The 144,179-nt window shown below is 45.4% G+C and overlaps 2 long non-coding RNA genes across 4 annotated transcripts; one reads left to right on the plus strand and one right to left on the minus strand.

Moving 5' to 3' along the window:
* Positions 1 to 6,903: 6,903 nt before the first annotated feature.
* LOC143786037 (uncharacterized) lies at positions 6,904 to 16,684 on the minus strand. The gene is made up of 2 exons (XR_013218218.1): positions 16,356 to 16,684; positions 6,904 to 7,138 (listed from the first exon to the last, which is right to left on the minus strand). It is a non-coding gene; the product is annotated as an uncharacterized LOC143786037 (long non-coding RNA).
* Positions 16,685 to 19,840: 3,156 nt separating this feature from the next.
* LOC143786035 (uncharacterized) lies at positions 19,841 to 118,080 on the plus strand. Of its 3 annotated transcripts, XR_013218216.1 has the most exons (5): positions 19,862 to 19,983; positions 51,564 to 51,659; positions 113,973 to 114,086; positions 116,055 to 116,288; positions 117,569 to 118,080. It is a non-coding gene; the product is annotated as an uncharacterized LOC143786035 (long non-coding RNA). The 3 variants fall into 3 exon arrangements; XR_013218217.1 differs by lacking the exon at positions 113,973 to 114,086 and having other exon boundaries at positions 19,841 to 19,881; XR_013218215.1 differs by lacking the exon at positions 113,973 to 114,086.
* Positions 118,081 to 144,179: the final 26,099 nt, after the last annotated feature.

Below are 144,179 nucleotides of genomic sequence, written 5' to 3' on the forward strand. Positions count from 1 at the left end.
GTGCTCGCCACTACTCGTTACTCGCCCGAGTATCGGGGTACTCGGCGAGCAGCGAGCATTTCCGGTACTATTCGGCGGTAACTGCAGTCTCCACCCAGAAGTTTTAGCGGACTTTAGAGACCCAATCATGGTGCAGAGATTGTCTGCCAGGCCATGAAACGCGGCAGCCATCTTTGTTGTGTCGTGCAGTGATTGGCTGGGCCGCACAGCATCATCCCGAGTATAAGAGACCTGGTGCCGCCCTGCTCGCCGCGTTCTGTTCCTGTTTCAGCGAGAATAGGGAGAGCTGCTGCCGAGATAGGGTCAGAATCGTGGTTTTAGAGTGTAGGTCTGCAACTCTTACATCCACAACTCCTCAGAAACCAAAAGTCCTTTTTAGGGCTAATTTGTGGGTCCCGATATTGCAGCACTAGGTAGGCAGGGCATAGCATATCCACATCAGTGCAAGGCCAGCAGGCACTGTATGTGCGTCCATTGCTCCCACTGCATCCCTCCCAAAGCTCCATAACTGCCTGCAGCTGCAGCTTATTTACTGTCTATATATTTATTTTTCCTTCATTTTTTTCAAAAATCCCCCCCCCCCCAAAAAAAAAAATACAGTCTGTTCTGTCATACTGAGGCCTGTTGAAAAGTTATAGTTTGTCAGGCATACGTAGCATAGTTGTCTGTGCGACCCTTGTGCTCCCTTTTTTTTGGTGTTTTAAATTCACTGAAAAAGGCCTCATATATCTGCGTGCTCCATGTTTGGTCATTGGAGGCCGGTGTACTTATTTTTTGACTGTGTGATAGTCAAATTCTATACAGCACTATTTCGTATCAAAAAAATTCAAAGGCTACAGATTTGCCAGTGTGGTGTTTCCGTTACAGCCGTCATATATCTCTGTGCTCCAAGTTTGGGCATTGGAGGCTGGTGTACTTATTTTTTGGCTGTGTGATACTCAAATTCAATACAGCACTATTTTGCATAAATTAACTTAAAAAAAACATGAATACAGTCTGTTAGGTCAGGCTGAGGCCTGCCTGGTGTTTGGGTTTGAAAAATCATAGATTTGCAGGCATACTGATCACATATTATTTCGCTACTAATAAAGACATTTGTGTTGAGCATTTGAAATAGTGCAGTAGTCCATTTAAAATGGTTAAGGCAAGAGGCAAAGGACGGGGAAGTGGACGTGATGGTGCATCCATAGGATGAGGCCGTGGGCAAGGTGAAAGTGGGCAACAACAAAGACCCACATCTTCTCGCTCGACATTCCTGTCCCAGTTTCTAGGGTACCGCAGCACACAACTATTGAAGCCAGAGCAGTGTGTAACGGTTGTTGGTTGGATAGCGGATAATGCTTCCAGTCACTTAGCCATCACCACCACTACCTTGTCTTTCACACGGTCAAGTCTGAGTAGCCGTGAGTGAGGCCAGGATATTCCTCACCCTGATCCTCCTTCCTCCCACCATGCCGAGTACCCTGAGACAACTGATCCCACACTTGGACACTCTGAAGAGCTGTTCAGTTTTCCATTTCAAGATTCAGAAATCTCTGCAGGTCAACTTGAAGTGGGGAAAGATGAGATCGCATGTAGAGCTGCCCAAAGCTTTGACCAGCCCCAGTCACACGAAGGCAATGGTGGGAAAGTGTCACAAGAGGTGGACCATGATGAGACCTAATTTCTAGAAAGTCAGGAGGAGGAGCAAGGTGCACATGTGGAAGACGAGGTGGTGGATGTCATAGTAAATGACCCAAGCTGGCAGGAGGACATGCGTAGCGAGGACAGCAGCACAAATGGGGAAGGAGGCATATCCCCCAACAGGCAGGAAGAAGCAGTGTGGTGGCCACAGACAGAAGGCGTGCATCCGTTCCCTGTAACACCAACATGAGTGAAGTTGCCATTCCACCTGTGAGATCTTCCCGAGTCTGGCTATTTTTTAAAGACTCTGCCGATAACCCTAAACAGGCCATTTGCAGCACCTGCCATGCCTGCTTCAGCAGGGGTAGCAAAACAACCAGCCTGACCACCAGCATGATCAGGCACATGCAAGCAAAGCACCTGACTTTGTGGGCCGAACCCCAGGCTCGAGGACCACTGCATGCTGGTCACACCACTGCTTCTTCCACTGTTTTGCATAGAAGCCAATCCCTAGTACACCGTGCATGTGAAGATGCCTCTAGCCCTGCACCTCTTGTGGCCCACAGTCAAGCAGCACCATCAGCAAGCCCGTCCACGTCCTTGACCCAGCACAGCATTCAGTTGTCTATAACCCAGTCTTTGGAACACAAGCAGAAATACCCAGCCAACACCCCACAGGCCACAGTCCTCAATTCTATTATTTCTCTTCTGCTTGTGCTAGAAATGCTGCCTTTTAGGCTTGTTGAGACGGAAGCATTCCGCAACCTGATGGGGGCGGTCATCCCAAGGTACTCGGTCCCCAGTCGCCACTATTTCTCTCGGTGTGCCGTACCGGCATTACACCAGCATGTGTCCCACAACATTACCCGTGCCCTCAACAATGCTGTTACCGGGAAAGTCCACCTAACCACGGACACGTGGACAAGTGCTTGTGGGCAGGGACGGTACATCTCAATGACGGCACACTGGGTTAACATAGTGGAAGCCGGACCCAGTTGGACCTTGAGATGGAACACATCCTCCCCACGCTGAGGATTGCTGGCCCTATGTCAATCAGGGTTGCCCCCACAGTCTACAGCTCCTGCACCTCCTCCTCCTATTCATCCTCCATCTCTGAAATCAACACATCAGTCAGAAGCTGGAAGCACTGCAGCACTGCCTCAGCCAAGCGGCAACAGGCTGTGCTGAAGATAATCTGCATAGGTGACAAACCGCACAATGCAGAAGAGTTGTGGACAGCGCTGAAAGAGCAGTCAGATGTTTGGATGACACCGCTGAACCTACAGCCAGGCATGGTCATGTGTGACAATGGCCGAAACCTGGTGGTGGCTCTGAGGCAAGGTGAGCTCACACACGTACCTTGCTTGGCCCATGTGCTTAATCTCTTGGTTCAATGTTTTCTGAAAAGCTACCCGGAGCTGCCGGATCTGCTAGTGAAAGTGCGCTGTCTGTCTGACCATTTTAGAAAGTCAGCTACAGCTTCAGCCGCCCTTGCCGTGCTTCAGCAGAGTTTTCAGATTCCAGCTCACTGACTATTGTGTGATGTCCCCCATCCCCACGCGCTGGAACTCTACGCTGCATATCTTGGAAAGGAGCAGAAGAGGGCCGTTGTTGACTACCAACATTAACAAGGCCGTCGAATTTCAGGTCAGACTCCACACATAAGACCTCAGGAGTGGACATGGATGTCAGACATATATAACATCCTCCAAAACTTTGAGGACTGCACTAAGATGGTGAGTGGCGATGATGCCATAATTAGCATCACTATCCCGCTTCTCAGCATTCTGAAAAACTCTCTGCTCACAATCAAAGAGGATGCATTGCAGGCGGAGCACGAGGACATGGAGCAAGGAAACATACAGGGGGATTACACTCAGCCCAGCCTCATGTCTTCTCAACGTGGATTGGTAGGCAATCAGGAGGAGGAGGAAGAACAGGAGCTACTTTCATGTGCTATAGATGGTACTACAAACACACCTGTATTAGCTTCTGTTCAGTGGGGATGACCTGAGGACAGGGAGGAGGAGGAGGAGGACAGCATCGTCAGTCGTCCTGTTGATGAGGACACGGAAGTCTTGCCTGTTAGCAGTCTGGCAGGCATGGCTGACTTTAAGTTGCACTGCATTTCACGTGACCCTCGGATTATCAAAATTTTGGGTGACACTCATTACTGGTTGGTGACACTTCTAGACCCACGCTACAATTAGAACTTTCAATCTCTTCTGCCTGAGGCAGAGAGGTGTACTAAAATTTTGCAGTACCACAGGGCCCTTGTAGCGGAATTACTTAGAAAATTCCCATGTGAGAACGCTGGCAGCAGACTTCAAGAGTTTGTTGTACAACCAAGGACTCCAAGCAAGAGAGAGACAGAAGTACAATCCAGCTCAGGCAGGGGAACAATGGCCAAGTTCTGGGACAGTTTTCTCAGACACTCCCATCGTGGCGGCACAGAGGCAAGGGGTACTGTCACAAGAAGTGCAATGTTTGGGAAGATGGTGAGGGAGTACCTTGCAGATCGTGCAAACATCCTCCGGGATTCCTATGTGCCTTTGAATTATTGGGTATCCAAGCTGGACACGTGACATGAACTGGCTGTCTACACCTTGGAGGTCCTGGCCTGCCCTGCTGCTAGCGTTCTGTCAGAGAGGGTTTTTAGTGCCGCTGGTGGAATTATAACAGAAAAGCGCATCCGCCTGTCAACTGAAAATGCTGACAGGCTGACTCTTATAAAAATGAACAAGGCCTGGATTGGGAAAGACTTCTGTACACCACCAAGTGAAAACAGCAAAACATAACCTCAAATACATTCTCTCTTTTGGGGAGGCGTATTCTTATGCACCTCTTCACAACCCAACATGGGTATACGCTTACAGATTTGGTCTGTTTGTTCTTATCCTCCTCCTTATCCTAATCCTCCTCCTCCAGAACCAATATATCACCAGCGTGAACGTGGTCTGTACGGTGCATTTTGGCCAAGGATGCTCTGATGGCACTCTTTTATTTTTTTTTAAAAAGGACAACACATTGGGGAACTGGGCATGACATTACATTGGGCCTACTTCTTAACTCGGTCTCCTGCAAACTGTCCTGTACCTGCCAGTAGATCACCAGGGTGAACGTGCTCTGTACTGTTATAGGCCAGTGAATTTTGGGCAAAGGGGCTGTGCTGGCAATATTTTTTTAAGTCCAAAAAGGACAACACATTGGGAAATTGGGCATGACATTACATTGGGCCTACTTCTTAACTCAGTCGCCTGTTGTGGATTCTTTTTTTGGGCTCCCTCTGGTGGTTACAAGTGGTACTGGGTGACTTTGGTGGGTTGCGGTCTCTGGTTTCCACCTGTCCATCATAGGCTGGGTGTTTCCTATTTAACCTAGCTTTCCTGTCATTCCCTTGCCGGCTATCAATGTAATCAGAGTGTCTCTGTTTGCCTCTGCTACCTGCTCCTATAATCTGCTGGACAAGCTAAGTTCTGATTTTCTTGTTTTTTGTGTTCTGCCTTATCATGTTTTTAGTCCAGCTTGCATACATATGAGTCTTTGCTGCTGGTTGCTCTAGTGGGCTGAAATTACTCCCCATGTACCATGAGTTGGCACATGGGTCCCAGTAATTTCAGGATGGTTTTTTGAAGAAAGGGTTTTTCGCTGACCGCCTAGATCTCTTTTGTATCCTTCTGCTATCTAGCTTTAGCGGGCCTCATTTTGCTAAAACTGTTTTCATACCTGCGCATGTGCCTTCCTCTTAATTCACCGTCATTATATGTGGGGGGCTGCTATCCCTTTGGGGTATTTCTCTAGGAGGCAAGAGAGGTCTGCTTTTCATCTTCTAGGGGAAGTTAGTTCTCCGGCTGGCGCGAGACGTCTAGAGTCCCCGTAGGTACGTTCCCCGGCTGCTGATAGTGTTTGTGTTAAGTTCAGGATCGCGGTCAGCTCAGGTTCCATCACCCTAGAGCTTGTCCTATTTTTGTGCTTGCCCTTTTGGTGATTCCCTGCCATTGGAATCATGACAGTCGCCTGCAATCTGTCCTGTATCTGCCAATAGATCACCAGGGTGAACGTGCTCTGTACGGTGCATTTTGGCCAAGGGGCAGGGCCGGACTGGGACTAAAATTCAGCCCTGGCATTTGAAGTCACACAGGCCCACTTGTCGCCTGGTGACTGTATAATATCTTTGTACAATTGTAGGTTACAAGAAGTGAGGGGAGTGTAACACGACTATATAACATATAATTACAGCTGTATCCAGCATTACAGCTCAGTCCCCATAGAATGTAATGCAGCACAGCCCCCATAGAATGTAATGCAGCACAGCCCCATAGAATCCTGTAATGCAGCACTGCCCCATAGAATTTAATGCAGCCCAGCCCCATAGAATCATGTAATGCAGCACTGCCCCATAGAATCATGTAATGCAGCCCAGCCCCATAGAATCATGTAATGCAGCACTGCCCCATAGAATCATGTAATGCAGCCCAGCCCCATAAAATCATGTAATGCAGCACTGCCCCATAGAATGTAATGCAGCCAGCCCCCCCCTACAATCCAGTTATCACCCATTGATATGTAATAATAAAAAAACAAAGTCTACTCACCTTTCCTCTTGCCCCGCGCTGCTGCTCCTGGCTCCGGTCTCAGCAGCTGCAGTCTGCCCGCCCGGTCACACAGCAGGTGCGCGATGATATGACGTCATCGCGCACCCACAGTGTCAGCGGCAGGCAGAGCGGGGAATGATGGGAGAGGGAGCGTCAGCAGACGCTCTCTCCTCCATCATTGCATTCAACTGTACCGGTGTCTATGACGCCGGTATAGTTGAATGCGGGGCCGGGAGTGTGCTGACAACGGGGGGAGTGTGCCGACAACGGGGGGAGTGTGCTGACAGCGGCACACTCGAGTGGCCCACTACTGCCACCGACCCTTCTGGCATTTGCCAGAACTGCCCGATGGCCAGTCCGGCCCTGCCAAGGGGGCTGTGATGGCACTCTTAGTTTTTTTAAAAAGATCCCACATTGTGGAATTGGGCATGACATTCCATTGGGCTGACTTCTTAACTTGCTCTCCTGCAATCTAAAATGTTCCTGCCACTAGATCACCAGGGTAAACATGCTCAGTACTGTTATAGGCCGTTAATATTTGGGCTAGGGGCATGCGATGGCACTAATGTACTTTTAAAAAAGGTACTGTCGGGGTCGTCACGACAATAACCCTCATTCACCAGTCATCCCAAATTAAAGTATGAGCAGAGCATTTGGTACCGGGTAAGAATGAGTCAGACAAATAGCTGGTTCAATCTCAGTTGATGCTCGTGCGTCTACCAGTATCGGCCACGATCACAGCAACTGCGTTTATTTCCGGATACACAGTACTATATTGTGTGTTAGGAGAAGGAATGCATTGGGCGGGGTTTAAGCAGTATATGTCTAGTATTCAGTCTTTCTGATTTGTCCTGATGTCTCCTGGCGAATCCTCCTTTCTTCACATTCCTCAAGTTTCAATTTAAGAAGAAATGATACTTCTTTCCTCAGAGACAAAAAGTAGGGCAAAGGTGAATACTGGCAGCCATTTTAAATACAATTACATCTATATTAGCTAGCAGATGGGAAAAACTTATTGTTTCACAGTATAAGAATACAACAGTACAAAAAGTGTATGAAGATATATCTTTTCACCTTGACAGTACCCCCTTTGGGGAATTGTTTGGCAGATCATGCACTTCATTACAAGTCTCAGAGACCCACACCACTACATTGGCCCTAATTCTTAACTGTCTCCTGCAATGTCTCTTCCTTATCTCCGACAACATGACCTGGGTGAACATGCTTTGTATTGTTATAGGCCCGTGAAGTTTGGGCATGGGTGGCTGTGATGGCAATAGTATATTTTTAAAAAAGGTACCCCCCATTGGTGAAACCACATCCTTGATAGCAAACACTTCACATTTGTGTACCTTAAAGAGCTCACTGGAAAAGCTCCTTTTTGTGTTGCCTGGTTGCGTAAATTGGACACAATACACTTCATATAAATTTGATAATGCAATGATGTTAGTTTGGCTCAGTAGTTTATTACAAATATTTCTTTGTCCACTATATTAGTTTCTCTCCTTGAGAGCGATAACTTTGGCTGCCTCAAATGTACAAATGGCGAATATACAAATGGCGATTTGTAAACAAGATTGAAATACTGTACACCGAATGCATTCAGACAATCACATAGCTGCATGTCTTGTAAAACATTTACAAATGTGACAGACAATGCTCATAATGCACCATGTTGATAAATGTTTGTTTTCTCACTTCAGAAACAGTTTGAAGCCTCTATGTTTGCTGTTTGTCGTTGTAAAACATTAAGGTTTACTGAAACTCTGCCTGTGGTGGTTTGATCTAAATCCTTGTGGTTTTTATTTTCTAGTGGTTTATGGCCACTCGTCTCATGACTCCATGATATCTCAGTTTAATACACCCGTGAAAGCTGGTCACTTGAAGGTCTGGGTGAAACTAGAGTTACTACATAGTGTAAATCACTATATAAGACCAGAGAAACATGACTAAGACAGATACCAAAACTGGGGTACCTGTACATGTACAGTGTGCTGATACCTGCATAATTGGGGACGCCCATGCAGTGTAGGTAATCTAAAAGGGGTTCTCTGTCTTGGTGTTGCTTCTCGGATATTCCAGACGGATGATATTTAAAAGCCTCTTGGTGATGATCTAAGTAGACTGTATGAAGTTAATCTTCATATATACACGTAATCAGTATATCTATGTAATCCTTATATGTAATCATTAACTTTTGTATGTTATTGGTAACATATACAAAAATGTACGCACTCACACTATTCAATCTTAATATTCCTTGATTTTTGTAGTTTGCAATGAAATTGCTTTGTATTGCTAGGATTAGACTTTTTTAAAGCCGTATCTGAACCTTAGTGTTAAAAACATGGCAAACACAATTGCCAAATTTCCTGTAAATAATTCTGCAAAGAGGGAACCATCATACCATAAAAAATACGAGTGGATTTTCATGGGCACATCCAGTATGTGTGTTCCAAGGCCTAATGGGGTGCATATGACTATGCAGCAGGGCTGGCCTTGCCGCCAATGTGTAAAACAAAGGAGTACGGAGTACAAAATGCATATTGTGAAGTGGATTTTCATGGGCCCATCCACTATGTGGGTTCAAAGGCTTATTGGGGTGCATATGAATTGGTAGCAGGGCAGGCCTTGAATTCAATGCAACACTTTTTCAGGAGTCCCCCCTGGACATCTTATGACAGGGGTACTGTGGTGCGTCGTAATTCTTGGCAGCCCATCCACTCACAGCATAGGCTACAACAGCTTAGGAGACCCACTGTTTCATATTGGCCCTTTAAGAAGATTAATGCCGCCTGATGCCAGTAAAAATAGGCTCTGTGACTTTAAGAGTCCCTCCTTTATAAATGAAACAAGATGGGTCTGCTTATGTGTCACACACCACATGGCCAGTTAAATGTTACAATGACATTTCCCAGTGAATGCATTTGTAGTGGTTGAAAGCAATGTTAAAGTTGAAAAACGCTTCAAAAACGCTGCGTCTGAACTAAGCCTAAGGCTGCCGTCACACTAGCAGTATTTGGTCAGTATTTTACATCAGTATTTGTAGCCAAAACCAGGAGTGGAACAAATAGAGGAAAAGTATCATAGAAACACGTCACCACTTCTGCATTTATCACCCACTCCTGGTTTTGGCTACAAATACTGATGTAAAATACTGACCAAATACTCCTTGTGTGACGGCAGCCTAAGAGGGAGAGGAAATTTTCGGCCTGGGGTTAAATATTTGGCCTTAGAGGCCAGCAAAACCCATTTTGGTTTCGTTTTAATGTGTTTTTTGTGGCACCAGGAAAAATGGCATGAATCTCGGAAAAAAATTATTAAGGCTGTGAACTAGGAGTCAGGAATTTTTTCAGGGGCGATCCCCATGATGTTCCTGTGTCTTTTGAGCAGTGTTTCCATCATTTTTAGACCTTAAAAGGACCCCCGGGGGAGATCGTAGTAAAAGTACTTGGGTCTCCCATAGACTTATATTGGGTTCGCTGTTCTGGCTGAGTACCCGAGTATTCCAATTTGCTCGACCCCATCACTATTCAGAAATTAATATTTTGTGTACTAACCATAATTTTTAATCACAGCTTTCATGCATCTTGGCATGCTTTCCAGCAGTGTTTCACACTGCTTCTGGCGCAAAAATGTAAGCAGTTCTTTGTTTGATGGCTTGTGACTATCCATCATCCTCTTGATTACATTCCAGAGGTTTCCAGTGGGGTTCAGGTCTGGAGAATGGGCTGCCCATGGCAGGGTTTTGATGTGGTGGTTTCTTAATTTTGGCCAGAGCTGTATATATTACCCCAGTTGCCACTGCACACATGCAATCAGGAAGAGCTGAGTCGATGCTCAAGAATTAGCGCTTCTTAGGGTATGTTTCCACGGTCAGGAAACGCTGCTTGTTTGACACTGCGCAGAGCTGCAGCGTCAAACAAGCAGCGTCCAGATGTTCCAGCATAGTGGAGGGGATTTTATGAAATCCCGTCTCCACTATGCGTGGAAACCCGCACGCGGCGGCCCTGCGACTCCGGACATGCTGCGCGTCTTTTCAGATCGCAGCATGTCTGTACACCTTGCAGGGACGCAGCGTCCCCGCAAGGCATATCACAGGGCCCTATGGGAGCGAGCGATCATCCCGGATGTGAAGAGTTAACACATCCGGCATGATCGCGTCGCAGAAAGGGGGCGGGGCTTCGCCGCTGCGGCGATACCGCCGGCCATCCTGACAGTGGAAATATACCCTAATAGATGCTCCATTTCTCGTGCGGCTGAGGACTAGTCTCATTAGTGTTGGTAGGGGCCAATATCCATGGACCTTCACAGCTTTTTAATATCAGCCCTTAGCTGTCTGTTTTGCCGTAGCTGGTTATTAAAAATAGAGGGGGCCCCAATTAATTTTTTGGATGAGTCCACCCATTTTTTAATAACCAGCAAAGAAAAAGCAGACAGCTGTTCACTGATTAATAAGCTGAAAAGTTAAATCTTTATTGGGCCCTTCCCAGCATAATGAGACCAGCTCACAGTTAATGTGGTCTCGTACTTTCGCGTGGTAAAATGGGGGTAGTAAGCGGTAAAGGTGAAAAATAGAACAAAAAGGGGGTAAGCAGGACAATAGCCCTGAAAACAAATGTGGATAGTAAGATCACTTAAAATAACAGAGAATAAAAAGTAATAATAATCTTGAAAAAAGAGGCATAGGTCCAAATGTAGGAGGAGGTGTAGTAGGTGGATGAGCTTGAGGCGAATGTGGCGATGAAGGTGGAAGAGGCAGGGGATGAGGTATCCAACAGTTTTTTGGAGGATTTTTTTTTTTTTTTTAGGGACAGCATTTAAAAGAACATAGTATAAAATAAAAAAGAACAATGTAGATACAGTAGTCGGATGTCCTAGTGGAGGAGGAGATGTAGGTGGACATTGCAGTGTAGGTGGAAGAGGCAGGCCATTATTTTGGTGGATTTTATTTCTCTTCCTTTTTGGTAAGGCCCCAAAATAAAACAAATGGCAAATAAAATATAACAATGTCTGGGTGCAGATGGTACCTTTGTCTGGTTTGCCAAAGGCAAAGACAAGTCCTGTGGACTCCACTCCTGGTTTCTTTTAATGAAGGCGAGAGTGGCCACGTTGGCTTTGGACAGGTGGATGCGCCTATGTGTGATATCCCCTGCTCTGATAAACAAATGTTCCAACATTACACTTGCCACGGGGCATGCCGGCACTTCCAAGCCTAGGCCATGTGTCCAGTTTGGAAACCAAGAAGTTAAATGGGCAGACCCAACTTAGTATATGCAGACGTGTGGACATAGACATGTACTCTTCCACCATGTTGTTATAACACTGGCACCTGGTTGTATAGACCGTATCAGATGGTGGTGCTGGATGCATGCTGTGTCATGCTGATGAATTTTTTTTCACATTTTAGCCATGTTAACCCTCCCTTCTGAGGTGGTGCCACAGCTGCGTTGGCGACTTCCTCCTCCTCTGCGTTGTGTTTCTTCTGTCAGGTGGGAATGCCGTCAGTAGTGCCTCTACCAGCATGTGCTTGTATTCACACATTTTGGCATCCCGCTCCAGTGACGGAACAAATAATGGTACTTTGTCTTTGCAGCAGGGATCCAGCAGGGTGGCCACCCAGTAATCAGTAAGGAAGATCTGGGCAACTCTGCGGTCGTTGCGCAGGCACAGCAGACTGTATTGGCTCATTCCGCCCTCTCTCTGTTGGAGTCCCTCAAGGCTCTGGCCTGGGGCCCCTACTTTTTTCCATCTATACCCTTGGCCTAGGATAACTCATAAAGTCCCATGGCTTCCAGTATCACCTGTATGCTGATGACACTCAGATCTACCTCTCTGGCCCAGATGTCACCTCTCTGCTGTCCAGAATCCCGAAGTGTCTAGCAGCCATATCCTCCTTCTTCACCTCTCGCTTCCTAAAACTCAATGTAGACAATACCGAACTCATCTTTCCTCCATCTCGCGTATCCCCCCTACCTGATCTATCTATTATGGTAAGCGGCATCACGCTCTCTCCCACACCTGAAATACGCTGCCTCGCGGTAACTCTCGACTCTGCCCTGTCCATCAAACCGCACGTCCAAACTCTTGCCACCTCCTGTCGCCTCCAACTCAAACATATTGCCATAATCCGTCCCTTCCTCTGCCCTTAATCTACTAAAATGCTTGTGCATGCCCTCATCATCTCTCGCCTCGACTACTGCAACATCCTCCTCTGTGGCCTCCCCGCTAACTCTCTTGCACCACTCCAGTCTGTCCTCAACTCTGCTGCCCGGCTAATCCACCTCTCTCCTCGCTACTCCTGTTTCTCCCCTCTGCAAATCCCTCCACTGGCTCCCAATTCCACAACGAATCCAGTTCAAACTACTAACACTGATCTACAAAGCCATCCACAACCTGTCCCCTCCCTATATCTCTGAACTAATCTCCCACTATCTTCCCTCACGTAATCTCCGATCCTCCCAAGACCTCCTACTCTCCTCCACACTTATTCCTCACACAACCGCCTCCAAGATTTCTCCCCAATATCCTTCATCCTCTCGAATTCCACGCCTCAACACGTCCGATTATCCGCCACCCTTGGATCCCTCAGATGGAACCTGAAAACTCATCTCTTCAGGAAAGCCTACAGCCTGCAATAACCATTCTGCCGCCTCACCACCACCAGAGCTACTGCACCCCCGACCTTTTGTCTCTTCCCCATTATCCCATAGAACGTAAATCCGCAAGGAAATGAAATTTCAACTCATAGCTGTCAAACAAGTTTATTACAAGATGAATAGTTAGAAATAAAAAAGAGAAATATATAAGTATGCATACATACAAATCAATAATAAAGAGTTTTAGAAATCAAAACAATGAATTAAACATTAAAGACAGATTAATAACAAAAGAAAAACACATTTTTTTACCAAAGTCCACTGTGCTTTAGCTGCAAAAATTGTATTGTGGTGCTTAAAGGCAACCTGTCACCCCCAAAATCGAGGGCGAGCTAAGCCCACCAGCATCAGGGGCTTATCTACAGCATTCTGTAATGCATTCTGTAATGCTGTAGATAAGCCCCCGATGTATCCTAAAAAATGAGAAAGAGGTTATATTATACTCACCCAGGGACAGTCCCAGTCCTGTCCGATGGGCATCGCAGTCCGGAGCCTCCTATCTTCATCAGATGACGTCCTCTTCGTGTCTCAATTCAGTAGACAGCGGGATGCCATACAGAAATAAAAACGATCACAATTGTGGGTATCCCCAACGTTTCGGCATCAAATAGCCTTTCTCAAGGGGTATCAGTTTATTTGTGATGCGACCAACAAGGTGAAAGGCTCCCGCTTAATCTTTTCAACGTCCGGAACAAGGCTCCAAGTAAGGACAAAATGACAAGGACAAAACCTGACCGCAGCATTTTGTCCTTACTTGGAGCCTTGTTCCGGACGTTGAAAAGATTAAGCGGGAGCCTTTCACCTTGTTGGTCGCATCACAAATAAACTGATACCCCTTGAGAAAGGCTATTTGATGCCGAAACGTTGGGGATACCCACAATTGTGATCGTTTTTCTTTTCTGTATGGCATCCCGCTGTCTACTGAATTGAGATAATAAATATACATTTACTGCTGAAGATTTATGGTGTGCCGGAGTTATCTATAATACAGGTCCTTCTCAAAAAATTAGCATATAGTGTTAAATTTCATTATTTACCATAATGTAATGATTACAATTAAACTTTCATATATTATAGATTCATTATCCACCAACTGAAATTTGTCAGGTCTTTTATTGTTTTAATACTGATGATTTTGGCCTACAACTCCTGATAACCCAAAAAACCTGTCTCAATAAATTAGCATATTTCAACCGGCCAATCAAATAAAAGTGTTTTTTAATAACAAACAAAAAAAACATCAAATAATAATGTTCAGTTATGCACTCAATACTTGGTCGGGAATCCTTTGGCAGAAATGACTGCTTCAATGCGGCGTGGCATGGAGGCAATCAGCCTGTGACACTGCTGAGATGTTATGGAGGCCCAGGATGCTTCAATAGCGGCCTTAAGCTCATCCAGAGTGTTGGGTCTTGCGTCTCTCAACTTTCTCTTCACAATATCCCACAGATTCTCTATGGGGTTCAGGTCAGGAGAGTTGGCAGGCCAATTGAGCACAGTAATACCATGGTCAGTAAACCATTTACCAGTGGTTTTGGCACTGTGAGCAGGTGCCAGGTCGTGCTGAAAAATGAAATCTTCATCTCCATAAAGCATTTCAGCCGATGGAAGCATGAAGTGCTCCAAAATCTCCTGATAGCTAGCTGCATTGACCCTGCCCTTGATGAAACACAGTGGACCAACACCAGCAGCTGACATGGCACCCCACACCATCACTGACTGTGGGTACTTGACACTGGACTTCAGGCATTTTGGCATTTCCTTCTCCCCAGTCTTCCTCCAGACTCTGGCACCGTGATTTCCGAATGACATGCAAAATTTGCTTTCATCAGAAAAAAGTACTTGGGACCACTTAGTAACAGTCCAGTGCTGCTTCTCTGTAGCCCAGGTCAGGCGCTTCTGCCGCTGTTTATGGTTCAAAAGTGGCTTTACCTGGGGAATGCGGCACCTGTAGCCCATTTCCTGCACACGCCTGTGCACGGTGGCTCTGGATGTTTCCACACCAGACTCAGTCCACTGCTTCCTCAGGTTCCCCAAGGTCTGGAATCGGTCCTTCTCCACAATCTTCCTCAGGGTCCGGTCACCTCTTCTCGTTGTACAGCGTTTTCTGCCACATTGTTTCCTTTCAACAGACTTACCATTGAGGTGCCTTGATACAGCACTCTGGGAACAGCCTATTTGTTGAGAAATTTCTTTCTGGGTCTTACCCTCTTGCTTGAGGGTGTCAATGATGGCCTTCTTGACATCTGTCAGGTCGCTAGTCTTACCCATGATGGGGGTTTTGAGTAATGAACCAGGCAGGGAGTTTATAAAAGCCTCAGGTATCTTTTGCATGTGTTTAGAGTTAATTAGTTGATTCAGAAGATTAGGGTAATAGGTCGTTTAGAGAACCTTTTCTTGATATGCTAATTTATTGAGACAGGTTTTTTGGGTTTTCAGGAGTTGTATGCCAAAATCATCAGTATTAAAACAATAAAAGACCTGACAAATTTCAGTTGGTGGATAATGAATCTATAATATATGAAAGTTTAATTGTAATCATTACATTATGGTAAATAATGAAATTTAACACTATATGCTAATTTTTTGAGAAGGACCTGTATATTGGACTCTTTTTCTCCAGAGCACCCCTGCCTAAGTATAGTGAGCACCCTTGACTTTTGTTTTGGTCCTCTTCGTGTCTTCACGCTGCGGCTCCAGCACAAAGTACTGCAGTGTGCAGGCCCCTCTGACCTTTCCCGGCGCCTGCGCACCACAGCGTGAAGACAAGAAGAGGAAGTCATCCTATTAAGATGGGAGGCCCAGGACCGGACCGCGACTTGGATCGGACCGCGACTTGGATCGGACCGCCAGCGTGAGTATAATATAACCTCTTTTTCTCATCTTTTAAGATACATTGGAGGCTTAACTACAGCATTACAGAATGCTGTAGGATAAGCCCCTGACGCTGGTGGGCTTAGCTTACCATCGATTTTGGGGGTGACAGGTTCCCTTTAACAGACGGAGCCGGGGCGGGGGAGACGGAGCCGGGGCGGGGGAGACGGAGCCGGGGCGGGGGAGACGGAGCCGGGGCGGGGGAGACGGAGCCGGGGCGGGGGAGACGGAGCCGGGGCGGGGGAGACGGAGCCGGGGCGGGGGAGACGGAGCCGGGGCGGGGGAGACGGAGCCGGGGCGGGGGAGACGGAGCCGGGGCGGGGGAGACGGAGCCGGGGCGGGGGAGACGGAGCCGGGGCGGGGGAGACGGAGCCGGGGCGGGGGAGACGGAGCCGGGGCGGGGGAGACGGAGCCGGGGCGGGGGAGACGGAGCCGGGGCGGGGGAGACGGAGCCGGGGCGGGGGAGACGGAGCCGGGGCGGGGGAGACGGAGCCGGGGCGGGGGAGACGGAGCCGGGGCGGGGGAGACGGAGACAAATTTAGTAATTATACTCATCAATCTGACATTATCAGACGCCCACAGTGTCATCCCTTTGGGTCCTCACATGGATTGTGGGGGCACCGCCATTCCACTTGGTGAAAAGAAGTCCAGTGATGAAATGACATCTGCAGGGAGGTCACTGCTCTGGGGGGCACAGGATGGGGAAAAGTCACAATACCTAGAATAAAACAGAAAAAAAATCATGCAGAAAACTGGATACAAGTAGTGGCTGACACCAGTGGCCACCGGGCTAATACTGACCAGCACAGAGTGCGAGGGGAGAATAAAGTCAGGGATCTGGAGACATTGTTGTAAAGCTGCTTCGCTCCCAGAGGTCATAGCTCAGTCATCAACCTGACAGCATGTGTCCCCAATAATATTAATGAGAACACATTTTATGTATATTAAAAAAAACAAAACAAAAAAAAAACAAACAAAAAAAACAAACAGGACCGACCCCTCACCACCAGGCAGAGATTCTCATGCTAAGTAATATCAATCCCTCAGATCTCCATCATCATTCATCCCCTCCCCTGTTCGCCCCCACACACGTAGCACTATACTTTCCTGCACCCCCCCACCGCAAGTGACATCACACACACTGACCTGCACACCACACAGACCCATGCGAGTAACATCAGCCCCATTCTCCCCAGGCAGCCCCATGCAAGCATCACCCCATTCTCCCCAAGCAGCCCCATGCAAGCAACATCACCCCATTCTCCCCAAGCAGCCCCATGCAAGCAACATCACCCCATTCTCCCCAGGCAGCCCCATGCAAGCAACACCCCCCATTCTCCCCAGGCAGCCCCATGCAAGCAACACCCCCCATTCTCCCCAGGCAGCCCCATGCAAGCAACACCCCCCCATTCTCCCCAGGCAGCCCCATGCAAGCAACACCCCCCCCATTCTCCCCAGGCAGCCCCATGCAAGCATCACCACCCCATTCTCCCCAGCAGCCCCATGCAAGCATCACCACCCCATTCTCCCCAGCTGCCCAATGCAAGCAACACCACCCCATTCTCCCCAGGCAGCCCCATGCAAGCAACATCACCCCATTCTCTCCAGGCAGCCCCATGCAAGCAACACCACCCCATTCTCCCCAGGCAGCCCAATGCAAGCATCACCACCCCATTCTCCCCAGGCAAGCAACACCACCCCATTCTCCCCAGGCAGCCCCATGCAAGCAACATCACCCCATTCTCCCCAGGCAGCCCCATGCAAGCAACATCACCCCATTCTCCCCAGGCAGCCCCATGCAAGCAACATCACCCCATTCTCCCCAGGCAGCCCCATGCAAGCAACATCACCCCATTCTCCCCAGGCAGCCCCATGCAAGCAACACCACCCCATTCTCCCCAGGCAGCCCCATGCAAGCAACACCACCCCATTCTCCCCAGGCAGCCCCATGCAAGCAACACCACCCCATTCTCCCCAGGCAGCCCCATGCAAGCAACACCACCCCATTCTCCCCAGGCAGCCCCATGCAAGCAACACCCCCCATTCTCCCCAGGCAGCCCCATGCAAGCAACACCCCCCATTCTCCCCAGGCAGCCCCATGCAAGCAACACCCCCCATTCTCCCCAGGCAGCCCCATGCAAGCAACACCCCCCCATTCTCCCCAGGCAGCCCCATGCAAGCAACACCCCCCATTCTCCCCAGCAGCCCCATGCAAGCATCACCCCATTCTCCCCAAGCAAGCATCACCCCATTCTCCCCAAGCAGCCCCATGCAAGCAACATCACCCCATTCTCCCCAAGCAGCCCCATGCAAGCAACATCACCCCATTCTCCCCAGGCAGCCCCATGCAAGCAACACCCCCCATTCTCCCCAGGCAGCCCCATGCAAGCAACACCCCCCATTCTCCCCAGCAGCCCCATGCAAGCATCACCACCCCATTCTCCCCAGCTGCCCCATGCAAGCAACACCCCATTCTCCCCAGGCAGCCCCATGCAAGCAACATCACCCCATTCTCTCCAGGCAGCCCCATGCAAGCAACACCACCCCATTCTCCCCAGGCAGCCCCATGCAAGCATCACCACCCCATTCTCCCCAGGCAAGCAACATCATCCCATTCTCCCCAGGCAGCCCCATGCAAGCAACATCACCCCATTCTCCCCAGGCAGCCCCATGCAAGCATCACCACCCCATTCTCCCCAGGCAGCCCCATGCAAGCAACATCACCCCATTCTCCCCAGGCAGCCCCATGCAAGCAACATCACCCCATTCTCCCCAGGCAGCCCCATGCAAGCAACATCACCCCATTCTCCCCAGGCAGCCCCATGCAAGCAACATCACCCCATTCTCCCCAGGCAGCCCCATGCAAGCAACATCACCCCATTCTCCCCAGGCAGCCCCATGCAAGCAACATCACCCCATTCTCCCCAGGCAGCCCCATGCAAGCAACATCACCCCATTCTCCCCAGGCAGCCCCATGCAAGCAACATCACCCCATTCTCCCCAGGCAGCCCCATGCAAGCAACATCACCCCATTCTCTCCAGGCAGCCCCATGCAAGCAACACCACCCCATTCTCCCCAGGCAGCCCCATGCAAGCATCACCACCCCATTCTCCCCAGGCAGCCCCATGCAAGCATCACCACCCCATTCTCCCCAGGCAGCCCCATGAAAGCAACATCACCCCATTCTCCCCAGGCAGCCCCATGCAAGCAACATCACCCCATTCTCCCCAGGCAGCCCCATGCAAGCATCACCACCCCATTCTCCCCAGGCAGCCCCATGCAAGCATCACCACCCCATTCTCCCCAGGCAGCCCCATGCAAGCATCACCACCCCATTCTCCCCAGGCAGCCCCATGCAAGCAACATCCCATTCTCCCCAGGCAGCCCCATGCAAGCATCACCACCCCATTCTCCCCAGCAGCCCCATGCAAGCAACACCACCCCATTCTCCCCAGGCAGCCCCATGCAAGCATCACCACCCCATTCTCCCCAGGCAGCCCCATGCAAGCAACATCCCATTCTCCCCAGGCAGCCCCATGCAAGCATCACCACCCCATTCTCCCCAGCAGCCCCATGCAAGCAACACCACCCCATTCTCCCCAGCAGCCCCATGCAAGCAACACCACCCCATTCTCCCCAGCAGCCCCATGCAAGCAACACCACCCCATTCTCCCCAGGCAGCCCCATGCAAGCATCACCACCCCATTCTCCCCAGGCAGCCCCATGCAAGCAACACCACCCCATTCTCCCCAGCAGCCCCATGCAAGCAACACCACCCCATTCTCCCCAGGCAGACTCCCACTTACCTGATCTATGACTTTGGAGAATGACCCCTATAATACCCCAAATCTTGCACAAAAATCCTCGAAATCCAGCCATGACATCCACAGCCTCCTCCTGTCTGCTCTGCTCTATGGAGGAAGAGGCAAATCCTGCACAAAACACTCCAAATCCAAATCCTGCACGAAATCCCGCCATGACATCCACAGCTTCCTCGTGTCTGCTCTGTCTGTTCTATGGAGGAAGAGGCACCGCCCCTTCCGGTCACATGGGCAGAGGTCCTTTAGCCGACTTGGATTTAGCCTCTACCATGGAGGGACGGGGCAGCAGGCGGGGGAGCGCACGTGTTGTGAGTAATGGACGTTGTGGTGTCTGTGGCCCCTTCTCATTTTGCTTTCTGCCCTTATTGTCGTGTTTAGGACGTGCTTCTCCCTTCAGGACTGCGGCGCACGTGAGTGGGGCTCAGCTTCTGTGTTTGGTGGGGACTGGAGATCCCGCGGGTCAGTCACTAACGGGTCTTCTGAGAGGATGGGCTCCGCTTCCAGGAACCGCTCTGCGTCATACCAATTGGCTCTGCGCTTTATCTTCTCTGACTTGGTCCCGCAGCGTCGCCCGGGGGCTTCTCTTTGATCCGTTGCTCTCGCTCCACGACTCTGACGTTTCTGTGTGGTTTCGTGAAAACAAAAAATCCCATTGTGGTTCATTATGAGATGGGGCGAATGTAGCAGCAAGAAAAGGGTTAAGCATGGTAGATGTAGCAGTGCTGATGTGGCTTCATCAGAATAGGTGGCATGTCGTGGGCTCCGGGGATCTTCCCGTAAAGCTTCCTGAGTCCATGGACGGTGAGACCCCAGAGGAGCAGAGCTGAGCGTGTCATGGAGCGCAGCACGTGTATATACTCTATGCGCCTATTTGTATATGACCCCTCCACTTTTCTCACATTTGAAACTTGCATTGCTGGAATTTGCGCCCCTCCAAAGGCATGTGCAGCTTATTGGGGCACTTTTATTTAAAGATGCGCATCTCCGAAAAAGTAAAAATTTTTACTCCTTTTAGACTAAACTCAGGAAACGGCGCAAAAGTTGGTGCAGATCATCTAAGTTTTATCAGTGTGAAAGTTGTAGGCCACGCCCACTCCACTTTTTCTGAGCGCTTCCTATGAGTGGTGAGTGCCGAGAAGTCTTAGCTTTGAAGCCTGAATTCAATTGTCCTTCGCGACTGTTTAAAGTTAAGATCAACCAAAATAATCGGCATAAAATGATGGGCAATGGATCCCTTTAACCATTCCCCCCCGGCACACCCTGTGTACTGACCTCATTACTAGATTCCCATTGCCTCCATATACAGACCTCAGTCTGCTGGACCAGACTACACAGGGTTTACTTGTAGTCTGTTACCATGGACACATCGGTTTGTGTCGAAGCTGTAGACTCAAAACAATCAGAATTTTATTATCCGGATCTTTTGCAAAGTTATTTTATTTTTTATATTTGATGCAATTTGACTTAAGGAAATTGGTTCCAAAGGTGGCCCAGAGGTCAGCTGTGCCCCTGACCCCAGAGAGGAATTGTCGAGCTTCTCCAGCAGCCCCCATTACTGTATCACGAGCATCCGTCACATACACACAGAGATAGATGAGTGCACAAGCCGTTCCATGACATCTTCCATTTTTTTGCATAAACGTAAACCGCAGAGACCGTCCTCTGCAGGTGTCCGGACGGCGTTCATAAAATGCAGTGTCAGCTTCTGGGATACCTGGAGCCACGAGCAGCTGTCGCATGGCTGTCCGGAGCAGCGCACGCATTTCTCTTCTGTGAGCGTGAGATCGGACACTTCGCAATAACGTTTCTGTGGGAGGAAGGAGCCGCACGTCCCCGGGGAACAATCAGTACTCAATGCATGAAAAACACGCGGCTGCCGGTGAGTAGACGAGCTCCAATGCCTATTACACCGGGAAAAAAAGATTTCTACTCTCCACTGCGGAACTACAGCTCCCAGCATGCCCTTCTTAGTCCGGCGGTGCAGACTTTATTTTTATGGTTCAGTTTCTTATTGTACAACAATAAATTCTGCAACTGTTTAATATACTTATGGGTTTTGCGGTATGAGAATGTCTGTCTGCTGAATGACAGATGCCTGGCGGAACAATAACCCTGTATCTAGAGGAGGTGGTCTCACAAGCTGCTCTATTCACTGTATATAGGAGTGGTGGTCTCACAGTCACTACTGCTCTATTCACTGTATATAGGAGTGGTGGTCTCACACAGTCACTACTGCTCTATTCACTGTATATAGGAGGTGGTCTCACACAGTCACTACCTCTCCATTTACTGTATATAGGAGTGGTGGTCTCACAGTCACTACTGCTCTATTCACTGTATATAGGAGGTGGTCTCACACAGTCACTACCGCTCCATTCACTGTATATAGGAGGTGGTCGCACACAGTCACTACCGCTCCATTCACTGTATATAGGAGGTGGTCGCACACAGTCACTACCGCTCCATTCACTGTATATAGGAGGTGGTCTCACACAGTCACTACCTCTCCATTTACTGTATATAGGAGTGGTGGTCTCACACGCTCACTACTGCTCTATTCACTGTATATAGGTGGTGGTCTCACACGCTCACTACTGCTCTATTCACTGTATATAGGAGGTGGTCTCACACAGTCACTACCTCTCCATTTACTGTATATAGGAGTGGTGGTCTCACACAGTCACTACTGCTCTATTCACTGTATATAGGAGGTGGTCTCACACAGTCACTACCTCTCCATTCACTGTATATAGGAGGTGGTCGCACACAGTCACTACTGCTCCATTCACTGTATATAGGAGGTGGTCTCACACAGTCACTACCTCTCCATTTACTGTATATAGGAGTGGTGGTCTCACACGCTCACTACTGCTCTATTCACTGTATATAGGAGGTGGTCTCACAGTCACTACTGCTCCATTCACTATATAGGAGTGGTGGTCTCACACACACTACTGCTCCATTCACTGTATATAGGAGTGGTGGTCTCACACGCTCACTACCGCTCCATTCACTGTATATAGGAGGTGGTCGCACACAGTCACTACTGCTCCATTCACTGTATATAGGTGGTGGTCTCACACGCTCACTACCTCTCCATTTACTGTATATAGGAGGTGGTCTCACACGCTCACTACCGCTCCATTCACTGTATATAGGAGGTGGTCGCACACAGTCACTACTGCTCCATTCACTGTATATAGGTGGTGGTCTCACACGCTCACTACCTCTCCATTTACTGTATATAGGAGGTGGTCTCGCACGCTCACTACTGCTCTATTCACTGTATATAGGTGGTGGTCTCACACACACTACCGCTCCATTTACTGTATATAGGAGGTGGTGGTCTCACACAGTCATTACCGCTCCATTCACTGTATATAGGAGGTGGTTTCACAGTCATTACTGCTCTATTCACTGTATATAGGAGGTGGTCTCACACAGTCATTACCGCTCCATTCACTGTATATAGGAGGTGGTCTCAGTCACTACTGCTCCATTCACTGTATATAGGAGGTGGTCTCAGTCACTACTGCTCTATTCACTGTATATAGGAGGTGGTCTCGCACACGCTCACTACCGCTCCATTCACTGTATATAGGAGTGGTGATCTCACACAGTCATTACTGCTCCATTCACTGTATATAGGAGGTGGTCTCACAGTCACTACTGCTGTATTCACTGTATATAGGAGTGATGGTCTCACACAGTCACTACCGCTCCATTCACTGTATATAGGAGTGGTGGTCTCTCACAGTCACTACCGCTCTATTCACTGTATATAGGGGTGGTGGTCTCACACAGTCACTACCGCTCTATTCACTGTATATAGGAGTGATGGTCTCACACAGTCACTACCGCTCCATTCACTGTATATAGGAGTGGTGGTCTCTCACAGTCACTACCGCTCTATTCACTGTATATAGGGGTGGTGGTCTCACACAGTCACTACCGCTCTATTCACTGTATATAAGGGTGGTGGTCTCACACAGTCATTACCGCTCCATTCACTGTATATAGGAGGTGGTCTCACACCATCACTTCACTGTCTGTAGGACACCCCCTTTAATGAAGACACACTTGTCCGCCCCTGTAGCCGCAGTCTTGGTATTTTATTTGAGCCTACCGGCTGATTGTTTCCTCGCGTTGTGACACAATATTCGTTCGTGTGTGCAACATTTTTTTTAAAGTAAAAAAAGAATAATTGCATCCGTCTTGTTTTCACCTGAGGCTCACAAATTGTAGGTTGGGATTACAAGGCAATTAACCTCACACGGAGAGAACGCTCTCTCCGCCACTTTCCGTGTTTTTTTCCTTTTCGCCATAGGATGATGATTTTCCAGTATAATATGTAGATGAGAGCTGGATGGCCACAGCTCTGGGGGTCATTGTGCCGTTCTGGGGGTCAATGTTGCTACTTGACCTGTTGATTATAGCTGGTGTGCCGAGGACCGATCGTAACAAAGTGGACGCTCGTAAGGAAAATATCACTTTTTTTTTTTTTTCGTGCCAGCAGCCCGATCTGTGTGCGCTACCCTAACCCTGCAATAGTGGAGGAGCGCAGGGTACTGAGGCTGGTCAGATCCAGCGATCCGGTCAGCCTCAGTGTGGATCTTTTTAATCTGTAAAGCTCCTTGCCTGGGAAATCCTGATAGACTGCAAAGTATAGTCCTGAATTATAACGCCCATCATTTTGCCTCCGCAGGAGATAAGCGGCCTCTGGAGGGGTCTGGCAGTGATTTATTCTATTGCCTCCATTGAAAACACATGAACGCTCCGTATACGGGACATCGGGAGGGATTGCTGGTGTCTGGCCATCCTCTATTTAGGGGCTTATTTGCACGACTATAGAGCGGCCGTGTTTTACAGTCCATGCTATGGGCACAACTGTTGCCCCAGCCTCGGGTTTTCTGACCACAGTCTCGTAGGTTTATAAACAGCTGTTTTTCCTAGTCTGGAGACGCAGAATTGTGGCAAAACCGTAATGGTAAAATTCGGCCGCCATACAGTCGTAGTAAGGGCAGGGACCGATGTTCACTGCTATGGAATATGTTGGTGCTGTGTGAGCAGCGGAAATTGAAGGGAAGCTGTCTGTTAATTTTTACATATTGTAGCAATGCCAGGTAGGCTACAATATGTAACCTACAATTGGTGGAGAATGCGGGCATGAAATCCCAGAGAGCACAGGCGATTGCAGTATAAAAGTGTAATGTCCTGGGTAAAGGGAACTACAGCATTGCAAAAACAGGGTAATAACATGGAGAAGCTGGTTAATTAGACCGAACCGGAGTCTAATAAACTCCTGATCAAGCAATTTTATCAGCGACAGTTACAACAGCAGTATTTACAGAAGGTTCAGCATCAGATGGCTCTCCTGGCAGAAAACTGGCCGGGCCAGGGAGATGGCATCACCCACTATCTAAAGTCAAGGTATACATGTGAGGCGAACGGTACGAGAGGTCTTACAGAAGATGATTCTGGAAGACGACGTTGAGGCTTTCCTAACAGTATTTGAGAGGGTGATAGACAGAGAGAAACTGCGCTCAGAGCTAAAGGCAGAGATCCTAGCTCCACACCTTACAGGGCAGCCTCAGAAAGCTTGCTATGACTTAGATTGCAGGATGCTAAGGAGTACAACAAGCTGAAGGTGGAGATCATGGCACGTTTTCACCCTGGCAGTTCGAGCACAATGGGTGCACCTCTGGCGGTAACAAAAGAGCAAGCCTCCCCAGTCCCAGGTGTTCGACCTGTTACACCTGGTGCAAAAGTGGCTGAAGCCAGAGACCTGTTCCCAAACACAAATGGGACAGAGGGTGGTGATGAACCGGTTTATCCAATCAATACCGAAGCCGCTACAAACCTGGGTTGCCCAGGGAGATCCCCAAAATGATGATGACCTGGTAGAGAGATTCTCGGTGGTGGGAAAACTCTGAGACATCAAGGAAGTCTTCAGTTCACCGGTCAAGGATACAGAAAAGAATAGGCCCAAGATCTTCTCTGAGGGGGGGGGCGTCCAAGGTGGGGGTCACAGGCTGGTTCATTCTGATAAGATTATCTGTTGGAGGTATCATTCCCCTGGGCATACATCACCCAACTGTCACCTGATCTCAGTCAATAGACTGTAGGCTGGCGCTTCTACGTCACCTACTCTGCCTGTAGGGCTATGCCTCATCCTGATGAGGGGCCCTAAAGGTACCGTCACACTAGGCGATATCGCCAGCGATCCGTGACGTTGCAGCGACCTGGATAGCGATATCGCTGTATTTGACACGCAGCAGCGATCTGGATCCCGCTGTGAAATTGCTGGTCGCTGCTAGAAGGTCTGCACTTTATTTGGTCGCTAGGTCGCCGTGTATCGCCGTGTTTGACAGCAAAAGCAAGGATACCAGCGATATTTTACACTGGTAACCAGGGTAAACATCGGGTTACTAAGCGCAGGGCCGCGCTTAGTAGCCCGATGTTTACCCTGGTTACCAGCGTAAAAGTTAAAAAAACAAACAGCACATACTCACCAGCGCGTCCCCCAGCCTCTGCTTCCTGACACTGACTGAGCGCCGGCCCTAAACTGAAAGTGAAAGCACAGCGGTGACGTCACCGCTGTGCTGTTAGGGCCGGAGCTCAGTCAGTGTCAGGAAGCAGACGCTGGGGGACGCGCTGGTGAGCATGTGTTGTTTGTTTTTTTAACTTTTACGCTGGTAACCAGGGTAAACATCGGGTTACTAAGCGCGGCCCTGCGCTTAGCAACCCGATGCTTACCCTGGTTACCCGGGGACCTCGGCATCGTTGGTCGCTGGAGAGCGGTCTGTGTGACAGCTCTCCAGCGACCAAACAGCGACGCTGCAGCGATCGGCATCGCTGTCGCTATCGCTGCAGCGTCGCTTAATGTGACGGTACCTTAAGTGTGCCAGTCAATGGTGAACGGGGTGCAAGTGACTGGATTCTGGAAGTTTGGTGACCCTGGTAAGGGCCACATGAGCCATTCCCTGGGAATGTGTTGAACGTTAGGTGTATTCATGGAAATGTTAAAAAAAACAACAACTTTTCTGCGACCCAGGTCGACATACGCACATAATGTGGTTCCGTGTGCCACCAAGCCGGAGTGGTCAAAAACTTTGCATGATATTGTTATTGGACATGATGTTAAGTTGATCTTGGACTTATGGGCGAAACCAGTGGCACCCAGTAGTCTGGTATGTCACCAGGGATCAGCTATGGTAGCAAAGTCACGTGATCTAAACAGTGAATTTCCTTTCACTTTAATGACTGGAGGATGAGGAAGGCTTCTCCTGAAGTCAATGTCCATGACTTGGAGGAGTCCTTGGACAACTATGCTCAGAGACTTGACAATAATTTTTACCAGGGAAATTGTAATTGATGTTCCCCAGGAGCAGGGAGTTTGTTTTCGCAATTGTCCAGCCATAATGATTTATTGTGTCGTGGGGGACAAAGGGAAGGGACAGGTAAAAGAGCGCCTCTTCAAGGCTCAAGAGGAAGAATCCAAGGGGATGTAATTGGTCGGCTCGAGTGAGGCAATTATAAGCTGGAGGGTCGGGTTTTTGTGTGGGTGCCAACATGGGAAAGCAATTTTCTTACCATAGAGTGGTGGAAAAGGTGTTAGAGGTCAGCTATAAAGTGCGCTGACCAGGGAAAGGGAAGCCCTTACCCATATATTGCGGCAACCTGCTAAACCCTGGTAGGATAGGGACCCCCTAGAAACCCCTTTCTTGTTAACACAGTTAGAAACCCAACCTTCCGGATGTGAAAGAAGCATGAAATCTGCCACCTTCCCAAAGACAATACGGCTGGAAATTGGTACCCAAAAGTAGGGTCAGGATCTTGTAGTTACTAGGTCACACTCATGTCATAAAACATGAGCCACCCACTTGGGTCAATTTTAAAGCCCTGTAGAAATCCTGAGGCCCGCTGGGAAGTAGTCTCAGAGTAGGCAATACAAAACTGGCCACGACCCCTCACATACTCAGTTTTGGTTCAGTGGGTTGGCAGATTGGGCCCAGCCACCTGCTTTGGACAGAGGGGGAGGGTATGTAGCAATGCCAGGTAGACTAGGGTTAAATCTTAACTCTGCAGGCTTTGATCAGTCCACCTGGCTGGCTCTGTATATAAACAGGCTAGGTGTTCATCTGCTGGGGTGCTGTTTTGTTTGACTGGGCTGGGGCTAGCTCAGCTGTGTATGAGTAGCCAGGGTCTATTCTGTTCTCTATATAAGTATTGGAGCTGTTTTTCCTGATAGAAACAATTTGCCAGTCGTGAGAGAGGTGCAAATCAGGATGGACGTCTAATGGAGATGTATCAATGCCCTTGGAATAAATGCTCGGATGCCAACAGTGCACATGCTCAGTGATAGCAGTAAAGCCAGAGATGCTCATTTGTAGATTTTGCTGTTTCATGGTCTTTGCTCCTCATCAGCCCAACGTAGGGCTCTGATTGGATGGGTGAGATCCTTTTTCCCCTTTTGGAGATCCAGCAGGTGCAGAGTGACTGATATGCAATGATCCCCGGGAAAAAGGATGCAAATTGTCTCTCCCTTAGAAGGAAGGAAGCTGTCACTCGGACCCCAAACAACTACAAGAACAGGGGTCCTGTGCATTGTATGAGTGGAGTGCTATTGCGTGTACATGACCAGAGCTTCACTGCTCCCATTTCTGGTCATATATGTACATGACCACTCCATGCACACATGGGGCCCCCGTTCTCCGGTTTGGTGAGGGGCCCAGCCTCTATGCCCCACTGCAGTCGTACATTTATCACCTGCTATATACAGTATTTGCATATAGCCTGGTTTGGACTTTTTACTCTATATAGCAGTACAGGGTAGTGACCTGTAGGTGGCACTAGAAAGTGTTTTCTTCCCTCTGGTGGAGAGCTGATTTGCATAGACTTTCCCTAGAAGGCATTTCCTCTGCCAGCTGGACCAGTACCGTCCGTGCTCATCACATACTGTATGTGACTAAACTTGCCCTAAACTTCTGCTTCACTGGAAAACTTCATGAGCGGTGAGTGCAGGAATAGCGGTTGCAGGTAGGCTGAGGACGTTCTCGCTAGCAGTGGGATCTTCCTCGTCAGCAGGCGGCCAAGAAGGGGCTTTTCATTGCTCCTCTGTGAAACGAGCTGCTGATCCCACCATCTTCTTATTTGTATTCTTTTCCTGCGATTCTTGGCGCAGCATAAATACAAGCTGTAATGCGATCCCGTCCAGCGCCCTCAGCCATTTGGCGATGTCGATGAGAAATGGTCTGATTAGCACAGCAATAGCACCGGTCCCAGCTCCACTGTCATTACCGCGGTGCTAATCTGCACACTGATAAAAGCTGCAGATTTGGGAGAAGCGTCAGGTCTGTTACTGCAATCGCCTCTCGGGGAGCAACCAAGGGGAAAGCAAATTACTCGGATCCTGATGGTCTTTGCAGCATGCGGCTGCATGCGGGGGGACGTGCTGCCGGCGGTGGTCGCGCCATGCATTGCGTAAGCCTATAGAAAAGGGAAGCAATGTCCGGTCGTAAGCAGTGGGTCCGGCCTCTGGGACCCCCATGGATCACAGGAACAGACGTCCCCTGTGTGAATGGATCGTTAATGATCACTGCATGGTCTGTAGCACAAGCCCAAAATCACTCCAGTCACACAGAGTTCTGCTTCAGGATCAGGGGGGGTCTCTGCATTTGGACCCCCAGCGATTTTACATAATCTAACCTGTGATAAATAGACAAAACTTAATCCTCAAATCCCTTCATGTAATAATTTATTTTATTTTACGGTGAAAATTCACTGCCAAATGTCAGCCACTAGGTGGCTCTCTTATGTGTTACTTGCTGTCTCCCGCCTGTTGTCAAGTGTGATCCATCCAGCAGCAGAGACACCGTGACGGATTACAGCGGGCGGGGCTTTATATCTACATGAAGTGGGGGCGGGGCTTTATGTCTACAGGAAGTGGGGGCGGGACTTCATATCTACAGGAAGTGGGGGCGGGGCTTTATATCTACAGGAAGGGGGCGGGGCTTTATATCTCTTCAGGGGATGGGGTGGGTTTTGTATCTACAAGGGTGGGGGCTGGGCTTTGTCTAACTATAGGAAGTAGGGGTGAGGATTTGTCTCTACAGGGGCAGGGTTTTGTTTTGGCTTAGATACCAGTCAGTTCCTAAACATTAGATTGCATGTGCAGCTGAGGTTGTTGTGGGGGGGGTGAGCGCAGTGTGACCATAATATTCCTATTCTATACGTTTTGGGTGAATGGACAGGTACGGAGTTTAATGAATAAGCTCACAATGGAAATCCAACCTTCTCCATGCTCTATACTGCCGCTTTGATCGCTATCATAAACTGTTTTGCATTATGTCTCAGGTTGTAACTGTTCTAATTCTCAGGTAGAGGAGAAGTCGGCTACTTCCTCCCCCAGTGAGGTCACCATTGAATGACATTTCCATATACAAGTTCTTGTCACAAAATTAGAATATCATCAAAAAGTTCATTTATTTCAGTTCGTCAATACAAAAAGTGAAACTCGTATATTTATATAGTCATTACACACAGAGTGATCCATTTCACGTGTTTATTTCTGTTAATGTTGATGATTATGGCTTACAGCCAATGAAAACCCAAAAGTCATTGTCTCGGTAAATTAGAATACTTTAGAACACCAGCTTTAAATGTTGGCCTACTGAAATGTATGTTCAGTAAATGCTCTCAATACTTGGTCGGCATCAATTACTGCATCAATGCGGCGTGGCATGGAGGTGATCAGCCTGTGGCGCTGCTGAGGGGTTATGGAAGCCCAGGTTGCTTTGATAGTAGCCTTCAGCTCGTCTGCATTGTTGGATCTGGTGTCTCATCTTCCTCCTGACAATTCTCCATAGATTCTCTATAGGGTTAAGGTCAGGTGAGTTTGCTGCCAATCAAGCCCAGTGATACTGTTGTTTTTACACCAGGTATTGGTACTTTTCGCAGTGTGGACAGGGGCCAAGTCCTGCTGGAGAATGACATTTCCATCTCCAAAAAGCTTGTCAGCAGAGGGAAGCATGAAGTGCTCTAAAATGTCCTGGTAGACGGCTGCGCTGACTTTGGTCTTGATAAAACACAGTGGACCTACACCAGCAGATGACATGGCTCCCCAAACCATCACTGATTGTGGAGACTTCACACTAGACCTCCAGCAGCTTGGATTGTGGCCTCTCCACTCTTCCTCCAGACTCTGGGACCTTGATTTCCAAATGAAATTCAACATTTACCTTCATCTGAACACAACACCTTGGACCACTGACAACAGTCCGGTTCTTTTCTCCTTGGCCCAGGTAAGAGGCTTCTGGCGTTATCTATTGGTCATGAGTGGCTGACACAAGGAATGTGACACTTGTAGCCCATGTCCTGGACACGTCTGTGTGTGGTGAAGCAATGACTCCAGCAGCAGTCCACTCCTTGTGAATCTCCCCCATAGTTTTGAATGGCTCAGGGTGGCGCTATGCAGGGGAAAATCCAAGATCAGCGGGATTCACACAGGTCAGTCCCCCATTAAGTTTGGAATACCCCCCTTAACTTCTCTCTGGAAGTCAATGGTGTCTTTCCGGTTTGACATTTTGAAGACTGTTGAAAGACGTCTCATGAAAGCAATCACTGCTTTCTGGTGCCTGCTGCGCGTTTTAAGACTTTGTAGACAATCACAAGAGTTTGTGCAGATAGGCAAGATTTACCAATCAGTCCAAAGCTGCCATAGGTCTCTCCTCCCCGTACACAAAGGCATCACTCCACTGTGTTTTCAGGGGGAGAGAGGTGAAAATTGCCACCAGACCCCCCCTGAAAACAAATGGATTGGGCCTTGAAATTCAAGTTGACCAATCTTCCTCTTTCCCAGCCGTCCTCTAATGGGGGAGAAACGGGAGACCCCCATACACATCAGACGGTCACCGGTTGCAATGTGTATGGGGTACTTCCTTTTACACCACCTATAACTCCGTTTTTTGGGTTTTTTTTCACAGCTGCAGCGTCCACTTGTGCAGAGCTGCTGAGCTCAGTTGTTGGATGTAGACGGGCAGGTGCAGCCGAAACACAGCCTAGGACCCGGGGAGGGTGAGTAAAGCGTAGTTTATTTTTAGGAAAAACTGCATCCTGGGTTGTTTTTGTTTTTTTTTTTTAACCAGAAATCCCCTTTAACGACTTTTCTGCTGCATGGAAATAACACGTCCAAACCGAAGCTGCATGTAAGGTGTGAGACAGCAGAAGCAGCACCTGTCAATCATCTGTAAGGACCGGGCGACCGTCCACCGAGGTCCCCAATAACACCATATGTCTGCTTCAGGAGAAGTGTTGGCGCTGCTGATCATCCATTGAGGGCATTTGTTTATAGGATAAAAGCCTCGTTCCCTGGGCGGAGGACGATCCATCAGTGAGATTTCCATCATCCCCCATCTCTGTATTTCCATCTTATCTGCTAATTATTGTTCTGTAGCGAGAACTTGTTCTGCTAATTACTGCACTATTGTAAGACAAAGAGAAGGATGAAAGGCAGCGAGCGTCTGAAATCACTTACCTCCGTGTGTATGTGACACTCCGAGCACTCGGCGGCGTTATCGCTCATCGCAGCGGCTTTATTTATAACCGCCCCTGCGTGTAGATCTACGGCGCCGGCGCACATCTGTTATATCAGCCATCGAGAAGGGACAAGTGCGGCCCGGATAACATCTGCAGGTGGGAGATTACCACCATTCCCGGCACAGACGTGGTCCGAGCGTGTTATACCTCCTCTCCGCTGTATACTATGCACGGATCAGATCCCACAGAGGATCATTCACATTGGAGGGGAAGCGGGTCTGTGCAATGATTAGGTCAGGGGTACGTTTAACCTCCACATGATGCCGAGGCACATCCCCCCCCCCCCCCCCCATCTCTGCTTCCCATAGACCCTCCTGGTGCCATTTCTTACCTGGAGAGTGACACATCGGCCGTCCACATGATGGAAAACGTCATTCATTAGACCGGACACACTCCGTGGTGCATTTCTGTTGGTCATGTGCCCATTGTAGGCGCTTTCTGCAATGAACAGGGGTCAACATTGGGACTATAACCGATGTGCAGCTGCAATGCTCTGTGTGTTCTGGCACCTTTCTGTTATAGACGCAAGTATTTCTATCGCTGCTCTTCTGGGGAGTGAACTGGACAGGTGCCTTTGCTCCCCATGTTTGTCAATGAGTCTTGGGCAACTGTGACCCTGTCATATTTTTATTTATTTTTTTTTAAACCATGGCTCAAATTAATTGCTACTAAGAACTGTATACCAGAGACACCCCACAACACCCCGCCGTATGCTGGGAGCATCACACAAGACCCACCATATACCAGGCGCACCCCCACATAACCCACCGTACACCAGGAACACCCCGCAAGACCTGCCTTATGCCAGTGACACCCCACAAGTCTCGCCGTATACCAGTGACAACCCACAAGACCTGCTGTATTCCAGGGAGACCCGCCTTATACCAGGGACAACCCACAAGACTCGCCGTATACTTGAAACACCCTACAAGATGCACCATATTTCGGAATACTCCACAAGACCCGCCGTATACCAGGGACACCCTACAAGACCCGCCGTACTCCGGGAACACCCCTCAAGACCCACTGTTTACCAAGGACACCCCCACAAGACCCACCGTACACCAGGAACACCCCACCAGACCCGCTGTATACCAGGGATACCCCACAAGACACGCTGTATACCAGGGACACCCCTCAAGACCCACTGTTTACCAGGGATGCCCCCACAAGACCCGCCTTACACCGGGAACACCCCACAAGACCCACTGTACACCGGGAACACCCCACAAGACACGCTGTACACCAGGAACACCCCACAAGACCCGCCGTATACCAGGGACACCCCACAAGACCCACTGTACACCGGGAACACCCCACAGGACTCGCTGTATACCAGGGACACCCCACAAGACACGCTGTATACCAGGGACACCCCACAGGACTCGCTGTATACCAGGGAGACACCACAAGAATCATCGTGGACAGCACGCTATTTTGGGACTGCCCTTACCCAGACGTCTAGTCATCACGTTTTGGCCCTGGTCGGTTGCTCTGCTCCTTTCATTTGCCCATTTTTCCTGATTCCAGCAACTTCCTCCTGATACATCGCACCCCGACAGGCGCCATTACCATCAGATCACCAGTGATATTCCCTCCCCCATCAGCGGTCTTATGTTCTGGCTGATCGCTGTGTATTTCCGCTGACAGTTTCCCTTTACATCAGTCATGCACCACGCGCCTGTAATTCTTTACACTTTCTGGGCATTTGTGCCCGGTAATTCTGTTACTTTGTATTTCTGACCTCAGGCCTCCGCGTTTCGCACTTTCCCTGCACTCGGGTATTTACCTGAATCGTTGGTAATTGTATTTACATGGCTGTGAGCGCCGGTTTAACCCGGTTACTGCGGCTCGTCTTTTCTGCAAATCGCTCTCCGTTTACTCGGCCCGAGCCCGTATTGCGGAGGTAAGTGCTTGTCTTGTGGGGTCTCTGGAATAATTAAAAAAAATAAGTAGTTGTGCGGCCTCCGTACACCACAGCGATGCGGCAGATAAGCGGTTAACGTCGTAGGAATCAGAAGTAATGACATGAATACGAGTCGGTCATTACATTGACTTGGCGAGGTCACCCGTCCTCTGGATACTTTCCCACCAGCCTTTATTCCTGCGGCGTCTCGTACATTCGGAGGCCCCCAGCCTCCCGCTCCGCGCTCGCCCTCCCCCTTTTCTGCCTTATACGGCTGAGTTTAACTAAATCAGTGGTGGGTAACCTAATTTAATCAGAAAGCTACAGGCATATCCCTAAAGTGCCCTCTAGGACCCTCCACATCACATGGCGGGGGGGGGGGGCGCGTCTGAAAACTTGGAAGAACACAGCGATGCACGCTTATTACTGCATCTGTCTATAGACACAAGGAGAACAAAAAATAAACTTTTTTTTAAAACAAAGGTATTATGGTTTTAGTTCTATTTTTTTGTATAAGAAAAAATTGTAACTTTTTTATTCTCTTTAAATCCCTTCCAGCTGCAACCAATCTCCATTTTTGGGCTTTAGTTTCTTTCCTCCTCTTCAACGAGCAAGTTTTTTTTTTTTAATCTAACATTATTTGTTTGGGGAGTTTGTTTTTACAGCGTTCAGCGTGTATTAAACATAACTTGGAAACCCGATTCTCCAAGACACTGCCATTACGGTGATGCCAAACTTGTATGGGTTTTGTTTAGATATATACAGTGGGGAAAGTAAATATTTGATATTCTTCCTTTTTCACAAGTTTTCCCACATACAAAGAAGGGAGAGATCTGTAATTTTTATCGTAGATACTTCACCTGCGAGAGACAGAATCTAAAAATAAAAATCACAATGTAGGATTGTTACATACTGCGTGGGTGTCTCCGGTGCTGCATATTGGAATTATATAATGTTATGTTATATTAAAAGCTGTAAAAAACATGTGGCACAATGGCCTAATTTAAAGAAGTAATAGCAAAGGATAAAAATCATTGATACACACTGTACCTCCCACCACCCCCGTCAACCCTTCTGGCAAAGTATGGCTACCCTATTGCAGTATGATTCCCCAACTGTAATCCCGACACAGCCCTCCATATAGTATAATGGCCACAAAAGGTGCTCCATGCACTATAATAACCCCACAAAGTCCTCAATACAGTATAAACAGTACGACATAGTCCTCAATACAGTATAATGACCCCACATAGTACTTCATACGGTATGATGGCCCTACATAGTCCTGGCAGTATAATGGCCCCACGTAGTTCTCCATACCGTATAATGGCTCCATACAGTATAATGGCCCCATATTGCTCCATGTGGTATAATGGCTCCACATAGTCCTCCATACAGTATAATGGCCCCAAATAGAGCTCCATACAGTATAATGGGTCCATATTGCTCCATGTGGTATGACTCCACATAGTTCTTCATATTGTATAATGGCCCCATATAGTACTCCATACAGTATAATGGGCCCATATAGTGCTCCATACAGTATAATGGCCCCACATAGTGCTCCATACAGTATAATGGGCCCATATATTGCTCCATGTGGTATAATGACTCGACATAGTTCTCCATACAGTCTAATGGCCCTGCCTGGTGTCGGTGGTCAGATTTACCTTGTGTGCCTTAGAGGATGGCCATGGTGCTGCCTTCTTGCTACCTATGCAGAACTTTCCTCTAGCAAGGGGCAAAGATTTGTTCCCAATTGAAAGGGAGTGAAGGGGAAATTATTTTCAGGGACCTTTTTGACCTGTGCTGTGGACCCCTTCTCCAGTGTGTACACTTTTGGGTATGTGCCAGTCTTCACTGCTGTCCTAGCTTTCTGTTCCTGAACCAGGAGGCCCAGGATGAGCGTCCTGATGAATCGTGCTCTCGTAGGTTAGTACCATAGTGTAAAAGGCTCAGACTTTTGCTTTCTCAGCTGCGGGGGAATATAGAGCTGGAGTGTTGTTACCGCACACACGCAGGGTGTATACATCCAATCCAGCAGCCGCTCCATAAACCCTTTCATCGCACAGTATGTAATTACAGTATGAGAGGGAAATGTAAATTAGCGCGCCGCTGCATCGTGACATTTTGACCAAACAGTATAGAACTTCACCGCAGGAGGAGCGTTCCCCCCGGCCTCCGCCGCCTCCAAGATCCACAAAGGTCATTTTTCAAATAGCCGGATTAAGGTATTTTAAAATTACATCTTTTTTTTTTATATATTATTATATAGAAATAACTTGTACCGCCACCCGGCCCCTCTCCTGGGCATCCGGCTACAGTTTACCGGCGTGTTGACCCCATTACTTCACACTGACGTTGTAATGAGCTCTCTGTACACAACCAGCCCGCAATCTTGCTCTGGGATTTTATCCATTAACCCCTGGGGTTTATTTTTTTATTTTACAGGAGAGATCTTGTTCTGCGGCGCAATGCTCTGCGGGGATCAGCAAGGAGCAATTCAGGTCTCCAGTCCGACTCGGCAGTCTCAGCCCGTGCACCGGTACATTATATATGGATGGATTAATAAAACAGAATCTGCATGTCAGTATATATAATGGCGTGGACGTGTCTGCGGAGTGGGGAATGAGCGCAGCACGTCGTCGGGGAGGGAGAGCCGCGTCCTGGTCCGGGGGGCTTCCTTCTAATCCTAAATGGGGAACATTTTCAGGTTTGCACCCCACCCCCCTTCCTCCAGCGGTGCACTCCTTAAGATGAGAACCTTGTAATAGGGAAACTACAACTCCCAGCATGTGAAATGTAGTAATTTTGTAGCCACAGGTTGCAAACTATTTCTCACTAGTGCAAATTCCTTTAATGCAGCATCCATAATTAGGCTTCTTTTATACTTGCTGTGGTTTCGCAACCACAATAGATTTCTATGGGGCCTCAAAAACAGGCTGCGAAAAATCGTAGGAGCGCTGTATGGCCGTGAGGGCCGTATTTGCGGCTATGAAAAAATATCGAGCCTGACTTCCGTTTTTTTGCGGACCGCCGTTTTTTTTTTTTTTTTTTTTCCCCCAATACTTTTGCTATAGTATTGGGAACCTGAAAAACATCGATACGCACATTTTTTGCAGTCTGATATTGTGGCAGATCTTGAAAATTGCGGCAATACGGCCTGCAAAAAAATCCGCAATAACAGGCCTTAAAAAAAAAACAAAAAACAAGCCTTAGACTGGAAAAGTCTAATAAATATACAGAAATTCAGCTTAGAAAATGCCATGCCTTGTACTTAGGAGTCACCTGGGCGGATCTAGAGAGGCAAAGAGTCAAATTGCTCCCGCTGTTATTATGATTGACAGCCCACCAGGTCTCTGGCGCCAGCGCTTGCACCTTGCATGTTAGTCCTGCAGGATTTGGCGCATGCACAATAAATTGGACAAGTGACGCATGCGCGAGATTCAGCGATGATGGCGGAAGACCGGCGGGGTGAAGTAGCATCACCATGATTCCCAGGACTTTCCAGCTCCGCCTAGATGGCTCCAGGTAAGTTTTATAGAACATGCGCCATTTTATAAGTTGACTTTTATTAATTTGGATAAAAACCTAAAACTATAACCAGCTGAGATTAGTGAAAATACAGAATTAATTGTTTCTTGTTCATCCAGTAACAATCCATGATGGATCCCCAGATCTGGTAGATTTAGGGTTGTGGTCGGTGCCTCCATCCAAGCTTTTGTGCGGAGTTTGTCTTTAGAATTCTCTGTTTTCCACTGCCGTGATGAGTGCGGCTGCTAATTCCTATAGTCTCCTGGAGCTGCTCCTTATCTCTGGGAACATATTGTAGACGTGTGCGCGCTCGGAGATTATAGTTTTGGGGTCGTTACGTTTTCCTTCTCCCGGGAGCAAGTTTTTATTATATTTATGCGCTTAAGAAAAAGAACAGATTAAAGGGTTAATCTCGGTGTAAAACTCCCCAAACTTTTCCAAATAATATTATCCAGACGAAAAGCAGGTCTATCTGAGATGGAGTTTCAATTTTTATCTCCTTTATATTGTCAAGATCTCTGCTGATTGTCAGTGAATGGGAACATGTTTAGTGCGTTGTCGTATTCCTATTAGTAGGACGGGTGCGCCATCATCTGCCCGGCGTGCGTGATGCCCCCTGACTGTGTGGTGGTCTCCACCTCAGCAGCATCTCCCAGCTCTGATGCAGAAAGCAGAGGTGGGAAATAACCTCTGTGATGGCCGCTCAGTTAGGCGGCTAAATCTCCAAAACCGTGTAACCATTAACAAAAAATACACTAAAAATTCGGTTTTTACAAATTGGTTTGAAAACTGCCGAGTTGCATGTTTGTGCAGTTTTTGTCCCATGTGTCTGTGCTGAATACCTCTCACAGCTGAGGGTTTGCTACAGCTGCGCCTGCTACATTTTATTTGCCCTAGTACATTGTAGTAAACGATCAGAACACGAGAAGAGGCCGGCACTGCTGATTTCAGTACACAGATTTTTTAGACAACTGTGAAAAGTATTAGGGTATGTGCACATGTATTTTTGAGCTCTGCGGATTTACCACGGATTTTATGCAGATTTTGTGCGGATTCCACCTGCGGTTTTACACCTGCGGATTCCTATTATGGAGCAGGTGTAAACCGCTGCGGAATCCGCACAAAGAATTGACATGCTGCGGAATGTAAACCGCAGCGTTTCTGCGCGTTTTTTTCCGCAGCATGGGCACAGCGGTTTTTGTTTTCCATAGGTTTACATGGTACTGTAAACTTATGGAAAACTGCTGCGAATCCGCAGCAAAATGCGCAACGTGTGCACATAGCCTTAGGGGTTTTATGGATTTGCGGAAACTAAACAACCCCTGGAAAGGTCAGTACAGGTTTTCCACCTATGGATTTAATGAAAAAAAAAAAAAAAAATCGTAGTTCACGGACGGCAAGCAGAGATCTTTAAGATGGAAGAAAAGAATAAAAACAAATCTTAAGAGCCTTTTCTTTTGCATTCTGCGGTGTCATCAATGAAAATGTGGAAATACAAGACCTGAAGATCGGATACAAGATGCTCTTTCTTGCTTCTCCTCCTACCTCTCTGACCGCTCTTGATTCTCTTCCTACCTCTCTGACGGCTCTTGGTTCTCCTCCTACCTCTCTGACCGCTCTTGGTTCTCCTCCTACCTCTCTGACGGCTCTTGGTTCTCTTCCTACCTCTGACGGCTCTTGATTCTCCTCCTACCTCTCTGGCGGCTCTTGGTTCTCCTCCTACCTCTCTGACGGCTCTTGGTTCTCTTCCTACCTCTGACGGCTCTTGATTCTCCTCCTACCTCTCTGACGGCTCGGTTCTTCTCCTACCTCTGACGGCTCTTGGTTCTCTTCCTACCTCTGACGGCTCTTGGTTCTCTTCCTACCTCTGACGGCTCTTGGTTCTCCTCCTACCTCTCTGACCGCTCTTGGTTCTCTTCTTACCTCTGACCGCTCTTGGTTCTCCTCCTACCTCTCTCACGGCTCTTGATTCTCCTCCTACCTCTCTCACGGCTCTTGTTTCTCCTCCTACCTCTCTGACGGCTCTTGGTTCTCCTCCTACCTCTCTGACGGCTCTTGGTTCTCCTCCTACCTCTCTGACCGCTCTTGTTTCTCCTCCTACCTCTCTGACGGCTCTTGGTTCTCCTCCTACCTCTTCTACTGATCTTGAATCTCTTCTTACATCTTTTTTTCTCTCTCCATGCAGGTTTTATTGGACAGACCCTCAGCATATTTGACTTTCAATACCCTCTCTTTGCTGATTATACCCAATTATGTGCTTTTTATCGTGGCATCACCCCCTCACTATTACAAAACAGTAAAATCAGCCTGTCCGCTACCTCTAACATTATGTCCTCCCTTTATCTGAAAGTAATTTTTTTTTTCAAAACTAATTTACCTAAACCAGATATTTCCATCTCCATATGTAGCACACCCGCTGTATTGGGGTTATATTGGACTCAGAGATCCTTTACACTCACTATATTCACTAAGGCTACTTTCACACTAGCGTCATGCACTGCACGTCGCTATGCGTCGTTTTATAGAAAAAATGCATCCTGCAAAAGTGCTTGCAGGATGTGTTTTTTCTCCATTGACTTGCATTAGCGACGCATTGCCACACGTCGCAACCGTCGAGCGACGGTTGCGTCGGACCGTCGCCACCAAAAAACGTTGCATGTAATATTTTTTTGGTGCGTCGTGTCCAGCATTTCCGACCGCGCATGCGCGGTCGGAACTCCGCCCCCTCCTCCCCGCACCTCACAATGGGGCAGCGGATGCGTTGAAAAACTGCATCCGCTGCCCCCGTTGTGCGGCGCTTCCACAATATGCGTCGGTGCACCGCAACGTCGCATTGCGACGTGCAGTGCACGACGCTAATGTCAAAGTAGCCTTAGTCGCATACTCCTGTCACCTTCACCTCCCAAAAGCATTTATGATTTGCCCTTTTCGTATCATCCAATCTACAAAAACTTGTAGTCACTCTGATTTATTCTTCTCTGCACAACTGCAACTCTCCCATCTCCAGTCTTTACTGAATGTGGTCGTCAGGGTCCTATTTGTGTCCAGCTGCTACACAATGCCACCACCCTGTGCCAGTCATTACACTGGTTGTCTAACTGCTACAGAATGCAACCTAAACTTATCATTGTGACAAAGAAACCTCCACAGTCCTGCACCGCCCTACATCTCCTCATCTGTATACCACCCTAACTGTCCTCTCCACAGTCCTGTGCCACTCTACATCTACACTCCAGTCTGTCTCCCTACCCATCCTTTTCACAGTGCTTCACTGCCCTACATCTCCTCTTTGTCTACCACCCTACCCGTCCTTTTCACACTACCTGCTGCACTGCCCTACATCTCCTCATCACTGTCTACCACCCTACACACCCTCTCCACAATGCTGCATCACCCTTCATCTCCTCCTCATCCGTCTACTATCCTACCCTTCCTCTCCACAGTGCTGCACCCCCCTACAGCTCTACCTCATCTACCACCCTACCTTCCCCCTTCACAGTACTGCACAGCCCTACATCTCCTTAACTCTTAACACCCTACGCATCCTCTCCACTGTGCTGCACTGCCCTACATAATCTCATCTGCGTACCACCCTACCTATCCTCTCCACAGTGCTGCACTGCCCTACATCATCTCATCTGCGTACCACCCTACCTATCCTCTCCACTGTGCTGCACTGCCCTACATCATCTCATCTGCGTACCACCCTACCTATCCTCTCCACTGTGCTGCACTGCCCTACATCTCCTTCTCTTTCTACCTCCCTACCATTTCTCTCCACAGTGCTGTACCACCCTACATCTACTCTTCTGTCTACCACTCTAGCCATCTTCTCTGTCCTGCTAGTTATCTATGGTTGACTCCATAATTAGAACCTCCAATGCCTCCAAGACTTTTCTTGTGCTGCACTAGTTTCCTGGAATGCTCTACCCCAAACAATTAAGTTATTTCCCAGTATCCACAGATTTAAGGGTAACATAAAATTTCAATCCTTTTTGACACCTATCAAACTTCGTGCACTCCTTTCTGTTTGTCTGTGCATACAGACTGGCGAAACCATTATATGAGCATTTTCACCTCTATTGTTTCCTCATAGATTGTAAGTTCTTGTGATTTGTAGCAATGTTTAATTGTCCTTTGTCATGTGATCTTTGAACTGTAAAGTGCTGCGCAATATGTTGGCCCTAAATAAAGGTTATGTGCGGTATTACACATGTGTCACTAGGTGGCGGCGTATTCCAAGCACTTTGTTCGTCTCTTTGCAGCTTTCTATAAAGTTTCTTGAATTTTGATGGGGAAGGTGCACAAACAACTGTAGCATCTGGCATCTCCCGGGCACAGGTATCACTATGCTCTGGGCACTAATCGGAGCAGGTACGTTGCACCCGTCCTTGCAGTCTTAGTCTTCCTCATTGATGGTAATTATGACATCCGTCAAGCACTGATCACACAGAAACGGAGAGTTTATGAGCTGTAACCTTTCAATAGACGAAGCTGATGAATGACATGCTGCTGCTGCCACCTCTCAATTAACAAGTCGTTGGACACGGTTCCTGTAGTGCAGCTGGGACAAAAGCCATTGTTAGGTCCCAAAGCCTTAAAGGGGTTGTCCCATCTTATTAAAGGGGTAAAATTGCAAAGTGATTGTAAAAACAAGCAAGTTTGCAATTTGCCTTTTATTAAAAACCCTCTCCGTTCTCGAGAAAGGAAGGATTTTTAAGTTTTATAGTTTATTTTTTGTTGTCTGGTCTGACAAAGGCACTGAAAGTAGTGGGAGGGAGGTATGTATCACTAAGGGTGTTGGCTTCAGTGATAGCAACCTAGGAAAGCTCCAGCACTCCAAGTGCTGAAAGGGGTTAATCAGCCATGTTTAGTGCTAGGTTGATTGAACAGCTGTAGAATGGGATAAATACCCAGCCTTCTAGAGCATTCAGTGTGGGGTGGGCCTGGAGGTGCACGCTCTGGAGCTGTGTTTTATGTTAAGGAAAACTGAACCTTTTGTTGTTTGTTCCTTACATTATGTTTTTGTTTTCCTGTTAGACCAGGAAGGCCGGGTTTGTTTTTGCTAACGTTGCACTGGTTTATGCAGGGTTTTTAATAAAGCAGTGGAAGATTTAAAGAGACAGTGTTTCTGTGTCTACCTTTGTGTGCAGCCAAGTGGTCCGATCTACCACGCTGGGTTATAGACCACCTCTGGAGTTGCAAAGGTTGCTGCTTTCCTTGGTGAGGAGTGTAGCGCTTTTCATGCTTCAGAGTTGCAGTGGTTACTCTGAATTTGGCAGCACATCCCCAAAGCTGCCTCTGCTTGCTGCTTTCAAACAAACGACACCGGTCCGAACTGTCAATCTTCAGGAAGGCACCAACCCCTGGAGAGCAAGAAGTTGGGAGGTAGAGGAGCGGTGCGCTCCAGAAGAAAGTAGATAATGCAACATCCCCCTGCAGAAATCCTGAAGATTAGAGCAAAGGAATCTTTAAACCAAGGTTTCTTACCATTACTTTGTATCCAACCTGATTCTGAGCAAATAGGACAAATATTATTCTCAAACTGCGACCAGCTCCCTCTCTTTACTACTAGTAGAATAGAGCCACTGCAAAAAGCAGCACTCTTGAGAAGCCAGAAAGAGCAATGTTTTGTGTATGCAGCTCCTGTGCAGAGCTATGTGTTTCCATTGTTACCGATTAAAACCTTGTGTGGTCTGATCCTGCACCCCGTCTCCCTACTTGTAATGTACATACAGTAAGTTTGGGAACAGACAAATAGGCATGCATAGGAGCTGTGTACACGAAACGGTAGAAGATTATTAGTCCAGATTTATTGCCTTTTTTTTTTTTTTGTATTTTCGATGCATTAGACAATGGTCGCATCGCCATAGCCTTTATGCTTAGAGAAAGGATTTTTTTTCTCGTTTCTATCTGCCATAAAGACTTGAACTTGGAGCCTTACAATTCGTTCAATAGCTAATCCTGCAGAAACCACTCAGGGAAAGGCTTTGTGGTTTGACGAGCTGAATGAATGGGGCTTTAATAGCAAAGAAATGCTCAGTTCAAAAGTTATAACCCGATATTCTTTACAAGAACATCGGCATTATTTATTCTGTTGGTCCTGATTTGCCCACTTGGGGCGCTGTTGTCTCGCAGTCTGTTCTGCTTACTCCCAGCATCTTTTTATTACTCCTTTTTGCCATTTATGTTTAATTTTGTCTAATGCATGGACAAGAGGCATCGGTGACAGCCATCTGTTATTGCAAAAGGTTTTGTCACCGACCTTTCTGCAGAATTAAAAATAAGCTGAGCTATTCTGCAGATAGGTATTCATATACGCTGCCTGTGTAACAGGCCTTGACTGTAGTTCCATCAATATATTCACTAAGAAGATGAACATTAGTTTGCCCCCAGATGTGGGACTATTGCAATACATGGAATCATAAGAAATTAAAAGGGTATTCCTATGATATACCATCACTTAAAGGAGATGTCTTGCCATGAATATGTATTTATCTGCTGTAAATGCCGCTTTTCTCCAGAATTCGTTCTTTTTCTTGTGTTCCTGCGCCTCTCCAATCCTGAGATATGGCTCCTTCTTCCCTGTATGCAAATTTAGTTGTGTTATCAAAGCGGGCGTGGCCCTTAACTGTTCCCTGTGGGCGTGTTGTTGACTACCACACCCAGGGAAGAAGAGGCCGTATCTCTGGAACGGAGAGGAGCAGGAAAAAAATAAAAACATTGCCGGATTCAGGAGGACAGCGGCATTTTACTAGGCAAAAAACAAACATCATTTTGACAAGTGACAGGTTTTCGTTAATAATCATTGGTAGTCTGATTCCTGATGCTGAGAATGATGGGACGCAGTTCTGCAGCCTCTTCATTGTTTTTGCTCTATGTAGCTTTATCCAAGTGATTGGGGGTCGCCTGCAGTGTCCTGTGCGGTTAGGTGGCCGGGAGCGCTGCTCTGCAGGTAAAGCCTGGGAAGAGAATGGTGATTCCATTATTGCCAAGAGTCCTGAAGTCCTCCGGATCGTCTTGATTTATTTTTTTTTTCTTTTTTAATAACAGCCCTGGCATAATTAGTCTGTCCAAGGTGAGAAAGATTTGCAAGAGTTGTAAACCTCACCCATAAGTGGGAAATCCTGCTCGGTTTGGGATGGAAGTTTGGAAAATGTCTGTCTACGTACAGCAATGTTGGCAAGTTTGAGGTCATATAGATGGGGGTCCCAGAGGTCAGACTGGGATGGGGCGCCCCAGTAATGTTTCTGGATTATCCACTTCTGTGACTGCGGCTCCATTAGTCCCATGATGCCGCTGAGCAGGTCGCAGGAAGATGAAATCTCTCCTCCAGATATTAATGAGCGGCCATGAAAGCTGCAACGTCCCCGTGTCACCGGCTTCTCGCAGAATAGTAACAAGTTTACATTTTATGTCTCTCTCTATATGTAGAATTATGTATCGCAGTTTTCAGGCCGTAACCTGAAGTCGTCTTGTGGGAGGCTGAAAAGTTATAAGACGAATAAAGAAGATGGCTGAAATCTGCGGTGCTGAAAGTAACAGCCTCAGCTTCCCGTCGGGTCGTTCGTTCCTCGCTGCTTCAGAATTTGAAGAAGGGGTAATCAATGGGAAATAGGAGACAGGATTTGAAAAAACAAACACTTCCCCAAATAAACGCGCTCATACCCACAGATTGGGTGCAGTGTTACATGTACTGGGTGCAGCTGTAATGTCAGACACAGCCATGGAGTGGCGCTACTTCTGGATGAAATCCACTGCAATTTTTTTTTATTTAGCAGCAGTTGTTCCCATCTGGTCACCAGTGGTCTAAACCTTATTGTGTTCAGCTTAGTGTAGCTTGCACTATAGCATTAAGGCGGCAGTCATGTACTGGTGTGCATTGTAGGTGTGGCTATGTACTGGTGTGCATTGTAGGTGTGGTCATGTACTGGTGTGCATTGTAGGTGTGGCTATGTACTGGTGTGCATTGTAGGTGTGGCCATGTACTGGTGTGCATTGTAGGAGCGGCCATGTACTTTTGTGCATTGTAGGAGCGGCCATGTACTTTTGTGCATTGTAGGAGCGGCCATGTACTTTTGTGCATTGTAGGAGCGGCCATGTACTTTTGTGCATTGTAGGAGCGGCCATGTACTGGTGTGCATTGTAGGAGCGGCCATGTACTGGTGTGCATTGTAGGCGTGACCATATACTGGTGTGCATTGTAGGTGTGGTCATATACTGGTGTGCATTGTAGGCGTGACCATATACTGGTGTGCATTGTAGGTGTGGTCATATACTGGTGTGCATTGAAGGCGTGGCCATGTACTGGTGTGCCTTGTAGGCGTGACCATGTACTGGTGTGCACTGTAGGTGTGGCCATGTACTGGTGTGCATTGTAGGCGTGGATATATACTGGTGTGCATTGTAGGAGCGGCCATGTACTGGTGTGCATTGTAGGTGTGGCCATGTACTGGTGTGCATTGTAGGAGCGGCCATGTACTGGTGTGCATTGTAGGTGTGGCCATGTACTGGTGTGCATTGTAGGAGCGGCCATGTACTGGTGTGCATTGTAGGTGTGGCCATGTACTGGTGTGCATTGTAGGTGTGGCCATGTACTGGTGTGCATTGTAGGTGTGGCCATGTACTGGTGTGCATTGTAGGAGCGGCCATGTACTGGTGTGCATTGTAGGAGCGGCCATGTACGGGTGTGCATTGTAGGCGTGACCATATACGGGTGTGCATTGTAGGTGTGGCCATGTACTGGTGTGCATTGTAGGTGTGACCATATACGGGTGTGCATTGTAGGTGCGGCCATGTACTGGTGTGCATTGTAAGAGCGGCCATGTACAGGTGTGCATTGTAGGCGTGACCATATACAGGTGTGCATTGTAGGTGTGGCCATGTACTGGTGTGCATTGTAGGTGTGGCCATGTACTGGTGTGCATTGTAGGTGTGGCCATGTACTGGTGTGCATTGTAGGTGTGGCCATGTACTGGTGTGCATTGTAGGTGCGGCCATGTACAGGTGTGCATTGTAGGTGTGGCCATGTACTGGTGTGCATTGTGGGAGAGGCCATGTACAGGTGTGCATTGTAGGAGCGGCCATGTACTGGTGTGCATTGTAGGCGTGACCATATACAGGTGTGCATTGTAGGTGTGGCCAGGTACTGGTGTGCAATATAGGTGTGTACTTGCAGTGTATTAAAATGCCCTTTTTGGTTGTCTTACTGGCATTCAGGAATCTGAGAAAGCTGGGTGACAGCTGATGTGTTGGGGCATTGGTCATTTTACTGGCATTCAGGAGTGTAGGAAATCTGGGTGACAGCCCTTGCAGGATCTTTGTGGAGGATATACAGGATATAATATATTAGTGTAGGAGCGGCCTGATAACCGCAGGTAGAGCTCTTGGGTCAGATATTGTGGTTGTCATCAGGAGCAATGTAAATGTAAGAATTGGGTAATGCCGGGACATTTTTGGGGGTTATTCTTTGATATTTCGGCGGATCGCTCTGCACCAGAGACTGCGCAGGATCCGATGTCCCCTCAGGCAGCAGACATCATCTGCTACGTACCGGGGGCCGGTATATGGGTTTATCCACCAGCAGCCGCCTGCAGTCCGAGCACAATCCGCCTCGTGTGGGGTTGTAAATATTTTATTCTGCTCTTGTAGGATTCACAGACTGTAGTGTAACATATGGGGGAAGAAGGAGAGAACAGCAGCCGCCTCCGGCAGAAAGTCTCTGCGCCCCTAGTGCGCGTCATGTGGGGGTTTCTCTGGGCTGAAGACTCCGGCTACATCACTTTGGGGGTTACAAGGGTTTTTTTTTTGTTAATTATTAAAGAGGCTTCCCCATCTCCGACATATATACTGTAGTATATCCACAGGACGTAGGGACCCCACAGTACAGATGATGGGGGTCTTCTGATTCGCCTGGTGAGACAAGTGTCTGACTCTGTTCACTTCTGTGGGCGTTTTGGGGGTCTCTGGTTCACTTGCTTCCACATAAATGGTAGCTGAGCCATAAATGTCCAAGGTGAGATATGAGAATAAGTCTTTAATGGATTCTGCTGTACACTGGGCAGGTGGGGATATACATTGGGGTGTTTGGGAGATCTGTCATCTGGACACACTGAATTTGCTTTATTCAAAGGAGTTACAGTGCCTTGCGAAAGTATTCGGCCCCCTGGAACTTTTCAACCTTTTCCCACATATCCTGCTTCAAACATAAAGATACCAAATGTAAATTTTTGGTGAAGAATCAACAACAAGTGGAACACAATTGTGAAGTTGAGTGAAATTTATTGGTTATTTTACATTTTTGTGGAAATTCAAAAACTGAAGAGTGGGGCGTGCAATATTATTCGTCACCTGTAACTTAATACTTTGTTGCGCCACCTTTTGCTGCGATTACAAGTCGCTTGGGGTTTGTCTCTATCAGTTTTGTACATCAAGAGACTGAAATTCTCGCCCATTCTTCCTTGGCAAACAGCTCGAGCTCAGTGAGGTTTGATGGAGATCGTTTGTGAACAGCAGTTTTCAGCTCTTTCCACAGATTCTCCATTGGATTGAGGTCTGGACTGTGACTTGGCCATTCTAACACCTGGATACGTTTATTTGTGAACCATTCCATTGTAGATTTTGCTTTATGTTTGGGATCATTGTCTTGTTGGAAGACAAATCTCCGTCCCAGTCTCAGGTCTTTTGCAGACTTTAACAGGTTTTCTTCAAGAATGGTCCTGTATTTGGCTCCATCTATCTTCCCATCAATTTTAACCATCTTCCCTCTCCCTGCTGAAGAAAAGCAGGCCCAAACCATGATGCTGCCACCACCATGTTTGACAGTGGGGATGGTGTGTTCAGGGTGATGAGCTGTGTTGCCTTTACACCAAACATATCGCTTGGCATTGTTGCCAAAAAGTTTGATTTTGGTTTCATCTGACCAGAGCACCTTCTTCACATGTTTGGTGTCTCCCAGGTGGCTTGTTGCAAACTTTAAATGACACTTTTTATGGATATCTTTGAGAAATGGCTTTCTTCTTGCCACTCTTCCATAAAGGCCAGATTTGTGCAGTGTACGACTGATTGTTGTCCTATGGACAGACTGTCCCACCTCAGCTGTAGATCTCTGCAGTTCATCCAGAGTGATCATGGGCCTCTTGGCTGCATCTCTGATCAGTCTTCTCCTTGTTTGAGATGAAAGTTTAGAGGGACGGCCGGGTCTTGGTAGATTTGCAGTGGTATGATGCTCCTTCCATTTCAATATCGCTTGCACAGTTCTCCTTGGGAAGTTTTGGAAATCATTTTGTATTCAAATCCGGCTTTAAACTTCTCCACAACAGTATCACGGACCTGCCTGTTGTGTTCCTTGGTCTTCATGATGCTCTCTGTGCTTCACACAGAACCCTGAGACTATCACAGAGCAGGTGCATTTATACGGAGACTTGATTACACACAGGTGGATTATATTTATCATCATTAGGCATTTAGGACAACACTGGATTATTCCGAGATCCACAATGAACTTCTGGAGGGAGTTTGCTGCACTGAAAGTAAAGAGGCCGAATAATATTGCACGCCCCACTTTTCAGTTTTTGAATTTCCACAAAAATGTAAAATAACCAATAAATTTTGTTCAACTTCAAAATTGTGTTCCACTTGTTGTTGATTCTTCACCAAAAATTTACATTTGGTATCTTTGTTTGAAGCATGATATGTGGGAAAAGGTTGAAAAGTTCCAGAGGACCGAATACTTTCGCAAGGCACTGTAGAAAGGTCTTTTGACAAGATATTTCCAGCATCCTCCTTTTGTTATCATCCCCTGTGATCAGACATGGAAATGTCTGTTTCCCTACAGCGCCCCCAAAGGAGAAGGAAAGCATTACACAAATACCATTAAAATAAAGTGACTGTCAATTTAATGTGGGACAGGACACGAGCGAGAGCTGTTCTTGTTACCTTTCTCTCCTACGTTGAGGATCTATACAGAGGACCACTACTATTATGTTATGCACCTGTTCCTAATCCGTTCTTTGCTTCCCTCACCCCGGTCCGCTAAACTCTGTTGTGCTGTACAGTAGGCTGTGCCGGTGGCCCGGAGTGATCCCGTATGATCACCTGCCTGGGCCTATATGAGGCCTCCCAAGGCACACATTGGGGCTTGATAATTATTAAGACTTCACTGTTAGACTCTGGCTTGACCAGCTCAGCTACTCTCTGCAGTCTCCAGGACATCTTCCACCTGCTTGGCTGTGGTATCCTGGGCATCTCCAGCCTGCAAGCGAATTACAGCATCCCACCTACTTGCTGGTGGTCTCCTGGACATCTCCAACTTGCCAGTGCTTTCCTGCATCCCACATGATTGCCTATGGTCTCCTGGATGCCTTCCACCTCCAGCGGTTACAGCATCCCTCCTGCTTGCTAGTGGTCTCCTGGACATCGCCCGCCCGCCTGCGTTTTCCTGTCTAACTGCGGTTCCAGTCCCTGAGCTGTTCATGTTCCTCGTGCCCCTCCTAGCTGCTGCACAGACCCCCATGGCCGTGTGCTCACCTGGACCTTGGGCTTGGAGGAACCACCTCTTCTGGTGAACCTAACATAATAAAGGGGGTGTCCACCCCTGAAAACCTTTTCAGGAAGCCCTCCCTGTAGATTGCCAGATTCTAACAGCGTGTAACGTGCACACCACTAAGATTTGGCTCCACTTGGCGATTTGCTCCCGGCAAGTAGAGGAGAATCCTAGTGTGCACATTACCCACCGTTAGGATTCAGCAAACTGTAGAGTCTAACACGGGATGGACAACCCCTTTAGCCTGAACGTCCTAATGGGATACAAGAAAATGTGTGTTCCCCATGAAGCATCCAATATACTTATGCCCCCAATTCATCAAAGCTGTTGATGTTCTTGCCTGTACTGATGAGGGGCGTGCTGGAGTCAGACGCACCTGTTTCTTTGTGTGGCACGCCTCTTGATGAATTCGGCACATGTGCCGGGTGTCGTTCGCCTCCGTGCCCCTCACCATAAACCTTACTATAGTCGGGGACTGGACAATTAGGCTCGGCACCGCTCTTCATGAGTTACACAAGTTGTGGCATCACTCCGCCGTCCCTGGCATGGAAATGGCCAAACTACACGTTGCACAAAAAAACCCCCAAAACCCGATTTTTCGACGCAATTTACGTCATCTGGCGTAATCGCTTTGATTTGGTACTAGAATCCCTCCATTTCCAATATCTCTGCTTGCTGCCCTTGAGTGGACTCCATCATTTAGCTGCGGGCGCCCGTACAGCACGGACCGCTGCTGCCGTACACCACATGCAAATGCTTTAATTAGCGCTTTATTCTATAAAAGCAAAGTACTCCCAGCACAGGGGTACCTCTGAGAATAACCAGAATCCCAAAAATGAGAGCAAGTAGGTGACCCCTGAATTAATAAGGGAGTCTGACCAATATAATTAAAGGGTGGCTTCTCTCTAGTTATTGCGCGGCCGTATCAGGCTCCACGACGCGCGTCCGCCATCAGTAAGTGACGTCTCTTTGCACGCGGAGACTGATGCGTCTCTCAAGATTAGATCTAACAGCCTCGGTTTTGCTCAATTAGCTTCTTTCCATTCAATCTTTCTTCCAGGGATAATATTTATTGTGGATGATGGAGTCGTGGATCCGTCGTACACAATATCGTGCGGTTACACGTAGCCCCCCTATCTGCTCAGCCGCTGACTAATCTCCGCTGCTGCCCCCTAAATACAAGCTGCTCCTTAATACCGCTATTACAGAGCTAAAAATGTAAAGTGCGGGGTCACAGCAGACAGCGAGAGGGTCATTAATCACCCCTTTCTTGGCTGTCATACCGAGCTGCAGAAAGCGGCGCAGAATTCATCAATAAGTGGATAATTGTATTTTTTTTTTTGTTTAGAAATTTGTTTTTGGCAATCTTCGAGCGGCTCGTCCAGACTTTAATAAATTTCCCCGTACAGGTGGATCTGCGCACAACTCGCCTATTGGATAGAAGGGACAATGAGGAATGAAGGAGCACGAAAATAAAATATGAAGCGACATCGTGAAGATCTAAGGTTTGATTTTTTTTTCTGCAGTTTTTAGTTTAATATAAGTCACAGTTTACTGGAGAATTGTTAGAGGTTACATAGACTTGTGGAACCATATTATTAAATTGTTTTATAGACTGTACACGCCACACAGAATTATTTTTGTTTATTTTGTGCAAAAAATAAACACTTTTTTAAAAAATAATCTTAATTTTTTTTCTACCATTTTTTGCTTCTGTAGACAAGCTTTTTTTTTTTTTTTATCTATCTGAGAAAGATGCGAATCTGTGTTCTTGGTTCTGACGTTTCTCCATTCTCTTAGTGTTATAAGAGAAAAAAGGGTGTAGATGAGAAAAAAAAAAAGTACATGGAGAATAAATATTCCCAGGATAGAAGCAGCACTGATATATGAGCTAATGAATACCTCAGCACCCTGTATAGACACAAACCTCACATACAGCTTAACTGAATAAGACATACATATAAACCTCACATCCAGCCTATATTACTGGGAGACAGACCTCACCTCCAGTCTATATTACTGGGAGAGACACACAGACCTCACATCCAGCCTATATTACTGGGAGAGACACGCAGATCTCACATCCAGCCTATATTACTGGGAGAGAGACAGATCTCACCTCCAGCCTATATTACTAGGAGAGAGACAGATCTCACCTCCAGCCTATATTACTGGGAGAGACACAGACCTCACATCCAGCCTATATTACTGAGAGGGACACACAGACCTCACATCCAGCCTATATTACTGGGAGAGACACACGGACCTCACATCCAGCCTATATTACTAGGAGAGACACACAGACCTCACATCCAGCGTATATTACTGGGAGTGACACACAGACCTCACATCCAGCCTATATTACTGGGAGACACAGACCTCACCTCCAGCCTATATTACTGGGACAGAAACAGACCTCACATCCAACCTATATTACTGGGAGAGACACACAGATCTCACATCCAGCCTATATTACTGGGAGAGACACACAGATCTCACATCCAGCCTATATTACTGGGACAGACACACAGACCTTACATCCAGCCTATATTACTGGGATACACAGACCTCACATCCAGCCTATATTACTGGGAGAGACACAGACCTCACCTCCAGCCTATATTACTGGGAGAGACACAGACCTCACATCCAGCCTATATTACTGGGAGAGACACAGACCTCACATCCAGCCTATATTACTGGGATACACAGACCTCACCTCCAGCCTATATTACTGGTAGAGACACAGATCTCACATCCAGCCGATATTACTGGGAGAGACACAGACCTCACATCCAGACTAAATTACTGGGACAGAAACAGACCTCACATCCAGCCTATATTACTGGTAGAGACACACACAAATCTCACATCCAGCCTATATTACTGGGAGAGACACACAGACCTCACATCCAGCCTATATTACTGGGAGAGACACACAGACCTCACATCCAGCCTATATTACTGGGAGAGACACACAGACCTCACATCCAGCCTATATTACTGGGAGAGACACACAGACCTCACATCCAGCCTATATTACTGGGAGAGACACACAGACCTCACATCCAGCCTATATTACTAGAAGAGACACAGAGCTCACCTCCAGCCTATATTACTGGGAGAGACACACAGAGCTCACATCCAGCCTATATTACTAGGAGAGAAACAGACCTCATATCCAGCCTATATTACTGGGAGACACAGACCTCACCTCCAGCCTATATTACTGGGAGAGACACACAGATCTCACATCCAGCCTATATTACTAGGAGAGAGACAGATCTCACCTCCAGCCTATATTACTAGGAGAGAGACAGATCTCACCTCCAGCCTATATTACTGGGAGAGACACAGACCTCACATCCAGCCTATATTACTGGGAGAGACACAGACCTCACATCCAGACTATATTACTGGGAGACACACAGACCTCACATCCAGACTATATTACTGGGAGACACACACAGACCTCACATCCAGCCTATATTACTGGGAGAGACACAGACCTCACATCCAGCCTATATTACTGGGAGAGACACACAGACCTCACATCCAGCCTATATTACTGGGAGAGACACAGACCTCACATCCAGCCTATATTACTGGGAGAGACACACAGACCTCACATCCAGCCTATATTACTGGGAGAGACACAGACCTCACATCCAGCCTATATTACTGGGAGAGACACAGACCTCACATCCAGCCTATATTACTGGGAGAGACACAGACCTCACATCCAGACTATATTACTGGGAGAGACACAGACCTCACATCCAGACTATATTACTGGGAGAGACACAGACCTCACATCCAGACTATATTACTGGGAGAGACTATTACAAGAAAAATACCTGCAACTTGCATCAGGCTGTAAACTGCATATGGGGGGGTCTGCAAATGTATGAAGGAATGAAGATTGCAGGCTGAAACTTGTGCAATGTAATTAACTATAGATTATCACTAACATACCGTAGGCAAAAATAATTTTGCCCATGTTCCCCAGTTATTTTTTGACCTCTTAAATTAATGGAAATATTTTATGAAAATGGAAATCACTCTAAAGTAAAAATAAAAAAAAGTACACTTTACCCCCCCAAAATCCAGAAATAGTGATAATACAGTAAAAATGCATTTTATTTTGCATACAGTGTGTAAAACAAACCCACACATTAGATGTACGGAAGAACTAGTTCAACAGGTTACTTAGTAATGTATGAAATGTGAGCACTATAAAAATAATTGCCAAGTCTTTTTTTTTTTTTTTAAGTATAAACTTTAAAAAAGAAAATTTGTATAAATTTTGCAGTAATTTATAAGAACTCTTAAAAACATTGCCAAAAAGTAATAAAAATCCTCACACATAAAACAGCAAGTCAGGCTTTTCCCTGTAGCAGCAGATGTACAGGAGGGTCTTTTACTTACTATGCAACTGAGTTCTGCTATTATGTATGAACCGCCTTTATGTACAGAATCCTGATAGTCATGAAGGGTATAAAATAGAAAAACACTTCTTTAAACATTGGAGATCGTTGGAAATCAAAAGCTGTGTATTCCTTCTTTTCTTTTTCGTTAATATCTGTAAATTGATTTCCAGGAACATTTAAGATGGAGCTAGTTCTTTTCTAGCACTAAGAGAAGGGGGAAGGCTTGGCTATTAAGATAAGCAAGTCAGCCAGCCCCATTCTTGGTCAAATCTGTGTGCACAGAACAAGGAGTCTGCTTGGCCAGTAACACGGAGAGTCAGCCAGCCCCTTCTTGGTCACATTTGCTGTATGCACAGAACAGGGAGCCTGCTTAGCTAGTAACACGAGCAGTCAGCCAGCCCCCTTCACACATAACTTGGATAACGTGCGGACACAAAGTTTTTCTTATATCGAGACGTGAATGCGGAAAACTGAATATTGAGCATTTTTATAATAGAAGCGTATACAAACTCATGCTGCATATAACGTGAGGTCCATTTTAAGAGTCTATGATGCTGCCGCCGCCGCCGTCTTCTGATGTCATCCCTTGAGATTCGCCATCATGAGGAAGCCAGTCGTCTCCTGCAGCCGTTACTTTGTACAGGGGACAGATGTTGCTGTCATATCACTTAGTCTGCGCCTCTCAGAAGACGAGGCAGCTCGTAACCTCTGCGAGGAACGTGATGGTGTACAATACGGCTGCTGGTTATATAGATCGCGCTTCACATGCGACTTTGTTATTACAGGGTTGGGCTCCTCCCGGGGGCCCCGATTACGGTGCGCAGAACTAATTGTTACTGGCATCTGACTTTTTGGAGTAATTTCCATTGATGTCAGTAGATTTTTATCTTGTCTTTAGTAAATTTTGCTGGTCTCAAAGCTACAGCCCTCCAGGTGTGACTAAACTGCAGGCCTCCAGGTGTGACTAAACCACAGCCCTCCAGGTGTGACTAAACCACAGCCCTCCAGGTGTGACTAAACCGCAGCCCTCCAGGTGTGACTAAACCGCTGCCCTCCAGGTGTGACTAAACCGCTGCCCTCCAGGTGTGACTAAACCGCTGCCCTCCAGGTGTGACTAAGCCGCAGCCCTCTAGGTGTGACTAAGCCGCAGCCCTCCAGGTGTGACTAAGCCGCAGCCCTCCAGGTGTGACTAAGCCGCAGCCCTCCAGGTGTGACTAAGCCGCAGCCCTCCAGGTGTGACTAAGCCGCAGCCCTCCAGGTGTGACTAAGCCGCAGCCCTCCAGGTGTGACTAAGCCGCAGCCCTCCAGGTGTGACTAAGCCGCAGCCCTCCAGGTGTGACTAAGCCGCAGCCCTCCAGGTGTGACTAAGCCGCAGCCCTCCAGGTGTGACTAAGCCACAGCCCTCCAGGTGTGACTAAGCCACAGCCCTCCAGGTGTGACTAAGCCACAGCCCTCCAGGTGTGACTAAGCCACAGCCCTCCAGGTGTGACTAAGCCACAGCCCTCCAGGTGTGACTAAGCCACAGCCCTCCAGGTGTGACTAAGCCACAGCCCTCCAGGTGTGACTAAGCCACAGCCCTCCAGGTGTGACTAAACCACAGCCCTCCACGTATTACTAAACCGCAGCCCTCCAGGTGTGACCTAAACCACAGCCCTCCAGGTGTGACCTAAACTACAGCCCTCCAGGTGTGACTAAACTACAGCCCTCCAGGTGTGACTAAACCACAGCTCAGTCTCCATATCTCCAGGCTGCTTTATGTCGGTGAATGAAAACAAACCAAGAAACTGATCCAGATCTTTAGTTACAGGTGAGGCTTGCTTCACTTCTGTCTGGTCCAGACTGACACAATGTATCAGTCCTCATTCTATATAACAATCTATCAGCATTGAGAGAATGTGCTGTGTAAACAGGATATGATTCTGGAAGGTCTACTATGACTGTAGACTCTTAAGGGGTTATCTACTTTCAGGAAAGCGGATCCCAAACACTCTTAAATACCTTAAAATAACCCTCCCCAGGCCAGCGCCGGCCCCCTGACCGTGCTCAGGTCTGTGTTTTGGCTGCAGCGGTGATGTCACAACACACACCACCGCTGTACCCAATCGCTGAGCTAAGCGGCTGTGCCGAGGTAGGCGTCCGGAGCTAGCAACTATGAGGAGTTGTCGACATGACATTACTGCTGCAGCTGAGATCTGAGCAGCGGAGAGGAACCAGTGCAGGACCCAGGCAGGGTGAGTACATTCTCTGTTATTACAGGTATTTTAGGGCCTTTGTTTTCAGGAAGGCTGGACTTGCTGAAAATGAAGGAATCAAAATTGATTTCCGAATCGCCAACAATCTTAAATTACGGAGACGACACGTGGTTGATAGCAACAAGCGTAGATGGAATGAAGGACGTATTACTGATGGTCAGGATGGAAAGCTTGTTCATGGGACTCCTGCTCAACACAAAGAAGACAGATACTGACCACTGCCCGCCACGACCAGGACACATTTGAGATGGACGGCGACGAACTGGAAGTTGTAAAGGAGTTCAACCTACTCGGATCAACGATCACTCAAGATGCAGCGACGACACCGGAAGTCAATAAGTGAATAGTTATGGGCAAATCAGCAATTAAGTCACTGGACGAGGTCTTCAAATCAAGGAACATTTCACTGGCGACGAAGACGCGGCTCGTACATACTCTGATCTTTTCTGTAGTAACATGGATGTGACACCTGGACGATAAAGAATAGTGATGAGCGAATATACTCATTACTCGAGATTTCTCGAGCACGCTCAGGGGTCCTCCGAGTATTTTTTAGTGCTGGGAAATTTAGTTTTCCAGGACGTCCCTACTGACAGCACATTGGAGGACGTCCTCCTCCTCCTTCCAGGGACAGGAAACACACGAGAGTTTAAATATCCGGCTCCACCCTCTAATCCTCAGTGTTTTTTCCTGTCCCTGCATGGAGGGACACACGTAGAGAAGCAGCAGCTTACCGAGCTCAGGGGGATCGAGCGGTCCTCCAATCCTTCCCCCTGTCAAGCGGCTCAGGGTCGAAACTCCCCGGAGGGGAGTCCCTCTACCCCAGAGGCCCGGAGCGGGACGATGCTCCGGGAGTGAACCGCTCCCCCCGTTGGGGGGGCTCTCGGTTCAGGACGCGGCGGCGATCCAGGCAGCCTCCATCCGGCAGAACGCGCGGTCAGGAGACGCTACAGCCAGTCGGCACTTCCGGGTTCTGGGGAGCCGCGTCACTTCCGGTCTCAGGAGCCGGTGAAACGTCACTTCCGGTGGCGTTCTATGAACGGGGAACAGACGCTCCAGACTGGAGAACGCTGTCAGAGCGGTCGCTTCTGCGTTAGCGTCCAGCACCTGCATCAGGAGTGGTACCGTCTGCATCTGGAACCGGCTATGGAGGACAGAAACGACGAGGAAGGGGTAAGCCTGCCCTGGGCAGTATACCCTTTTGTACTATCTAAGCTCCTCGCTCCCTCTAGCCTATTACTCCCTATCTTATACCGTTTAGGATAAGGGAAACCCCGCTGCTCCCCCTGCCACGACTAAAAAATCTGGGAAGGCCACAATGAAGAGCATCAGATGTCCTGTATGCCATATTAAACTCCCAGACTCCCATGGCAAGACGCTCTGTGCCACCTGTACGTCTAAAGTTATGAACGACGAGCAGTCATCAATGTTCTCCGAGATGAGATCCCTTATACGGGAAGAGGTGCAGGCTTCTATATCTAGCCTTTCGCATTCTCGGTCTACCAGTCACATAACTGGTCGCAAGCGCGCCAGGAAGGAGGAAGTCCAGGGGGAGCCAGAATATTCTTCTGACAAAGGTTCCGAACTTAGGGATTCACTATCAGAAGAGGAAGGTGAAATTCCCGTAGAAAACCAGGACATAGCCAGGAAGTATCTCTTCCAGTCTGAGGAGACAGACGAACTTGTCCAGGCTGTTAGGAATACGATGCAGATCGAGGATACTGCTAAACCACAGTCCAGGCAGGACTTGATGTTCGGGGGACTCGTGGCACGAAACCTGACTGTGTTTCCCATTAGTGATCATATCAAGGCTATGGTCATAGAAGAATGGAAGGAGGCCGAGCGCCGATTAGTGCTTTCTCGTGACTTCAAAAGCCGCCTGCCGTTCGATCCGGAGGAAGTCAAGCTATGGGAAGAGATCCCAAAAATTGACGTTCCCGTAGCAAAGGTCACTAAAAAGACTGCGATACCCTTCGAAGACTCCTCCAGTCTTCGTGACCCTATGGATAGGAAGGCCGACATCCTCCTTAAAAGGGCCTGGGAATCTTCTGCAGCTTTGATTAGAACGAACATAGCAGCCACTTCGGTGGCCAGGTCTATGTACTTATGGATGGGGAAGTTAGAAGAGCAGTTATCCAATAAGACACCCAGAGCTGATATTCTGCACTCCTTTCCTATAATGAAGTCCGCAATGGCCTTCTTATCTGATATGACGGCTGAATCTGTCAGCTTTTCAGCCCGTAATAGCTCACTATCTAATGCAGCTAGGAGGGCGGTCTGGCTTAGGTCATGGTCTGGTGACAATGCTTCCAAATCCAAACTCTGCTCTATTCCATTTTCAGGACAGAGGGTGTTTGGACCGGCTTTGGACTCTATCCTCGAGTCAGCGTCCGATAAAAAGAAAGGTTTTCCGGAGGACAAACCTAAGCGTTCACAGCCCTTTCGGAGAGGTTTCTTCTCCAGAAAGCAGCTCGATCCTAAAAATCAGGGTCGGTCCAGCAGGGGATCCTACAGAGGCTCCCGTGGACAGAATAATAGGAACAGAGCTTCTTTCTTTAGCCCATCCTATAAAAATAAATCTCTATGACGCCACTCACATTGGGGGGAGGCTCCGTATGTTCGCAGGAAATTGGGCCCAGATTACTCAGAATCAGTGGATTCTCAGTACTGTTTCCGAAGGTTACAGCATAGAACTTTACTCACCTCCCCCAGAAAGATACATTACACCTACGGCAGTCAAACCAGATTCGGCTATACTAAAGGACTTACAGGACATGCTCAGGACAGAAGTAATAATTCCTGTCCCTCAGTCAGAGTTGGGGAAAGGCCACTACTCTTCCCTGTTCACGGTCACGCGGCCATCAGGCGACACCCGCACAATAATAAATCTAAAGCCTTTGAATGCATGGGTGAGATACAGAAGGTTCCGCATGGAATCCATTCGGTCAGCAATTCCGCTTATAAACCAAAATGCGGTCATGTGCACTATCGACCTAAAAAGGGCCTATTACCAGGTCCCAGTACATCCCTCATCTCAGAAACTGCTGAGATTTGCCGTAGCTCTGCCCACCCGGACCTGCCACTATCAGTTTCAGGGCCTTCCCTTCGGTCTGGCTTCCGCTCCTCGCGTTTTTACCAAACTTGTATCAGAGATGGTGGCCTTCCTAAGGAAACAAGGCATCATAATAATCCCGTACTTGGACAATTTCCTGCTTGTGGCAGATTCAGTAAAGCTCCTGGAAGATCACCGAGAGCGGACTATCGCACTGATGGAGCATCTCGGCTGGGTACTGAACCGGCAGAAATCCGATCTGCTACCAGAGCGGAAGAAAACCTTCCTGGGTGTGCAACTAGATTCCAGACGCAGAATATCGTTACTACCCGGTGCCAAGAGGAAGATAATTCAGACTCAGGTCCGGTATCTATTGGAACATCGAGTTACCATAAGAATGGCTATGAAGGTTTTAGGTCTTATGACAGCCTGCATACCATCCGTCAGGTGGGCGCAGTCTCACACAAGACACCTACAGAAACAGATCTTATCAGCTTGGGATCGCCGCCAGTCTTCCCTAGAAGCTCCTCTGAGATTGAACAATCTAACGAGAAGATCTCTCGTCTGGTGGACACGTTCGGAGAACTTAGAGGTGGGAGTCCTATGGGTCACCCATCCTTACGTAGTTATCACTACGGACGCCAGCACCTGGGGCTGGGGAGCTCATCTGCAGGGCCGAATCTTGCAAGGCAAGTGGCCAGAAAGCATAAGAAGCAGATCATCCAACTTCAGAGAGCTCTACGCTGTATGGCAAGCACTAAAGCACAATCAGTCCATACTCTCGGACCAGCACGTAAGAATATTCTCCGACAATGTAACAACAGTTTCATTCCTGAACCATCAGGGAGGTACCAATTATCAACCACTGCAGGATCTAGCAGAAATGATCTTCAGGTGGGCAGAGGACAACGTGCTATCCATTACAGCTATCCATCTGGAAGGATCCCAAAATGTGATAGCAGATTACCTAAGCAGACGAAATCTGTGCCCAACAGAGTGGGAACTGGAACAAAGCATCTTCCAAGAATTATGTCGCAGATGGGGAACCCCCAACATCGACCTATTCGCGAACAGGAGGAACGCGAAGACCCCAAGGTTCTTCTCCCTGAACCCCTCGGACCTTCCAGAAGGGGTAGATGCCCTGAGTCAGCAGTGGAACCAACCGCTGTCATATGCATTCCCACCCCTGGCACTAATTCCAGCCGTACTTCGGAAGATCAAGGAAGATCGGGCTTTGGTCATCTTAATCGTCCCGTTTTGGCCGAGACGAAGCTGGTTTCCGGTGTTGGGGTCGTTGGCAGCCGACAACCCAGTCGAATTACCCATCAAGGGGAGAGTCATCCATCAAGGTCCAGTGTATCACCCAGACCCAAGCAGACTCCGTCTTTCAGCCTGGATCCTGAAAGGGACATCCTGAGGTCCAGAGGATTGTTTGACCAAGTCATCTCTACCATCCAGGGTAGTAGAAAACCCGTTACCTCAGCCATTTACCAGAAGATCTGGAAGCGTTTTTGTTTAGAAGGTGGCAGGTCCAATGCGGTATCAGGTTCCCTGGACATCCCTGGTATCTTGGACTTCTTACAAAAAGGGTTTAACCTGGGCCTCCGACCCAGCACACTGAAAGTCCAGGTGTCTGCGCTAAGCTCATTTCTGGACTACCCTTTGGCATCTCACCCATGGATAATAAGGTTTATTCGGGCCACTCAGAGAATGCGTCCCACTATTCGACAACTTTCACCATCCTGGGACCTTAACTTGGTTCTTAGGGCACTATGTAAAGGTGTTTATTCTTCCGGGGATAGTATGCCTATTTCTACTCTCACTCGTAAAACCGCGTTTTTAGTGGCGATAACTACAGCCAAGAGGGTGGGAGAGATTCAGGCTCTATGTATCAGAGATCCTTATCTGCAGATCAGGGATGACAGTCTAATTCTCAGATTAGATCCAGCCTTTATCCCAAAAGTAGCCTCTATTAAAAATAGGAATCAGGAAGTAATTCTCCCTTCATTTTGTAATAACCCTGCTAACGAGAAAGAGAGGGCTCTCCACTCACTAGACGTTAGGCAAGGGGTTCTAGATTACCTAAGTGCTACAGATTCTTGGCGTACTGATCCAAACCTTTTTGTTCTGTTTGGGGGAAAGAATAAGGGGAAAAAGGCTTCTAAGGCCTCAATTTCTCGTTGGATCACCGAAGTGATCACAGACGCCTATCGGTCAGAAGGTATGCCCCCTCCTATAGGCTTAAAAGCCCACTCTACCCGTGGGGTGTCCGCCTCCTGGGCGGAGCGTGCAGGAGCTTCTGTAGAACAGATCTGTAATGCCGCAACATGGTCCAGGGCTGACACTTTTTGTAGACACTATAAACTTGACGTTACATCCGGTCAGCACACGGCTTTTGGGAGGAAAGTCCTCCAAGCAGTAATCCCACCCTGAGGAGGTCCTTTGGTACTCTCCAATGTGCTGTCAGTAGGGACGTCCTGGAAAATCGGTATTAGTCTTACCGGTAATTATGTTTCCAGGAGTCCATACTGACAGCACCGGTAGTTCCCCCCCGTTCATGTAATATTCTCAAGTATATTCGGATTTTGCCTATATACTATTTGTATTATAATTCTGTCATTAAAGATATTTTATTTGCATGATTCCATGATTGGTTCTTGCTACAACACTGAGGATTAGAGGGTGGAGCCGGATATTTAAACTCTCGTGTGTTTCCTGTCCCTGGAAGGAGGAGGAGGACGTCCTCCAATGTGCTGTCAGTATGGACTCCTGGAAACATAATTACCGGTAAGACTAATACCGATTTTTCTTGCCGCAGCTGAAAGATTTACAACTGTTAGCCAGCATAAGTACATGTGGAGATTCCCTAGCAACCAGGCAACCCCCACAAGGAACTTATGCTGGCTAACAGATGTAAATCATTCAGCTGCGGCAAGAAAAACTAAATCTCCGAGCACTAAAAAATACTTGGAAGACCCCTGAGCATGCTCGAGAAATTTCGAGTAGCTAGTATATTCGCTCATTACTAATAAAGAATCAAGACAGAAGAAGAATCAACACCTTCAAAAAGAAGGATATTGTCAATACCATGGACAGCAACAAGAAAAAACAAATCAATTATGGAATAAATCAAGCCAGACATGTCACTCAGGAAGGATCACCAAGCTACGACTTGTCTACTGTGGACACATCATACGAAAAGACGATTACTGGAGGAGGACATCATGGTCGGAAGAATGGAAGGAAGACAAGCAACTCGATGGCTTGGTACTTGTGTCAGATTTATATAGGTAACGCCTTCGAAATGTGGAGCTGGAGAAGGATATTATCAATACCATGGACGGCAAGAAGAACAAATAAATCAATTATGGAACAAACCAAGCCAGACATGTCACTCAGAGGAAGGATCACCAAGCTACGACTTGTCTACTGTGGGCACATCATACGAAGAGAGTGATCACTGGAGGAGGACATCATGGTCGGTAAAATAGGTACAAGGCAAAGAGGAGACCAGCAACCCGATGACTTGATACAATCAACATACAACATAATGGTGAAGACCCTGGTGCACCTATCTAGGCCTCCAAAAGATCGATCTTCCTGCAGAGCTTTCATCCATCAAGTTGCCCTGACTCGAGATAAAGCTGAAGGCCGATAAATAAAGAAAGGGAATATCCAGTAAGCTCAAATATTGGGGGGGTGTTTGGGGGGGGGGCTGTTGCTTTGGTCTCGACCATATGGAACAGTGTTGCCTGTGATATGGAGGAAATCTCCAGGAAGCTGAGATGTAGGGTGCTTTTTTTGGCCAATTTGGACTTGCCTGTGTGTAATGGGATTAAGATAGCTTAGATATGAAGAGATATTTTTATGGGGGTCCTCACTCTGGAGAGCTGCCTTACATGTTCCTCTCTTGCCTATAAGGGCAGGTGCAGACAACTGTTTTTTTCCTCCATCTAAGCAAATTGTCTCTTCAGAGAGGAAGAGGACTAGAACGCTAGTACCACCTATTGGCAGTAGCAATCCTAACAGTCAGTCGACCCGTTAACAAGCCTTGTGACATGACTAAGGATAACAGACAAACCAGAATCTTAATTTGCAGACACTGTGTTTCGGGGTACTGCCCCTCGTCAGTGCAAAGTGGAGATGTGGCTTGGCTGAGTGCTACTTCCAATAGGTAGCACTAGAGTTCTAGTCCTCTTCCTCTCTGAAGAGACAATTTGCATATTTCCCAGAGGAGCATTGCGGCTTTAAGTCTCCTCATCTTGGCATGCTTAGCATGTCGATCTCTGCAAGGAGAAATGATACTTCTTGGATTTCTCCATCTGAGAAAATCCCCCCAATTCGGCAAATTGCAATGTGATCAGAGTGGGATCTGTGAAAATCAGACACATAGAAATAAATGGGCGAATGCCATCAGATTCAGTTTCTGCAGGACAGAGGCAGCGACTAGAACAGTAAAGGTGCAATTTTTATCCGGGCTTTATCCCCCTACAAGGCTACGTGATTAGTGTATACTATCAGTCTGAGACTCCATTTAATAAGTGCCACCGAGCCCTAGTGTCTGGATCAGCACAATTCTTGCAGACTTCAGTTCTTTTGAGGGGAAAAAGCCGCTTCCATTGTGTGCAGTATTCAGCTTTGTTTCCATGTTGTCTTCTTTAAAATTAGTGCGCTTTTTTCCTCCTGGCGTGTTTGCGAAATTTTATTCCCACAGGCCCTAGCAGGACTTCTATCAAATTCTGGAGATTTTATGTTTTGTTATGCTCTTTCATATATGAGCACTTCTGATGTATTTATGAAGTTATTGCTTTCCAGCCCAGCATTCTGTATCCTGATCCAAGTCTAAGAACTAGTAGCTTTCTAATAACAGAAAGTTACTCTTCTTCAGAAAGAAAAGATGCATGTCAAATATATATCTTCCAAATAATGGACTCCGAAGGGATGCGTTAGACTTTACTTTTAGTAGATCATTCTTTCTTATTAGTTGTTGTTCTGCTGCACACATGCACATTATTATAGTAGTTATATTCTTGTACATAGGAGCAGTATTATAGTAATATTCTTGTATATAGGGGGCAGTATTATAGTAGTTATATTCTTGTACATAGGGGCAGTATTATAGTAGTTATATTCTTGTACATAGAGGGCAGTATTATAGTAGTTATATTCTTGTATATAGGGGGCAGTATTATAGTAGTTATATTCTTGTACATAGGGGCAGTATTATAGTAGTTATATTCTTGTACATAGAGGGCAATATTATAGTAGTTATATTCTTGTATATAGGGGGCAGTATTATAGTAGTTATATTCTTGTACATAGGGGCAGTATTATAGTAGTTATATTCTTATACATAGGGGCAGTATTATAGTAGTTATATTCTTGTATATAGGGGCAGTATTATAGTAGTTATATTCTTGTATATAGGGGGCAGTATTATAGTAGTTATATTCTTGTACATAGGGGGCAGTATTATAGTAGTTATATTCTTGTACATAGGGGCAGTATTATAGTAGTTATATTCTTGTACATAGGGGGCAGTATTATAGTAGTTATATTCTTGTACATAGGGGCAGTATTATAGTAGTTATATTCTTGTACATAGGGGCAGTATTATAGTAGTTATATTCTTGTACATAGAAGCAGTATTATAGTAGTTATATTCTTGTACATAGGGGCAGTATTATAGTAGTTATATTCTTGTACATAGGGGCAGTATTATTTAGTTATATTGTACATAGGGGCAGTATTATAGTAGTTATATTCTTGTACATAGGGGCAGTATTATAGTAGTTATATTCTTGTACATAGGGGCAGTATTATAGTAGTTATATTCTTATACATAGGAGCAGTATTATAGTAGTTATGATGTTGTACATGAGGGCAGTATTATCTACTATATAATTGTTCAAGGGTCACTTCCGTCTGTCCTTCTGTCTGTCTGTCACGGAAAGTCATTGGTCGCGGCCTCTGCCTGTCATGGAAATCCAAGTCGCTGATTGGTCGCGGCAAAACGGCCACGACCAATCAGCGACGGGCACAGTCCGGCGGCAAAATGGCCGCTCCTTACTCCCCGCAGTCAGTGCCCGGCGCCCGCTCCATACTCCCCTCCAGTCAGCGCTCACACAGGGTTAATGGCAGCTGTAACAGACAGTGTTATGCCGCGGGTAACGCACTCCGTTACCGCTGCTATTAACCCTGTGTGTCCTATGCAGCATCAATAGTAAAAAAATGTAATGTTAAAAACAATTAAAAAAAACTGTTATTCTCACCATCCGTAGTCCACCGAGCCGCACGCGGCTGCCGCCATCTTCTGTTCCCAGAGATGCATTGCGAAATTACCCAGAAGACTTAGTGGTCTCGTGAGACCGCTAAGTCTTCTGGATAATTGCGCAATGCATCCTGGGAACGGAAGATGGCGGCAGCCGCGCGCGCATTGCCAGAGCTTCGGTGGATCCTGGTGGGTGAGTATATCACTATTTTTTATTTTAATTCTTTCTTTTAACAGGGATATGGTGCCCACAATGCTAAATACTGCGTGGGCTGTGCTATATACTACATGGGCAGTGTTATATACTACGTGGGCTGTGTGATATACTGCGGGGGCTGTGCTATATACTACATGGGCAGTGTTATATACTGCGTGGGCTGTGCTATACACTACGTGGGCTGTGATATTTACTACGTGGGCTGTTATATACTACATGGCCGGCCGCGAACAATCAGCGACAGGCGCAGTCCAGTTGAATCCTGTGTATTCAATGTATTATTCTAAAATCTTCATAAATAAACTACATACATATTCTAGAATACCCGATGCGTTAGAATCGGGCCACCATCTACACTGTGTTCCAAATTATTATGCAAATTGGATTTAAGTGTCATAAAGATTTAATTGTTTTGTTTTTCAAATAAACTCGTTGATGGTATTGTGTCTCAGGGCTCAATGGATCACTGTTTTCCAGGTGATTCTAATTAAAGGAAAACTACTTCAAAATGATGTTCCACATTATTAAGCAGGTCACAGTTTTCAAGTAACATGGGAAAGAAAAAGCATCAAATAGTGCAATACCTTGGTGAAGGGATGAAAACATTAGAAATTTTCCAAAAACATAAGCGTGATCATCGTACTGTTAAGAGATTTGTGGCTGTATCTGAGCACAAATGTGTTTGTGCTGATAAAGGCATAATGAGGAAGATTTCTGCCAGGCAAGTTCATCGGATTAAGAGAGCAGCTGCTAAAAAGCCATTACAAAGCAGCAAACAGATATTTGAAGCTCCTGGTGCATCTGGAGTCCCTCGAACCTCAAGGTGTAGGCTCCTTCAAAGGCTTGCTGTGGTGCATAAACCTACTATTCGGCCACCTTTAAACAGTGTTCACAAGCAGAAATGGTTGTATTGGGCCCACACATACATGAAGACTAATTTCCAAACAGTCTTGTTTACTGATAAGTGTTGAGCAACCCTGGATGGTCCAGATGGATGGAGTAGTGGATGGTTGGTGGATGGCCACCATGTCCCAACAAGGCTGGAACGTCAGCGAGGAGGTGGAGGAGTCATGTTTTGGGCCAGAATCATGGGAAACAGCTGGTAAGGCCCTTTAAGGTTCCTGAAGGTGTGAAAATGACTTCTGTATATAGAGTTTCTGACTGACAACTTTCTTCTATGGTCTAAAAAGCAGAAATGTGCCTTCAGGAGCAAAATCATCTTCATGCTGACAATGAATACCTCTGAGTAATTGGCTGCTATGGGCATAAAAGGAGATAAACTCATGGTGTGGCCACCATCTTCCCCTGTCCTCAACCCTATAGAGAACCTTTGGAGTATCATCAAGCAAAAGATCTAAGAGGGTGGGAGGCAGTTCACATCCAAACAGCAGCTCTGGGAGGCAAAGAAATACAAGCAGAAACTCTCCAAAAACTCACAAGTTCAATGGATGCAAGAATTGTGAAGGTGACATCAAAGAAGGCTCCTATGTTAACATGTAACTTAGCCTGTTAGGATGCTTTGGCGTTAAATAGCTTTTTTGTTCAGTGAATGTGACCTCCTAATGCTGCAAATTCCACAAATGAGACTTTTCAGTTCTTTAAAACATATCAAATGTTTAGAAATTCTACTGGGCCTAATAATTTGGAACAGGGCATTGTGAGGTTTTATTCATTTTGGAGATTATACTGTTATCATTGGAAGGTTTCTTCAATAAAATTTGATGTATAATCTAACGGGTGATGACTTTTATTAGACTGACTGTCATTTGCACCGACCATTTAGGAAAATCTGATAAAAATGTAATTTGCATAATAATTTGGAACATAGTGTAGTAGTAGTTTATATTCTTGTACATGGGGGCAGTGTTATAGTAGTTATATTCTTGTACATAGGGGGCAGTATTATAGTAGTTATATTCTTGTACATAGGAGCATTATTATATTAGTTACAGTTATATGAAGAAGTTTGGGCACCCCTATTAATCTTAAGCTTAATGTTTTATAAAAATTGTTTGTTTTTTTTTGCAACAGCTATTTCAGTTTCATATATCTAATAACTGTTGGACACAGTAATGTTTCTGCCTTGAAATGAGGTTTATTGTACTAACAGAAAATGTGCAATCTGCATTCAAACAAAATTTGACAGGTGCATAAGTATGGGCACCTCACCAGAAAAGTGACATTAATATTTAGTAGATCCTCCTTTTGCAAAAATAGCAGCCTCTAGTCGCTTCCTGTAGCTTTTAATGAGTTCCTGGATCCTGGATGAAGGTATTTTTGACCATTCCTCTTTACAAAACAATTCCAGTTCAGCTAAGTTTGATGGTCGCCGAGCATGGACAGCCCTCTTCAAATGATCCCACAGATGTTCAATGATATTCAGGTCTGGGGACTGGGATGGCCATTCCAGAACAGTGTAATTGTTCCTCTGCATGAATGCCTGAGTAGATTTGGAGCGGTGTTTTGGATCATTGTCTTGCTGAAAGATCCATCCCCTGCGTAACTTCAACTTTGTCACTGATTCATGAACATTATTGTCAAGAATCTGCTGATACTGAGAGGATTCCATGCGTCCCTCAACTTTAATAAGATTCCCGGTGCCGGCATTGGCCACACAGCCCCAAAGCATGATGGAACCTCCACCAAATTTTACTGTGGGCAGCAAGTGTTTTTCTTGGAATGCTGTGTTTTTTTGCCGCCATGCATAACTCCTTTTTGTATGACCAAACAACTCAATCTTGGTTTCATCAGTCCACAGGACCTTCTTCCAAAAAGAAATTGGCTTCTCCAAATGTGCTTTTGCATACCTCAGCCGACTCTGTTTGTGGCGTGCTTGCAGAAACGGCTTCTTTCGCATCACTCTCCCATACAGTTTCTCCTTGTGCAAAGTGCGTTGTATAGTTGACCGATGCACAGTGACACCATCTGCAGCAAGTCGATGCTGCAGCTCTCTGGAGGTGGTCTGAGGATTGTCCTTGACTGATCTCACCATTCTTCTTCTTCTCTGCCTTTCTGATGTTTCTCTTGGCCTGCCACTTCTGGCCTTAACAAGAACTGTACCTGTGTTCTTCCATTTCCTTACTATGTTCCTCACAGTGGAAATTGACAGGTTAAATCTCTGAGACAACTTTTTGTATCCTTCCCCTGAACAACTATGTTGAATAATCTTTGTTTTCAGATCATTTGACGGTTGTTTTGAGGAGTCCATGATGCCACTCTTCAGAGGAGATTCAAACAGGAGAACAACTTGCAAGTGACCACTTTAAGTAACTTTTCTCATGATTGCATACACCTGGCTATGAAGTTCAAAGCTCAATGAGGTTACAAAACCAAAAAAAAGTGCTTTAGTAAGTCAGTAAAAAGTAGGTAGGAGTATTTAAAACAAGAAAATGATAAGGGTGCCCATACTTATGCACCTGTCAAATTTTGTTTGAATGCAGATTGCACATTTTCTGTTAGTACAATAAACCTCATTTCAAGGCAGAAACATTACTGTGTCCAACAGTTATTAGATATGTGAAACTGAAATAGCTGTTGCAAAAAAACAATTTTTTATAAAACATTAAGCTTAAGATTAATAGGGGTGCCCAAACTTTTTCATATAACTGTATATTCACGAAATGTATGCAAATTATCAAAACCTGGAAAGAAACCTCTGGATTTCTTCATTATGGAATATGAGCTATGTACAGTAATCCCGGTACTTCCAGCCTCAGCTGCTGTCACTGAGGTTATTAGTGGTCGCCTGAGAAGGTTCTGCCACACTGAATGCACTTGGGAAAATCATCAAAATCCACCGCTGGCAGCTCCTGTGTAATCCTCGACCAATGGCATCCCCCATGTGCTTGATGGGAGACAAGGCCGGAGACTCTGCTTTCATGGTTGCACATTTAGAACACGCAGGCTGCTCACCATAGCACGGGCAATATACGGCTTAGTGTTGTCGAGTTGCAAAACGACTCCTTGGACACCTTGCAGAAATGGCCGCACCACAACCAAATCAATGTATCAGAGTAACCGCGAGCTGTTACGCCTGGAATGTAGGCTAGAGGGGTCCGGCACACCATAAAATAAAACATTCACCTGTCAGGAAGGGGTTAAATGTGTTTGTATCATTTACTGCATCATTTTACTGCATCGGCAGTAACTCGTGGGATCGCTGCAGCTATAAGTATTATGCACTTATTGTAAATGGCTGCACGATCCCCATATTTTCGCATTGGTGAAGTCACTGCACAGTCACTGTTTCCTTGGAATTTAAGAAATATAGAGCTGATCAGGTATCTCAGCGATGTAACAAGGATGAGTGCGGGACTTGTCTGTCTTACTCAAGGACGTGGAGACGAAATTGGTGTAGATGTACTCGGCTGTCATTACAACTGGGGAAGATATATAGGGGCTTCATGATACATAGTGTATGAGCAATGCTCGCCGCTCTCCAGTGGAATCCGTCATCCTGTTACTAGATGTAAATATATGTGTATTTCATGCATGTATTACCATAAAGTGGGCAACGTGCACATTCCGCACTGCAGTCCCGTGTACTCCGTGATGTGGGTACGGGACATAAACGTATGAATAAAAGATATAGGTGTGAGTTATCATCCTTCATTACAGACCCGGGACAAGCAGCGTGGTCCTAATGCTCTGGGAGGAATTCAGAGATTGCAGGTACGGATGTAGAATGGATTACTGATAATTGCAGCAGTGGAACGGACACTTTATTAGAGACCCCAGTTGTTTCACCAGCGGAGCTTCCATGTATGAAAGTTATACTCGTGTCCCCAAAGTGCAGCATGAAACCAGCAGATCAGTTTTCTTGTGATCCGTTTAAGCATGAATCCACATTAGAATGGAAAAATCGAGTGATCTGAGTGACTCCCAATGAGACCTGGTCATTGGTGCTTGACTTTCCGGGCCAGGACTTGTTAACGTTCCAACGATGTAAAGAGTATGGCAAGAATGGTGTGATTAGAGAAAAACATCAGAGAAAGGGGATCTTGTAGACGAAAGCAAGTGGACAACAAAAGTGGTGAAAGGAGGATGTAAAGAATCTGTCTGATTCCAGGTTTGGAGGAACATGTGAAGAACTGTTCTGATAAAAGGGATCAGAGGAGGATGTAATGAATCATTATGATAAATTGGGTCAGAGGAGGAGGTGAGGATTTTTTTTTTCTGATAAATGACGTCAGAAAAGGATGTTAAGGATAGTAATGAAAGGATCAGAAGAGGATGATGTGATGAATCGTTCTGATGAACTGGGTCCGAACAGGATCTGAAGAATAATCTTGCTGAAAACATCGGAGGTTGTTGAGAATCTTTTATTTTTTATGAAATGGGTCTGAGAAATATGTGAAGAATTGTTCTAATGAAATGATCAGAGGAGTTTGTGAAGAATTATTCTCATGAAAGTATCAAAGGAGGATGTGAACAATCATTTTGATGAAATGGGTCAGAGGAGGTTGAGAAGAATCATTTTGATGAATGGAACACCAGAGGAGGATGTGAAGAATTGTTTTGATGAAATGGATCAGAGGAAGATGTGAAGAATCATTCTGATTAGAGGATCTGAGGAGATTGTGAAGAATTATTCTGATGAAAGAATCAGTGGTGGATGTGAAGAATATTAATGAAGGAATCAGAAAAAGATATGACAAATCATTCTGATGAAAGGATCAAGGGAAGATGTGCAGAATAGTAAAGGGATTAGATGAAGATATGACGAATTGTTCTGATGATTAGGAAGGATCCGAGGGAGATGTGAAAAATGATTTTGAGATTGGTCAGAAGAGGATGTGAAGAATCGTTCTGATGAAAGGATGAGAGGAGGATGTGAAGAATAGCTTTGATTAAATAGGGCTGAGTAGGAAGTGAAAAATAATTGGTATTAAAAAAATCAGAGGAAGATATGAAGAATCATTCCGTCAAACAGGTGTTGCACTGTCAAGACCACTATAGCCAAATACAACTCTGGGGTCTGAGTTGGCGCACGCTTGTCCTGTGATACTTGTGGATAGATGACCCCGTCCTGGCATCAACGTTTCTACTACAACATAGCAGCCAACAGGAGGGAAAACTCCAGGGAATAATGATATACTGAAGGGGCCGGGCATGATGCCATAGGGAGGATTTCGGTTTCATGCTCTGCCCCATACCCTGTACTTAGATATAGGATACAATATCAGTTTTCCCAGATTATTCCTTTAAAGTGGTTGTGCAGAAAATTAAAGTTTCATGTAAAGGACTCAATATTCAATCTCGCCGATCCCCGCTTGCTCCTGATCTCGCACTTACCGGTGCCAGTTAGTATCTGCTTTCTGGTTCTGTTTTGACACACTGAAAGGCCAGGAAGTGCTGGCTCAGCCAATGAAGGGCTGGGGCGGCCTCTGCTCTGGCCACTGATTGGCTGAGCTGGCACTTCCTGCAGTTGCCAGTGTGTCATAAGGGGACTAGGAAGTAAGTACAGGAACCAGGTAAGTAGGAAGAGCAGGAGCCGCCAGGGATCAGTGAGGAGACGTATCTTGTCTTTTTTATTTTTTTGTATACCAGTTTGAGCCTTTTTTTAGAATATTTTTGCCTATTTGCCAACCCCTTTAAGAAACTGCATTCAGAATACATCAGTGATATGAAAGAAGCCGTCTGAGCATCTTACTGCCAGGAATAAAAGATGAAGTAGCGTGGGAAAAAGCTGAGGCCGCAGAAAGAGAAAGTCAAATATTAGTATTTGTGGCAGTTTCTATGTTTGGTTTTATGACTGAATTGTTTGACTCGCGGCTCGATCTGTTATAAAGGGGAGGAGAACGCGGCGGCTGATGTTTGCTCAGCACATTACGCCCCGATTGCCGGTATGAAAGGCGCAGCCGTCTCCTCGTGCGCTGGCCGGGGAAGCGGAACTGCAGCCGCACACACAGAGGACGATATCTATCAGATACAGGACAGATTTAATGTCCGGACGACTCATCCTCCTGCCGGAAAAATCAAAACAAAAATGTAATTAAAATGCTGCTCGGGGACGAGGCTTGATTTGTATCAGCGGGTAATCAATTAATTGTAGGGGAGCGGGCAAAGCGGAAATTGTGGAGGAGTCACATTACTTACACTAGATAGAACTTTTTATTTGGGTGCTACATGGGTATCTGTTCACTGATCTGTAGACGCTGATTACTGATATTATGTTGGTACTATATGGTAATAAGTAAGCAGAGTATAGCACTATTATCTTAGCGCCATACGGTAGTATTACATAGGCATTGTATGGCAGCATATTCTATCTAAGCACGGTATAGCAATGTTATATAGTCTCAATATGGTGCTATTATGTAGTCACTGCATGGTAATATTGTGTAGGTATAGTGCAGCACTATTATGTGGGCACTATAGTACACTATTATGTACCAGTGTATAGCATTATGTGGCCAGTGTGCTATACAGGGACGTAACTACAGTGGGTGCAGGGGTTTCAGTACCATCCAAGCCCTGGACTACGGTGGACCAAAAAGGTCTCTATTGGCCAATATGAGAAGACCAATGCAACTAAAGAGCCGTCTTTGAGGATCTTGCTGGAGAGTTTACTGATTAGGGCACATTAACCTCAAGTTACACCACTGGTGGTATGGCAGTATTATTTAGGCACAGTACAGAAATATTATAGCTTCTGTATGACCGTTATAAAAGCATGGTATAATAATGTTTTCACGTCAATATGGCACTAGTATGTAGGCAATGTATAGTAATGTTATATAGGCACTGTATAGCAGTGTTATTTGCCATTTGAATGGCAGTGATTTATAGGTACTATACAGCAGCCTTATTAGAGCACTGTGATACACTATTATATGATGGTGTATGGCATTAGTATGTCAGCACTGTGGTATGGCAGTATTAAGTACTGTATATAATTCCTATGGAGTTTCTATTGAGCCCCATTATGTAAGCACAGTATAGCAATATTACATAGCTTTTTGTGGCACTAATATGTAGGCACTGTATAGCCATGTTATAGCCTTTCTGCGGCGATGCTCTGAAGGTACTATAGATCACTATTATATAGACAATGTAATACACTTGTGTGTAGCAGTGTGTAGCAGTATTATGTGATCACTGTGGCGTTATTTAATACTGTACAGAAATATTATGTGACTTTCCCCATTATGTAACTAAAATATAGCATTGTAACACCATGATGTTGCACTGTGGTATTCTGATATAATGTAGGTTTTGTACAGAAAAGTTATTGCGTTTCTGCATAATCCTATTATATAGGCATGATTTATCAGTATTATGTAGTCTCTGTGGCAATATTATATTGGCATTGTATAGCAATATTACATTGGTACTATGTAGCAAATTGAAGGTACTGTATAGCACTAGTATGTGGGCAGTGTAATGCCCTGTTATGTAGCACTATATGGCAGCATTGTGAGTGCTATGTGGTAGTATTATAGATTAAAGATGCAGTTGGTTGAAAGCCATTACCGCAAGGTGCTAAAATATCCAGTTTTGTGTGTGTGTGTGTGTGTGTGTGTGTGTGTGTGTGTGTGGGGGAAACAGGTGACTCTTAACGACTGGTGACATTGTCCAGATGGGGAGAAATCAGAAATGTTTGCGGCTGCCATCATCCAATATTTTCCCTAGGAGGGTCCGATTACTGGCTGACACAGACGGAAAAGGGCTCCTGGGCAAGAACAATATATGGGCCCTTTGCAGCCCAATAACTCATCACAATGCACAATTCCACTTGCTTTGGGGCTGGATGTGGCCCCTTTACCTCTTGGGCCCCTGTGTTATGTCCGCCCCTGGTTCTGACTTTTAATGACCCTATGACGTCTTGCTACATTTCTCGCAATCACGCCAAGTAAACACTTCCCATACAGCGACATTTTTACAGCGTAAACCAACAATATTCTCCTTTTTTTTCGTCTTTTCTCACCATGAGGAAATGTCACCAGTCATTGGCCCTGCAGTAATTCCATCCAATTTTTATCATGTCCTCGCACACTTGATGGAAATATCCAAAGTCACAGAAGCAGTGAATTGCACAAAGAGCAAAAAAAAAATAATATATAGTATGAGACAAAATCCTCCAGTTGTCTCCCCCGCGGTCAGGGAGATTGGGTTGGAAGCAGCTTTACTTCTCAGAGAGCAAATCTCCCCAGGCCTGCAGGCTCCCGCGGCGCCCAGGATCCTCCAGCGACTCCACACGCATGCACACAATGCCGCCTCACGTGTTAGCCCTGCTTCCAATGCCCAATCTGCCATGCCGGAATCTCTGCCGCCAGAGAGAGCAGCCCAGATTTACATACACGGAATATAAGCCGTGGTTTATATCACGGCAATCGGGGAGCGGAAAAGCAGAATACAGGACGACGTCGGGGTATTAGAATAAACAGCACTTATTAAAAGGTTCATCATCGAAGAGTTCTGCAACTTTCCAGAATAATTGTCAAGACTTCTGCTTGCTGCGGAGGAATAGAAACGTTCACATTTGCATTCTGCATTTTCCTTAACTGAAATGTCTGCAACAAGCCTTGCACCCATGTGAGCAGGGCAAGAAAATGAGTGCGGGCTTGCTCCTGCTACGTGTAGTTTAGGCTCTTATCTCTTCTGTCTTGATACTTTGTTGCATTCTACCTGCACTCATACAATGTATCAGCTCAAATTTGAGCAGCTTGATTCAAAAGTAGAAAACTGTCATAATGGCAGAAGCATCATTTCCTTTCAATATGAAGTTTCCCGAAAAGTAAACGAGTGACTTAATTTGTATCTGGCATTTCAGGTGACTTTTCAGAATAAACTGTCATGTGTTGATTAAGGAATAACACGATTTCTGGCCATTATATGACTTGTTTAATGCATTTTTTTGAGTTTTCCCATCTCCAGGCTCTAATTTTCAGTAGTCTCTCAGCTATCAGGTGGAGACTAGCTGCTATGATGTCTCCCAAACTAAACACACAGACATGAGGGATTCCTGCTCTCCTTTCTCTATGTAGCACATGTTCAACAGCATGGAGCATATTGTACAGAAATACTGAGTAGTGTAGCTGTGAATCCAGATCTAAGCTGAAATGAAACATTTCCTATAAAGCATCAACATAGAGGATATTATATAACTACTGAGCAGTGTTTGGCTTACAAATACTGATGGAAAATCCTGACCAAATCCTGATGCAATCCTGAACATGGACACATACCCTAACTCTGCTGAGGATCACAACTCAATGCTCGGACTGGCCGTCGGTCCTGACTGATTAACCCTCCAGATACTGCGGCCCTGACATTTGGAAGGTTGTGAAAGGGAGGGAGTTCCCTCAACCCCATCAGCACCCCCACTATGAAATCACAGGGAGCCGATGGTTGCCATAGCACCTGGAGGTCAAACAATGACCCCCTGGTTTCCAAGTTATGGTGGCCTGTTAGACCCAGCCATAGAGTGTAACGGGCAATCTGTCTGCGTAATATCACAGGTCTCATGCTGTGCAATGTATGGGACAGGTGATTACAGTAATAAAAGTTAAAGTCCCATAGGGAGACTAAGTGAAAAAGATTGAATACAGTTATTAAAAAAAAAAAACACAAAGAACAAAAAATATACCAATATTTATTTTAAAAAAACTAAAGTAAACAAAAAAGTACACATATTTGGTATTGCCCTGTGCAGAATGACCCAATCTATAAAACTGTCACATTAGTTAACCCCTACAGTAAACGCAGTAAAAAAAAAAAAAAGGGGGAGGGGGCAAAAACTATGGTTTTTCATTATACTGGTGGAATAAAACATGGATCAAAACTGCAAATAGGATTAAAAAAGGTGTTGCTGAAAATGTCATCTTGTCCCGCAAAAAGTTGCCATACAGCTCGATCAGTGGAAAATAAAACGTTATAGCTCTCAGAATACAGCGATGCAAAAACAATATTTTTTCTATAAAAACAAAAACTATACAAGTCTCTATTGTGTAAATGCGCCAGAATATAAAAAATATATATAAATGTGGTAATGCTGTAATCGTACTGACCCGAGGAATGAAGCTGCCTTATTACTGTTACTCCACGTGGAACAGCATAACACCCCCCCCCCCCCCCCTAAAAAAAAAAAAAAAACAGTTTCTAAGTTGCTGGTTTTTGTTGATTCTGCCTCCCAATAATCGGAACAGAAAGCGATCAAAAAATATAATGTGCCCAAAAATTGTACCAATAAAAACATCAACGTCCTGCAAAAAATAAATTAAAATGGGGTCACTTTGGGGTATTTTCTGTTATATAGCCCCTCAAAGTCACTACAAATGCGAGGTGGGCCCTAAAAAAATACATTTTGTAAATTGTGTTGGAAAAATGGAAAACTTTTAATCCTTCTAACTTCCTAATGAAAACAAATTATGTTTCAAAAATGATGTTACTGCAAAGTAGACATGTGGTAAATATTATTCATTAACTATTTTGTGACATAACTATCTGATTTAAGGGTGTAAAAATTCAAAGTTTTAAAAGTGCAAAATTTTCAATTGGGGGGGGGGGGGGGGTTGTCAAATTTTTGATATTTTTAAAAATAAATTCAAAATATATCGACCAACATATGTGGCACCCCAGGGTCCTGGTCATCACAGTAACATTGCTTTCCTCACTGGGAGAGTGATGTTACGCTTGAAGGCAAGAAGGGGTAACTGTAACCAGGTACCACAAACATGGAACACATTCACACTCCAGGCCACCAGGGGGAGCTTTTGATCCTACTTATTAGGTGACTCCCCATATATATATAACTGGGAGTCTGTAGGGAAAGTCAGTGAGTTCTTGCCAGGAAGAAGACTGGATCAGTCTGAGGCAGCAGAGGGTTTACGGAGCTGTGTAGCCGCAGTGCAGCAGCTCCTGGAAAGAGACATTAAGAAAGCCGAATACATTGCAGGAGAGCTAAGCACAGGAGAGGAGACCAGCCCCGAGCAGGCTGCCTCCTTCTGAGGCGCAGAGACCGGTTGCCGGAACACCGAGGTTGTAAGGACCTCTATGACCTACATCAGAGACCGGCAGGACAGCTGAACTCCACGTTACCTGTCCGACCTAACACCCAGGAGGCACAGTGGCACCCCTCAGAGGCCGGGGCATGCTAAAGTCCCTATAAACAGCCTTAAGCCACCAGTCATACGGGTTATGTCCTATCCGGAGGACAGAGAGAGAGAGATAACATCTGTGAGGACCTTATGGGAAGCCATAGGCAGTAAGGGACTACAACACCACGGCGCTAGAGGAAGGCTTTTGATTTCCACCTGGATAAGGGGGCTCCTAACTAGCCTCCAAGCTGGCCGGACCCTGCCTGCCCTGTGATCTGGTGCCCTGGGCTGTGGCTGTCTGAAGTCGACAGTAAACCAAGTAAAGAGACTGCAAACCTGTGTCCTCGTTCTTTACTGTGCCATTCAGCATCTTCCATCTACACACTGGGAAGCCCTGGGGATACACTTGGGATATACTTCACCTGTGGGAAGGTGTACCATCTAGCTGCCATAACATCACTCCAGAGGACCCCTTAAAGCAGCGTCGGTCCCCACTGACCGAAAACCACAGGTGGCGTCACGAACATAAACTTTATTCCCTTTAAAGACCTTTTCCCTTTTAAATGGGCCACGGACTGGGTCGCCACCGTGACATCCCCCTGTGAACCGCAGGACCCAGTACCGAGTACCCCACGGCCCAGGCTGGGCGACTCACATACACCGCTAATATGAAGTACAACATGTCACGAAAAAACATTCTCAGAATCACTGGGATCCATTGAAGCATTTCAGAATTTTTTACCTCTTAAAGTAACACATCAGATTTTGAAAAAGAAGATTCGGTCAGTAACATACAAAGTGACTCGATCCTTAAGGGGTTGATAGACAGACAGCTGTAATCTTGGGCAGGAATAATTTTAATAGAGTTATAGAGTGAATGATGAGTTTAGGAGGCAAGGGATGGAGAAAGAAGCAGATTTATTTGATAAAATATATTACATAATTCCTTATGTTTGCTAGGACTACTGATTTATGCAAAACTTAAGATTCGATTGCAGAAGAGTGGACGATCCCTTTAAGGAAAACCAAAACTTTTCTTTAACAGCCTGGCAGAAGAAAGTGTTTGTTTTTTATTCTAATGGGGAGATGCTTTGTATTAGCAGATCTCTGCATAAGATGGTGGATCCGTGCGATGACGCAGTAGAGGTAATTCTCTGGGGTATAACAGAAGCGGAGATGAAAACTTTCCGTAGAGACGGAGACATTGGGTCTCGCGGAGAGTTCAGGAAAAGCCGAATTTACTCCTTTTGTGGCAGATTAATAGTCATTTAGGATCGAGCCTACGTCTTGTATTTTTCATGGCATGGACTAATGAATGGCCTCCACGCGGCTTCAATACTCTCAATGTTCGCGTCTCCGAGTCTCATTTCTGTAGGTTCCATTTGAGGGAATTATTTGCTTTTCTCCATGATGGTGCATGACTTCGCGCCATCGGACAAGTTATTTCCAGGCATTTTGTCCATTTTTGCTCTTTTGTGCTGGATGCGATTTACGATAGAAGAATAAAGCTGAAATATCCGTATTCAGGACAAGGCTCCCGCTATAAAGATATTGTAATACATTCAATGGAAACTCCTCAGACGACGGGAGAAAGAGGATCTGGCCTGAATAATAAAGCAGAATTCTACCCGTCTAATCACCCAGACTCTATTCCTGAAGATACGGACGTGCGTCTGCCGGTGTCGGCCCGGGATAGTGAGCGCGGCTTCCAGACCTGAATAGCAGAAAAAGACGAGACAAAGCCGAAGAGGCATTCAGAGACTAATGAGGAAGAGGCACGGTCCTTACATAAACCAGTGCGCAAACTAACTGCACAGTCTGGGAGAGGAGAGCATGGCTTGGGGCCTAGTCCTGCCGCGAGACAGGAGCACTGACTACATCCCTGCATTATCCGAAGTTTTGGATAGCGGACCTGATGCTTTGTTTTGATGCATTAGTTTTCCCCTTCCTTGAGGCCTGGAGAGGTAGCACATACTGTATATATGCAGCCTAAGATCTGATGGTTTATGTGTATATTACTTGTTCTTGGTCATCACTATTCACTATCCCTGTACTCTGAGGTCACTGTATTTATCATTCCTCTACATCACTGTGTATATTATCTCTGTACTGTCATATTACTCTATGTATTATCCCTGTACTGTGACATCGCTGTGTGCATTATCCCTGTACTGTGACATCGCTGTGTGCATTATCCCTGTACTGTGACATCAATGTGTGTATTATCCCTGTACTGTGACGTCACTGTGTGTATTATCCCTGTACTGTGACGTCACTGTGTGTATTATCCCTGTACTGTGACGTCACTGTGTGTATTATCCCTGTACTGTGACATCGCTGTGTATTTTCCCTGTACTGTGACATCGCTGTGTATTATCCCTATACTGTGACATCGCTGTGTATTATCTCTGTACTGTGACAGCGCTGTGTGCATTATCCCTGTCCTGTGACATCGCTGTGTGCATTATCCCTGTCCTGTGACATTGCTGTGTGCATTATCCCTGTCCCGTGACATCGCTGTGTGCAATATCATTGTACCGTGACATTGCTGTGTGCATTATCTCTGTACCGTTACATCAGTATGTGTATTATCTCTGTACCGTGACATCGCTGTGTGTATTATTCTTGTACTGTGACATCGCTGTGTGCATTATCACTGTACCATAACATCACTGTGTGTATATATGAAGCTTCATTTTCTGATACCTATTTCTGGCATTAGAGGCAGGCAATGGACAGAAGGAATTATACCGGACCCCCTAGCTGTGTACTCTATGCCCGAGCACCTCCTAATGTGGAGCAGGTCTTCTGGGAATTGCTTGTAACCTCGGTAATGGGACACCATTTTCTGGGCACGTGTATGGGGGGTACAATCTGTTACCAGGCTTTCTATTTTGGAATGGAACCTAAAATGCAGCATTACAAACCAACATCATTGGTTCATCAGCCTAAGTGAGCAGAGCTGCCGTATTCCCCGCAACACATGCTTCATGACAGCTCTATATATTTTCATCTGCGGAAATTGCATTATTGATCACTTCTTACTTTCCTTACAGTGTTGACTTCTCGGAGTTGCCAGAGACCCTGTAAATGACTCCATGTTGAGGGCGCCCACCGGGGATGTTGTATTTGGCACGTTACAATGTAACTCTCCAGATTCCTACAAACCTATAGTCCATGACCCTCCTGATTCTAGAATTTTTTTGTCTGATCTTACAAAGACCCTATGGGCGAAGAAGAATGGGTGGGATATTGGGAATACAGCACCGCAGCCTCTCCTGTGATTTCTGGATGTTTGATGTGTCGGGGGGGGGTTGGGGACTTGTGAGCAGATGCTGCATCTTCTAGAAATTGGACTAAGGGAGGCGGCAGAGGGAGGTGGCCACTCCGGCCATCTGGATGGGAACTCCAGAGAGGACTGAAGGATGGAAACCCAGGAGCTGCTGAACAGGCACCTTGCATGCCAATTGTCAGGGGGGTCCTGCATGTGATGGGAACATGTTGGGGAGGGACTAGTATTGTCTTCCTACAGGTACATGCCTAACCTACCAGAGGGAAATCTGTGGGAGTGAAGACTTTTTTTTTTTAACCCCATCTTTGCAGCAAGCATATCTGGACCAGCATTTAATGTGCACAAGGTTAGAATATTGGGTTGGGGGGACGCAGATTTCTGTGTTAAATTGTGCAATTTTGAGTTATTCATAGAGAGGCATCGGTGCATTAAAGAAGGTAATTGCATTGATGGGAAAAGCAAAAACCTCTTGGCAGAATGAAGATGTGCTAGGCATGCATTAAATTGGAAGCCCCTGTAGATTTCCTAATTTCTTAACTTAGAGGGATTGCTGTTTGGAGCAAAACAGATTATGCTTTAGTGTAAGTCCTTCAGGTGGCTGGAATATTTTTCTGATATATCTGAATAGGGCTAATGCCCAGGTAGGGTTGACGATCTGCGGCAAAGGAGATGGACGCTGAGATGGAACAGGCTGCTCTTCCTTATTAAACTAGATCAGACGTGAGACTGATGAAGCAATAACATGTTGCTTGAAAAGTCCCTATACTACAGTCTAAACGTCTCCGTTACACTTCCTTGTGATTCCTGTACAGGAAATACCAGTACTGGTGAGATCCATGGTCCATATCCGTGTGACATCCGTATGGCATCTTTGTATCCATTTGCTGTCCGTGTGGCATACGTGTGCCGTCCATGTGACACGTATCAGCGCCTGGGAAGAAGCAGCTACAGTTCGTGCTGATCCCAGGAGCCGGCTGCTAAAGGCAGATCTCATTGTAGCCTGGTCTCCCTCAACACCCACTGTGTACATTTTGTGTATAATTTAAAAAAAAAAAAAAAAAAAATGGCGTGGGCTCCTGCATAATTTTGATAACCAGCAGAGGGAAAGCCGACAGCTGGGGGCTGATGTTAATAATCCTGGGAAAGGGGCAATATTCCTAAAAGATTCCCAGACTGTTAATAACAGCTCACAGCTGTTTTCTTGGCTTTTACTGGTGAGTTTACGGGGGACCCCAGAAAAAATGATGTAAAGTCCCCGTATAAAATCAACCCAGCAAAGGCTAAACAGACAGCTGAAGGCTAATATTAATAGCCTGGGAAGGGGCCATGGATATTTTTTGTGAATAGGCTTATGATCGACAAGGGTGGCGGGTGATAACCACCTCCGCTGATCTGATATTGGCAACCTATGCTAAAGTGACCATCATAGCACCATCACAGACACTTAAAGACTGGGGTACAGAAACGCCATCATATGCTCTTCCTTGGCTCATTTTTTTTTTACCTTCCTTGGATGCTGTGGACTTATAATTATTTTGATTTCTCCAAGTAGAGGAGACATGGGATGATGTTGGTCCAATAAGAGGATTGGAGTGCAGTTGGGTACAAAACTTTGAGAACTGGTGCCCAAGTAAGAAAAAAATGGAGTAAAAAGAGTCTTGGACAAAGAACAATATGAATAAAAGAATGTAAACATTCTCAATGGCTGATATTTCTTAAACCGGACCTGCCATGGCCATTAGTCCACAATTACCTTTTCGGGGCACAACTATATTGACTCAGGATCTAGAATCCTATTTAATTCCCTATTTGTGGTTACACAGTGTCTGATTATGAGGATGCTGCGGCGGCTAATGATGTCTATTAATAACCAGGATAAGAGCTGGAGAGAGGTGCCGCAGTCCCACCTAACCTCAGGCCTCCATTCCGGGAAAAGCACTTTACATCGCGGTAGGAACACAAAGTCCTGGAACTCAGAAACCACTTATACTCCCATGAGTCGCGCTTTTTTGCCGGGCCTCGCTACATATGTTACTTAAAAAACTGTTTCCTAATGAGCCACTAGAGGATTTAATTTGCCGCCATTTCCATTTTCCACCTTGTCACATGCACATGTCCGTGTTAGTGATCTGTGTTGTGAATATCTATAATGCGACACTTAGTCAGCATTACTGTCAACCCTGAATATTAAGGACATCAGGTAAAATATCTTCTGAAATAAAGTGATCGTGGATCAGCACGGATATATACTGACAAGCAAAAGAGTAACAATGTTGAGACCTTCTGACTTTCAGGCTCCATAACCATCACCTACGGCTTTGAACGGGAGACTGCCATCATTATATAGACAATCATCTTTTCTATCTCATCCATAAATGTGACTTGTAGCTATTCAGCATATGATTAGTTATCATCTGACCAGAAGGTCAGAACATTGTTAACCTTTTGCTTGTCAGTGTATATAAGTTTATTTGTTTGATATAAAAAAAAAAGCACAAAAAAAACCCATAAAAATAGCAAAGTAAAAACTTGGTAGGGAGAGATAATACAAAATGGAAAACAATTCCAGGACATGCATTTCGGTTTTGGACAAAGTACCAAATCAGACTAACCTGCGATTGATTTAAAATTACTCACCTTTCTCACCTTTTCTGGCTTTTATGATTTTAATTAACCTACAAATGGTGGTTTTCAGACAGTTTTATTCTTTATTCACAATGGCAAAGATGATAGATCTGTCTGAACAGGTCAGAAATTATATTTTTACCCCGCACAAGCCGTCTACAGAGGACAAGACCCTCTCTAAAGTCCTTGGATTTCTGGCTTCAAGAGTCCGAAATGTTATCAAAAAGTTTCTACTTATGGAATACTCAAGTATCTTGCAGAAGGTGGTGAAAAGAGATATATTGGTGAGGGCATCATACTGTGTGGGGGGACACTGGGGGAATCATACTGCGTGGGCAAGACATGGGGCATCCTACTGTGGGGTAACACTGGGGGCATTATACTGTGGGTGGGACACTAGGGGCATCATGTGTGGGGAGAACACTGGGGGCATCATACTGTGTGTGAGGTCATTAAATTGTGTGGATGGCAGTGGGGGAATCACACTGCATAGAGGGAATGCGAGCATTATACTGTGGGGGATTGTGGACATCATGCTGTGTGTGGGGTACTGTCCTGTGAGGGACACTAATGGGCTAGGAGGAATATTTCTGTGTGGCCAAATATAAGGACAGGGAAAGTTTAGGGAAGTGACTAAGTGCAAAATAAAATTGGCGTGGTGCACTAGTGAGTATGTCTCCTTTTTCCTCATCTTTCAATGTTGGGAGGCATGGTTAATGTGTGGTCAGGGCAGGACCCTCAACTCGCTAGTCATTGCCCTGTCCTTTTTTTCTATGGGAGTTATGGAGATGGATAGAGATAAATACACAAATCAGAAGATATTTAAAAACTGCCAGTCAGGAGATGAACATGGAGCTGGGTCATGGAGGAAGGGACGGTGCAGGACCCGATGCTGCAGTCATATACTCGGCCTCATTGGCCAACACCTCACTAAAATACAGAATACCGTAATGAGTCCAATAAAATATGAATATTTCACAATGTGAACTTTGCCAGTTTTCGGTGCCTTATTAAGCAGAATTGGGCACATCTGTTATTGCTTTCAATTGTGAGCGCATCTGAGCACAGCGTCGTTATGAGTCTTATCCTGTTAGTTGAAATGTTTTAATTATGTAATTGCAATTATCCCGACTCTGCAGGAGGCTGCTGCTGTATAAATCATTCAGTTATTTCATGCACAACACAGCGCTGTCAGCCATTACTGCCCCGCGTCTATGCTGTATGAGCGAGACTATCCAAAGAAAGATCACCTGCAGACGACCAAATATCCTGAACTTTACATTCTGCGAAATGGCGTATGTTTATACAAATAAAAAGATATTGCAATATATAGTCCTAATCACGGCCTGCTATGAGGCTCAGCTTCACCGGAGAACCAACATGGCAGCGATAGGGGGTCCTTCATGAGGCAGGAGAGCCCCATATATTAGGTGGTCAAACTCCACATGTCCATAGGCCACAACAAGCAAGAAGGACTGAATCTCAGGGATAGCAATCTAACAGATCATCAGAGTCAGATCATTTTTATACTGAGCTTTATGGCTGTGACTTATTCATGGGATTATTGCGGAACCAGCTGAAGGATTTTCTGTTAACATGCAGCAGCATGATATCATGTATAACTATTGTAGCTACTATAATTAGTGATGAGCGAGTGTCCTTGTTGCTCGGGTTTTCTCGAGCACGCTCGGGTGGTCTCCGAGTATTTGTAACTGCTCCGAGATTTAGTTTTTGTTGCCTCAGCTGCATAATTTACGGCTGCTAGCCAGCCTGAGTACATGTGGGGGTTGCCTGGTTGCAAGGGAGTCCTCACATGTATTCAAGCTGTCTATCAGCCATAAATCATGCAGCTGAGGCAAGGAAAACTAAATCTCGGAGCAGTCACAAATACTCGGAGACCACCCGAGCGTGCTCAGGAAAACCCGAGCAACGAGTATACTGGCTCATCACTAACTATAATACTGTCATATGTGCAAGAATATAACTACTATAATACTGCCCCTATGTACAAGACTATAACTACTATAATACTGCCCCTATGTACAGGAATATAACTACTATAATACTGCCCCCTATGTACAAGACTATAACTACTATAATACTGCTCCTCTGTACAAGAATATAACTACTATAATACTGCTCATATGTACAAGAATATAACTACTATAATACTGCCCCTATGTACAAGAATATAACTACTATAATACTGCTCCTATGTACAAGAATATAGCTACTATAATACTGCCCCTATGTACAAGAATATAACTAAAATAATACTGCCCCTATGTACAAGAATATAACTACTATAATACTGCTCCTATGTACAAGAATATAACTACTATAATACTGCTCCTATGTACAAGAATATAGCTACTATAATACTGCCCCTATGTACAAGAATATAACTAAAATAATACTGCCCCTATGTACAAGAATATAACTACTATAATACTGCTCCTATGTACAAGAATATAACTACTATAATACTGCTCCTATGTACAAGAATATAGCTACTATAATACTGCCCCTATGTACAAGAATATAACTAAAATAATACTGCCCCTATGTACAAGAATATAACTACTATAATACTGCCCCTATGTACAAGAATATAACTACTATAATACTGCCCCTATGTACAAGAATATAACTACTATAATACTGCCCCTATGTACAAGAATATAACTACTATAATACTGCTTCGTATGTACAAGAATATAACTACTATAATACCGCCCCTATATACAAGAATATAACTACTATAATACTGCCCCTATGTACAAGAATATAACTACTATAATGCTGCTCCTATGTACAAGAATATAACTACTATAATGCTGCCCCTATGTACAAGAATATAGCTACTATAATACTGCCCCTATGTACAAGAATATAAAATAAAACTGCCCCTATGTACAAGAATATAACTACTATAATACTGCCCCTTTGTACAAGAATATAACTACTATAATACTGCCCCTATGTACAAGAATATAACTACTATAATCCTGCCCCTATGTACAAGAATATAACTACTATAATACTGCCCCTATGTACAAGAATATAACTACTATAATACTGCTCCTATGTACAATAATATAACTACTATAATGCTGCCCCTATGTACAAGAATATAACTACTATAATACTGCTCCTATGTACTAGAATATAACTACTATAATACTGCTCCTATGTACAAGAATATAACTACTATAATACTGCCCCCTATGTACAAGAATATAACTGCTATAATACTGCTCCTATGTACAAGAATATAACTACTATAATACTGCCCCTATGTACAACAATATAACTACTATAATACTGCTCCTATGTACAAGAATATAACTACTATAATACTGCCCCCTATGTACAAGAATATAACTGCTATAATACTGCTCCTATGTACAAGAATATAACTACTATAATACTGCTCCTATGTACAAGAATATAACTACTATAATACTGCTCCTATGTACAAGAATATAACTACTATAATACTGCTCCTATGTACAAGAATATAACTACTATAATACTGCTCCTATGTACAAGAATAACTACTACAATACTGCCCCCTATTTACAGTAATATAACTACTATAATACTGCCCCTTTATTCAAAGAAAAAGAATTGTAAGTTCGTGTTTTGCTCTATAGAAACACATGGGGAGAACTTTTGGAGCCGGTGATCTTTGCACTCATTGTCTATGTAAATTGGCAGCTTTTAAAATTTATTATCACAGTCGGTAGATGAAAAATAATATTTGGCACAAAATGTTATTTTTTGTGGCAGCTTCAATTGAAACCTGTAGAATGTTTTTTAGCTACAGGCACAGCAGAGTCCCGTCATCCCCTGTCATCATCTCCATCTCTGTCCACCCCACTTTATGTACCCCTCCCCCCATGCTTTCATCTTTTGGCTGCTGCAATCAGTGGAGAAATGCCAGCTCCTGACCTTTACAGATTCTGGATTAGCCTTTTCTAAACAGTTTAAAAGTGTTTGACCAGGGTACAATTGCAGCCTCTATTGAGTGATCTAAGATGAATTAATGGAGTCTCGGTAGGAAAAGGCCGGCGCCCCAGGAGGTGAATGGGTGGAAAGCTAAGGAAACATTTCTGATCATGGATAATTACTGATTTTTGTACAGTGTATCAATAATGTTACATAACCTCCTAATTCTTGTGCTGTTTCTTTGCTGGATGTTCTGTGGCCAGCTACAGGGGCTGCAGGCTGCGGACACCCCTGGGTCCATGTGCCTGAGAGGCCCTAAGGGCGACAGGGTGGATCATGATACCGTTAGACAAATTTTTGAATATCTGCATAGAATATGAATTGGGACATATGCAAAAATTGAAAAGCTGATTACAGCTGCTATCATAGGACCTAGGAGGGGCACCGCTATCATAGGACGTAGGAGGGGCACCGCTATCATAGGACATAGGAGGGGCACTGCTATCATAGGATCTAGGAGGGGCACTACTATCAGGACCTAGGAGGGGCACTGCTATCATAGGACGTAGGAGGGGCACTGCTATCATAGGATGTAGGAGGGGCACTGCTATCATAGGACGTAGGAGGGGCACCGCTATCATAGGACATAGGAGGGGCACTGCTATCATAGGATCTAGGAGGGGCACTACTATCAGGACCTAGGAGGGGCACTGCTATCATAGGACGTAGGAGGGGCACTGCTATCATAGGATGTAGGAGGGGCACTGCTATCATAGGATGTAGGAGGGGCACTGCTATCATAGGATGTAGGAGGGGCACTGCTATCATAGGATGTAGGAGGGGCACTGCTATCATAGGACCTAGGAGGGGCACTGCTATCATAGGACGTAGGAGGGGCACTGCTATCATAGGACGTAGGAGGGGCACTGCTATCATAGGACGTAGGAGGGGCACTGCTATCATAGGACCTAGGAGGGGCACTGCTATCATAGGACGTAGGAGGGGCACTGCTATCATAGGATGTAGGAGGGGCACTGCTATCATAGGACGTAGGAGGGGCACTGCTATCATAGGACGTAGGAGGGGCACCGCTATCATAGGACGTAGGAGGGGCACCGCTATCATAGGACATAGGAGGGGCACCGCTATCATAGGATCTAGGAGGGGCACTACTATCAGGACCTAGGAGGGGCACTGCTATCATAGGACGTAGGAGGGGCACTGCTATCATAGGACGTAGGAGGGGCACTGCTATCATAGGATCTGGGAGGGGCACTGCTATCATAGGACGTAGGAGGGGCACTGCTATCATAAGACCTGGGAGGGGCACTGCTATCATAGGATCTGGGAGGGGCACTGCTATCAGGACCTAGGATTGGCATTGCTATCATAGGATCTGGGAGGGGCACTGCTATCAGGACGTAGGAGGGGCACTGCTATCATAGGACCTGGGAGGGGCACTGCTATCATAAGATGTATAATAATAATAATTTTTATTTATATAGCGCCAACATATTCCGCAGCACTTTACAATTAAGCGGGGACATGTACGAACAATAAATTCAGTACGAGTTAAGATAATTTAAACAGTGACATTAGGAGTGAGGTCCCTGCTCGCAAGCTTACAATCTACAAGGAAATGGGGGGACACAATAGGTGAAAAGTGCTTGTTATTTCAGGTCTGGCAATTATAATAAATAGGGATTTTCATACAAAGCTGCATGATCCGGTCATCAGCCCGTGTGTTTAAGTGCAATAGTCAAGTATCAAGTGCAGTTATCGTGTGCATGGAGGGTGTGGAGACAGATGAATAGTAGGGGGCAGATTTAGAATAATATTTGGAAGGAGGGAACAGGGCAAAGTTAGTTTACTGAGTAGTTGATGTGGTAGGCTTGTTTGAAGAGATGGGTTTTTAGAGCGCGCTTGAATAGGTCGGGGCTAGGTATCAGTCTGATCGTCTGGGGAAGTGCATTCCAGAGAGCTGGTGCAGCATGAGAGAAGTCTTGGAGACGGAGGTGTGAGGTTCAGATTACAGGGGATGTTAAGGTACCTTCACACTAAGCGACTTAATAACGACAGCGATCCGTGACGTTGCAGCGTCCTGGATAGCGATATCGTCGTGTTTGACACGCAGCAGCGATCTGGATCCTGCTGTGATATCGCTGGTCGTTGCTGAAAGTCCAGAACTTTATTTGGCGTGTATCGTTGTGTTTGACAGCAAAAGCAACGATGCCAGCAATGTTTTACACTGGTAACCAGGGTAAATATCGGGTTACTAAGCGCAGGGCCGCGTGTTGTGAAATTGGATTTTGGGCTCCCCCGGTGGCCACTGGTGGAATTGAACTGGTGTGCATCATCCCCTCTGTTCACCTGTTTCCATCAGGATGTGGGAGTCGCTATTTAACCTTGCTCCTCTGTCACTTCCATGCCGGTCAACATTGTAATCAGAAGCCTTTCTGTGCATGTTCCTGCTGCTAGACAACTCCCAGCTAAGTTGGACTTTAGTCCTCGTTTGTTTTTGCATTTTGTTCCAGTTCACAGCTGTAGTTTCGTTTCTGTGTCTGGAAAGCTCTTGTGATCTGAAATTGCCACTCTGATGTTATGAGTTAATACTAGAGTCTTAAAGTAATTTCAGGATGGCGTTTTGATAGGGTTTTCAGCTGACCATGAAAGTGCCCTTTCTGTCTTCCTGCTATCTAGTAAGCGGACCTCAATTTTGCTAAACCTATTTTCATACTACGTTTGTCATTTCATCTAAAATCACCGCCAATATATGTGGGGGCCTCTGTCTGCCTATCGGGGAAATTTCTCTAGAGGTGAGCCAGGACTATATTTTCCTCTGCCAGGATTAGTTAGTCCTCCGGCCGGCGCTGGGCGTCTAGGGATAAAAAACGTAGGCAACGCTACCCGGCTACTGTTAGTTGTGCGGCAGGTTTAGTTCATGGTCAGTTTAGTTTCCATCCTTCCAAGAGCTAGTACATATGTTTGCTGGGCTATGTTCTCTTGCCATTGAGAACCATAACAGTTTGACCGGCCCCAAAGGGTTAAATTAATTGACCGAGAAAGGAGAGAAAAGAGAAGTCTGCTGAAGATTTTTTTTTTTTTTTTTCCCTTCCCTTCAGTTCTGAGTGTGCTTGTAATTGAATCTCTTGCAAGTCTGCCTATATTGCAGCCTTTCTCTCTCTCTCTCTCTCCTTCTAATCCTGGAATGGCTCTGTGTTCACCTGTTTAAAATGGATATTCAGAGTTTAGCTGCAGGTTTGAATAATCTCACCACGAAAGTTCAAAACTTACAAGATTTTGTTGTTCATGTTCCTATATCTGAACCTAGAATTCCTTTGCCTGAATTTTTCTCGGGGAATAGATCTTGCTTTCAAAATTTCAAAAATAATTGCAAGTTGTTTTTGTCCCTGAAATCTCGCTCTGCTGGAGATCCTGCTCAGCAGGTCAGGATTGTGATTTCTTTGCTCCGGGGCAACCCTCAGGATTGGGCTTTTGCATTGGCTCCAGGGGATCCTGCGTTGCTCAATGTGGATGCGTTTTTTCTGGCCTTGGGGTTGCTTTATGAGGAACCTCAGTTAGAGCTTCAGGCGGAAAAGGCCTTGATGTCCCTATCTCAGGGGCAAGACGAAGCTGAAATATACTGCCAGAAATTCCGTAAATGGGCTGTGCTTACTCAGTGGAATGAGTGCGCCCTGGCGGCGAATTTCAGAGAGGGTCTCTCTGATGCCATTAAGGATGTTATGGTGGGGTTCCCTGTGCCTGCGGGTCTGAATGAGTCCATGACAATGGCTATCCAGATCGATAGGCGTCTGCGGGAGCGCAAACCTGTGCACCATTTGGCGGTGTCTACTGAGAAGACGCCAGAGAATATGCAATGTGATAGAATTCTGTCCAGAAGCGAACGGCAGAATTTAAGACGAAAAAATGGGTTGTGCTTCTATTGCGGTGATTCAACTCATGTTATATCAGCATGCTCTAAGCGTACTAAGAAGCTTGATAAGTCTGTTTCAATTGGCACTTTACAGTCTAAGTTTATTCTATCTGTGACCCTGATTTGTTCTTTATCATCTATTACCGCGGATGCCTATGTCGACTCTGGCGCCGCTTTGAGTCTTATGGATTGGTCCTTTGCCAAACGCTGTGGGTATGATTTAGAGCCTCTTGAAACTCCTATACCTCTGAAGGGGATTGACTCCACCCCTTTGGCTAGTAATAAACCACAATACTGGACACAAGTAACTATGCGAATTAATCCGGATCATCAGGAGATTATTCGCTTTCTTGTGCTGTATAACCTACATGATGTGTTGGTGCTTGGATTGCCATGGCTGCAATCTCATAACCCAGTCCTTGACTGGAAAGCTATGTCTGTGTTAAGCTGGGGATGTAAGGGGACGCATGGGGACGTACCTGTGGTTTCCATTTCATCATCTATTCCCTCTGAGATTCCTGAATTCTTGACTGAATATCGTGACGTTTTTGAAGAACCTAAGCTTGGTTCATTACCTCCGCACCGGGAGTGCGATTGTGCCATAGATTTGATTCCGGGTAGTAAATACCCTAAGGGTCGTTTATTTAATCTGTCTGTGCCTGAACATGCTGCTATGCGAGAATATATAAAGGAGTCCTTGGAAAAGGGACATATTCGTCCTTCGTCATCTCCCTTAGGAGCCGGTTTTTTCTTTGTGGCTAAGAAAGATGGCTCTTTGAGGCCGTGTATTGATTATCGGCTTTTGAATAAAATCACGGTTAAATATCAATATCCGTTGCCACTGCTGACTGATTTGTTTGCTCGCATAAAGGGGGCCAAGTGGTTCTCTAAGATAGATCTCCGTGGGGCGTATAATTTGGTGCGAATTAAGCAGGGGGATGAGTGGAAGACCGCATTTAATACGCCCGAGGGCCACTTTGAGTATTTGGTGATGCCTTTTGGTCTTTCAAATGCCCCTTCAGTCTTTCAGTCCTTTATGCATGACATTTTCCGTGATTATTTGGATAAATTTATGATTGTGTATCTGGATGATATTTTGATTTTTTCGGATGACTGGGACTCTCATGTCCAGCAGGTCAGGAGGGTTTTTCAGGTTTTGCGGTCTAATTCCTTGTGTGTGAAGGGTTCTAAGTGCGTTTTTGGGGTTCAAAAGATTTCCTTTTTGGGATATATTTTTTCCCCCTCTTCCATCGAGATGGATCCTGTCAAGGTTCAGGCTATTTGTGATTGGACGCAACCTTCTTCTCTTAAGAGTCTTCAGAAATTTTTGGGCTTTGCTAACTTTTATCGTCGATTTATTGCTGGTTTTTCTGATGTTGTTAAACCATTGACTGATTTGACTAAGAAGGGTGCTGATGTTGCTGATTGGTCCCCTGCTGCTGTGGAGGCCTTTCGGGAGCTTAAGCGCCGCTTTTCTTCCGCCCCTGTGTTGCGTCAGCCTGATGTTGCTCTTCCTTTTCAGGTTGAGGTCGACGCTTCTGAAATCGGAGCTGGGGCGGTTTTGTCGCAGAGAAGTTCCGATTGTTCCGTGATGAGACCTTGTGCCTTTTTCTCGCGTAAATTTTCGCCCGCCGAGCGGAATTATGATGTTGGGAATCGGGAGCTTTTGGCCATGAAGTGGGCTTTTGAGGAGTGGCGTCATTGGCTTGAGGGGGCTAGACATCAGGTGGTGGTATTGACTGACCACAAAAATCTAATTTATCTTGAGTCCGCCAGACGCCTGAATCCTAGACAGGCGCGCTGGTCGTTGTTTTTCTCTCGGTTTAATTTTGTGGTGTCCTACCTGCCGGGTTCTAAGAATGTTAAGGCGGATGCCCTTTCTAGGAGTTTTGAGCCTGACTCCCCTGGTAACTCTGAACCTACAGGTATCCTTAAGGATGGAGTGATATTGTCTGCCGTTTCTCCAGACCTGCGGCGGGCCTTGCAGGAGTTTCAGGCGGATAGACCTGATCGTTGCCCACCTGGTAGACTGTTTGTTCCTGATGATTGGACCAGTAAAGTCATTTCTGAGGTTCATTCTTCTGCGTTGACAGGTCATCCTGGAATCTTTGGTACCAGGGATTTGGTGGCAAGGTCCTTCTGGTGGCCTTCCCTGTCTCGAGATGTGCGAGGCTTTGTGCAGTCTTGTGACGTTTGTGCTCGGGCCAAGCCTTGTTGTTCTCGGGCTAGTGGATTGTTGTTGCCCTTGCCTATCCCGAAGAGGCCCTGGACGCACATCTCGATGGATTTTATTTCGGATCTTCCTGTTTCTCAGAAGATGTCTGTCATCTGGGTGGTGTGTGACCGTTTCTCTAAGATGGTCCATTTGGTTCCCCTGCCTAAGTTGCCTTCTTCTTCCGAGTTGGTTCCTCTGTTTTTTCAAAATGTGGTCCGTTTGCATGGTATTCCGGAGAATATCGTTTCTGACAGAGGAACCCAATTCGTGTCTAGATTTTGGCGAGCATTCTGTGCTAGGATGGGCATAGATTTGTCTTTCTCGTCTGCTTTCCATCCTCAGACTAATGGCCAGACCGAGCGGACGAATCAGACCTTGGAGACATATTTGAGGTGTTTTGTGTCTGCAGATCAGGATGATTGGGTTGCTTTTTTGCCTTTAGCGGAGTTTGCCCTCAATAATCGGGCCAGCTCTGCCACCTTGGTGTCTCCTTTTTTCTGTAATTCGGGGTTTCATCCTCGATTTTCTTCTGGTCAGGTGGAATCTTCGGATTGTCCTGGAGTGGATGCTGTGGTGGAGAGGTTGCATCAGATTTGGGGGCAGGTAGTGGACAATTTGAAGTTGTCCCAGGAGAAGACTCAGCTTTTTGCCAACCGCCGGCGTCGGGTTGGTCCTCGGCTTTGTGTTGGGGACTTGGTGTGGTTGTCTTCTCGTTTTGTCCCTATGAGGGTTTCTTCTCCTAAGTTTAAGCCTCGGTTCATTGGCCCGTACAAGATATTGGAGATTCTTAACCCTGTGTCCTTCCGTTTGGACCTCCCTGCATCTTTTTCTATTCATAATGTTTTTCATCGGTCATTGTTGCGCAGGTATGAGGTACCGGTTGTGCCTTCCGTTGAGCCTCCTGCTCCGGTGTTGGTTGAGGGCGAGTTGGAGTACGTTGTGGAAAAAATCTTGGACTCCCGGGTTTCCAGACGGAAACTCCAGTATCTGGTCAAATGGAAGGGATACGGTCAGGAGGATAATTCTTGGGTGACTGCCTCTGATGTTCATGCCTCCGATCTGGTCCGTGCCTTTCATAGGGCTCATCCTGATCGCCCTGGTGGTTCTGGTGAGGGTTCGGTGCCCCCTCCTTGAGGGGGGGGGGTACTGTTGTGAAATTGGATTTTGGGCTCCCCCGGTGGCCACTGGTGGAATTGAACTGGTGTGCATCATCCCCTCTGTTCACCTGTTTCCATCAGGATGTGGGAGTCGCTATTTAACCTTGCTCCTCTGTCACTTCCATGCCGGTCAACATTGTAATCAGAAGCCTTTCTGTGCATGTTCCTGCTGCTAGACAACTCCCAGCTAAGTTGGACTTTAGTCCTCGTTTGTTTTTGCATTTTGTTCCAGTTCACAGCTGTAGTTTCGTTTCTGTGTCTGGAAAGCTCTTGTGATCTGAAATTGCCACTCTGATGTTATGAGTTAATACTAGAGTCTTAAAGTAATTTCAGGATGGCGTTTTGATAGGGTTTTCAGCTGACCATGAAAGTGCCCTTTCTGTCTTCCTGCTATCTAGTAAGCGGACCTCAATTTTGCTAAACCTATTTTCATACTACGTTTGTCATTTCATCTAAAATCACCGCCAATATATGTGGGGGCCTCTGTCTGCCTATCGGGGAAATTTCTCTAGAGGTGAGCCAGGACTATATTTTCCTCTGCCAGGATTAGTTAGTCCTCCGGCCGGCGCTGGGCGTCTAGGGATAAAAAACGTAGGCAACGCTACCCGGCTACTGTTAGTTGTGCGGCAGGTTTAGTTCATGGTCAGTTTAGTTTCCATCCTTCCAAGAGCTAGTACATATGTTTGCTGGGCTATGTTCTCTTGCCATTGAGAACCATAACAGCCGCGCTTAGTAACCCGATATTTACCCTGGTTACCATTGTAAAAGTAAAAAAAAACCCAGTACATACTCACCTTCTGATGTCTGTCACGTCCCCCGGCGTCCGTGCTGCTGCTCAGAGCTTCCTGCTCTAACTGTCAGTGCCGGCCGCAAAGCACAGCGGTGACGTCACCGCTGCGCTCTGCTTTTACTTTACGGCCGGCACTCACAGTCAAGCAGACGGCGAGGGACGTGACACCGGAATGTAAGTATGTAGTGTTGTTTTTTTTTTTACATTTACGATGGTTACCAGGGTAAACATCGGGTTACTAAGCGCGGCCCTGCGCTTAGTAGCCCGATGTTTACCCTGGTTACCCTGGGACTTCGGCATCGTTGGTCGCTGGAGAGCTGTCTGTGTGACAGCTCCCCAGCGAAGACACAACGACTTACCAACGATCACGGCCAGGTCGTATCGCTGGTCGTGATCGTTGGTAAATCGTTTAGTGTGAAGGTACCTTTAGTCTTAGGACATTTGTAGAACGGAGGGCACGTGTAGGGCGATAGACAGAGATGAGAGAGGAGATATAAGGCGGTGCTATCATAGGACCTAGCAGAGCCACTGCTATCATAAGACCTAGGAGGGACACTACTATCATAGGACCTAGGAGGGGCACTGCTATCATAGGACCTGGGAGGGGCACTGCTATCATAGGACCTAGGAGGGGCACTTCTCTCATAAGACCTAGGAGGGGCAGTGCTATCATAGTACCAAGGAAAAGCAGTGTTATAGGACCTAGGAGATGCACTGCTATCATAAGACCTAGGAGGGGCACTGCTATCATAGGGCCTAGGAGGGGCACTGCTATCATAGGGCCTAGGAGGGGCACTGCTATCATAGGACCTAGGAGGGGCACTGCTATCATAGGACCTAGGAGGGGCACTGCTATCATAGGACCTAGGAGGGGGGCACTGTTCTCATAGGACATAGGAGGGGCATTGCTATCATAGGACATATGGGGGCATTGCTATCATTGGACATATGAGGGGCATTGCTCTCATAGTATCTAGGAGGGGCACTACTATCAGGACATGAGTGGCACTGCAAAAATAGGAAGTAGGAGGGGCATTGCTATCAGGATGTAGGACGTGCACTGCTATCATAGGATGTAGTAGGGGCACTACTGTCATAGGATCTAGGAGGGTCACTGCTATCATAGGACATAGGAAGGGCACTACTATCATAAGATCTAGGAGGGGCACTGAAAATAGCAGGTAGGAGGAGCACTGCTATCATAGGACGTAGGAGGGGCACTGCTCTAATAGGATGTAGAAGGGGCACTGCTTTCACATCATTGGTACTGTTCACTCATCTCTCTTGCTATTATGATTGTGTGATTCTGGAGTAGGACCCTGTGATAAGGGTTACGATTTGCCTCTCTAGCAATCCTATGAGCAGCTCTCACTGAAATTTTGCTCGGTCTTCCAGACCTTATCTTGACCTCCACTGTTCCTGCCATTTCTTAATTACATTTTGAACTGAGGAAAGGGCAACTTGAAAACGCTCTGCTATCTTCTTATAGCCGCCTCCTGCTTTGTGGGCCTCCACCATTTTCAGAGTGCTGGGCATCTGCTTAGAAGAACCCATGGCTGCTGTTTTTGTGCACTAGGTTAGAGGAGGCTGGGTTGTTATAAAGCTGTATAATTTACATCACCTGGCCTTTCCTAACGATGATTGTGAACAAGCCATATCCCTAACAGGCTAATTAAGGTCTGAAACCTCGGTTAAAGTTATCTGAGCGCACAAATCTCCAAGCGTGCCCAAAGTTCTGCATCTGCCCATTTTCGTTTTTGTAATTTTTAAAGTGTAAAAAATTACAATATATATATTTTTTTACTAAAATACAAAGGAACTGTGTCATCTTTAACTTTAGGACTTTTAGAGAAAATTTCATCTTCAACTTACTTAACTGTAAACAATAACAGTAATTTTGACCAGGGGTGCACAAACTTTTACATTCCACTGTACATTAACCCCTTCCCGACCTGTGACACAGCGTATGCGTCATGAAAGTCGGTGCCAATCCGACCTGTGATGCATATGCTGTGTCACAGAATGATCGCGTCCCTGCAGATCGGGTGAAAGGGTTAACTCCTATTTCACCCGATCTGCAGGGAGAGGGGGAGTTGTACTTCAGCCCAGGGGGGGTGGCTTTGCCCCCACGTGGCTACGATCGCTCTGATTGGCTGTTGAAAGTGCAACAGCCAATCAGCAATTTGCAATATTTCACCTATGAAAATGGTGAAATATTGCAATCCCGCCATGGCCGATGCTGCAATAGCATCAGCCATGGCTGGAAATCATGTTCTGCCCCCCCCCACCGCCCCCGATCTCCTCCCCAGTCCTCCGTTCTGTCCGGTACCCCCCTCCGTCCCCCTGTCCGCTCCCCCGTGCTCCTGTCCGCTCCCCCCGTCCTCCGATCCCCCCCCTGTTCTCCGATCCACCCCCCTGTGCTCCGATCCACCCCCCCCCCACCCCCTCATACTTACCGAGCCTCCCGAAGTCGGTCCATCTTCCCCCTGGGCGCCGCCATCTTCCAAAATGGCGGGCGCATGCTCAGTGCGCCCGCCGAATCTGCCGGCCGGCAGATGCGTTCCATGTACATTTTGATCACTGTGGTAAACTTATCACAGTGATCAAAATAAAAAAATAGTAAATGACCCCCCCCCTTTATCACCCCCATAGGTAGGGACAATAATAAAATAAAGAAAATATTTTTTTTTTCCACTAGGGTTAGAACTAGGGTTAGAGTTAGAACTAGGGTTAGGGTTAGGAGTAGGGTTAGCGTTAGAATTAGGCTATGTGCACACTGTGCGGATTTGGCTGCGGATCCGCAGCGGATTGGCCGCTGCGGATTCATAGCAGTGTTCCATCAGGTTTACAGTACCATGTAAACCTATGGAAAACCAAATGCGCTGTGCCCATGGTGCGGAAAATACCATGCGGAAATGCTGCGCTGTATTTTCCGCAGTATGTCAATTCTTTGTGCGGATTTCGCAGCGTTTTACAGCTGTTCCTCAATAGGAATCCGCAGGTGAAATCCACATAAAAAACACTGGAAATCCACGGTAAATCCGCAGGTAAAACGCAGTGCCTTTTACCTGCGGATTTTTCAAAAATGGTGCGGAAAAATCTCACACGAATCCGCAATGTGGGCACATAGCCTTAGGGTTAGGGTTGGAATTAGAGTTGGGGTTGGAATTAGGGCTAGGGTTGGAAATAGGATTAAGAATAGGCTTGTGGTTAGGGTTATGGTTAGGGTTAGGGGTGTGTTGGGGTTAAAGTTGTGGTTGGGATTAGGGTTAGGGTTGGGATTAGGGTTAGGGTTGTGGTTAGGGGTGTGTTGGGGTTGGGTTGTGATTAGGGTTATGGCTAGAGTTGGGATTAGGGTTAGGGGCGTGTTGGGGTTAGGGTTGGGATTAGGGTTAGGGGTGTGTTGGGGTTAGTGTTGGAGTTAGAATTGAGGGGTTTCCACTGTTTAGGCACATCAGGGGTCTCCAAACGCAATATGGCGCCACCATTGATTCCAGCCAATCTTGCGTTCAAAAAGTCCAATGGTGCTCCCTCCCTTCCGAGCCCCGACATGTGCCCAAACAGTGGTTTACCCCCACATATGGGGTACCAGCATACTCAGGACAAACTGGGCAACAATTATCGGGGTCCAATTTCTCCTGTTACCCTTGCGAAAATAAAACATTGCTTGCTAAAACATCATTTTTAAGGAAAGAAAAATTATTTTTTATTTTCACGGCTCTGCGTTGTAAACTTCTGTGAAGCACTTGGGGGTTCAAAGTGCTCACCACATATCTAGATAAGTTTCTTGGGGGGTCTAGTTTCCAAAATGGGGTCACTTCTGGGGGGTTTCTACTGTTTAGGCACATCAGGCACTGTTTAGGCACATCAGGGGCTCTGCAAATGGAATGTGACGCACGCAGAACACTCCATCAAAGCCTGCATTTCAAAACGTCACTACCTCCCTTCCGAGCCCTGACTTGTGCCCAAACAGTGGTTTACCCCCACATATGGGGTATCAGTGTACTCAGGACAAACTGGGCAACAACAATTGGGGTCCAATTTCTCCTGTTACACTTGTGAAAATAAAAAATTGCTTGCTAAAACATCATTTTTAAGGAAAGAAAAATGATTTTTTATTTTCACAGCTCTGCATTGTAAACATCTGTGAAGCACTTGGGGGTTCAAAGTGCTCACCACATATCTAGATAAGTTTCTTGGGGGGTCTAGTTTCCAAAATGGGGTCACTTGTGGGGGGTTTCTACTGTTTAGGCACATCAGGGGCTCTGCAAATGGAATGTGACGCACGCAGACCACTCCATCAAAGCCTGCATTTCAAAACGTCACTACCTCCCTTCCGAGCCCTGACTTGTGCCCAAACAGTGGTTTACCCCCACATATGGGGTATCAGTGTACTCAGGACAAACTGGACAACAACTTTTGGGGTCCAATTTCTCCTGCTACCCTTGGGAAAATAAAAAATTGTGGGCTAAAAATCATTTTTGAGGAAAGAAAAATTATTTTTTATTTTCACGGCTCTGCGGTATAAACTTTTGTGAAGCACTTGGGGGTTCAAAGTGCTCACCACACATCTAGATTAGTTCCTTGGGAGGTCTGGTTTCCAAAATGGGGTCATTTGTGGGAGAGCTCCAATGTTTAGGCACACAGGGGCTCTCCAAACGCGACATGGTGTCCGCTAACGATTGGAGCTAATTTTCCATTCAAAAAGTCAAATGGCGCTCCTTCCCTTCCGAGCCTTGCCATGCACCCAAACAGTGGTTTACCCCCACATATGAGGCATCGGCGTACTCAGGAGAAATTGCCCAACAAATTTCAGGATCCATTTTTTATCCTGTTGCCCATGTGAAAATGAAAGAATTGAGGCTAAAAGAAATTTTGTGTGAAAAAAAAGTACTTTTTCATTTTTGCGGATCAATTTGTGAAGCACCTGAGGGTTTAAAGTGCTCACTATGCCTCTAGATAAGTTCCTTGGGGGGTCTAGTTTCCAAAATTGGGTCACTTGTGAGGAAGCTCCAATGTTTAGGCACACGGGGGCTCTCCAAACGCGACATGGTGTCCGCTAAAGATTGGAGCCAATTTTTCATTCAAAAAGTCAAATGGCGCTCCTTCCCTTCCGAGCCCTGCCGTGCGCCCAAACAGTGGTTTACCCCCACATATGAGGTATCAGCGTACTCAGGACAAATTGGACAACAACGTCCGTGGTCCAGTTTCTCCTTTTACCCTTGAGAAAATAAAAAAATTGTTGCTAAAAGATCATTTTTGTGACTAAAAAGTTAAATGTTCATTTTTTACTTCCATGTTGCTTCTGCTGCTGTGAAACACCTGAAGGGTTAATAAACTTCTTGAATGTGGTTTTGAGCACCTTAAGGGGTGCAGTTTTTAGAATGGTGTCACTTTTGGGTATTTTCAGCCATATAGAACCCTCAAAATGACTTCAAATGTGAGGTGGTCCCTAAAAAAAATGGTTTTGTAAATTTTGTTGTAAAAATGAGAAATCACTGGTCAAATTTTAACCCTTATAATAAAAATTTGTTTCCAAAATTGTGCTGATGTAAAGTAGACATGTGGGAAACGTTATTTATTAACTATTTTGTGTCACATAACTCTCTGGTTTAACAGAATAAAAATTCAAAATGTGAAAATTGCGAAATTTTCAAAATTTTCGCCAAATTTCCATTTTTTTCACAAATAAACTCAGAAATTATCGACCTAAATTTACCACTAACATGAAGCCCAATATGTCACGAAAAAACATTTTCAGAATCGCTAGAATCCGTTGAAGCGTTCCTGAGTTATTACCTCATAAAGGGACACTGGTCAGAATTGCAAAAAACGGCAAGGTCATTAAGGCCAAAATAGGCTGGGTCATGAAGGGGTTAACAGTTCTGATTTTGCCCGGACAATCTGGCAAAGTGGACTTCAGAAAGGAAAGGAATTTATGTAGACGCCACCTAAAGGGGCCATTTTTCAGGAGATGTTGCTGAAAGGGTTATTACCACAATTACAGGTGATCTTGAGATTGGGACTTTGGGTCCCCTATAACGGAGCTCTGCAGAAAATCATCTTGTATGTAGCAGAGCAGAGGTGGGCATGCTCGTCCCCCACTTCATTCATTGTCTATGGGACTCGGTGAGAAAGCCAAGGACAGTGCTCCACTATTTCCAGCACATCCATAGACAATGGATAAAGTAGAGACCATGCTTGCACGCGTCTGCTCCAATCAGGACAGGGCTACCGAGCCCCATATTAAGGATTGCAGAGTCCTGATCTCGGGATCGCTGGGGGTCATACTCTCTGCCGTCGGTAAGCTATCAGCTTCTCTTTGCATAGGGGATATTTTGTTAAGCCTGCAAATGTCCTGATTTTGGCTATATAAACATTAGTGAGTATCGAGGACTAAAAATAGCAGAAAAAATAAAAATATCCCAAGTATAAAAAACTTAAATGTTTAAAATTGCTAAAAAAAAATGTTGAAATGAAAAATGATGGTGTTTATTGCAGCTCTGAATGAAGCAACAATATAAATTGTTACATTATGTGACAACACAAAACTATCCTTTATTGAGCGCAAAAAACATTAAGAAGAAGCAAAACATAGAAAAGCAATATAACCTTGTGTCCTTATAGCAATAATATGTCTCTTATTCTGCATGTTGAACATTATGAGAACAAACCCCCCAAAAGTTAGGAAATGGCAGAACTGTTACCCTCCCAAAATAAAATGACCAAGTGACCCAGCACAATATAATCTTCTGCCCATGTGTCCCGGGGCTTCGTACCTCTCCTCATCTTCTCCGTAATGCGGATTTTACTTCTCACAACGGCCCCAAGAACAAACAAAACTTTTCTTATTCTTTTGCGCATTAAGAGGAGTTCTCCATCCATCCCGATATTAATAATAGATCCCGATCGATACTCGCCGCGTCCTCCCTCCCCTCCATGAATATTTAATATCCCCGGATATAACATTAATGATTGTCAGGGTGCTGATTGCTTGTTCTTCACCCTCCTTAGAAACAGGAGATATGACTTGTATATTGATTTGCTGCTAATTCTCTATTTGCTGGCTTTGTTTAACACGTCATGCCGGACCTGGAGACTTACAGATAGGGAATCTGAGCGGGGGCGGCATTCATCAGATCATGACATCTCTATAACGTGCTGAAATAGTGGGTAAAATGTCCCCCTCTAAATGCCCCCTGCCTCCATGAAGCCAGGTACCACAGGGCTCTTTATGTTTTCTCTGAGCATACTCCCAATTCTGCATATTGGGCCTCATAAGGAGAAAGGTTTATCCAAACTGCACCCAAAGTTGGGGGCTTTATCTAGCATATCTTGAGGGGAACTTAAATGTCAAATTTGGTGGTCTCAATTTTTTAAAATAACTTCTGTCTGCTTTCTGCCGCCACCAGAGGGCGCACAATATCCTGGATTTGTATGCTGTAAGCTCTTAGGCTCCACCTAGTGGTTACTACTGGCAGAAACAAATCTTAGCGCACAACTTCTATTCATTGGGATTTAGAGATGTATCAGAAAATAGATTAATCAATTAATAGATTTTAAAGGGTTGTTTTTTTGCCAAAAATAGAAGTTATCCCCTATCCATGCTATTGGAAATAACTAAAACCCCAACTTCAGTGGATCAGTAGTTTGCACACGCGACCTTCGGTACAATTCATCGTCTATGGGAGTGCTGGAGAAAGGCAAAGCTTTCCTCATTCTGGTCGTCCAACGGAGCAGAGATTGAGCACAGAGATCTTCCCTCCGTTCAGGATGGAGCTGCAGATCGAAAGCCCTGATTTTGGGATCACTGGGGTTCCCAGCAGTTGGATCCTCTGCTGTCATTATTAGGATAGGGCATAATTTGTGATTTTGAGAATATCTTGGTAACTTTAACAGCGTGGTCCCATAAACAACAAAAATCATCTATCCCCCGATAAAGCTGATAAATGTATTGTTGCAGAGGGTCTGACTACAGGGACCCCATTGGTCCAGAGAACTGGGGTCCCAAAGTCTTCTGTGTGAATGGAACAGCAGTGAGCATGTGCGACCACTTTAATGTGGTGGTCGCACATGCTCACTGCTGCTCCATTCACATAGGGGACATCGGGTCCCCGTTCTCAGGATCGGTGGGGGTCTCAGTAGCTAGACCGCCAGTGTTCATATATTTATCATCTATCCTGCACACAGGGGATAACTTTATTTAAAGAGACAGGGGCACAAATTTGAGCATTTTTAGAAAGCTCAGATCGGGTCTTCCTCCAGGATTGTTAGCCACGTGAGCTTACGCTCTAACTGCTCCGATCCCGCGGCAGCAGTAAACACCATATAGTTCATATACGAAGCCCCTCTGCTGGGCGGCCCAATGGTGTCTCCATTAAGTTGCCGGCGTCAGGGTCATATTTGCTTTGCGCGGAGCAGGAGAGCGGTCATTACCGCCCTGGATATTTGTGTGTCCTTAAATATCAGACATGCCTTTGCATAGCATTACCGTTTAATTAAATATCGAGCGTCTCTCTTCTCCTGGCAGCCGCTGATGGGTTGTGAAAATCTCGCACATGGTTCACGGACATTGTTATTCAGGGGGCAGCAGCTTTTCACGCATTTAGTTAAGGCTATAAGTGACGCCGCTGTGACTTACACATACGGCTCTTGTCTTCCAAGCATCTGCCGCTGCTGTACAAAGAGAGAACCTGGAAAAGTCCTTGAATTGTTCTCTCCGGTTGTTAGAAAGAATATTGAATGCTTTAGTTTCTGTATATCTGCTTGTAGGAAAGATGGGTGGCAATCACTTTTATGGCCACTGCAGCCCCCATGTCGCTTGTCACCCAGCTTTCCTGAACTGCTGCATGCACATGTGGCCAGGCGAGCAGGAGTTCAACCCCTATAGCAAACACCATGCACCCCAGGATAGCCAGAATTCCCACTGTTCCAGCCACATTGCTCCATACGGCAACCACAATGTTCTTTGTGACTGCAACAATGCCCCATGCATCCAAAACGCCATCATGTGCCATCAACAGTACCCACAGTACACGCAGTGCCCCCCATTATACCAGCCACAGGGATACCCTGCAGCCACAATGCCCCTATGTAGCCACCAATAGCCCATACCTGCCCAAATGCATCTAACAGCTGCCATAATGCCCACTGTTCCAGCCATGTTGCCCCTTATTTCAGCCCCCGTGTGGTGGCCACATTGCCCTCGGTGGTAGCCACAATTCTCCTCCATGATCATGGTGCTCAAGCCCTATTTTTTCATGCAATCCCAGATAATTCAGGATTGGCCATAAAGTGTCCTGCTCCGTGCAGGATTGCAGAGAGAATTACTTATCCCTATGCTACAAGCACTAGCCATGGCAAGCCATGATGTCTGCGCTAAGCTTCTTGTCTGAATTGTGCCCAGCTTTATCTGCCCTGGGATGATGGGAGTCTTTGGTGCCCCTCACACATCAGTCTCCTGACTCCGGTTGTGGGGGCACCTCTGTGATTGCCCCTATATGCACACACTATATATAGAGGAGACCCCCGCACACATCACTCTCCTGACTCCGGATGTGGGGGCACCCCTGTGATTGCCCCTATATGCACACACTATATATAGAGGAGACCCCCGCACACATCACTCTCCTGACTCCGGATGTGGGGGCACCTCTGTGATTGCCCCTATATGCACACACTATATATAGAGACCCCCCAACACACATCAGTCTCCTGACTCCGGTTGTGGGGGCACCCCTGTGATTGCCCCTATATGCACACACTATATATAGAGGAGACCCCCGCACACATCACTCTCCTGACTCCGGATGTGGGGGCACCCCTGTGATTGCCCCTATATGCACACACTATATATAGAGGAGACCCCCGCACACATCACTCTCCTGACTCCGGATGTGGGGGCACCTCTGTGATTGCCCCTATATGCACACACTATATATACAGGAGACCCCCGCACACATCACTCTCCTGACTCCGGTTGCTGGGGGCACCTCTGTGATTGCCCCTATATGCACATACTATATATACAGGAGACCCCCGCACACATCAGTCTCCTGACTCCGGTTGTGGGGGCACCTCTGTGATTGCCCCTATATGCACACACTATATATACAGGACCCCCGCACACATCACTCTCCTGACTCCGGTTGTGGGGGGCACCTCTGTGATTGCCCCTATATGCACATACTATATATACAGGAGACCCCCGCACACATCACTCTCCTGACTCCGGTTGTGGGGGCCACCTCTGTGATTGCCCCTATATGCACATACTATATATACAGGAGACCCCCGCACACATCAGTCTCCTGACTCCGGTTGTGGGGGGCACCTCTGTGATTGCCCCTATATGCACATACTAAATATACAGGAGACCCCCGCACACATCAGTCTCCTGACTCCGGCTGCGGGGGCACTTCTGTGATTGCCCCTATATACACACACTATATATAGAGGAGACCCCCGCACACACCAGTCTCTGGGCTCCGGTTGCGGGGGGCACCTCTGTGATTGCTCCTATATGCACATACTATACACTGTGTGCAGAATTATTCGGCAAGCTGTATTTTGATCCCTTGATCCTTTTTATACATGTTGTCCTACTCCAAGCTGTTCAGGCTGAGAGCCAACTACCAATTATGTAAATCAGGTGATGTGCATCTCTGTAATGAGGAGGGGTGTTGTCTAATGACATCAGAACCCTATATAAGGTGTGCGTAATTATTAGGCAACTTCCTTTCCTTTGGCAAAATGGGTCAGAAGAGAGATTTGACGGCTCTGAAAAGTCCACAATTGTGAGATGTCTTGCAGTGGGATGCAGCAGTCTTGAAATTGCCAAACTTTTGAAGCGTGATCACCGAACAATCAAGCGTTTCATGGCAAATAGCCAACAGGGTCGCAAGAAGCGTGTTGGGCAAAAAAGGCGCAAAATAACTGCCCATGAATTGAGGAAAATCAAGCGTGAAGCTGCCAAGATGCCATTTGCCACCAGTTTTCCATATTTCAGAGCTGCAACGTTACTGGAGTAACAAAAAGCACAAGGTGTGCGATACTCAGGGACATGGCCAAGGTAAGGAAGGCTGAAAAACGACCACCTGTGAACAAGAAACATAAGATAAAACATCAAGGCTGGGCCGAGAAATATCTTAAGACTGACTTTTCTAAGGTTTTCTGGACTGATGAGATGAGAGTGACTCTTGATGGGCCAGATGGATGGGCCAGAGGCTGGATCAGTAAAGGGCAGAGAGCTCCACTCCGACTCAGACGCCACAAGGTGGAGGTGGGGGACTGGTCTGGGCTTGTATCATCAAAGATGAACTTGTGGGACCTCTTTGGGTTGAGGATGGAGTGAAGCTCAACTCCCAGACCTACTGCCGGTTTCTGGAAGACTTCTTCAAGCAGTGGTACAGGAAGAAGTCGGTATCGTTCAAGAAAAACATGATTTTCATGCAGGACAATGCTCCATCACAGGCCTCCAACTACTCCACAGCGTGGCTGGACAGTAAAGGTCTCAAAGAAAAAATAATGACATGGCCCCCTTGTTCACCTGATCTGAACCACATAGAGAACCTGTGGACTTTCATAAAATGTGAGATCTACAGGGAGGGAAAACAGTCCACCTCTCGGAACAGTGTCTGGGAGGCTGTGGTGGCTGCTGCACGCAATGTTCATTGTAAACAGATCAAACAACTGACAGAATCTATGGATGGAGGCTGCCGAGTGTCATCATAAAGAAAGGGGGCTATATAGGGCACTAATTTTTGGGGTTTTTGGATGTCAGAAATGTTTTTTTCTATATTTTGTGCAGTTATATTGGTTTACCTGGTGAAAATAAACAAGTGAGATGGGAATATATTTGGTTTTTATTAAGTTGCCTAATAATTCTGCACAGTAATAGTTACCTGCACAAACAGATATCCTCCTAAGATAGCCAAATCTAAAGAACCCCACTCCAACTTCCAAAACTATTAAGCTTTGATATTTATGAGTCTTCTGGGTTGATTGAGAACATAGTTGTTGATTAATAATAAACATAATCCTCTAAAATACAACTTGCCTAATAATTCTGCACACAGTGTATATAGGAGACCCCGATGCAGATAATCGGCGCAGTGTGAAGACTTTTGCTCTTCCAGATTAGCGCGGCTATAAATGTCTGCCATTAATCGTAGTCTTGGCGTTCACTTAGCGGCATCTATTTGCGATGCAGAACCGCTCAGCCATGTAATAGTTTCCCCGCCATTATAATTGTGGCTCCTGTGTTTTGTCATTAAATATATGTTTGGAGAATTAAGTTCCGGAGACTAAACGGAATATAGATTATTCCATAAAATGGGCCATAAGTCACAGTACAGAGGGGAGACCCTACAGGGGACGTTCAGTTATGGGGCCGGGAGGTGGGATGTGGCAGCGCGAGGCCGTATGGCCACGGACAGATCATTAGGTGCAACAGGGGGCGGTTTCTATAGTCCTGAAAAAAGTCACTTTGCAACATAAACCGTATATCACGTCTCTGAATGCGCAGTGTCCTGGATTATATAGCAGAGCTGTTAGGGCTCGTCTAGTGAGGCCGATTCCAGCACAGACCGGAGGCGGTGGTACAGCAGTAAAAGTAATGGAGGCTGGAAGGCAACTGGAGGAATGGAGGCTGTAGTGGACCACAGGGAGACTAAGCAAAGTAGCAGAACCAAGGTGAACAGTAGAGCTGTGTATGTCAGGAGACTCCCTGGTAGTGATGTAGAAGAACCCAGCAGTACAGCAGAGCTGAGTATGTCAGGAGGCACTATTATAGTGATGTAGCAATACAGCACAGCTGGGTACGACATTAGACTCACTGGTAGTGATGTAGAAGTACAGCAGAGCTGAATATGTCAGGAAGCTCCCTTGTAGTAATGTAGAAGTACAGCAGAGCTGAATATGTCAGGAGGATCCTTGGTAGTAATGTAGAAGTACAGCAGAGCTGAGTATGTCAGGAAGCTCCCTTGTAGTAATGTAGAAGTACAGCAGAGCTGAATATGTCAGGAGGATCCTTGGTAGTAATGTAGAAGTACAGCAGAGCTGAGTACGTCAGGAGACTCCCTTTTATCGATGTACCAGAGCCCGCCTGACCCGGCCTGTATGGCCTTGGAGTGTGACCTCAGAAGTGCGCAGTAAGACATCTGATAGTAACCTCACCAAAACTATATCTGTTGGGCGGCCAGAGCAGAGGAAGGACACAGAATCTGGTGCTGGAGTGAGGACAGGTGGGTAACAGTGGTCCTGTGCAGAAGACCCCATCTATGATATGTATATGCCCCAGCAAGACATAAAGGGAGAGTCTGTATAATCTCAGCTGATTGATGGGCATTTCAGTAGATGGACTCACAGGGGGGAGAACAGCCACAATGTTCCCTGTGGCAGCCATAATTCCCCTATGCAGCGTATTTGTAAGAAGGGATCATCTGAAGTCATCCATATCTGATTGACAGGAGTCGCTGCGGTTCAGTCTCAGTCTAGTGACTGCAGTACCAGGCATGGCCACTGCCAGTTGTATGGCGCTGTGAATGACAGCTACTGTATGTTGGAGCACCGCGGCACCACCATGAAGGTAATCTGTGAGGTCACCAAGTGTAAGACCCCCATAGATGACTTATTCATGGTGAATCTAATGACTGGACCATTTATATTACAGATCAGGAAAAACCCTTTAAATCCTATGATTGTAATGGTCTTATCGGACTTCTGGTGGTCAGACGGCACTTTCATTTTTTTTTTTTTTTAGAAACATACATTTATAAAGTGCATCCCAGAATAAAAAAAAACTATTTCCAAATACCCTAATGGCAGTATTTTAATATAATTAAGCCCACCAGTCCGGACCGCCATCTACTTTTCCGCAGCAGGGAAAACTATCAGTCTGGAGGACTCTACATCCATTTCATCCCATAGATTTCACTGAGCAGTGTGTAATGCTTTGTTTCTCCTGTGGAGGCGCTGCAGGGAATTTTCAGATTGATCGCTGGAGGTCTCCTTATTGATCGGCTCATTATCAATTAACAATCTAAAGTACGGGATCCCTTTAAGATTAATATACAGTATCACAGACGTGAGCTCCAGTGCAGAATACTCTGGTAATAATGTATGTGCATAAAATATTCCAGAACTCGGCATTTATTTGGCGGCCACACTATGATCCCCCAGTTAAAGGGCCGGCGTCCCCCCCGCTAGTGCCGACTCATCGCAGTCTCTTTTCCTCTTAATGAGCCGGCGCCCTCTCGTCGTGTGATGTAAGCGTTCTGTACATGCCACGCACAGACATTTCAGGATCCCCCTGGGGCTGATCTCAAGACTTTGCAGAATAATTTGCTAACAAATAAAAAAAAAATCTTGTCCTAATTGGGGCAGCCTGACCTTATCCCGTAGTCCTAATTTGGAAAAAAAAAAGAAAAAAATATAAAAAACCCCAAAGATACTGCTGATTCTGGATAAAAATGCGCTAATTTACATATCAATTACCAGTGGCTGCGCTACGGGAGCCTGGAGCGGTCACAGGAATAGATAGGACGCTGCAGTCAGATTCTGGGAGGCAGCCCCCAAACTGGTACGAAGTCACCCAGGCTCACGCAATAATATGATTTAAAAGGCATCAATTCGATTTTTCTCTAGAAACTATGAATTCATGTGACTTTATGAAACTTTGTAATATACTTTATTAGAGTAAAGTGACGTCTTTCCTACTTGTCAGCAGTCGTTAGTTTTCTGTCTGCAGAATTAGAAAACTGACATAAATGGGAACCTACCACTTTAAAAAAAAGTTTTGATGTGTTGGAAGTTTTGCTGGCAGAGGTCCTGATGATGAGACCCCCTGTCACTATTACTATGGTCTCCCGTCGTTTCTAATTGACAGATTAAACAAAAATAATGCTGACTACCGGGAGCCACCACAAGGGGGAGCTCACTGCATATTGTTCTGATTGTTTTTTACTTTATACACCATTTGCAGGAAGCGCCCTCTAGAGGAGGCTGCAGGTATCACATGTAATTTCTAAAATACCCCCACACGTTAGTTTTCCTGATACAGTCTCCCAAACCCTAACTCTGACTTGTTTAGAAATGTCATGAAAGTAAAATGCGAAGAATTATGCTTTTTAATTTAAATAAAGTTTACAGATTCATTTAACTCTTCTATCCCTGATTTTTCCTGTTATCATTGGTCAATAGATTCTAATGAGGTATGGATAAAAACACTTATGATATTTGACACTTTTGTAGCAACTCTGATGCAACATGTCAGATTTCCTGTTCCCTGAATAAAAAGGACCAAAAACAAGTCAGTACAACAAGTAGACAGTCTACTGTACAGCAGATACAACATCATATGATCAATTAAAGAGTACTGGTCATTTCTGGTGACTTTTCAGAATACATAATCATATGTGTGTACAAGAGGAATAATACCTGTTTCCACCTTTACTGACTTTATCTTCAGTTGTCTCCAGTGGGTAGAGACGAGTTGCTGTGATGTCTCCCGTTCACAGTGCACAGAGACGTGAGAGATTCCTGCTTTCCTGTCTTTATGTAGCACACATTCAGAAGAGGTAGGAATACTAAGCAGTGCTACTGTGAATCCAACACTGCGGTCACATAAAACAATTACTAGAAAGCAGCAGCATGGAGTACATTACACATTGGTACTGAGCAGTGTAGATGTGAATTCAGCATTGCAGTGACATAAAACACTTACTAGAAAGCAGCATGGATGACATTATAAAGCAGTATTGAAAAATGTGGCTGTGATTCCAGCACTAGGGTGACATAAAAGATTAACTCTATGGAGTACATTATACAGCGGTACTGAGCAGTATGGTTGTGCATTCAGAAATGAGGTGACATAAAACACTGAAAAGCCGCAGCAGTATGGAGGACAACATACAGCAGTATTGAGCAATGTGGCTGCGATTCTAGCACGGGGAGGAGATAAAACACTAACTTGCAGAAGCAGCAAGGATGACATAATACAGAAGTACTGAGCAATGTGGCTGTGAATCCAGCATTGGGGAGATATAAAACACTTACTAGAATACAGCATAGAGGACAATATTCTGCAGTAGTGAGCAGTGAGGCTGTGATTCCAGCACTGAGATGAGATAAATCACTTACTAGCAGAAGCAGCACGGAGGGCATTATACAGCAGTACTGAGCAGTGTGTTTGTGAATCCAGCACTGGGGCAAGATAAAACACTAAGAAGAAAGCGGCAGAATGAAGGATATTATGCATAGTAGTAAGTGTAGCTGTGATTCCAGCACTGAGATGAGATAAATCACTTACTAGCAGAAGCAGCACGGAGGGCATTATACAGCGGCACTGAGCAGTGTGTTTGTGAATCCAGCATTGGGGTAAGATAAAACACTAAGTAGAAAGCAGCAGAATTACGTATATTATGCAGAGTAGTAAGTGTAGCTGTGATTCCAGCACTGGGATGAAATAAATTACTCACTAGAAAGCAACTTCTAGATTTTAGCTGCCGTTCAAAACGAATTCTGAAATCAAGAGCCCGGTGAGAGGCGAAGAAGTGGCTCATAAGTGGAGTGAAAAGCAAATTTCTCTAATGAGATGTATTACAAAAATGAGTCATCTTCGCTTGTAGTGTTCATTGATGCAATGATTATGGAAGGACAGGGACCATCTGAGCATAAGCAGCTGCTCAAGGTTTGGTTACAGAAACTCACAACCCTGCCGGATCCTTTAAGAAGAAGTTGCGATAAATCAAGATTCTGCAAAGAAGCCTCCTACTAATTGCAGTGTGTACATGGGGCTGCTGCAGCGGAGTGATCCCATATGTAAATATAAGATTTATGGCCTATTCGATCCGCGTCAGCATGTTAGAGCCACCTGGGGCCCCCTGCGCCCATTATTCCCCATCGGAGTCACGGTGAAACAATGACCTCACTTAACTGTTTATTCATCATTGTTTATGCCATGAATAAGATATGTGATGGGTCACACCGCAGACACACTCTGCCTCCTGCAGCCGCCATTACGCCGGCCGCAGACGACGTCACCGTACATGATGCACCGCGCTAAGTGCTACTTTATAACCAGAAGAATGCGGAGACAATGGAGCGAGATCAGATTCTATATTATTATTATTTATTATTATAGCGCCATTTATTCCATGGCGCCTTACATGTGAGGAGGGGTATACATAATAAAAACAAGTACAATAATCTTAAACAATACAGGTCACGGCTGGTCCAGTCCTCCAGGTAAAGTGATGGTGCGGAGGGAGAGCAGTAGTGTAAGGTCCTGTTCACATTAACTCCCTGATGTCATTGGCGGCATCTTATCAATTATTATTTGCAATGCCCTGATAGCTTAGAAGGTAGCGGTCATCAGATTCGTGCTGAGCCCCACAGGTAGAGACAGCCAAGCTCAGCACGAGGACCGCTGCTGCCTGTGATTGGTTGCAGTGGTCACAAAAAACACCTAGTGATATGCTGCTCAAGTCACCTGACTTCTGCAGACAATCATAGGCTGCAATACTTCTGCTGCTTGGTTATTTTTTATTACAGGTTCAATCTCCTGAGGAATGTTTTTCTTTTTTGCCCAGACAACCCCTTTAATAACAACTGACAGGGCCGTAACGATCGGGGTCACAGAGGAGACGGCTGAGCCCATGCCGGAGGTGGGGGGCCACTGACAACAACGCCTACTTCAGCTGGATGTGCGTATACCAAGAAGGAACCCAGGGTGGAGGTCATTATACCATAATGGGGCCCAGAAGGGCGGACATTATTATAGGATGGCGACAGTATACCAGAAAGGGCCGATGATGGGGACATTATCCCACGATGGTGGACATTATTACAGTAAGGGGACCAGGACAGGGGTCCTTATACCAGGAAAGGGCCCAGGATGGGGGGCATTATTACTGGAAGGGGCTCAGGAATGGAGACATTATACCAGGAAAGGGCCCAGGATTGGGGCATTATTACTGGAAGTAGCTCAGGATGGGGATATTATACCAGGATAGGGTCCAGGATAGGGGGCATTATTGCTGGAAGGGGCTCAGGATCGGGAACAGTATACAAGGAAGGAGCCGATGATGGGGGACATTATCCCATGATGGTGGGCATTATTACAGTAAGGGGCCCTGGACAGGGGACATTATACTAGGAAAGGGTCCAGGATGGGAGGCATTATTACTGGAAGGGGCTCAGGATGGGGGACATTATACCAGGAAAGGGTTCAGGATGGGGGGCATTATACCAAAATGGGGCCCAGGATGGTGGACATTATAGGATGGGGGACAGTATACCAGGAAGGGGTCGATGATGGGGGACATTATCCCACAATGATGGACATTATTACAATAAGGGGCCCAGGACAGGGGATATAATACCAGGAAGGGGCCCAGGATGGTGGTCATTATACCAGAATTGGATGGCAGCATGGTGTACATTATTATACTGTAGAATGGGGACAGTATACCAGGAAGGAGTCGATGATGGGGCGCATTATCCAATGATAATGGACATTATTACAGTAAGAGGCCCACGACAGGGGACACTATAACAGGAAAGGGCCCAGGATGGGGGACATGATTACTGGAAGGGGCTCAGGATATGAGACATTGTTACAGGATGGGGCAAGGATGAGGGATATTATTACAGGAAGGGGACATGACTGGGGAAACTATTACAGAAAGGAGCCAGGACTGGGGACATTATTATAGGAAGCTTTCAAGATGGTTACACTATAACACATATGTCTTTATAGGATCTAGAATGCTACAAAGGACCTTACAAGCCCATGGGACTCTAAGTATGCCACCAGAAACTAATTAATGTGAACTGTCTACAAACAGTTGAGGACTTAGATTGACATGATCGGGCATTGATGGGATAGCCACTTTAAGACAATTAAGAAATAATGTAAAACTCTTTATATGCCCAATAAAGGGACCATCTTTTGCTCATTTGGTTGAGTAAAATGGAATGACAGTGGTTATTAAATCCAAAAAAAATCTTCTATGTAAAAATAAAATGCAAACACCCCAAATTCAAAAAGACATAGCCATATTAATCTACTCATTCTGAACCTATGATTTTGAACAGATTTTAATCATGGCTCACTCTGCTCCCTCTCCCTTCATAATCACATTTACACATGCTCATTAGATGCTTTAATACAACAGATAGGGTCAGAGTCTGTTCATTGCTGCTAATGTACATGTGCATTTCCTGAAACAACAGGAAGTTAGAGTCTAAAATATCCCTAGTGGCTGCTGCGAGAATTGCAACATTTCTAATTTTTATTTCAATACAGATATGAAAAAAATCGACATTGCTAGAAATTATACAAAAATATACATGTAGCAAAAAAGAAAACATTTAAACAATATGTAATTTTCTGATGGCAGTTTCCCTTTAAAGACAGTGGAAACACTATAAATACACAGCAGCAGCGGCAAGTAGTAGGAGCAGTGATCTTATTGGCTGCTCTGATCCGCTGCTCGACTATTAAACCATTTTCATCCATTAGGCTCAGTCTCCAATCTTCTGATCTAAAAGTCAAGAAAGATATAATAGTAAAGTCCCGACTTTATTTATTATGACTTGTCAATTTTTTTTGCGGAAAACTGTCTTCCCGTGAACGATTTCCTAATAATAATCATTTCTTTATCTGTCAGGTTCTAGGCACGAGATTTTCAGCGCGGAGAAGCCGCTATTGACGTTTATTAATACGAGCAGACACCCATTGTGTTCCCTGTTCTCATTAACAGCCTGCAACTTCCATGGAACGGCGGGCAAATTATCATAAGAATGGCGAAGAAGTGGAAAACGAGCCAATAAGTGAATATGGCGGCTCTGAGATAGTAATACTGAGCTCGCAGGGTGAACGCCGCTCGGACCTGGGATTGTTGGTAGGATCCTAAGACGCTGATATGATATGAGTAGCACAGGCTTTAGTGGGTGTAACCAGGGATGCAATCAGGGCAGGAGACAAGGGGCAAAAACTCACCGCTGGGCAACCATCATCCCGCCGCCAGCACGGACAGCACAGAGACTGTCAATCATGTCCAGAGGGGGCGTGACTGCAGCATCTGAGGCCGGACTCATCTGAGCAGACGCCAGCCGGACTAATCCTGGTAAATACGCATACAACGAGGTGCACTGTTTAACTTGATTTTTGCAAGCCCTAAAAAAACAACACTGGTGGCGTTCGAGACCTGCAAGGTTCCCTTAAAGAAATTCACCGTGCAAAGGATTAATGACCTACCTGTAACAGTGTCCTTATCGCCAAAAATAAAGACACATCCAAGAGTCGCAATTCCGACACCGAAAAAAGCTAAAAAAAAAAAAAAATGCAAACGAGTTTCAGACGAGTATCTTTAGACATTGCGCAATGAACATGGACCCTCGTCTGAAATGAGTCTGCATTTCTTTTTTTTTTCAGTGTTGGAGTTGCAACTCTTGAATGCGTTTTTATTTTTGTGATAAAATTATAGCTTTTGGCAGATGAATCTGATGCTGGACACCTTTTCCTTTCCATAGTTCTCTGCGGCACTGTCAGTTTTCACGCAATTAATTTCTTCTTAGGTGAGATGACTTTTACTATTATAGTAGACAGCAGCGGTCAGGAGAAGGAAATCAGAATCCCTAAGATTGCTGGTTGTGACTATGCTGCAATCCTAAAATATGTCATGTGTGATAGATGGGGTCCTGTCTGTGAGTCCCCCCTTCATTGGGCAAATGTGGTTTATATTTGGTGATGTATCCACAATAGGAGCATTAATGCAAGGAACTGCTTCTACTGATAGTGCCATTGTGGCTTCCTGCAGCCACCACTAGAGGGAGCTCACTGCATGCACATGTACACACTTCCCATTGCATGCAATGCTTGCTGTATACATTCACATGTAACTAGCTCCCCCTTGTGGCGTCTGCAGGAAGCTAAAATAGTATCATTTCTCAACTGTACAGACTTTATACACAATGGGGCCCGTTCTGAGTGCACAGATTGCTCTGTGTACCCCATCATCTTCTTGCTTTAGCTTTTCTTAAACAGGAAGAGTTGCATTGATACAATCATAAGAAAACCATCATTCACTGAAACATCTGGTGCATAAAAACAAAGTATTCCCTATGATTGTTTTCTCTGAAGTAACCCTTTAGTCACACTTATTCCTTTGTCTCTTGGCAGAAAGATTAAGTCAGAAACTTAAAAAAAGTCAGTGTTCTTCATCTGTGCGGGTGATGGGTTATTCCCAACGCTGCCTCCAAACGACACGGTAATGTCAGAACATTCGGACTCCGACTCCTCATCCTGCCCCCTGACCTTGGATGTGACCCAGAGGATGTCACACGGCGCCTTCTCCTGCCAACTGGGGCTGGCGCTGATCCAGAAAAGAGAAGAATTGAAAGAGGTTTTTTTTCCTAAATGAGGTGTTAATTACCATAATCTGGTAATTGAGTACAATTAAATTATGCAGAACTAATGGATTTACAGTGATACCACAGGATTGTGATTTGGGAGGGGGTGTGTATAATCAAGGGTGGGAATGTGCAGAGAAAACTGCATCAGCAAAAGCCTCTCCTCTATCTGTATCCTGACAGCCGGGCCGTAATGGAGAAGACAGGATGCAAGCCTGACAACGGCACACAGCACATACGCCGCCAAATGTGCCGCCCGGATCACTGTCCATGTACATAGGAGCAGTATTATAGTAGTTATATTCATGTATATAGGGGCAGTATTATAGTAGTTATATTCTTATACATAGGAGCAGTATTATAGTAGTTATATTCTTGCACATAGGAGCAATATTATAGTAGTTATATTCTTGTACATAGGGGCAGTATTATAGTAGTTATATTCTTGTACATAGGGGCAGTATTATAGTAGTTATATTCTTGTACATAGGGGCAGTATTATAGTAGTTATATTCTTGTACATAGGAGCAGTATTATAGTAGTTATATTCCTGTACATAGGAGAAGTATTATAGTAGTTATATTCTTGTATATAGGAGCAGTATTATAGTAGTTATATTCTTGTACATAGGGGCAGTATTATAGTAGTTATATTCTTGTACATAGGAGCAGTATTATAGTAGTTATATTCATGTACATAGGGGCAGTATTATAGTAGTTATATTCTTATACATAGGAGCAGTATTATAGTAGTTATATTCTTGCACATAGGAGCAATATTATAGTAGTTATATTCTTGTACATAGGGGCAGTATTATAGTAGTTATATTCTTGTACATAGGGGCAGTATTATAGTAGTTATATTCTTGTACATAGGGGCAGTATTATAGTAGTTATATTCTTGTACATAGGAGCAGTATTATAGTAGTTATATTCCTGTACATAGGAGAAGTATTATAGTAGTTATATTCTTGTATATAGGAGCAGTATTATAGTAGTTATATTCTTGTACATAGGGGCAGTATTATAGTAGTTATATTCTTGTACATAGGAGCAGTATTATAGTAGTTATATTCTTGTACATAGGAGCAGTATTATAGTAGTTATATTCTTGTACATAGGAGCAGTATTATAGTAGTTATATTCCTGTACATAGGAGCAGTATTATAGTAGTTATATTCTTGTATATAGGAGCAGTATTATAGTAGTTATATTCTTGTACATAGGAGCAGTATTATAGTAGTTATATTCTTGTACATGGGGGGCAGTATTATAGTAGTTATATTCTTGTACATAGGGGCAGTATTATAGTAGTTATATTCTTGTACATAGGGGCAGTATTATAGTAGTTATATTCTTGTACATAGGGGCAGTATTATAGTAGTTATATTCCTGTACATAGGAGCAGTATTATAGTAGTTATATTCTTGTACATAGGGGCAGTATTATAGTAGTTATATTCTTGCATACAGGGGGCATTGTTGTGAATTTGGATTCTGGGCTCCCCCGGTGGCCGCTTGTGGAATTGGACTTGTCATCCTCTTTCCTGTTTCACCTGATTCCATCAGTAGTGGGTGTCGCTATTTAAGCTCATTTCTCTGGTGGTTTCTTGCCGGTCAACAATGTTATCTGATGCCTCTCAGTGCTTGTTCCTGCTTCTAGACTACTACTAGATAAGTTGGACTTTTGTCCATGTTTTGTTTTGCCTATTTGTTCCAGTTCGCAGCTGAAGTTTTGTTACTGTGTCTGGAAAGCTCTCGTCGATCAGGGATTGCTACTCTGGCGTTATGAGTTAATGCCAGAGTTTAAGGTAATCTCTGGATGGTGTTTTGTTAGTATTTTTCTGCTGACCATGAAAGTATACTATCTGTCTTCTGCTATCTAGTAAGCGGACCTCAAATTTGCTAAGACTATTTTCCTGCTGCGTTTGTTGTTTCATCTGAACTCACCGTCATTATATGTGGGGGGCTACTGTCTTCTTTGGAATATTTCTCTAGAGGTGAGCCAGGTCTTATATTTCCCTCTGCTAGCTATTTAGGTCTTAGGCCAGAGCTGGGCATCTAGCGATAAATAGGAAATGCTACCTGGCTATTTCTAGTTGCGCGGCAGGCTTAGTTCATGGTCAGTATAGTTCCATCTTCCGAGAGCTTGTCCCTCTATAGGCTTGCTATGATCTCTGCCTGCAGAGATCATGACAGTTTGACCGGCCAATAAAGTGTTAAAGACCCAGGTTGAGAAAGGAGAGTTATAAGAAGTCTGCTGGAATTTTTTTTTTTTTTCCTCCAGTCTGCCTTGCTGCAGTCTTTTTTCTCTCTCTCCTCCTAATCTCTGTATGCTCTGTGTGCACCTGACAATAATGGATCTCCAGAGTGTAACTGCGGGTTTGAATAATCTCATCACGAAAGTACAAAATTTACAAGATTTTGTGGTACATGCTCCGGTATCTGAGCCGAGAATTCCTTTGCCGGAGTTCTTCACAGGGAATAGAGCTAGCTTCCAGAATTTCCGAAATAATTGTAAGCTTTATTTGTCCCTGAAGTCTCGTTCAGCTGGAGACCCTGCTCAGCAGGTTAGGATTGTGATTTCCTTGCTCAGGGGTGACCCTCAAGATTGGGCCTTCTCATTGCCAGCAGGGGATCCTGCGTTACGCGATGTGGATGCGTTTTTTCTGGCCTTGGGCTTGCTTTATGAGGAACCTCATTTGGAACTTCAGGCAGAAAAAACTTTGATGGCACTATCTCAGGGGCAAGACGAAGCTGAAGTTTTCTGCCAAAAATTCCGTAAATGGTCTGTGCTTACTCAGTGGAATGAGTGCGCCTTGGCGGCAACTTTCAGAGAAGGTCTCTCTGATGCCGTTAAGGATGTTATGGTGGGGTTCCCTTTGCCTGCAGGTCTGAATGAGTCCATGACAATGGCTATTCAGATTGATAGGCGTCTGCGGGAGCGCAAACCGATGCACCATCTGGCGGTGTCTATGGAAAAGACGCCAGAAAGTATGCAGTGTGATAGAATTCTGTCCAGGAGCGAGCGACAGAATTTTAGACGGAAGAATGGATTGTGTTTCTATTGTGGGGATTCTACTCATGTTATATCGGCATGCTCTAGGCGTACAAAGAAGCTTGATAAGTCTGTTTCCATTGGCACCATTCAGTCTAAGTTTATTTTGTCTGTAACCCTGATTTGCTCTTTGTCATCCATTGCCACGGACGCCTATGTTGACTCTGGCGCCGCTCTGAGTCTTATGGATTGGTCCTTTGCCAATCGTTGTGGTTTTGATTTAGAGCCTTTGGAGACTCTTATTCCTCTGAAGGGGATTGACTCCACCCCATTGGCTAATAATAAACCACAATACTGGACACAAGTAACCATGCGTATCAATCCGGATCACCAGGAGATTATTCGTTTCCTGGTGCTGTATAATTTACATGACGATTTGGTACTGGGATTGCCATGGTTGCAGTCTCACAACCCAGTCTTGGACTGGAGAGCTATGTCTGTGTTGAGCTGGGGATGTAAGGGTATTCATGGGGACGTACCTTTGGTTTCTATTTCGTCGTCCATTCCCTCTGAAGTCCCTGAGTTCCTCTCTGATTATCAAGACGTCTTTGACGAACCCAAGCTTGGGTCGTTACCTCCGCACCGTGAGTGCGATTGTGCCATAGATTTGATACCGGGTTGTAAATATCCAAAGGGTCGTTTGTTTAATTTGTCTGTGCCGGAACATGCTGCTATGCGGGAATATATAAAGGAGTCTTTAGAAAAGGGACATATTCGTCCATCTTCTTCTCCCTTGGGAGCTGGGTTTTTCTTTGTCTCAAAAAAAGACGGCTCTTTGAGACCATGTATTGATTATCGGCTTCTGAATAAGATCACTGTTAAGTATCAATACCCATTGCCATTGCTTACTGATTTGTTTGCTCGTATAGAGGGTGCTAAGTGGTTCTCTAAAATTGATCTTCGTGGGGCGTATAATTTGGTGCGGATCAGGCAGGGGGATGAGTGGAAGACCGCATTTAATACGCCCGAGGGCCACTTTGAGTATTTGGTCATGCCTTTTGGTCTTTCTAATGCCCCTTCAGTTTTCCAGTCTTTTATGCATGATATTTTCCGCGATTTTCTGGATAGATTTATGATAATATATCTGGATGATATTCTGATGTTTTCTGATGACTGGGACTCTCATGTCCAGCAGGTCAGGAGAGTTTTTCAGGTTCTGCGGTCTAATTCTTTATGTGTGAAGGGGTCTAAGTGCGTTTTTGGGGTCCAGAAAATTTCCTTTTTGGGGTATATTTTTTCTCCCTCTTCCATTGAGATGGATCCCGTCAAGGTGCAAGCTATTTGTGACTGGACTCAGCCCTCCTCTCTTAAGGGTCTTCAGAGATTTTTGGGCTTTGCCAACTTTTACCGCCGATTTATTGCTGGTTTTTCGGATGTCGTTAAACCACTGACTGATTTGACCAGACAAGGCGCTGATGTTGCTAATTGGTCCCCTCATGCTGTAGAGGCCTTTCAGGAGCTTAAGCGCCGTTTTGCCTCTGCCCCTGTGTTGCGTCAGCCTGATGTGAATCTGCCTTTTCAGGTTGAGGTTGACGCTTCGGAGATCGGAGCTGGGGCAGTGTTGTCGCAGAAAGGTTCCGACTGCTCCGTCATTAGGCCTTGTGCCTTCTTTTCTCGCAAATTTTCGCCCGCAGAGCGGAATTATGATGTTGGGAATCGGGAGCTTTTGGCCATGAAGTGGGCGTTTGAGGAGTGGCGCCATTGGCTCGAGGGGGCTAGGCATCAGGTGGTGGTATTGACTGACCACAAAAGTTTGATTTATCTTGAGACTGCCAGACGCCTGAATCCTAGACAGGCGCGCTGGTCTTTATTTTTTTCTCGCTTTAATTTTGTGGTGTCATACCTACCGGGTTCTAAGAATGTTAAGGCAGATGCCCTTTCTAGGAGTTTTGACCCGGACTCTCCTGGTAATTCTGAACCCACAGGTATCCTTAGGGAGGGAGTAATTTTGTCGGCCGTTTCTCCTGATCTGCGGCGGTCCTTGCAAGAGTTTCAGGCGGATAGACCGGATCGTTGTCCGCCTGATAGACTGTTTGTTCCGGATGATTGGACCAGCAGAGTCATCTCTGAGGTACATTCTTCTGCATTGGCAGGTCATCCCGGAATTTTTGGTACCAGGGATTTGGTGGCAAGATCCTTCTGGTGGCCTTCTCTGTCACGAGATGTGCGAGTCTTTGTGCAGTCATGTGACGTTTGTGCTCGGGCCAAGTCTTGTAGTTCTCGGGCTAGCGGACTGCTGTTGCCCTTGCCTATTCCTAAGAGGCCTTGGACACACATCTCGATGGATTTTATTTCAGATCTGCCTGTTTCCCAGAAGATGTCTGTCATCTGGGTGGTCTGTGACCGTTTCTCTAAAATGGTCCATTTGGTTCCTCTGCCCAAGTTGCCTTCTTCTTCTGAGTTGGTTCCTCTGTTTTTTCAGAATGTTGTCCGATTGCACGGTATTCCTGAGAATATTGTTTCTGACAGAGGTACCCAATTTGTGTCTAGATTTTGGCGGGCATTCTGTGCTAGGATGGGCATAGATTTGTCTTTTTCATCTGCTTTTCACCCTCAGACTAATGGCCAGACCGAGCGGACTAATCAGACCCTTGAGACATATCTGAGGTGTTTTGTCTCTGCTGACCAGGATGATTGGGTTGCTTTTTTGCCATTGGCAGAGTTCGCCCTCAATAATCGGGCCAGTTCTTCCACCTTGGTGTCCCCGTTTTTCTGTAATTCGGGGTTTCACCCTCGATTTTCCTCCGGTCAGGTGGAATCCTCGGATTGTCCTGGAGTGGATGCGGTGGTGGAGAGATTGCATCACATCTGGGGGCAGGTTATGGACAATTTGAAGTTGTCCCAGGAGAAGACTCAGCGTTTTGCCAACCGTCATCGTCGTGTTGGTTCTCGGCTTTGTGTTGGAGATTTAGTGTGGTTGTCTTCTCGTTTTGTCCCTATGAGGGTCTCTTCTCCTAAGTTTAAACCTCGGTTCATCGGCCCTTATAGAATATTGGAGATTCTTAATCCTGTTTCTTTTCGTTTGGACCTCCCTGCGTCCTTTTCCATTCATAACGTTTTTCATCGGTCGTTATTGCGCAGGTATGAGGTACCTGTTGTACCTTCTGTTGAGCCTCCTGCTCCGGTGTTGGTTGAGGGTGAGTTGGAGTACGTTGTGGAGAAAATTTTGGACTCTCGTGTTTCCAGACGGAAACTCCAGTATCTGGTCAACTGGAAGGGTTACGGCCAGGAGGATAATTCTTGGGTCAATGCATCTGATGTTCATGCTTCTGATCTTGTTCGTGCCTTCCATAGGGCTCATCCTGGTCGCCCTGGTGGATCTGGTGAGGGTTCGGTGCCCCCTCCTTGAGGGGGGGGTACTGTTGTGAATTTGGATTCTGGGCTCCCCCGGTGGCCGCTTGTGGAATTGGACTTGTCATCCTCTTTCCTGTTTCACCTGATTCCATCAGTAGTGGGTGTCGCTATTTAAGCTCATTTCTCTGGTGGTTTCTTGCCGGTCAACAATGTTATCTGATGCCTCTCAGTGCTTGTTCCTGCTTCTAGACTACTACTAGATAAGTTGGACTTTTGTCCATGTTTTGTTTTGCCTATTTGTTCCAGTTCGCAGCTGAAGTTTTGTTACTGTGTCTGGAAAGCTCTCGTCGATCAGGGATTGCTACTCTGGCGTTATGAGTTAATGCCAGAGTTTAAGGTAATCTCTGGATGGTGTTTTGTTAGTATTTTTCTGCTGACCATGAAAGTATACTATCTGTCTTCTGCTATCTAGTAAGCGGACCTCAAATTTGCTAAGACTATTTTCCTGCTGCGTTTGTTGTTTCATCTGAACTCACCGTCATTATATGTGGGGGGCTACTGTCTTCTTTGGAATATTTCTCTAGAGGTGAGCCAGGTCTTATATTTCCCTCTGCTAGCTATTTAGGTCTTAGGCCAGAGCTGGGCATCTAGCGATAAATAGGAAATGCTACCTGGCTATTTCTAGTTGCGCGGCAGGCTTAGTTCATGGTCAGTATAGTTCCATCTTCCGAGAGCTTGTCCCTCTATAGGCTTGCTATGATCTCTGCCTGCAGAGATCATGACAGGGCATATTATAGTAGTTATATTCTTGTACATAGGAGCAGTATTATAGTAGTTATATTCTTGTACATAGGGGCAGTATTATAGTAGTTATATTCCTGTACATAGGAGCAGTATTATAGTAGTTATATTCTTGTACATAGGGGCAGTATTATAGTAGTTATATTCTTGCATACAGGGGGCAGTATTATAGTAGTTATATTCTTGTACATAGGAGCAGTATTATAGTAGTTATATTCTTGTACACAGGGGCAGTATTATAGTAGTTATATTCCTGTACATAGGAGCAGTATTATAGTAGTTATATTCTTGTACACAGGGGCAGTATTATAGTAGTTATATTCTTGTACATAGGAGCAGTATTATAGCAGTTATACTCTTGTACATAGGAGCAGTATTATAGTAGTTATATTCTTGTACATAGGGAGCAGTATTATAGTAGTTATATTCTTGCATACAGGGGGCAGTATTATAGTAGTTATATTCTTGTACATAGGAGCAGTATTATAGTAGTTATATTCTTGTACATAGGGGGCAGTATTATAGTAGTGATATTCTTGTACATAGGGGCAGTATTATAGTAGTTATATTCTTGTACATAGGGGCAGTATTATAGTAGTTATATTCCTGTACATAGGAGCAGTATTATAGTAGTTATATTCTTGTACATAGGGGCAGTATTATAGTAGTTATATTCTTGCATACAGGGGGCAGTATTATAGTAGTTATATTCTTGTACATAGGAGCAGTATTATAGTAGTTATATTCTTGTACATAGGGGCAGTATTATAGTAGTTATATTCCTGTACATAGGAGCAGTATTATAGTAGTTATATTCTTGTACATAGGGGCAGTATTATAGTAGTTATATTCTTGCATACAGGGGGCAGTATTATAGTAGCTATATTCTTGTACATAGGAGCAGTATTATAGGAGTTATATTCTTGTACATAGGGGCAGTATTATAGTAGTTATATTCTTGTACATAGGAGCAGTATTATAGTAGTTATATTCTTGTACACAGGGGCAGTATTATAGTAGTTATATTCCTGTACATAGGAGCAGTATTATAGTAGTTATATTCTTGTACACAGGGGCAGTATTATAGTAGTTATATTCTTGTACATAGGAGCAGTATTATAGCAGTTATACTCTTGTACATAGGAGCAGTATTATAGTAGTTATATTCTTGTACATAGGAGCAGTATTATAGTAGTTATATTCTTATACATAGGAGTAGTATTATAGTAGTTATATTCTTGTACATAGGGGCAGTATTATAGTAGTTATATTCTTGTACATAGGGGCAGTATTATAGTAGTTATATTCCTGTACATAGGGGCAGTATTATAGTAGTTATATTCTTGTACACAGGGGCAGTATTATAGTAGTTATATTCTTGTACACAGGGGCAGTATTATAGTAGTTATATTCTTGTACATAGGAGCAGTATTATAGTAGTTATATTCTTGTACGTAGGAGCAGTATTATAGTAGTTATATTCTTGTACGTAGGAGCAGTATTATAGTAGTTATATTCTTGTACATAGGAACAGTATTATAGTAGTTATATTCTTGTACATAGGAGCAGTATTATAGTAGTTATATTCTTGTACATAGGGGCAGTATTATAGTAGTTATATTCTTGTACATAGGAGCTGTATTATAGTAGTTATATTCCTGTACATAGGGGCAGTATTATAATAGTTATATTCTTGTACATAGGGAGCAGTATTATAGTAGTTATATCCTTGTACATAGGAACAGTATTATAGTAGTTATATTCTTGTACATAGGGGCAGTATTATAGTAGTTATATTCTTGTACATAGGGGCAGTATTATAGTAGTTATATTCCTGTACATAGGGGCAGTATTATAGTAGTTATATTCTTGTACACAGGGGCAGTATTATAGTAGTTATATTCTTGTACACAGGGGCAGTATTATAGTAGTTATATTCTTGTACATAGGAGCAGTATTATAGTAGTTATATTCTTGTACATAGGAGCAGTATTATAGTAGTTATATCCTTGTACATAGGGGCAGTATTATAGTAGTTATATTCTTGTACATAGGGGCAGTATTATAGTAGTTATATTCCTGTATATAGGAGCAGTATTATAGTAGTTATATTCTTGTACATAGGAGCAGTATTATAGTAGTTATATCCTTGTACATAGGGGCAGTATTATAGTAGTTATATTCTTGTACATAGGGGCAGTATTATAGTAGTTATATTCCTGTATATAGGAGCAGTATTATAGTAGTTATATTCTTGTACATAGGGGCAGTATTATAGTAGTTATATTCTTGCATACAGGGGGCAGTATTATAGTAGTTATATTCTTGTACATAGGAGCAGTATTATAGTAGTTATATTCTTGTACACAGGGGCAGTATTATAGTAGTTATATTCCTGTACATAGGAGCAGTATTATAGTAGTTATATTCTTGTACACAGGGGCAGTATTATAGTAGTTATATTCTTGTACATAGGAGCAGTATTATAGCAGTTATACTCTTGTACATAGGAGCAGTATTATAGTAGTTATATTCTTGTACATAGGGGGCAGTATTATAGTAGTTATGTTCTTGCATACAGGGGGCAGTATTATAGTAGTTATATTCTTGTACATAGGAGCAGTATTATAGTAGTTATATTCTTGTACATAGGGGGCAGTATTATAGTAGTGATATTCTTGTACATAGGGGCAGTATTATAGTAGTTATATTCTTGTACATAGGGGCAGTTTTATAGTAGTTATATTCCTGTACATAGGAGCAGTATTATAGTAGTTATATTCTTGTACATAGGGGCAGTATTATAGTAGTTATATTCTTGCATACAGGGGGCAGTATTATAGTAGTTATATTCTTGTACATAGGAGGAGTATTATAGTAGTTATATTCTTGTACATAGGGGCAGTATTATAGTAGTTATATTCCTGTACATAGGAGCAGTATTATAGTAGTTATATTCTTGTACATAGGGGCAGTATTATAGTAGTTATATTCTTGCATACAGGGGGCAGTATTATAGTAGCTATATTCTTGTACATAGGAGCAGTATTATAGGAGTTATATTCTTGTACATAGGGGCAGTATTATAGTAGTTATATTCTTGTACATAGGAGCAGTATTATAGTAGTTATACTCTTGTACATAGGAGCAGTAGTATAGTAGTTATATTCTTGTACACAGGGGCAGTATTATAGTAGTTATATTCTTGTACATAGGAGCAGTATTATAGCAGTTATACTCTTGTACATAGGAGCAGTATTATAGTAGTTATATTCTTGTACATAGGGGGCAGTATTATAGTAGTTATATTCTTGTACATAGGAGCAGTATTATAGTAGTTATATACTTGTACACAGGGGCAGTATTATAGTAGTTATATTCCTGTACATAGGAGCAGTATTATAGTAGTTATATTCTTGTACACAGGGGCAGTATTATAGTAGTTATATTCTTGTACATAGGAGCAGTATTATAGCAGTTATACTCTTGTACATAGGAGCAGTATTATAGTAGTTATATTCTTGTACATAGGAGCAGTATTATAGTAGTTATATTCTTATACATAGGAGTAGTATTATAGTAGTTATATTCTTGTACATAGGGGCAGTATTATAGTAGTTATATTCTTGTACATAGGGGCAGTATTATAGTAGTTATATTCCTGTACATAGGGGCAGTATTATAGTAGTTATATTCTTGTACACAGGGGCAGTATTATAGTAGTTATATTATTGTACACAGGGGCAGTATTATAGTAGTTATATTCTTGTACATAGGAGCAGTATTATAGTAGTTATATTCTTGTACATAGGAGCAGTATTATAGTAGTTATATTCTTGTACATAGGGGCAGTATTATAGTAGTTATATTCCTGTACATAGGAGCAGTATTATAGTAGTTATATTCTTGTACATAGGGGCAGTATTATAGTAGTTATATTCTTGCATACAGGGGGCAGTATTATAGTAGTTATATTCTTGTACATAGGAGCAGTATTATAGTAGTTATATTCTTGTACACAGGGGCAGTATTATAGTAGTTATATTCTTGTACATAGGAGCAGTATTATAGTAGTTATATTCTTGTACACAGGGGCAGTATTATAGTAGTTATATTCTTGTACATAGGAGCAGTATTATAGTAGTTATATTCTTGTACATAGGAGCAGTATTATAGTAGTTATATCCTTGTACATAGGGGCAGTATTATAGTAGTTATATTCTTGTACATAGGGGCAGTATTATAGTAGTTATATTCCTGTACATAGGAGCAGTATTATAGTAGTTATATTCTTGTACATAGGGGCAGTATTATAGTAGTTATATTCTTGCATACAGGGGGCATATTATAGTAGTTATATTCTTGTACATAGGAACAGTATTATAGTAGTTATATTCTTGTACATAGGGGCAGTATTATAGTAGTTATATTCTTGTACATAGGGGCAGTATTATAGTAGTTATATTCCTGTACATAGGGGCAGTATTATAGTAGTTATATTCTTGTACACAGGGGCAGTATTATAGTAGTTATATTCTTGTACACAGGGGGGCAGTATTATAGTAGTTATATTCTTGTACATAGGAGCAGTATTATAGCAGTTATATTCTTGTACATAGGAGCAGTATTATAGCAGTTATATTCTTGTACATAGTGGCAGTATTATAGTAGTTATATTCTTGTACATAGGAGCAGTATTATAGTAGTTATATTCTTGTACATAGGGGCAGCATTATAGTAGTTATATTCTTGTACATAGGGGCAGCATTATAGTAGTTATATTCTTGTACATAGGAGCAGTATTATAGCAGTTATATTCTTGTACATAGGGGCAGTATTATAGTAGTTATATTCTTGTACATAGTGGCAGTATTATAGTAGTTATATTCTTGTACATAGGAGCAGTAATATAGTAGTTATATGCTTGTACATAGGGAGCAGTATTATAGTAGTTATATTCTTGTACATAGGGGCAGTATTATAGTAGTTATATTCTTGTACATAGGGGCAGTATTATAGTAGTTATATTCTTGTACATAGGAGCAGTATTATAGCAGTTATATTCTTGTACATAGGGGCAGTATTATAGTAGTTATATTCTTGTACATAGGAGCAGTATTATAGCAGTTATATTCTTGTACATAGGAGCAGTATTATAGCAGTTATATTCTTGTACATAGTGGCAGTATTATAGTAGTTATATTCTTGTACATAGGTGCAGTATTATAGTAGTTATATTCTTGTATATAGGAGCAGTATTATAGTAGTTATATTCTTGTACATAGGAGCAGTATTATAGTAGTTATATTCTTGTATATAGGGGCAGTATTATGGTTTTCTTCACTGTACAGGGAGTACTCTTGTAGCATTACAGCAGTTGTCGCTTCCCTTCTCCTAATCTCCCTGTGACAGCTCATACATATTACATTACTTGGCATTTATGTCTTAATATTTATTGCTTTTTCTCCATCATTTCTGTTCTTTTCTAGTTTAGTTATGTATTCTGTGTCTTTTTTACCAATTTTCTCCTAAAACATATATAGGAATGATATCTCTGACTGTGTGAATGTATATATGGCCTCCTGTCTTGCTTTCTGCTTCTATATTACATTGTCTTTTCTTATCTCTGTGCCCAAAATACTAACTCTGTGCAAAATGCTGATTTGTCGATAGCCGCAGTTCCAGCATTTTTGTGATTTGTCGCTGTTTTAGCTCCATGGTGAAATATATTGCTCCAATTAGGGCTTGGTGCAGACAGCCGGGCTTTATGGGATTTTTCTTTGTATTTCTAGCGGACAACGGTCATATAATAAAAAGCAGCGCGGCTTCGGATGGTTTTCTTATATTTATTTTCCATGACATAGAACTCGAGTCATGGGATTTTTCATTGGACGGTAGACACGTGTAAAGTGATAGATCCGTCTTTTGCACAAGTCTTTCCATTAGTTGCCGCTTTGACAATGTCACCGTGCTGCTACTGGAAGAAGTATTTCTATAGTAGGAGCCACAGCGAGGAAGGGAGTGACGTGTGTGGAGGAAGCCGGGGCTACAGCCATGAAGCTGGGTGACTCCGTGACGTCATATCTAAGTAGCTGATTAAATGTCGACTATAAACCAGTAGTGAAGTCCGGAATCTTTGTGATTTATGTTATTATGAGAAAGCTGTGGCTTCATGAAGATTGTAGTCCCCTTAATATTGTAGAGCAGTAAATAGCGGATGGGGAGGAGGGAGATGCAGCTGCAGTCTCTTTAGAATATCATAGTGCGAGGTTATGTTACTCTTACCTTTATATACCAGGAAAAGGCATCCTCCTCCACTCCTTAAAGGGGTTGTCCAGTCAAAATAAATTATCAGCCGTCCACAAGATAGGTGATAACTTGTTGGTCTGTGAGGGTCCGACCATTGGGACCTGCACTGATCAGCAGGATGGGAAGAATTTATCTAAGGATGGAGCAAGGGTACACAAATGCAGCCTGCTCTCCATTCATTCTCTATGAACCTGGAGCGACGGTGGTCATGATCGCGAGAGAATGAAGTGACGGAGGTTGGCCATCTGACTTGCTCTGCCATCTTGGATTGGGGATTAAAGTTTCGCGTCTGCATTAAAAGTTCTCCATTCTGCCCATTAGTGTATGTTCCAGCAGTGAGACCGCCACCAATCAGCAGGTTATATCACCTATCCTGAGGACGGCTGATAACTTGTTTTCCCAGGACAATCCCTTTAAGGGAAGATTGACCAGTCGAATCCCAAGATGGCGGCCCCTAGAATGGTCACTGGTTGCACCAATGAACTGGGGAATGGTAATGTTCATGGCTACGAATCATGAACGGGAAAGAGTTCAGGATGTGACTTGCTGGAGGATAGGACGGAGATGTAATCAGAGGACAGGAGGACCCAAGGTCTAGAACCTGTATAACCGGCACCAGAAGAGAAGATGTGACGGAGGTAAATGGCCGACAAACCCACAATATAATCCCAAGCTCGGGATCAGAGACAAGCCGGTGACAAGTACAGAAGAACAATAAGGTATGGCCGACATCTACGTCACATAGGCCACCTCAGCTGATGTCAGTACAGACTGTTGGCGTCTATTCATAACTGCCAACTCTGCAAAAAAAAAAAAACATCTCCAAAAACCCCAACTCCAAAAAAAGGTCCAGAAGCTCCTGATAAAAAAAAGTGGTCCGTTTGCTCTCCTGGATTAGTTGTCAAGTCTTTTGGGTGCCTGACAAGCCTCCACATGGCAGTGAGAGGGTGCATGCTGTGAGAGGGGAGAAAGAGCTGCAAATGGCTGGTGCATGATTGACTCAGGGCAAACAAAACAGCAGCAAAATTACACCCAGAAGAGACCGGCCAATCAGAAGACGCAGAGAAAGAATGTACAAAATCCTCCAGAGGGAAAGATCGAAAATGTGCAGGTGACACACAATACTCGTGTCTGCGCTGTTCTGTAATATCTATAGTGCCCTAGGTGGTAATTGGGTGGTCAGCAGTCAGCTCGATAGACCGCCTGACTACATATATCAGGAGGTGATTAGCTGCGAGGGCTACAGAAAAGCATATATAAGTCCCTTAATGAGCCCTTTAAGGAGCGGTTTATAGTCGGAGTGAGCCCACCAGATCAGTTATTAGGATGTATTACCGACGTGATGAGTCTCTCTCCCAGTGACACTTTCCCTTTAAGTTTATTTCCCCATAAATGAGATTATCGCGGCTCCCGTACCTAAGAAAAGGCTGCTATAAATACCGGGGATGAAACGTGTGTACTCGCGCTTAGTCGCATTGTGCCGCTGTCATCTCCAGTTTTGCTGTTAAACTAAATGTACAGTATTTTCCTGCGAACAGCGCAAACTGCTGAAAATAACGTGGTTCAGGTTCACTTGCCAAGAAAAAGCCGCGTACGGATGACAACTCCGAAATAGATCTGCACGATATACATAAATTCTGCCACAGTGTGCGGATAATATTCTGTGAAGGTAGAAGGAGCCATTAATGGAAAGCTCCAGCTCTGGGGGAAGCATTTATCATGCATATGTCATATTGTGGATAACTTAGGGGCCCCGTAATGTTGGGGGCCAATGCCGAGAGCTGGATAGAAGCCACCGAGGCTGTGCCAGAATGAGCCCGGACTGACTATTTTTGGAAGTCTCACAAGAGTGAATAGAGAGTGGCGCATGTACAGACACCTCTCCGAGCTCAACATCACAAAACGGCGCCCGTTCTGGAGCTGTGGGTCCCAGAGATAGGACCTGCATCCATCACTAGGGTCTTGTATGGAAGAAACACTATGTTCTTGATTTTGGCATATCGGCCTCTTTTAATGCATCCCATTTTTTTACTTGCCTTGGCAGCAGCTGCCTGGCATTTGTCACTAAAGTTTAGTTTACCATCCACCCATAACCACAAGACTTTTTCGGTTACAGTTGTAACCAGTGCTGTTCCATGCTGCACATTTTATATCCTCGTCCCATGTGTATGACCTTACATTTACCTACATTAAATTTCAATTGCCATTTCTTAGCCTAAGCCTCCAATTTATATAAATTTCTCTGTGATATGAAATTATCCTCCTCTGTGTTGATTACCTTGCGGAGAGTTTAGTATAATGTTCAAATATTGAAATTCCACTCTGTTCGCCCTCTACCAGGTCAGAAATATATTAAAAAGAAGAGGGCCCAATGCTGACCTCCTGTGATACCCCAACTGTGTTCCATTAATAACTAACCTCTGTTTCCTATCACTGAGAACGTTGCGACACATATTTTTCCCTAGTCTCATTGCTTTCATTTTATGTGCCAAACTTTTATGAAGTACTGTATTAAACGCCTATGAAAAGTCCAGATAGACCACATCCACAGCATTACACCGGTCCAGTCTGGAACGTACCTCCTCATAGAAGCCGATTAGTCTGACCTTTCTGAACATATACTGCATGAGCATGTCCCATCCTCCTGGACAAGAGTCTCTTTTTGCAACAGCCACTTCTCCTAAACGATGAGGGTCCTGAGCTACATTAACTCCGAAATCCCTAATCCAGGTTCAGAAAATGTATGTGGGATTGTAGGATTTGTGATGGGGCGTCCAGGAGATAGCGGGATGGTTTTCCATTAATGGCGGCCATACAGATTATATGAATGGAGGCTGAAGCTGATAATTCTAAAAAAAATACTTGTCTGCTCTCCCGAAATGTCCATTAATCTCCCAGATTAAGGGGAAACCTCCCAGACTCCCGTAAGAGTCAGTGAATCACTTGTATCCCACCAAACCTGCCGGAAACCTCCAGGATACCAGCAATTCTTTATTCAGGAAGTTGGCGAATGGCATGGATCGGACATGGCTCCATAAAGGACAGACCCTACGCATAGCCCTAACAATCCAAATGATAGGAAGTAGATTTTATTGGGGTCGGCCAACCATCTGATGAATATGGTGGTGTCCTGACTCCTTAGACACATGTACTGGGTAATATACAGTAAACAGCACCCGCACAGGTATAATCCACAGGCGCATTACCAAATTCTGTATATCGAGACAACAAGGACTATATGGAAAGATACAGTCATCATGAGGCATAAACAGATCCTTCCCTAATACCTCTGGCCATAGCCGTAGCAGAGTGAAATCCTCCATTCTTTACACTGCAAAGTAGAAAAAAGGCTTTTAAAATAAAGTTATGTCAAAGATCACAGCCGGGGAGGTCACGCCGATCCACCCGCTGTTACCTTTTTGTCACAAGCAGACCTCTGCTGCCCCCCTATCGTCAGGACAACTACGGAATTGACCGACGATTAACGGAGGAGGCTGCGGCTGTTTCCATTAAGGCCGGTTATTGGGAAACTAACAGTGAGCGTATGGTGTAAATACCTCCGATACAACACATGGAATATATATATATATATATATATATATATATACACACACATATACATACCGGTACAGTCACTGCTAATTTACATCTTCTCTACGATAAGTTACTATTTTTTTTATTTAAGCACTAAAGATTCATTTTGTTTTTTAAAATGTTTGACCCCTCTAAGAACGTTTCTACTTCTGTGTATCAAATCTGGGAATATTTCATTTAACCTGTTGTTTAAATGGAACATAAAGCAGAGATTATGTCTGGGTGTCCTCCTCTGGAACTCAGTCCTCGGGGTGTAGTTAACAATAAGTGTCAACATCTGTTGTCTGGTGAATTTAAAATGCAAATTCCGTAAAATGTACGATTGTTTATGTAAGACGACTATGTATTAATTACATCGGGCGCAGCGAGTTCTGTGCGCCTCATACAGTGGTGTGGGAACAACATCTCCTCCTATAGATGAGCATAGATATGGGTTGTCTGACAGTTCTCTCCTGATTTAATCAATAATGTGATTAGATGGACTTGAAATATTGTACTTAATAAGTGTCTTGTGACTAGAACCACACCAGTGATGCTGTTTGTTGGGGTTCTATCAGGCTTTTACAGATTTACATATATGTAGGATGCATTAGTCCTTGGTGGTAGAATGGTTTCTAATAAGGATGACATAAGGAATTCATGTGTACACAGGAGACAGTTTAAGTACAGTGTACTCTACTCAGGAAGAGGCAATCAGCTTGGTGGCTTCAATAAAATTACAAGAGGCAATGAGCTTTGTGGGATCCACAGTCTAAAGGCCCCGTCTCACATAGCGAGATCGCTAGCGAGATCGCTGCTGAGTCACAAGTTTTGTGACGCAACAGCGACCTCCATAGCGATCTCGCTATGTGTGACACGTACCAGCGATCAGGCCCCTGCTGCGAGATCGCTGGTCGTGTCGGAATGGCCTGGACCTTTTTTTGGTCGTTGAGGCCCCGCTGACATCGCTGAATCGGTGTGTGTGACACCGATCCAGCGATGTCTTCACTGGTAACCAGGGTAAACATCGGGTTACTAAGCGCAGGGCCGCGCTTAGTAACCCGATGTTTACCCTGGTTACCAGCGTAAATGTAAAAAAAAAAAAACAATACATACTCGCCTTCTGATGTCCGTCAGGTCCCTTGCCGTCTGCTTCCTGCTCTCACTGACTGCCGGCCGTACAGTGAGAAGTGAGAGCACAGCAGTGACGTCACCGCTGCGCTCTGCTCTCGCTGTACGGCGGCACTGTCAGAGCAGGAAGCAGACGGCAAGGGACCTGACGGACATCAGATGGTGAGTATGTACTGTTTGTTTTTTTTGGTAACCAGGGTAAACATCGGGTTACTAAGCGCGGCCCTGCGCTTAGTAACCCGATGTTTACCCTGGTTACCCGGGTGCTGCAGGGGGACTTCGGCATCGTTGAAGACAGTTTCAACGATGCCGAACTCGTTCCCCTGATCGTTGGTCGCTGGGGAGAGCGGTCTGTGTGACAGCTCCCCAGCGACCACACAGTGACTTACCAACGATCACGGCCAGGTCGTATCGCTGGTCGTGATCGTTGGTAAATCGCTAAAGGCCCCGTCTCACTAAGCGATTTACCAACGATCACGACCAGCGATATGACCTGGCCGTGATCGTTGGTAAGTCGCTGTGTGGTCGCTGGGGAGCTGTCACACAGACCGCTCTCCCCAGCGACCAACGATCAGGGGAACGACTTCGGCATCGTTGAAACTGTCTTCAACGATGCCGAAGTCCCCCTGCAGCACCCGGGTAACCAGGGTAAACATCGGGTTACTAAGCGCAGGGCCGCGCTTAGTAACCCGATGTTTACCCTGGTTACCAAAAAAAACAAACAGTACATACTCGCCTTTCGGTGTCCAGGTCCCTTGGCGTCTGCTTCCTGCTCTGACTGAGATCCGGCCGTACAGTGAGAGCAGAGCGCAGCGGTGACGTCACTGCTGTGCTCTCACTTCTCACTGTACGGCCGGCAGTCAGTGAGAGCAGGAAGCAGACGGCAAGGGACCTGACGGACATCAGAAGGCGAGTATGTACTGTTTGTTTTTTTGTACATTTACGCTGGTAACCAGGGTAAACATCGGGTTACTAAGCGCGGCCCTGCGCTTAGTAACCCGATGTTTACCCTGGTTACCAGTGAAGACATCGCTGGATCGGTGTCACACACACCGATTCAGCGATGTCAGCGGGGCCTCAACGACCAAAAAAAGGTCCAGGCCATTCTGACACGACCAGCGATCTCGCAGCAGGGGCCTGATCGCTGGTACGTGTCACACATAGCGAGATCGCTATGGAGGTCGCTGTTGCGTCACAAAACTAGTGACTCAGCAGCGATCTCGCTAGCGATCTCGCTATGTGAGACGGGGCCTTAAGTGAGACGGGGCCTTTACAAGAGGCAATGAGCTTTGTGGGATCCACAGTCTTACAAGAGGCAATGAGCTTTGTGGGATCCACAGTCTTACAAGAGGCAATGAGCTTTGTGGGATCCACAGTCTTACAAGAGGCAATGAGCTTTGTGGGATCCACAGTCTTACAAGAGGCAATGAGCTTTGTGGGATCCACAGTCTTACAAGAGGCAATGAGCTTTGTGGGATCTACGGTCTTACAAGAGGCAATGAGCTTTGTGGGATCCACGGTCTTACAAGAGGCAATGAGCTTTGTGGGATCCACAGTCTTACAAGAGGCAATGAGCTTTGTGGGATCCACAGTCTTACAAGAGGCAATGAGCTTTGTGGGATCCACAGTCTTACAAGAGGCAATGAACTTAGTGAGTTCAACAAACTTATAGGAGGCAATGCTCCACAAGAGGCAATGAGCTTGGCGGGTTCAACAATCTTACAAGAAGCAAGGAGCTTAGTGGGTTCAACAACAGGTCGTGTGCTTGGTGGATTCAGCAATCTTACACAAGGCAATGAACTTGGTGGGTTCAACCGCAAGAGGCAATGAACTTAGTGAGTTCCACAACAGGCAATGAGCTTGGTGGGTCAATAACTTTATAGGAGTCAATGAGCACTCAGGCATCAGGCCACTCACCATTTCGGTGGCTTTAAGCCTCTTCATTCTCAAACATTAGCATCGTTCACCTCCGTCCTTGTGAGTGACTAAACGTTGCCCACTTGGCAAATGCACTCTTCACTCACAGGAATAAGCTGCTGTGCTCCCTCTGGGGTGGTAGTGGTCAATTTATTTCTCTGTCAGCATACTTTCCTACTGGTTGCTGGATCTCTCTCACCTGGGACAAACGATATCCACAGAAGTTCAGGCTGGAGCTTATTCTGGAAGCCTCGGAGGAGCATAGCTTTATAAGAGGGCGCCTCACACCCACTTACTAGCTAGCAAAGATGAAGACACACTTTCTGCTGGGCTGCAATTCTCCTTTCTGTCAGGCTACTTTATCTGTGTGTCCATGAACTTTAATGGAAACAGGAACACTACGAATGTATTTATGAGACACATGGACCCCAGTGCTAGCGATCAGTGGGCATCCCAGAGGTCAGACTACCACCATTCATACCTTTATCAAATATCCACAGAATATTGTTGGTGGGATAGCCCTATAATGATGTGACTGTGCCATGGAAAATAGACGTACCCATACACTAGATTTTCACAAGACCAAGTGCCATCTGATGTGAACAGAGGTGGCCCGACCCTCATGATGGCGGCTGACTAACACTGGTGGTTATTGATAGACATTCCACAGACCATAATTCCATATTGGCCAGCAATGTCCTCCATATTTCATTCCTTTTAGCTTATTGCCTGTTTGTCAGTCTTCACTGAAGTTCTATTATTGTATTCATAATACACGGGATTGTTGGTAATCAATCTACAATTTACCATGGTCTTCATTAGGGACGGCCGCGTCTTTTACCGCAGTCTACGGAGCCTCCGGGAATAGCCCTTTAAATGTGATCGAGGCCTATGAACACGTCTACAGCAGCACCGATAGTCTGGTAAAGTTCTCATGAAGCAGATGTTTACTTCTGCCCCCGGTAATAACACTATGGAGGATAATGAGCTGTTACTGCTGGATCCGTTCCTAATAATCAGGACGCTCTGAGAGTCTACAAAAAAACTATAATCAAAGTGAGATGCAGAAATACAGCGCCCCTTTAATAGAACCATCCCCAGGAACAGCGAGGCCCTCAATTACTGTCTGTGCATGTAAATATCAGCAAGTTCTAGAAATCCCTGGCAGGTAAAGCAAAAATCTGTGAAAATGCAGCATAAAACCGAAGTAATAATCACATAGTGGATCATAATAACCATCCGCAGCGTTACAGCTACATGCCGAGATCAGCACCGCCGTACAGCAGCTCCCACAGCTCTCCAGCTGTTGTGAAGCTCCCAGCATGTGATTGGACTGGTATCATTCCCCCTTCACCTATGCAAGTGTCACTATTCCTGGGAGGTTCTGTGGGCAGTCCAGAGCAGGGTGGTTCTTAAAGTCACAGAAATGCAATTCACAGATCTAGAGGGAAAATGATTTTATACATAAGATCCTGTCTGCAGTCACCACTAGGGGGAGCTCCCTGTATACAGAGATACATGATAAGATTGTGTCTGCAGCCACCACTAGGGGGAGCTCCCTGTATACAGAGATACATGATAAGATCCTGTCTGCAGCCACCACTAGGGGGAGCTCCCTGTATACAGAGATACATGATAAGATTGTGTCTGCAGCCACCACTAGGGGGAGCTCCCTGTATACAGAGATACATGATAAGATCCTGTCTGCAGCCACCACTAGGGGGAGCTCCCTGTATACAGAGATACAGGATAAGATCCTGTCTGCAGCCACCACTAGGGGGAGCTCCCCATATACAGAGATACATGATAAGATCCTGTCTGCAGTCACCACTAGGGGGAGCTCCCTGTATACAGAGATACATGATAAGATTCTGTCTGCAGTCACCACTAGGGGGAGCTCCCTGTATACAGAGATACATGATAAGATCCTGTCTGCAGCCACCACTAGGGGGAGCTCCCTGTATACAGACATACATGATAAGATCCTGTCTGCAGCCACCACTAGGGGGAGCTCCCTGAATACAGATACATGATAAGATTCTGTCTGCAGCCACCACTAGGGGGAGCTCCCTGTATACAGAGATACATGATAAGATCCTGTCTGCAGCCACCACTAGGGGGAGCTCCCTGTATACAGAGACACATGATAAGATCCTGTCTGCAGCCACCACTAGGGGAAACTCCCTGTATACAGAGATACATGATAAGGTCCTATCTGCAGCCACCACTAGGGGGAGCTCCTTGTATACAGAGATACATGATCAGATCCTGTCTGCAGCCACCACTAGGGGGAGCTCCCTGTATGCAGAGATACATGATAAAATCCTGTCTGCAGTCACCACTAGGGGGAGCTCCATGTATACAGAGATACATGATAAGATCCTGTCTGCAGCCACCACTAGGGGGAGCTCCCTGTATACAGAGATACAAGATAAGATCCTGTCTGCAGCCACCACTAGGGGGAGCTCCCTGTATACAGAGATACATGATAAGATCCTGTCTGCAGTCACCACTAGGGGGAGCTCCCTGTATACAGAGATACATGATAAGGTCCTGTCTGCAGCCACCACTAGGGGGAGCTCCCTGTATACAGAGATACATGATAAGGTCCTGTCTGCCGTCACCACTAGGGGGAGCTCCCTGTATACAGAGATACATGATAAGATTCTGTCTGCAGTCACCACTAGGGGGAGCTCCCTGTATACAGAGATACATGATAAGATTCTGTCTGCAGTTACCACTAGGGGGAGCTCCCTGTATACAGAGATACATGATAAGATCCTGTCTGCAGCCACCACTAGGGGGAGCTCCCTGTATACAGAGATACATGATAAGATTCTGTCTGCAGCCACCACTAGGGGGAGCTCCCTGTATACAGAGATACATGATAAGATCCTGTCTGCAGCCACCACTAGGGGGAGCTCCCTGTATACAGAGATACATGATAAGGTCCTATCTGCAGCCACCACTAGGGGGAGCTCCTTGTATACAGAGATACATGATCAGATCCTGTCTGCAGCCACCACTAGGGGGAGCTCCCTGTATGCAGAGATACATGATAAAATCCTGTCTGCAGTCACCACTAGGGGGAGCTCCATGTATACAGAGATACATGATAAGATCCTGTCTGCAGCCACCACTAGGGGGAGCTCCCTGTATACAGAGATACAAGATAAGATCCTGTCTGCAGCCACCACTAGGGGGAGCTCCCTGTATACAGAGATACATGATAAGATCCTGTCTGCAGTCACCACTAGGGGGAGCTCCCTGTATACAGAGATACATGATAAGGTCCTGTCTGCAGCCACCACTAGGGGGAGCTCCCTGTATACAGAGATACATGATAAGGTCCTGTCTGCCGTCACCACTAGGGGAAGCTCCCTGTATACAGAGATACATGATAAGATTCTGTCTGCAGTCACCACTAGGGGGAGCTCCCTGTATACAGAGATACATGATAAGATTCTGTCTGCAGTTACCACTAGGGGGAGCTCCCTGTATACAGAGATACATGATAAGATCCTGTCTGCAGCCACCACTAGGGGGAGCTCCCTGTATACAGAGATACATGATAAGATCCTGTCTGCAGCCACCACTAGGGGGAGCTCCCTGTATACAGAGACACATGATAAGATCCTGTCTGCAGCCACCACTAGGGGGAGCTCCCTGTATACAGAGATACATGATAAGATCCTGTCTGCAGTCACCACTAGGGGGAGCTCCCTGTATACAGAGATACATGATAAGATCCTGTCTGCAGTCACCACTAGGGGGAGCTCCCTGTATACAGAGATACATGATAATATTCTGTCTGCAGCCACCACCAGGGGGAGCTCCCTGTATACAGAGATACATGATAAGATCCTGTCTGCAGCCACCACTAGGGGGAGCTCCCTGTATACAGAGATACATGATAAGATCCTGTCTGCAGCCACCACTAGGGGGAGCTCCCTGTATACAGAGACACATGATAAGATCCTGTCTGCAGCCACCACTAGGGGAAACTCCCTGTATACAGAGATACATGATAAGGTCCTATCTGCAGCCACCACTAGGGGGAGCTCCTTGTATACAGAGATACATGATAAGATCTTGTCTGCAGCCACCACTAGGGGGAGCTCCCTGTATGCAGAGATACATGATAAAATCCTGTCTGCAGCCACCACTAGGGGGAGCTCCCTGTATACAGAGATACATGATAAGGTCCTGTCTGCCGTCACCACTAGGGGGAGCTCCCTGTATACAGAGATACATGATAAGGTCCTGTCTGCCGTCACCACTAGGGGGAGCTGTTTTCATACAGAAGTGAGCTTTCATGATTGTTTTTGTCCCTCCCCCCAAAAAAAGTCCACATTTTTCTGACTGGGTTTATGTGCTGGATTATTGGATATTCTGCATTATTTGATGCTGGATGAAATCCTCTGTGTGTGCTGGGATGGCATTACGCGCCTTGGTCCAGGTGATGGCAGCTTTCCTAGTTTGCACATTTCAGTGTATTTTGCCCCCATATACTATTTGGGGTGACTTCTCGCCGCCTCGGCTTAGGTTAGTGCAGGTTGCAGTCTTGTAAACATGTAGTTTGGGGGGAGACGCTCTCGTAAACGGCTTTTCCCGCACCACACGATGTGGAAATCTGATTTTAGAGCGTTGTATTAAAAAGAGCTGCTGCAAAGCGGAAAGAATCGGAGCCGCCGTTCTGCGAGCTCAGCGGGCAGAATCCGACACCGCACACGGAGCATCTTATCTGCAGCAGATTCATTGTGGGCAGCGGTGCTATCAGAGAGGAATTTCATACCCACAGACTCCGAGCTCGGTGTTACCACCGCAGCCCCTCATGTGCCCCCGTCAGCAGGATTGAGCTCAGTAACTACAGATATTGTCAGGTCGGAGCCATTATACTGATTACACTGATACCTGGTGAAGAAATCCGTCTTGTGGTTCTTGTGAAATCTTTATTTTCAGTTTTGAGTTAATGATATGCTCGTGCTCTGGGGCGGGGCTGTGGGTGAGGCTTTATATGGTGCTCTAATTACATATTCATCCTTATGGCTTATGACAGGTCTCTGATCCCTCACTGACCCGCCCCCTATTTTACATATTGTATATATGTTCTGGTTTGAACAAAAAAATCACATTCATCAAGCAGGGGCCGGCGGCAGCGGCTGCGCTGTAGCATGATCGCATCTATAGTATCAATATTTTTATTTTATTTAGTCATAAATTCTTTAGAAAACAAAAAATTTCTTCCTTAAAATCCCGCCGGCCGCACCTAAGCAGTAGCATAATTTGAAAAGCGATAGATGCTACTGTGCAAGCGCCATTTTGCTAGAGAAAAGAAAACATCTAACGGTGACTTTGCAGCTCATTTGGTACAGAAAGTTATCAAACAGAAAAAGAGTAACAATATTACAGAATAGTGATCTTCAACCTGAGAGTGTGAGGACATGCTGAAAGATGTAGTTCCACTGCTGGAGAGCAATAAAACTTTACTAAACTGCAGTGGTTGCGGAATAGTGAGTGCAGCTCTGGGGTATAATACAGCATGTAACTCAGGATCAGTAATGTAATGTATGTACACAGTGACTGCACCAGCAGAATAGTGAGTGCAGCTCTGGGGTATAATACAGGATGTAACTCAGGATCAGTAATGTAATGTATGTACACAGTGACTGCACCAGCAGAATAGTGAGTGCAGCTCTGGGGTATAATACAGGATGTAACTCAGGATCAGTAATGTATGTACACAGTGACTGCACCAGCAGAATAGTGAGTGCAGCTCTGGAGTATAATACAGGATGTAACTCAGGATCAGTAATGTAATGTATGTACACAGTGACTGCACCAGCAGAATAGTGAGTGCAGCTCTGGGGTATAATACAGGATGTAACTCAGGATCAGTAATGTAATGTATGTACAGTGACTGCACCAGCAGAATAGTGAGTGCAGCTCTGGGGTATAATACAGGATGTAACTCAGAATCAGTAATGTAATGTATGTACACAGTGACTGCACCAGCAGAATAGTGAGTGCAGCTCTGGAGTATAATACAGGAGGTAACTCAGGATCAGTAATGTAATGTATGTACACAGTGACTGCACCAGCAGAATAGTGAGTGCAGCTCTGGGGTATAATACAGGATGTAACTCAGGATTAGTAATGTAATGTATGTACACAGTGACTGCACCAGCAAAATAGTGAGTGCAGCTCTGGAGTATAATACAGGATGTAACTCAGGATCAGTAATGTAATGTATGTACACAGTGACTGCACCAGCAGAATAGTGAGTGCAGCTCTGGGGTA

The sequence above is a fragment of the Ranitomeya variabilis genome, chromosome 7, assembly GCF_051348905.1.
Source record: "Ranitomeya variabilis isolate aRanVar5 chromosome 7, aRanVar5.hap1, whole genome shotgun sequence".
Taxonomy (NCBI): domain Eukaryota; kingdom Metazoa; phylum Chordata; class Amphibia; order Anura; family Dendrobatidae; genus Ranitomeya; species Ranitomeya variabilis.